Source organism: Amblyraja radiata, chromosome 19, assembly GCF_010909765.2.
Source record: "Amblyraja radiata isolate CabotCenter1 chromosome 19, sAmbRad1.1.pri, whole genome shotgun sequence".
NCBI lineage: Eukaryota > Metazoa > Chordata > Chondrichthyes > Rajiformes > Rajidae > Amblyraja > Amblyraja radiata.
The window spans coordinates 20,411,476-20,522,836 of NC_045974.1; the positions used below are offsets into that span (position 1 = coordinate 20,411,476).

The 111,361-nt window shown below is 46.1% G+C and overlaps 4 protein-coding genes across 4 annotated transcripts; 2 read left to right on the forward strand and 2 right to left on the reverse strand.

Annotated features, from left to right (window-relative positions):
• Nucleotides 1-1,270: 1,270 nt before the first annotated feature.
• On the reverse strand, nucleotides 1,271-41,487 carry slc17a8 (solute carrier family 17 member 8). Its single transcript, XM_033037904.1, has 12 exons — nucleotides 40,765-41,487; nucleotides 34,688-34,946; nucleotides 31,470-31,588; nucleotides 26,182-26,296; nucleotides 21,052-21,139; nucleotides 15,295-15,381; nucleotides 14,044-14,186; nucleotides 12,592-12,741; nucleotides 8,613-8,745; nucleotides 6,368-6,478; nucleotides 4,268-4,395; nucleotides 1,271-1,707 (listed from the first exon to the last, which is right to left on the reverse strand). Exons 1-12 carry the CDS (start codon nucleotides 40,863-40,865, stop codon nucleotides 1,354-1,356), a joined length of 1,788 nt encoding a protein of 595 aa, XP_032893795.1. The 5' UTR covers nucleotides 40,866-41,487; the 3' UTR covers nucleotides 1,271-1,353.
• Nucleotides 41,488-46,398: 4,911 nt separating this feature from the next.
• On the forward strand, nucleotides 46,399-60,712 carry fgfr1op2 (FGFR1 oncogene partner 2). The gene is made up of 6 exons (XM_033037905.1): nucleotides 46,399-46,465; nucleotides 50,375-50,511; nucleotides 54,819-54,936; nucleotides 55,882-56,024; nucleotides 58,034-58,147; nucleotides 59,851-60,712. The coding sequence occupies exons 2-6, from the start codon at nucleotides 50,377-50,379 to the stop codon at nucleotides 59,983-59,985; spliced, it is 645 nt and encodes a 214-aa protein (XP_032893796.1). The 5' UTR covers nucleotides 46,399-46,465; nucleotides 50,375-50,376; the 3' UTR covers nucleotides 59,986-60,712.
• A 995-nt stretch (nucleotides 60,713-61,707) lies between these two features.
• On the reverse strand, nucleotides 61,708-87,640 carry tm7sf3 (transmembrane 7 superfamily member 3). The gene is made up of 12 exons (XM_033037906.1): nucleotides 87,347-87,640; nucleotides 78,656-78,807; nucleotides 76,261-76,408; nucleotides 75,262-75,382; nucleotides 71,309-71,477; nucleotides 70,328-70,505; nucleotides 69,483-69,569; nucleotides 67,974-68,054; nucleotides 66,213-66,365; nucleotides 65,667-65,764; nucleotides 64,083-64,245; nucleotides 61,708-63,132 (listed from the first exon to the last, which is right to left on the reverse strand). Exons 1-12 carry the CDS (start codon nucleotides 87,426-87,428, stop codon nucleotides 62,870-62,872), a joined length of 1,695 nt encoding a protein of 564 aa, XP_032893797.1. The 5' UTR covers nucleotides 87,429-87,640; the 3' UTR covers nucleotides 61,708-62,869.
• A 3,056-nt stretch (nucleotides 87,641-90,696) lies between these two features.
• med21 (mediator complex subunit 21) lies at nucleotides 90,697-105,936 on the forward strand. Its single transcript, XM_033037907.1, has 4 exons — nucleotides 90,697-90,931; nucleotides 92,517-92,631; nucleotides 94,419-94,519; nucleotides 104,485-105,936. Exons 1-4 carry the CDS (start codon nucleotides 90,890-90,892, stop codon nucleotides 104,659-104,661), a joined length of 435 nt encoding a protein of 144 aa, XP_032893798.1. The 5' UTR covers nucleotides 90,697-90,889; the 3' UTR covers nucleotides 104,662-105,936.
• The last annotated feature ends 5,425 nt before the right edge of the window (nucleotides 105,937-111,361 follow it).

Below are 111,361 nucleotides of genomic sequence, written 5' to 3' on the forward strand. Positions count from 1 at the left end.
ATTACGCAAGAACGGGGAGAATGTGGAATTCCCAAAATATGCAGCCAAAGAGTGATTGAGTCACACAACACGGACACGGGCCCTTCGGCCCAACTCGTTCATCTTGACCAAGGTGCCCCATTCAAGCTAATCCCACCTGCCTACATTTAGCCCATATCCCGCTAAACATTTCCTATCCATGTACCTGGCCAAATGTCATTTAAATGTTATAGTACTTGCCTCAACTACCACCTCTGGCAACTCTTTTCATATTCCCACCACCCTCTGTGAGATAAATTTACCCCTCATGTTCCTATTAAATCTTTCCCCCCCTCACCTCAATCCTCTATCTTCATGTTCTTAATTCTCCTACCCTGGGACACGGATTCTGTGGATTCACCCTATCTATCCCCCTCATGATTTTATACACCTCTATAAGATGACCCCTCAACCCCCTGCACTTCAAGGAATAAAGTCCTAACCTGCCCAACCACTCCCTATATATCTCAGGCCTTAGTCCTGGTAACATACTCGTAAATCTTGTCTACACCCTTTCCAGCTTAATGGCATCTTTACTGTAGCAGGGTGGCCAAAACAATCTAATACTCCGATCCTTCAGTCTGAAGAAGGATTTCACCTGAAACATCACCTATTCCTTTTCTCCAGAGATGCTGCCTGACCCGCTGCCTTAATCCGGCATTAGGCGTATGAGGGAACAAGGACCAGAGGTGAGATGATGAGGGGGAGATGGACGGTGGTATGTTGGTGAAGTTACTGGACTGGCAATTGATCCAAGGACAGGAGTTCGAATCCCACCACTGCATAAAGGGCATTAAATTGAAGGGAGAACCTGTTGAACTTGGAACTACAGGATTGCTTCTCCAATGTGTTTGAAGGATAGAAACTCCACCAGCCTTACCCGGTCTGGCCTACTGAAGATTCCAGCCCTACCAATCCTCATCATCTCCCCCCCCCCCCCCCCAGTCCTGGGGTAATTACAGATGCAACTACAAACCCGGGCATTGCCAGCAATGTCCATATCCATTGAATGAATCAACAGAGAGACAGAAAGAGAGGGAGAGGGGCATGGAACACGCATAGTATACCAGCACGGGCAGATGCGGGCCGAATGGCCTGTTTGTATGACGTGACTTCAATACAATATAATTTTCTTCACGGGTGGGGCCTGACATCTTTTCCAGCAATTACAGCCATCGGTAACCCGATCGTACAGTTTGAGGGATGGCCAGTTCTACAAGCGAGATCCTAAAAAAAAGTCCAACAATGTTTATGAAGTTGTTAAATACGATGTTGATAATGCAACAAAACCGATTCTGCGCTGAACTTTGATACCCAGTCACGGCGCGCTGGATCTCACTGCGACGGGTCGGGGAAGCTGCCGTTCTCACAGTGGTAGCTGTTGGCTTCATCCGGCAGCTCTTCCTTAGCTTGGCCTCGCCTCTTCCTCCAGCTTTCCCTCCGCGAGTCGTTGACCTGGTTCGTGGCGCCGTACGACATCTTCTTCTGAGCGGTGATGCAGGCGGCGTCGTTGAGCTCCGTCTCCTCCGCCAGTTCGTCCTGGTCGATGATGCCACACTTGTCCTCGCTGCTCGGCTCGGGGTCCGCCCAGTCCTGCTTCTCCCCCGAGGCGAAGAGCCCGTAGAAGATGACGCCGCTGTAGTGGACCACCGAGGCGATCACAAACACGTTCTGCCACTCCTCACGCGTCTGCGGACAGATGGGGGACAGGACAAAACGGGGTTCAGACACGACCACCACATTACAATGCGCTCAGGGGGGCGGGGGGGGGGGGGGGGGGAGGGGGGGGGGGGGGGGGGGGGGGAGAGGGAGGGCGGCACAGTGGTGCAGCGGGTAGAGCTACTGCCTCAAGCACCAGAGACCCATTCAGGAGTCCAGTGCTTTATTGTCATATGTCCAGGAACGGAACAATAAAATCCTTACTTGCAGCAGCACAACAGATGTGTAAACAAAAGTATTGTAAAAACCATAATAAACAATAACAAAACTACAGTATATATATGTGTGTATGTGTGTATACGCACTCTACAGTGGCTTGCAATAGTATTCATACCCCTTGAACTTTTCCACATTTTGTCACGTTACAACCACAAACGCAAATGTATTTTATTGGGATTTTATGTGATAGACCAACACAAAGTGGCGCATAATTGTGAAGTGGAAGGAAAATGATACATGGTTTTCAAATTTTTTTCCAAATAAAAAACTGAAAAGTGTGGCGTGCAAAAGTATTCAGCCCCCCTGAGTCAATACTTTGTAGAACCACCTTTCGCTGCAATTACAGCTGCGAGTCTTTTGGGGTATGTCTCTACCAGCTTTGCACATCTAGAGACTGAAATTTTTGCCCATTCTTCTTTGCAAAATAGCTCAAGCTCAGTCAGATTGAATGGAGAGCATCTGTGAACAGCAATTTTCAAGTCTTGCCAGAGATTCTCAATTGGATTTAGGTCTGGACTTTGACTGGGCCATTCTAACACATGAATATGCTTTGATCTAAACAATTCCATTGTAGCTCTGGCTGTATGTTTAGGGTCGTTGTCCTGCTGGAAGGTGAACCTCCGCCCCAGTCTCAAGTCTTTTGCAGACTCTAACAGGTTTTCTTCCAAGATTGCCCTGTATTTGGCTCCATCCATCTTCCCATCTACTCTGACCAGCTTCCCTGTCCCTGCTGAAGTAAAGCATCCCCACAGCATGATGCTGCCACCACCATGTTTCACAGTGGGGATGGTGTGTTCAGGGTGATGTGCAGTGTTAGTTTTCCGCCACACATAGCGTTTTGCATTTAGGCCAAAAACTTCAATTTTGGTCTCATCTGACCAGAGCACCTTCCTCCACATGTTTGCCTCTGTCCCCCACATGGCTTGTGGCAAACTGCAAATGGGACTTCTTATGGCTTTTTTTTCAACAATGGCTTTCTTCTTGCCACTCTTCCATAAAGGCCCGATTTGTGGAGTGCACGACTAATAGTTGTCCTGTGGACAGATTCTCCCACCTGAGCTGTGGATCTCTGCAGCTCCTCCAGAGTTACCATGGGCCTCTTGACTGCTTCTCTGATCAATGCTCTCCTTGCCCAGCCTGTCAGTTTAGGTGGACGGCCATGTCTTGGTAGGTTTGCAGTTGTGCCATACTCTTTCCATTTTCGGATGATGGATTGAACAGTGCTCCGTGAGATGTTCAAAGCTTGGGATACTTTTTTATAACCTAACCCTGCTTTAAACTTCTCCACAACTTTATCCCTGACCTGTCTGCTGTGTTCCTTGGGCTTCATGATGCTGTTTGTTCACTAATGTTCTCTAACAAACCTCTGAGGCCTTCACAGAACAGCTGTATTTATACTGAGATTAGATTACACACAAGTGGACTCTATTCACTAATTAGGTGACTTCTGAAGGCAATTGGTTGCACTGGATTTTATTTAGGGGTATCAGAGTAAAGGGGGCTGAATACTTTTGCACGCCACACTTTTCAGTTTTTTATTTGTAAAAATATTTGAAAACCATGTATCATTTTCCTTCCATTAAACAATTATGCGTCACTTTGTGTTGGTCTATCACATAAAATCCCAATAAAATACATTTACGTTTGTGGTTGTAACGTGACAAAATGTGGAAAAGTTCAAGGGGTATGAATACTTTTGCAAGCCACTGTATAGTGCGTATACACACAATATATATTGTTCCCTCATACATGGTTTTCAATTTTTTTTACAATATATACAATATATATATATACTGTAGTTTTGTTATTGTTTATTATGGGCCCAACTTGCCCACACTGGCCAATGTGCCCCACCCCTACACTAGTCCCACCTGCCAGCATTTGGTCCATATCCCTCCAAACCTGTCCTATCCATGTACCTGTCAAACTACTTCTTAAAGGTACACAAAAATGCTGGAGAAACTCAGCGGGTGCAGCAGCATCTATGGGGCGAAGGAAATAGGCAACGTTTCGGGCCGAAACGTTGCCTATTTCCTTAGCTCCATAGAAGCTGCTGCACCCGCTGAGTTTCTCCAGCATTTATGTGTACCTTCGATTTTCCAGCATCTGCAGTTCTTTCTTAAACAAAGTGCTTCTTAAATGTTGGGATAGTCTCTGCTTCAACTACCTCCTCTGGCAGCTTGTTCCATACATCCACCACCCTTTGTGTGAAAAAGTTACCCCTCAGATTCCTAGTAAATCTTTTCCCCTTCACCTTAAACCTATGTCATCCGGACCTCAATTCACCTACTCTGGGCAAGAGACTCTGTACCTTGTGTATGGTCATTCCACCAACAATCAGTGGGCAGATCATTCCCGACAGCGTGCCCACACCATTGGAGATTCCCATCAGTATGCTGGCGTAGCGCGGAGCAATGTCCAGGTGGTTCACGTTAAACCCTGAGGTCAACATAAAAGCACATCAATGAATGAGAGCGGCTCTGGAACCTGCAAGCGCTCCACTCCAACTTATAAATAATAATGCTCAAGTGTTCACAAGTTCGTGTCATACGAGCAGAATTTTGGCATTCAGCACATCGAGCCTACTCTGCGATTCGTTCATGGCTGACTTATCTTGACCTCTCAACCCCAATCTCCTGCCTTCTACCCGTAACCTTTGATACCCTAATAATCAAGGACCTGTTAATCTCTGCTTTGTAAATACCCATTAAGTTGGCTTCCACAGCCGTCTGCGGCAATGAATTCCACAGATTCACCACCCTTTTATTCTGAGGCTGTGCCCTCCGGTTCTAGAACCTCCCACTAGAGTCATAGAGCCATACAGCATGGAAACGGACCCTTCACCCCAACATGCCCACAATAACCTACACATCTAACCAATACATTAATGATTTAGATGAAGGGATTAAGATTAACATTAGCAAATTTGCAGATGACACAAAGCTGGGTGGCAGTGTGAACTGTGAGGAAGATGCTATCAGGATGCAGGGTGACTTGGACAGGTTGGGTGAGTGGGCAGATGCATGGCAGATGCAGTTTAATGTGGATAAATGTGCGGATATCCACTTTGGCGGCAAGAACAGGAAGACAGATTATTATCTGAATGGTGTCAAGTTAAGAAAAGTGAAAGTACAACGGGATCTGGGGGTCCTTGTTCAGGAGGGATCTCACTGGCCTCCGCTGGCCGACAACGCCTGATTTACCGGGAGGATGTCCAACATCACTCTCCTCCAGGAGCTCAAGCTTACTCTGTCCTTCAGCCGTGGCAGAATCAATTATTCCACGCCTCACGCACCCCAGGCCTGCCCAGCTTCAGGAAACCACCATCCCCGCCAATTGTACGTGGAATTCAGTTCCACTGTGTCTGTCCCAGTTCTTTAAAATACTTCCCCTCACCCACCCGATAAGGACAGCATGGTGGCACTGCGGTGGAGTTGCTGGCCTACAGTGCCAGAGACCTGGGTTTTGAGCCTGACTATGGGTGCTGTGTGTATGGAGTTTGCACGTTCTCCCTGTGAACGCATAGGTTTCCTCCGGGTGCTCCAATTTCCTCCCAAATTTCAAGGACGTGCGGGATAATTAGCTTCTGTAAATTGTCCCTGTGTGTCGGATAAAACTAGTGTACGGGGTGATTATTGGTCAGCGCGGACTTGGTGGGCTGAAGGGCTGTTTCCATGCTGTATCTCCAAATTGAACTAAACTAGACTAAACTCACCTCCCCCCCACCCCCATAGCCCTGCATTTTTTCCCAGTCCATATACATATCCATTTTGCTTTTCCCCCTCCCCCCGTTCCCTTCCACCCCCATCTCTCCCTCCGGCTTCACATTTACATTTCCCAACTCCTCGTCTTGCCTTATCTGAAACCCGTTAGTCTCCTTTTCATCTCTATCCTTTGTCACTTACTCCACCCATCTGCCAATCACCACCTCGCCTGTATCCACCTATCACTTGCCAAGCTTCATCCCACACCACCTCTTTTTCCAGCTTTCTCCCCCCTTACTCCATTAGTCTGGAGAAGGGTCCCGACACGAAACGTCAATGCTGCCTGACCCGCTGAGTTCCTCCAGCACTTTTTTTTTGCTCCATAGCAGTTTTGTATATTCTTAAGCTTAAATTGGTGAAAGCTAGGAGCCAGAGTAACGGTGTTTCTTGATTAGTAATGGTGTCAAAGGTTACATGGAGAAGGCAAGAGAATGGGGTTGAGAGAAAGACAAATCAGCCAAGATTGAATGATGTAGTGGACTAGAAGGGCCGAATGGCCTGACCCTGCTCCTGTTTTATGAACTTATGAACCTATGAAGATAAGGAGAGAAGAGGAGAAGTAAAATGTAAAGCAGGATGAAGAGATTTGAGTGAAGGGGATGGGGAGAGGGGGTTAAAGGGGGTAATGGGGAAAGGAGGTAACCCACCTGAAATGGCAAATCCACTGAATCCAACAGCGAGCACCAGGAAAGAGATTGCAACTGCCCTGGTGTGGGAAAATCCAACAACCAGCAGAAAAGTGGCCTCCATGCCAAAACCTGGGGAATAATAAACCATGTCAGTGGCTGGAATCGTTAGCTCAAACAGTCTCCACGATTCTCCGATAGACACAAAATGCTGGAGTAACTCAGCGGTTCAGGCAGCATCGCTGGAGAAAACGGATGGGTGACGTTTCGGGTCAGAACCCTTCTTCGAATTCTGAACCTGAATGAGTCAGAAGAAGGGTCCCGATTTGAAACGTCATCTATCCTTTTTCTCTCAAGATGCTGCCTGACCCGCTGTTACTCCAGCATTGTGTCTATCTTCAGTATAAACTAGCATCCGCAGTTCCTTGTTTCTCCAAGATTCTCTGCTCGTATCCTGCATCGCACCAGGTCCCCATTAGCAACTGCCCCCCTCCCTTTCCCGTGCCCCCCTCCCCATTCCCCACCCTAGTGCACATGCATCTCTCCCTCCATCTCTCCCTCCATCTCCAGTCACCATGCTCCTTTCCCCTCCTCCGTACACTCATCTCCCTTCCCATCCCCTATTTTCCCTTTTGTTCCCCCTCTTTCCCCTCACCCCATCCCCTTCCACCCACATCCCTCCCTCTGGCTTTACATTTCACTCCCCCTCTTCTCTCCACATTTTACACCCTTTTCACCGCCAGCCTTTTTCATTTACTCCACCCATCTGCCCATCAGGCTAAACCTCAAGGTAGACGCAGAGTGCTGGAGTCACTCAGCGGGTCGGGCAGTATCTCCGGAGAAAAGGAATAGGTGATGTTTCGGGGTCGGAACCCTTCTTCAGACACATCCTGAACCTAGTTCTCATCCTCTCGGATGCTGTGACCTCTATTAGTCGCACCTCCCTTCTGACAGCCATGTTCTGCCAGATTTGGTCCAGGTGCGGAGTTTGGGCAACTCCCTCTCTGATACATTGCCTGTCAGGCCTCTCTCCAGCTGATCACATCAGTGGTGTCTATAATTTGTGGGGCAGGAAATTGTCTGGAGCCGTTTGACGAGACAATGACCGTGTCCTGCTCTCCATGACAACCATTGACAGAACCGACCTTTACATCTTTGCGCCTTTCGCTTCATCCTAGTTCTACCCCTACTGAATGATACAGCCCAGCTCCTCAAGCACTTCAGCTGTTATCAGGCAACTGAACCATCCTCTCCCCAACTAGAGAGCGGTCCTGACCTCCCATCTACCTCATTGGAGACCCTCGGACTATCTTTAATCAGGCTATATTCAACTTGATCTTGCACTAAACGTTATTCCCTTTATCCCGTATCTCTGCACTGTGAATGGCTTGAATGTAATCATGTACAGTCTTTCCACTGACTGGAGAGCAAGCAACAGAAAGCTTTCACCGTGCCTCAGTACACGTGACAATAATAAACTAAACTAAATAAACTAACTAATACATGAGAAACAAAAGACAAGGAATGAAGATGTAGACGTGTCATCCAACACTCCTGTGATCAGTGTCGGTGACCAAAGGCATATTTCCGCCCAACCCCATTCCTTTCATTTATTCCAGCTTTTAATATCTTATTTATCTATTGTCACGTGTACCGAGGTACAGTGAAAAGCTTTTTTATTTGGTGCATGCTATCCAGTTAGTGGAAAGACTATGCATGATTAAAAACAAACCTTCCACAGCGTACAGATACTGAATAAAGGGGATAACACTCAAATAAAGGGCATAAGCGCAAGATAAAGTCCAGTAAAATCTGAATAAAGATAGTTCGAGGGTCTCCAATGAGGTAGATGATAATGTTGGTTTCTCGCCCCCTTTACTGACATCAGTCTGAAGAAGGGTCTCAACCCGAAACGTTGCCCATTCCTTCTCTCCTGAGATGCTGCCTGTCCCGCTGAGTTACTCCAGCATTGTGTGTCTACCTTCGAGGTAGATGATAGGTCAGGACCACTCTCTAGTTGGTGATAGGATGGTTCAGGTGCCTGATAACAGCTGGGAATTAACTGTAGATGTAGATGGAGTCAATGGAAGCGAGGTTGGTTTGTGTGATGGTCAGGGCTACATCCACCACTCTTGCACCTCATACCACCCTCACGCGACAACCTAAGTGGGTTGTCAACCTCATCCTGGATCTTTCCCCCACATCTGGCAGACAATGGGGCGGCAATTCTGAAAGCAATGACTGGGAATGTAGACCCCCCTCTTACCTCCACAGTTCATGATCTTCCGAACAGCGGTTGTGGACAGGATATTCCGGCTCCTCAACAAGTCAGCGATCTGCCCTCCAATTGGCACGACAATGGTCATCACCATGTGTGGCACAGCCGACAGCATGCCCACCTGCCAGCAAGATGGTTCAAGACCCATTGGTATCATTGAAAGACCAGGTGTTCAGTAAATGTACACACTCAGCGTCTGGTGACAATTTATAAAGACCCTCGATTTGCAATAGTGACAGGGGCAGCACAGTTGTGCAGTGATAAAGTTGCTGTCTTACAGTGCCAGAGACTCTGGTTCGATCCTGACTATGGGTGCTGTCTGTACTGAGCTTGTACGCTCACCCTGTGATCGCGTGGGTTTTCTCCGGGTGCTCCAGTTTCCTCCCACACTCCAAAGACGTGCAGATTTGTAGGCTAATTGGCTTTGGTAAAATTGTAAATTGTAAATTGTTGCTAGAGTGTAGGATAATACTAGTGTATGGGTTGATCATTAGTCAGCAAGGACTCAGTAGGCTAAAGGTCCTGTTTCTGCACTGTGTATCTTTAATGTCTAAACAGGTACTTGGAGAGGATGGGGGAGGGGCTAGGACTTTATTCCTTGGAGTTCAGGAGGATGAGGGGTGATCTTATAGAAGTGTGCAAATTCATGAGAGGAATAGGTAGTGTAAGTGCACAGTCTTTTACTCAGAGTAAGGGAATCAAGAACCAGAGGACATAGGTTTAAGGTGAGGGTGGAACGATTTAATATGAACCTAAGGGGTTCCAAAGGTTGGAGGTATATGGAACGAGCTGCCAGAGAAGGTAGTTGAACCAGTACTATCACAACTTTTTAAAAACAATAGTTCAGGTATATGGATAGGACAGGTTTAGAGAGATACTAGACTAAGTGGGACCCGTTGGGTCTCGGCATCACACGGGAGGGCTGGTCCCCCAACGCAATATTTCCACCTCTCCACTAATTCCAATATTGGTGGCCAGTGGGGGGGGTTCTGGAGTGCTAGTATGGGTGTTGTGGGCTGAAGTGACTGGTTTCCAGAGGGCTAGTATGGACATTGTGGGCCGAATGGATTCTTGGGCTGGCGGCTCAGTCACTCAAGCCTGTTGTGCTGGCGGCTCAGTCACTCAAGCCTGTTGTGCTGGCAGCTCACTCACTGGTGGGCTGGTGGGCTGGCAGTTGACTCACGGCTATTCCTTGAAATTCCATTTCGAGCAGGGTGCAAGGCCACCAAATTCAAGTGCAGTTTCTTACCACTTCAAGCAGTGTGCAAGGCCACTACAGACAGCAAGTCGTGACCTCTCCCTCCTCCATCTTGCAGAGACTGCCATGCCCACACTTCTGGGTTTTATAGTCCCTCCTCCCCTTCCACCAGAAGGGGCGTGCCCTTCATGGCATGATTGACAGGAGAGAGAATCTCAACATTTTTTTAAACACTAATAACTCTTATTTTTCATCGATGGGAAAACTCCTCGGCACCTGATGAGCGGAGGGGGACTGAGTAAGATGGCCAAAAATCGCAGGTGTACGTGGTAGCGTTTTTTCTAAAATCAATATGAAGCGCAAACAGGAAGTGGTCAAGATTAGACTTTTAAATATATAGAAGGCAAGGCAACTTTAATTAGGCAACACAGCTTTAGCATTTCCAAACCAAAGGCAACACAGCTTTAGCATTTCCAAACTATATTTTCAAACCACATTAAGGGCACTGACAGGTCAGTAAAACCACTCACAGTTTAGCAGACATGTGCTCAGTGTTATTCACAGCTCAGACTGAGAGATGTTACCCTCTCGCTCCCCTATCTTGCAAAGACTGACTGAGGCACTCAACAATTCCGGGTTTTATAGTCCCTCTGAACTTTTAGTAATATCGATGGGTCAAACGCAGGAAGGTTAGATGGGGCATGTTAGTCAATAAGGGCAAGTGGGCTGTAGGGTCTGTTTCCACGCTGTATGACTTCATGCCCCTATGATTACAAGCCAGCTGTTGTGTCGTTCTACAGATGTTGCAGGTACCTGCGAAACCCAACGGCCCAGTGTTTTGGAGACACGAGACTGCACATGCTGGAATCTTGGCCAAAACACAAAGTGCTGGAGGATCCCAGTGGGTCAGGCAGCATCTGTGCAGGGAATGGGCAGGCGACGTTTTGAATTGGGACCCTTGTACAGACTGATTTGAACATCTATCTTATCCACCTTTCGCCCCACTACTCCAATCAGTCTGAATAAACATCCAAATCCGAAACCTCGTCTGTATATACCCGCCACGGAGGCTGCCTGACCCATTAGGTTCCTCCACCACTTTGTGTTTTGCGCAAAAATATTCTCCTCTATCTTTCTTCCCCTCTAAGTAATTTGCCCTTCCTTCATTCATAGTGTCCCCACTTTAATTAGTTATACCCGCTCCATCTTGCAATGTCTTGGTATCGTATTGTTCTTTTGTGTCTTTGATTTTTCATTGTCTATTATTTACATGTAATGGGTTTTTAAGGCTGCTCCTTGCGTATTCCTTGGCCCCTATTTAATTAAAGTTCCACCAGTTTCCTGTCATCCAGAGAGAGATAGGATCATGGCTGTAACTACGCCAAGCCGAGGTGAAGGGGATGTGATAATAATAGTTTAATGAAAAGGTTTCTGTGATGTTATTGGCAACTCCTTCAATCAGATACCAGATGTTTAATGCTTTTATTAATTTCAGGAACGTACTAAACCCTTCATGTTAGGATATTCCACATGATGTACGAGCTTGAATTCTAATCCACTCTTTTTATTCTCAGACAACCGGAACTCAATCCAGAATTTGCCGCTGGGCTTGGAGATGGCGGGGAGAATTCCACCGACTCTGCTTTCGGGAAGTCCCCTAAATTCTCCAAACCCACCACAGAGGAAGTCGGAGGAACTCATCCCTGGCTTTTGCATGCAATAACTTCACCAGTAACGAATTCCAATAGCTCCAAGTCCCATTGTGTGGAATGATCTTGTGTTGGTCATAATGGCTGGACTACTCTTTACTTGGAAGCGAGACATGGTGTAATCGCCAGACTATATGGTTAATGAGGATTGGAGAGAGATTGAGGGGGAGAGTGAGAGTAAGTGGGAGAAGGAAGGAGATAGAGAAAGGGAGCGAAATAAAGAGAGAAAGGGAGAGGGAGAGAGAGAGAGAGAGAAAAGAGATAGGGAGAGCGATAGCAAAAGAGGAAAGAGGAGAGATACAGGGAGACAGGAAGGGAGGGAAAGAGAGGGGAGATTGAGGGAAAGAGGAGAAAGACAGAGAGAGGGAAAAAGAGGACAGAGAGGGAAAGAGAGAGGGAGAGAGGCAGAAAGAAAAAAGTGAGATGAGAGAGAGAGAAAGAGAGAAAGAGAAAGGGAGAGAGAGAGAGAGAAAGCCAAATAAAGAACAGATGAACAAAGAAAGAGGCAGATAGATAAAGGAAAAAAGAGTAGGAATCAGAGAACGACAGAGGAGGTGGAGAAAAAACGTTTAACAGGGACAGAAGGTGAAGAACAAAGAGAAAGAAAGGAACAAAAAGAGAGAAGGATAAAGAGAAAGAGAATGGGAAGAGGGAGTATGTGATTGACTATTAAGAGTTTTAAGTGTTAAAGTTGTGTAAAGTGTTTTAGAGATGTATTTTCGAAAAGGTAGAACTCCTGCTGATGTTCTCCATCCCAAACTGAATTTGCATTTTGCCCTAGTGACTGGAATCAGGGGTTCACCCCAGTTATTGCCCAGACATCAAGCCACTGGCTCCAAATAACAGGAACACTGACATTCGCAGTCCACATGTTATTGTGTTGGGTTAGGGCCGGTGGTCAGGATGGGCTGGGTCAGGGTACTTGCTTGGGTGAGGGATGGGATGAATGGCAATGTGATCTGGGTCATGCCTCGGACTAGACATCAAGCCCTCAGTGCAAGACCACGACCCAAAGTGGAGGCACCGCAGCGGAAGAAGAGATGGGAAAATGTTTGCTTACTTTGCTGATGGGAAAACCAAAGACTTCCTCAAAGTAGGCCGGCTGGCTGATGAGCAGCAGATAGAAGGTCCAACTTCGGCAGAAATTGGCCACGATGATGGCGTAGACCGGCATTGAGGTGAAGAACTTCAGCCAGGGCGTCCTGAATTTCTGCGTGAGAGACAGACATGGGGCACAATCAGTCACAACATGCCAGGAAGTGTGAGCAACCAATTTCCTCTCTCCCTTGTGTCACCCAGTGGAACTGCAGGTACAACCATGGCCTCACAGCTCTGGTGACTCAGGTTAGATCCTGTCCTCCCGTGCTGTCTTTGCGGAGTTAGCACGTCCTCCCTGCGACCAGATGCTCCAGTTTCCTCCCACATCCCAAATGCGTGTGAACTGATGGTTAATGGGTCATGGTTCATGGAACATGGTTAATTCAGTCTGAAGAAGGGTCTCAACCCGAAACGCCACCCATTCCTTTTCTCCAGAGATGCTGCCTGGAGTTACTCCAGCATTTTGTGTCTACCTTCAATTTAAACCAGCATCTGCAGTTCTTTCCTACACATGGTTAATGGGATTGTTCTGTCAGCAGTCATCGACTTGGTGGGCCAAATGACCTTTCTATATCCCTGTTTAATACAAGTGCATTTATCAACCATGCAAGTTGCAGCTTTATAAATCTTTGGGTTACAAAGTGCTGGAGTAACTCAGTGGGTCAGGCAACATCTGTGGAGAACATAGATTGGTGACTTTTCAGGTCGGACCCTTCTCCCAATGCAAACCCGAAATGTTGTCTGTTCATTTCTTTCCACAGATGCTGCCTGGCCCACTGAGTTTCTCCAGCTGCTCTCCTTTTTTTGTGCTTCTGAAGGTTCTGCACCCCTTCACTCATTCTGCAAACCTACGTCTCTCTAACCAATCTTTCACCCACCGAGTCCCTTCCTTCCTGGCTCATTGCCAATCTTTGCTTGAAAAGTCTCCAGATAGGAGATTTTTGTGCTTTTTGACTGCATTTACTCCTCGCCCTTCGGTCGTGTTGTAGACTGACTAACCTCCCCAACCCACCCCCCACCCCTCCCCTCCCCTCCCCTCCCACTCCCCAATCTTTGCACACCTTTGCACATCCCCAATCCTTTCCACTCATCACTTTAATTTCATGTTTCAGTATTTTGAGTTTTATGACTGTTGGCAGATAAATAAAGTTCTGGCGTATCGCATAGTATTACTTATTGGACAAGCATTCATAAACCTGGATCAAAAGTCCACTGACTCAACCAAGATCTAACCATCCTGTGGGCAAGCTTGGGTGAGTTACAGAGTTTGGGATAAACAGCAAGAGAGGTTTTGAGTGGCTAGTTGCTGACTCTCAGAACTGTCGGTCTAAACCTTCTGTGGGTCCACCATGAATGTTCCGCTGTCATCCTTTGTGTCCAACATCCAGGCCACTGACTCATGCGGAGGTCTCACCTGGCTGCCGTTGGTGAGGGATGCTGTCTCCCCAATGCTGTTCTCGATGTACGCCCTCTCTTCGCTGGTTATCGTCGGGTGCTTGGCTGGACTTTGGTAGGCGAGGAGTAGCCAAAATACGTACCATATCATCCCGAATACACCTGTGGAATTGGAAAGGAAGATGACTAGTCTGTACGTGGTTGAAAAGGTGGCGGCCCAGGAGGTTACATTGGGGCTGATGTTCTGTGGTGGTGGAGCTGGCGGTTTGTGTGTGGTCCTGGCACCGTCTTACCCTGGGTCCTGACATCAGCCAGTAATCGCAGAACGGCTTTGACATCCGGTGAAGCCCTGCCCCAGACTCGCCAGCTGGCAGAGCTGTGGCTACCTGTTTGGACAGCAACACCAAGCCCACGGCCTCCACCAAGGGTGCAGGGGATGTTCCCCTCTGGGTCAAGCACCATCTGGACTTGGAAATATACAGTCGGTCCTTCACTGTCGCAGAGTCTGTATCCTGGAGATCCCTCACGAGCAGCACCTTCTGTGGAAGAACTGCAATGGTTCGAGTAGATGGTGGCTCACAGCGCTAGACCCAGGTCCGATCCTGACAATAAGTGCTGTCTGTGTGGAGTTTGCACGTTCTCCATCTTACCACATGGGTTTTCTCCGGGTGCTCCGGTTTCCTCCCACATTCCAAAGACGTGTGGGTTTGTAGGTTAATTGGCTGCTATAAGTTGCCCCTAGTGTGTTGGGAGTGGGATAGCATAGAACTAGTGTGAATGGGTGATCGATGGTCGGCGTGGACTTAGTGGGCTAGAAGGGTCTGGTTTTATACTGTATCTCTAAACTAGACTAAAGTAACCATCATCTTCTCAAGGGCAAACAGGCAAAGGCAATAAATGCTGGCCCTGCCAGCAATGTATAGATTCTGAAACAAAATTAATAAATTAAAAACTGACCTCACACCATCATCCGCAGTTCCTTCCTACATATTAAATAAGCCTCCACATCAAACGGGTTTAACTAATGATTTGTGTGCAATACAAGATGACACTGGAAAAGTGGCGACTCTTGTGTGCTATTGTGTGTAATCTACTATTTCTACGCCCATGTACCTGGGTTGGTTGTACTCATGTATAGCAGGACTTTCCCGAATTGTATGTGAGAGCAGAATTTCACTGTACCTAGTTACATGTGGCAATAAAGTTCTGCTGAACCATTCAACCCTTGAATTAGTGGTCACTTGTTCCCTCTGGGTCCTGCGAGACTCACCGTAAACATAGAAAACAGAAGACCAGCCTTTATATTGGACCAACAATCCAGCGAGCGGCATGGCGATAACTGCCCCTGCATAGGAACCTGAGGAAGTGGAGCAACACAACAATGAGAACAAGCCGCCGCTCTGCAGGAAGACCACCGTACCTTGCGAGGGGTCGTCCCCACGGAATCTGTAGGGGAAGGAGGGGGTTGAAGGGGGTTGGGGGGGGGGGGGTGGGTGAGCAGTGACAGTGTGATCATGCGCTGTGTTTAAGAGGAAAGTGGAGGGGACAGAAGCAGAAGAGTTTTTTTTTAATAAAGCATCGTTGTTCACAATTGGAGTGGGCTATGGGAAAGGTTCTGCAGCCTCTCGTGAATTCACAACGATGGACTCCCTCGCTTGACGTGTCCATTCTGACTCCCCTGTTTCCTGAGCGAGGGCGGCACGGTGGCGCAGCAGTAGAGTTGCTGCCTTATTATGCCCCTGTCCCACTTAGGAAACCTGAATGGAAACCTCGGGAGACTTTGCGCCCCACCCAATCTTTCCGTGCGGTTCCCGGAGGTTGCAGGTGGTTGCCGGAGGTTGCAGGTAGTGGAAGCAGGTAGGGAGACTGACTAAAACCTCCGGGAACCTCCGGGAACAGCATGGAAACCTTGGGTGGGGCGCAAAGTCTCCAGAGGTTTCCGTTCAGGTTTTCTAAGTGGGACAGGGGCATTACAGTGCTTGCAGTGCCCGAGACCTACCCGGGTCTCCGGTGCTGTCTGTACGGAGTTTGTACGTTCTCCCTGCGACTGCGTGGGGTTTCTCCGAGATCTTCGGTTTCTTTCAGTTAATTGGCTTGGTATAAGTGTAAATTGTCCCTAGTGTGTGTAGGATAGTGTAAAAGGTGCAGGAATCACTGGTCGGTGCGCACTCTGTGGGCCGAAGGGCCTGTTTCGGCGCTGTATCTCCAAACTAAACCAAACTAACCCCACTGCTAGAATTATAGAAGCAGGGGAACAGGCCCTTCGGCCCGCAACCTTTATGCCCAACATGATGCCATGATAAACTAATCTCTGCCTGCACGTGATCCATATCCTTCCATTCCCTGCATTTCCATGTGTCTATGTAAAAGTCGCTTAAACCCCACTATCGCATCTGCCACAACCACCAGCCCTGGCAGCGTGTTCCAGGCACCCACCACGCCCGAGTGAAAAACCTGTCCTGCATATCTACTTAAACTTTCTCCCTCGGACCTTAAAGATATGTCCTCTAGTATTTGATATTTCCCCCCTTGGATCAAGGTTCTGACTGCCTATCCTATCTATGCCTCTCCTACTTTTATATACTTATCAGGTTTTCTCTCATCCTCATTCAGTTCTACAGCACACAAGGTCCTTTGTCCCATTATGTCCATTCCGACCATTGAATACCACTTTACACTAATCCCATTTACTAGCACTTCATAAATTCACACGTTATAGGAGCAGAATTAGGCCATTTAGCCCGTCAAGTCTACTCCACCATTCAATCATGGCTGATCTATCTTTCCTTCTCAACCCCATTCTCTTGCACTTTCCCCATAACCATTGACACCCTTATACTTGGTCCATAGCTTTCTACTCCTGGGTAACTCCAATGCTGATCTGGATGTTCGCAGGTCACAGCTGACCATAGATTGGGTTGGCAGAACTGGAATGTAGGGAATGGAGGGATAGGGATCTTGTGCAGGGATGCAAGACCAATCCTTCAGACCAGTCTGGAAAAGGTTTTGGCCCAAAACATCATTTATTCCTTCTATCCAGAGATGCTGCCTGTCTCATTGAGTCACTCCAGCATTTTGTGTCTATCTTCGGTCTAACACATCATCTGCATTTCCCTCCTACGCAGGTAAGAGTTGGTCTTGGCATCATGTTCAGCATAGACATTGTGGGGTGGCGGGCCTTTCCTGTGCTGTACCGTTCTATGTTCTAGTTGTGAAGCAGAGTTGTTGATTAAGTGGGAGTTACAGTCGGCCAGTGAGCGCCGGTATACTGAGGGAACCGGACTTTCACAGGGAACACAACAAGCAATAGAAGGTTATTTGTGCCGTTCCACCATTCATCAGTGTCACGGCTAACCATCCACCCCAATGCCACTTCCCTGCACCAACCCCAATCCCGTCGGTGACAGTAAGGGCGGCACGGTCGCGCAGCAGAAGAGTTGTTGCCTTACAGCGCTTGCAGCACTGGAGATCCAGGTTCGATCCTGACTACAGGTGCTGTCTGTATGGAGTTTGTACGATCTCCCCATGACCACATGGGTTTTCTCCGAGATCTTCGGTTTCCTCCCACACTCCAAAGACGTACAGGTTTGTAGGTTAATTGGCTTGGTGTGTGTGTGTGTAAATTGTCCCCATTGGAGTAGGATAGTGTTAATGTGAGGATTGCTGGTCAGTGCGGACTCGGTGGGCCGAAGGGCCTGTTTTTCCAGGCTGTATATCTAAACCAAACTAAACTAAAGATACAACATGGGCAGAAGAGGTTTGATGAAATCAGGTCCACAATGGGGACAGCATGATGGTGCAGTGGTTGAGTTACTGCCTTACAGTGCAGGAGACCCAGGTTCGATCCTGACTATAGGATACTATCGGTATGGAGTTAGTACATTCTTCACGTGACCTCGTGGGTTTTCTCAGGGTGCTCTGCTTTCCTCCCACACTCTAAAGTCGTATAGGTTTGTAGGTTTCCTTTGCTCCATAGATGCTGCTGCACCCGCTGAGTTTCTCCAGCATTTTTGTGTACCTTCGATTTTCTAGCATCTGCAGTTCCTTCTTAAACACAGAGGTTTGTAGGTTAATTGGCTTCTGTAAATTGTCCCTAATCTCTAGGATAAAACTAGTGCGTGGGTGATTATCGGTCGGTATTGACTTGGTGGGTCGAAGGGCCTACTTCCACACTGCATCTCTGAACTGAACAGACTGAACAAAGTTTTTGCAGAATTGGAAAAGAAAATACAAAATCTTCAAATTTCATAGCTCCTCAACTTTAAAACATTGTTGGCTGTTCTGGCAGAGCGGATTATATTGGCAGTCGTTCCATGTTAGATGCACAACGGATGTACGAAAAGCTTCCGTTCTGAAGCAATATTAATAAGTCTCCATAGCAACCGGCATCTCTTCCATCAGATACCAGTTACCAGGTGAACATTTACCTCATGTCTGTGGAGGAGGTGGGGGTGGGGGATGAATCGTGTGGCTGTGGTCTGTCATTAGTGTCCTATTTAACAAACTAAGAGTGTGAAATAGAAGAAAAATAATAGTTATACACCATGCCCTACTCCATATCCCCAAGTGTTTCACAGACAAGGAGGTTTTTTTTTCTTCTGAGGTGTTAACAAGGTAAACACAGCTGCCAATTTACACTGCATGGGCTTCTGCCAACCACATAACCAAGGGTAGACACAAAGTGCTGGAGTAACTCAGCGGGGCAGTCAGCACCCCCGGAGAAAAAGTATGGGTGATGTTTTGAGTCGGGACCTGACAAAGGGTCCCAGGTAAAAACATCACCCATTCCCTCTCTCTAGAGATGCTACCTGACCCACTGAGTTACTCCAGAACTTTGTGTCTACCCTTGGTATAAACCAGCATCTGCAGTTCTTTGTTTCTAGAATAACCAAGGGTCTATCGCCTTAACAAAATGGAAATGAAGGATCAATATAGAGGGACTGTGGAAAAGGAAAGAGATGAATAGGGAGAAAGAAAGAAAGTAAAGGAAAGAAATACTGGATACCAGATACAACATGATGTTTTCTCAGTAACCCTTCCCAATGCCAGTGAATTTAGATACGATAAACACATGGATACGCAGGGAATGGAGGGATATGGATTATGTGCAGGCAGAGAAGAGTAGGTTTTGGCATCATGTTTGGCACAGACATTGTGGGCCAAAAGGCCTGTTCCTTAAGGTCATGTGGTGAATTAGACCATACGGACCATCATGACTGATCTATCTCTCCCTCATAACCACACTCTCCTGCCTTCTCCCCATAACCCATTCTGTGCTGTTCTATGTTTCATGCATGCATGCATTCCTGCATTAACACTCATAGCTAAGCATCATGTGTTTACAGCCAAGACCCTCTCTGCACTGCTGTCTCAACGTCTAAACAGTGCAGATGCTGGAATCTTGAGCAAAACAGAATGTGCTGGAGGAACACAGCAGGTCAGGCAGCGGCTGTGATTCCTGATACTCTTCTGCTGAATGGCCTATAATTTGCCAGGCTTCGTCCCGCCCCCTCACCTTTCTTTTCCAGCTTTCTCCCCCCTACTCAATCAGCCTGAAGAATGATCCCAACCCGAACCGCCGTTGGTCCGTTCCTTCCACAGATACTGCCTGACCTACTGAGTTCCTCCAATACGTTGTGTTTCAGCAAAAATATTCTCATTAGTCTTTCTTCTCCTTTTAGAAAATTGCACTTCCCTTCATTCAAAGAGTCTCCACATTAATTAATTTACTAGCTACAACTGGACATGTCTTGGTATCGCATTATTCTTTTGTGTTGTTGATTTTTTTAATGTCTGTTAATTACTTGCAATGGTGTTTTAAGGCAGTGCCTTGCGCATTCCTCAGCCCCTGCATAATTAACGTTGCAATAGTTTCCTGAATCATTTTACTTTTTATTTCATTTTACTTGGGAAATAAGAGCATGCATCAATGCAAATCAACACCTGTAAACCTATTCTCTGTTGTCCGTGCCTGCCACGCTATTTTCTCTCAAACCGTAACATTATAACGCAGTAACACTATATTCTGCACTCTGGTACTTTTCTCTTTGCGCTACCCGAGCTGAGTTTGATTGTACACATGTAGAGTAGCATATGATTTGCCTGGATAGCATGCAAAGTTTTACACTGTATCTCGGTACACATGACAAAAATAATAATAATAATCCAAACCAAGCCATGGTGTCCAAAACCTGAGAGAGTCTTTCAAAGGGCAGATTCGTTGAATGGCACTAATGGCTCTCGATTCATTGCTTCTCCCAGCGAGGTGCATGCGGAGAGAAGGTCTCCCTCTAGCTTTCAAGAGAGAGCTAGATAGGGCTTTTAAAAATAGCAGAGCCAGGGGATATGGGGAGAAGGCAGGAACGGGGTACTGATTGGGGATGATCAGCCATGATCACATTGAATGGCGGTGCTGGCTCGAAGGGCCGAATGGCCTACTCCTGCACCTATTGTCTATTGTCTCCCGGCGAGCCCCGGCCCCTAACAGCAGGCCCGGCTCGCCCATCGCTAACCGGGATCTAGCCCGGGGGGGGGGAGGATAGCCACTAAGCCCGACACCCTGCTCGGGAAGACCGGGAATCGGAGAAGAGGATGGAGGGAGATGGCTGCGGACGCTGCACAAAACACCTGGTAAAAAGAACCAAGGCGGCCTTGCCTTCCGCGCACTGGATGCCGGCTGCGGGAGGGGGGCCCCCGGGGAACAAGGGCTGAAGAGGGCTGTGCAAGCAGGAAAGGGACGACGGTTCACAAGACGACCGGAATGGAGGCGATGGCTGCAGCGGGCCTTTGTGGCCAACTGCAGCTGAGACTGCAAAATGCCGCCTCTTGCATATAGACTCAGTGGGCTGTTTTATACATTCTGTACTAACCAGGGGATGGTGCGTATGTATGGCAATACATAGTCTTGCTGATCTGTATGCAGAAAACATATTTCACTGTAATCCTTGGTACACGAGATAATAAAGAAACCATTGAACCGTTGCTTGGGAGGAAATAACAAAATGAGACCAAGAGCAGAGATACTGACCACAGAAAGATATAGTAGCCAAACGACTCCTTTCCATAGGTGGAGCCCACATGCTCCACAGTCCGTGGCATGCTGGATAAGTCACACCCTGCAAAAACAGGAAACATCATTAACAACCATTGCACATTTGGGAACCAGAACTTACAATAAAATCTAGTCTCACACCACCAGGCCCAAGCATTAGCTTGGCAAGGCAGCGAATTACTTCATAATTTCAAGTTACAGGAACAGAATTAGGCCATTTGACCCATCAAGTCTACTCTGCCATTCAATCATGGCTGATCTCTTTCCCTCTCAAACCCATTCTCCTGCCTTCTCCCCATTAATGCAGGAAGATTGTTCCCGATGTTGAGGAAGTCCAGAACAAGGGGTCACAGTTTAAGGATAAGGGGGAAGTCTTTTAGGACCGAGATGAGAATTTTGTTTTTCACACAGAGAGTGGTGAATCTGTGGAATTCTCTGCCACAGAAAGTAGTTGAGGCCAGTTGATTGACTATATTTAAGAGGGAGTTAGATGTGGCCCTTGTGGCTAAAGGGATCAGGGGGTATGGAGAGAAGGCAGGTACAGGATACCGAGTTGGATGATCAGCCATGATCATATTGAATGGCGGTGCAGGCTCGAGGGGCTGAATGGCCTACTCCTGCACCTATTTTCTATGTTTCTATAACCCCTGACACCCTTACTAATTAAGAATCTGTCAATCTCCGCCTTAAAAATATCCACTGACTTCGCCTCCACAGCCGACTATAGGCAATGAATTCCACAGTTGTGATCCAGCCACACAGAGCTCAAGTTTGATCATACCTGGCCCAGTGCTGGTGAGCATATATTGGAGGGAGTATAGTTGGATACATCAGTAACTCCACAGTTCGAGTGCAACAAGAAGCCTTGCAAACCTAGCAAAGTATGACATGTAGAAAAAAAGAAATGCAGATGCTGCTGCACAGAAAAAGACACAAAGTGCTGAAATAACTCAACAGGTCAGAAGGCAGCATCTCTGGAGAACATGGATAGGTGATGTTACGGATGGGACCCTTCTTCAGACATGTGTAATGTCTTCTATTAATCAGATTATCCCAAAGTACTTCACTACAATGGAATCATTTTGAAGTGCAGTGATGTGGGGAATTGGTCCATACATACACGCACCTACAGGTTTGTAGGTTAACAGGATTCAGTGAAATTGTAAAATTGGCCCCAGTGTGTAGGACAGTGCTAGTGCACAGGGATCGCTTGGTGGAGTGGCCTCGGTGGGCCGAAGGGCCTGTTTCCACGCTATACCTAAAGTCTAAAGTTAATCAGTCGGAAGAATGGATCCAACCAGAAATGTCGTCTGTCCATTCCCTCCACAGATGCCACTGGGTTCCTCCAGCACTTTGTATTTTGCTCAAGATTCTAGCATCTGCAGTTTCTTGTGTCAAGTGTTGTGTGTGGTGCACCCAAAGTCAGGGAGGTTCAGGAGCTCCAATGCAGCCATGGTCCACAGTCTGTGCCAGAACCTTGCCAAAATTCCCCAAAGGTCCAAACACCACAATTTACTGAGGGTGGTGAGTATGTGGAACAAGTTGCCAGAGGAGGTAGTACAGGCAGGTACAACGACAACATTTAAAATACACTTGGACAGGTACATGGATAGGAAAGGTTTAGTGGAATAGGGCCAAATTGAGACTAACTAAGATAGAGCATCTTGGTCGGCATGGACGAGTTGGGTCAAAGGGTCTGTTTGTGTAAGAAAGAACTGCAGATGCTGGTTTAAATCGAAGTTAGACACTAAATGCTGGAGTAACTCAGCGGGTGAAGCAGCATCTCTGGAGAGAAGGAATGGGCAACGTTTCGGGTCGAGACCCTTCTTCAGACTGTTTCAGTTCGGTATAACCCTATGCTCAACACCCCCAATAGTGAATCAGAGGTTTACCCAAATCCCAGGCGAGCAGGCAAATCTTCCAGGCGAGCAGGCAGTCTCCGCAGGCACCTCCCTTTCTTTGAAAAGAACCCAAGTTATGGCCCCTGGATCCAGTTCATAAGGGATAGGAGCAGAATTAAACCCCTGTCTCACGGTGTGAGTTGACCCACGGGGTACCCCGAGTTTAAAACAAATTTAACTCGTGGTAACTACGTACAATTAGCGTAGAGGGAACGTCAGAACTCGTGGACGCAACTTAGCGACTCGTGGCGCAGGTACCGTGAAACTTGTAGGCCATTTAGCTCATCAAGTTTACTCTGCCTTTCAATCATGGCTGATCTTTCTCTTCCTCTCAAGTCAACCCCATTCTCCTGCCTTCTCCCCGTAACTCCTGACACCCGTACTAATCAACATGTGAATCAATTCACGTTCTCTTCCCCCTAAAGCCCCCTAAGTTTAAGGAAGATCCCCCAGAGGAACTCCGAAAACTGTCAGTCATTCAACAGATTATCATATCATTGCATGCAATTGTCTGATTCATATCACCCAGAATTTACAATTACCACTGATAACAAGATGGGGAAGATAATGAACAAACAACCGAGTTTTAGTACCTTTGGCAAGAATAGGATTGGGTTTATCATTGCTTAACATTGCACTTTCCACCGTATTTAAACAACCTCTTAATTTTAAATGATTGATCAGTGAGCTTGATATAGCCAGATGAGTAATTTAATTAGTTAGCCAATGTTCCATTAACATGCACATTGGGATATTAACTGCACCACCCTTGAGTTTGGATGTAGCTCTGTCACATTGCGAGCTGTAGCATTACAAATACGCTTGGAGCAAGACTAACGAATATGAAAGGAGACATAAGCTCCAAGCACGCAAACACACACTAAAGCTGACTATTCAAGGTTTCCGGTATTTCAAGAGCAGGGATTTTCCATTCCTAAATGTAGATGAAAAGAATTTCAGAGTGTTTAAGAAGGAACTGCAGATGCTGGAAAATCGAAGGTACACAAAAAAGCTGGAGAAACTCAGCGGGTGCAGCAGCATCTATGGAGCGAAGGAAAAAGGCAACGTTTAGGGCCGAAAACCAGAAGGGTTTCGGCCCGAAACATTGCCTTTTTCCTTCGCTCCATAGATGCTGCTGCACCCGCTGAGTTTCTCCAGCTTTTTTGTGTACAAAAGAATTTCAGATCCTGGTTTATACCACAGACAGACACAAGGTGCTGGAGTAACTCGGTGGGTCAGGCAGCATCTCTGGATAAAAAGTATGGGTGGCGTTTCAGGTCAGGGCCCTTCTGTAGACTCGGGTATGAAGAAAGGTCCCGACCCAAAACATCACCCTTCTCCAGACATGCTGCCCGAGTTGCTGAGTTACTCCAGTGCTTTGTGTCTATCATTGGCCATTCCTTACTTGGTTGCATTGTAAGCCGTTGGAATTCTCTGCCTCAGTGGGAACTGGGTCGTTCAGTTATGACGCAGAACTACTGTACCTATGCAAGAAGCATGAAGCAGCACCATAGGCCTCTACCTCGATTTGTGGCAGAGTTCCCGGTTCCCACAACAGCCACCTCAGAACCCACTAAACCAGAGAGGGAGCAAATCATCCTCAGTCCAAGGCACTGCCTGAGAGGAGAAGAGATTTAAATCTGTACAGCACTGAAACAGGCCATTGAGCCCACCTTGCCCAGGCCATCCACATTGGCTTACTGGGCTAGACATCTTTGCCTGCATGTGCCACATAGACCTGTAATCCATTCCAATCCATATCTGTCCAAATGTCTATTAAACATTGTACTTTTCGTTTTTGTTTTAGAGATACAGTGTGGAAACATGCCCTTCAGCCCACCTAGTCCACTTTGACCAACCAGCCCTGTACACTAGATCATTCCTGCACACTAGAGACAATTTACAGAAGCCAATTTATCTACAAACCTGCACATCTTTGGAGTGTGGGAGGAAACTGGAGCACCCGGAGAAAACCCACACTGTCACAGGGAGAACGTACAAACTCCATACAGACAACACCCATGGTCCGGATCGGAACCCGAGTCTCTGGCACTGCAAGGCAGCATCTCTACTGCTGCGCCACTGTGCTGCCCCTCCTTTGCTTACATTTGGTCCATATCCCTCTAAACCCTTCCTATCCACATATCTGTCCAAATATATTTTAGACATTGTAATTGGATCCGCTTCTGTAGCTTCCTCTGGCAGCTATTCCAGATACAGACTACCTTCTGAATGAAAAAGTTGCCCCGGAGGTTCCTCTTAAATCTCTCCCCTCTCACCTTAAGCCTGTGCCCTCTAGGTTTAGAATCCTCTACCCTGGGGAAAAGACTATGAGTGTTCACTTTATCCATGTCCCTCATGCTCTTGTACACCTCAATAGTGTCATCCCTCAGCTTCCTATGCTCCAAAGAAAAACATCCCAGCCTATCCAACATCTCCCTATAACACAAGCTTGCAAGCTGAGGCAACATGCTGGTGAATCTTTTCTGCACTCTTTCTTACTTAATTCTATCTCCCAGCACTTGGCACGTGGCCTCCTCTCCCTGGGCAATTCAAGTGTCCATCTACATACTTCTGGGACACTGTCAGTGGCTCTGCCTCCACCACTTTCTCCGGCAGCGTGTCCCAGGTGCTCACACATCTCTGGGTGAAGGAGGTCCCTCAAACCCTCTAATTGTTTTTACCCTAAATCCATGTCCTCTAATTTTATCTACCTTAGATCAGTGGAAATGTTTCCTGCTGTATCCGTATCCCTCATCAGTTTAAAGTTAGGGTGGAAAAATTTACTAGGAACCTGAGGGGCAATGTTTTTACACAAAGGGTAGTAGGCATGGAGCGAGCTGCCGGATGAGGTAGTTGATGACAGGTTTAACTTTTGTCAAAATGTTTAAGGAACATGTAGACTGGTACGTTGATAGGTTTAGACAAGTTGGGCTTAGAGGCATGTGGGCCAAACGCAGGCAGGTGGGAGTAGTGTCGATGGGATTTGTTGGTCAGCGTGGGTAAGTTGGGCCAAAGAGTTTGTTTCCATGTTGTGTGACTCTATGGCTCTGAATGCTTTTACCTGCTGTCATGGACATGCCAGTACACTAATAATGCTTCACATGACATTAAAGCCTGCTGTGCATCAATCTGTTTTATGACTGTTTATCTCTTTGCCCCTGGTTCACCATCGCCCACTGTTAAAGTAGATCGCAATCCATACCTCCACTAGTCCCTGAAGTATCCTTACAAACAGAACACAACCAAAATGCGTTCTCGCTGCCGATGGGATGAGCATATTTAGTGTCGCAGTCAGGAATATAGCTATTCCAAAAACCCTAGGATAAAAGAAGAAAGATATTAGAAGGGGGAGTGTTGGTATATTCACTCATTTGAGTGTTCGAGCTTCAGTCCATCTTAGAAAACAGTGTTCAACAATTCATTCACATGGCGACCAACACTGTGACATTCCTGTGGTAACTTACACCTAAAGCTATGGCCTCTTGTCTTTGACATTTCCACCCTTGGAGAAAGGTTCTGACTGTCTACCCTATCTATACCTCTCATAATTTTACATACTTCCATCAGATCTCCCCTCGGCCTCCGACGTTCCAGAAAAAACGACCCAAGTTTGGCCAACCTCTCCCCATAGCTAATACCCCCCTAATCCAGGCAGCATCCTTGTAATATCCCCTATCCTTTTTCTCCGGAGGTGCTGCCTGACCTGCTGAGTAACTGCAGCACTGTCACAGTTGGCACTTTGAGATCAGGGTGGTGGAGAGCTTCACACAAGAACATGGGTCTGGGTGTTGACTCACGGCAACTGGATAGCACGCAACAAGCGCTTTCCACTGTACCTCAGTACACGTGACAACAAACGAGACTGTAATACTGCAAATGGCCCATTACTGGAAGCAAGGCCTGAGTTTAGATGGGGAGAGCAAAGTGGAGCTGGCACCATCACTATGGAATGCCTTGGTGACGATGGTCCTTGTGCTTGGTTTCAAAGCCCACTCTATTTTGAAAATAAATGCACTTGACAAATCATGAGTGTTTCCTGATTCTGAAACGCTCAGGTCTCTCGGTCTCAGGTCTCTCATGCGCTGACTCCACACTTGGCCTGTTAACACCACCACCTAATGAACAGTGGAACTGCTGCTTTATCCTATGTGGGAAGGAACCGCAGATGCTGGTTTCCACTAAAGATACAAGCAGCAGTGACATTTACTACCTATTCCTAATGGACCTGAGCTAGGGTACCATTGAGTCTTTCAGAAGACATTTGGACATCATATATGGTTAGGATGGGTTTAGTGGGCTATGGAACTTGGCTGGCATAGATAAGTTGGGCCAAAGGGCCTGTTTCCGTTCTGTACAGCTCTATGACTATTCAGGCCTGAAGATAAAACTATTGGTAGAAGAGAGAGCTACATTTTTGTAAGATCAGCAAACTGAGGATTACTGGAAACTGGAGTTGAGGCCTGGGACAGATCAGCCATGGGCATATTGAATGACAGCGCGAGGGCAGGCGCTTCGGCCGACCGAGTCTGTGCCAACCAGCGAACACCCATGCACTAGCACCAACCTACACACTAGGGACAATTTACAGAAGCCAATTGACCTACAATCCTGCACGTCTTTGAAATGTGGGAGGAATCCAGAGAACCCAGAGAAAATCCACGTGGTCACAGGGAGAACGTACAAACTCCGTGCTACAGACAGCACCTGAGGTAAGGATCGAATCTGGGTCTCTGGCGCTGTAAGGCAGCAAATCTACTACTGCGCTTTATTCAATGTCTTTACTCGGCTTTATTCAACGTCTCTTTGATAATTGATATTTGGCTTCACAAATAAGTGGAGCCATTCGTGATCTTAAAATCTCCCCCTGTGTGTAGCCATCGAGGACCACCCCCCACCCCCAAGGATAATTATCAGTATTCAATTCAACCGTCTGCTCTGCTGTTCTGATAACAGTGGCTTTGTCAGACAGAGGCAGGGATAAAGCACGGTGAATAATTCACAGCCTTGGCAGCAGATCGCTCACCTTACATGGGCCATATCATCTGACAAGGCCCAGGATAAACCAGTGTCAGTGACCGGCTAGACACGACAAACTGCAGATGTTGGTTTACAAAAAGAAAGACACAAGGTACTGGAGTAACAGCGAGTTGGGCAGCATCTCTGGAGACCATGGATCAGCCAACAGCTGTGGTGGACATGGACGAGTGATGATTGGGGTTGGGACCCTTCTTCAGACTGATGGAGTGGGTGGGAGAAAGCTGGAAGAGAGGTGGGGGGCAGGGCAAAGCCTGGCAAGTGATAGGTGGATACAGGTGCGGGCTTTTTTGTGAGAGGCAGAAGGTTGGACAAAGGCCAGATATGCAAATATGAAAAATGTGAGATAAGAGGAGAGACGACATGAAATATGAAGTCAAAGGAATATAAGTGGAAGGGGACCAGGAAGGGAAACAGGGGTGGAGGGGGAGGGGAAAAGGGAGGAAATTATTGTGCATCCTGGTGGGGCACTGGGACGAGGGGAAAAATAAAGGGGAGATATTTGTAGGTTAGTTACCTAAAATAGTACCTGTAGAAAGGAGATGAGGAGGAATTTCTTTAATCAGAAGGAGGTGAATCTGTGGAATTCATTGCCACAGACGGCTGTGGAGGCCAATTCATTGGGTATTTTTAAGGCAGAGGTTGACAGATTCTTGATTCTTAGTAAAGGTATCAGGGGTTATGGGGAGAAGGCAGGAGAATTGGGTTGAGAGGGAAAGATAGATCAGCCATGATTGAATGGTGGAGTAGACTCGATGGACTGATTGGCCTCATTCTGCTCCTATAACTTATGGACTAATTGGAGAACTCAATGTTCATACAATTGGGTTGTGAGCTACCCAAGCAGAAGTGACTACAGTGAATGAGCATATCTTCTCCCCGTGTACACAGCCAGCCGTTACAACTCAGACAGAGGCACGGCAGCCTAGCGGTTATGCAGCAAGATTGAGGATTCACAGCCCAGATCACTGAACTGGAAATAAGAGTTAAATTCCCCAAAGTGGCAAATGAGAAATGCAAGTGTGGTTAATTAAATAAATCAGGAGCGGATAAGCAGGTGACCGTGAAATGACTGGATTTTGGAAACAAAGAAGTGCAGATGCTCCTTTATACCAGAGAGAGACATGAAGTGCTGGAGTAACTCAGCAGGTCAGGCCACAACTCTGGAGAAAAGGAGTGGGTGACATTTCGAGTTGGGACCCTTCTTCAGGCTAGAAGAACTCAGCGAGTTCTGTGGAGGGAATGGACAGACAATATTGCGGGTCGGGATCCTTCCTCAGTTCTAATGGAGAGAACTGGAAAAAGTGAAGCGGGGCTGGACAAAGCCTGGAAAGTGATAGGTGGATACAGGTGAGGGGAGGGCAGTGGTTGCAAGATTGGTGGAGTGAGTGACAAAGTCTGGAGGTGAAATGGAGACAAAAGGGTGTCAGATAAGGAGAGAAGAAGAGGAGGAGGGAAATGTAAAGGAGTGAGGGAGGGATATGGGTTGAAAGGGAAAGAGGGAAACTATAAGGAAATGGGGAGCCACAGGAGTGTTCAGTGGGGGGGGGGGGGGGGGAGAACAGGGTTACTTGGGTGGTGGGAGATAGCGGATGGGTGCATATTGGGCTGGGGAGGAGGGGGGAAAGAAAGAGGGGTAGGGGATAGATGGTGCTCATCCATTGTAAATTAGTTGCCCTCTGTACAATCAATTAAGAACATTAACGAAATCAATATAAAAATAGTCACGGAAGCCTGCTAGCTGCTGCTTTCCCAGTGCAGGCACACCTATATTGCAGTGAATATCATGCGGTGGAGAGAAAAGATCTCACTGATCTTTTACAAGGTTGGAAAATGGTGACGTGCCTCTCAGACAATGAGCTCTTCAAACCCTTCATGCAGCAGGGGGAGAGAGATTGAACACGGACGGCCTCATTTAAATTTGCAAGGCTGTGTTTATCGCATTCCCCTCAAAGTGAGATGTGTCAAAAGAGGTGACATTTCCATTCCAAAGGCTCCACTCCAGAGGTTTCAGCTAATAATCTCGGCTGATGCTTCAGTGCGATACGGAGGGGGCGTTACATCGTCACCGCCGCTGATCAGACGCTTCAAGCAAAGACCCTTCTCCGACCTGAGACTCCTAATCATCCTTCCACCAACAACCCCTAAACAGAGGCCCCTTCACTCAGTTGCTCGCTGATAGTAGGCTTGCCCCAAGTGACACAATGCTGAATTAAATGCTGCCTCTTCTGGGGAGAAAGTCCTCACCAGCAATGAATACTTGACTTTATATAGCTGAACATGTGGGGATGAGTGGAGTTGGCGGCTAATATTCTCAGAGCAAATCTTTCCCTTTCTTCACCCCCATCATATCCCTCTCTTGCTCTTCAAATCTTTTACCTATTTCTGTCTGCCTTTTAAAAAATCTGCATGTCTCTATTTTTGAATCTCTCTCTCTCTATTTTATAAAATTATCTCTTTGACTCCAACATTTTGTCTATGTCTCTCCATATCAATCTGCCTCTTTCTACCTCTCCGTCTGTTTCTATATATATACCTTTGTCTTTATTTCCATCTCTCTGTCTTTCCATCTATCTCTCTCTCTCCATACATCTCTCTCTCTCTCTCTCCATCCATCTCGCTATCTCTCTCTCCATCCCTCTCTCTCTCCCTCTCTGTTGTATAGTTTCTTCTGTCAACTCATTCCAGATGAGTTTAACATCAAGGAGCTCGCAGTCTCAGATTGAGACCGACGTCGGGAAGCTCCAAAAGTCGCACGACGCTCGACTAGCCCCGACCCGGGGTAGATTGCCCGGCGCGGGGGAGCTGAGATTCCCCCTGATGCAGGAGCTTGATTGCCCCGACAAGTAGGCCCGCCGCCGGCTACGGGTGTAAGATCGTCCCGTCAACGGAAGGTTAGGGATCCCCAAAGAAGGGAGAGATTGAACTTTTTTTCGCCTTCCATCACAGTGAGGAATGCGGAGGAGGCACTGTGGTGGATGTTCATGTTAAAATGTATTTTGTGTGTTCTGTTGCTTTTTATTGGTATGTCAAATCAAATTCCCCGCATGTTGCAAAACATACTTGGCTAATAAAGTATTATTACGATTATGTTTATTATGATATGGACTACTCTTTGTGTGAAAACGTTGTCCTTGAGGTAAATTAAATTTATCTCCTCTCACCTTAAGTCTGTGCCCTCTAGTGTCTAGCCGGTTACTGACACTGGCTTATCCTGGTCTTTATCCGTGCCCCTCATAATCTTGTACATCTCAATAAGATCACCCCACTGCCTCCTACGCTCCAAAGGAAAAAGTCCCAATCCGACCGCTCCCTAGGACTCAAGCCCAATGAGCCCGGGTAACATCCTGGTGAATCTCTTCTGCACCCTTTCATGCTTCATGACATCCTTCCAGTACCTGGGCCGAGTTCACTGTGGTCGCTTGAGGAATTTCAGCTCCACCACTAAGCTCCTACCTGTTTGCAGCAAAATTGTTGGAGATGAATCCCCCTGGGATTTGAGTCACAATGTAACCCCAGAAAAAGGAGCCATGGATCAGACCCACAATCTCCGGGTTCCAGTTGAACTGCGGCTTCTGAAAAGAGAAAAGTAGAAGGAACAGGGTGTTACAGTCCTCATTATATCTGACCATCATATTATTCTGCATCCTGATGAGATGGGGGTTAATGTGCACCTCCTCTAACCTCATCTACTGCATTAGGCGCTCCCAATATGGCCTCTTTTACGTTGGTGAGACAAGCGTAGACTAAGCAAACACTTGCGCTTGGTCCTCCAAGGCCTGCTGGATCTTCTGATTACTAAACATTTCAACTCCGCTTCCCATTCCAATCTGAAGAAGGATTCAGACCCAAAATGTCACATAACCATGTACCACAGAGACGGTGCCTGTCCCACCGAGTTACTCAGGCACTATAATAGACCTGCATCTGCGATTCCTTGTGTCACCCACACAGACCTTTCTGTGCTGAGCCTCCAGCATTGTCAGAGTGGGGCTGGGTGTAAACTGGAGAAATAGCACCTAATTTTCCGCGTGGATACCTTACAACCCAATGGTATGAACATTGAATTCTCCAATTTTAAGTAACGTCCCCCTTCCCCTCTCTCGTTCCTGTCTCTGGAGCATGTCTGTTTCTCCCACTTTCACACTCTGTCCCCCTCTCCCTATTCCCCCCCTCCCCCCCCCCACGTCCCCTTCCACCCATATCCCTCCTTCTGGCTTTACATTTCACTCCTCTCCTCACCTCAACCCTTTTGTTTCCTTTGCACCTCTAGCCTTTGTCACTTTTTCTCCACCCATCTGGCAATCAAACCCCCCTCACCTGTATCCACCTATCACTCTGACCTACTGGGTCCGAAGAAGGGTTTCGACCCGAAACACAACCCATTCGTTTTCTCCAGAGATGCTACCTGGCCCGCTACCTGGTACCTGTTGCTACCTGGCCCGCTACCTGTTGCTACCTGGCCCGCTGCCTGTTGCTACCTGGCCCGCTACCTGTTGCTACCTGGCCCGCTACCTGTTGCTACCTGGCCCGCTACCTGTTGCTACCTGGCCCGCTACCTGTTGCTACCTGGCCCGCTACCTGTTGCTACCTGGCCCGCTACCTGTTGCTACCTGGCCCGCTGAGTCAATCCCCACTTGTCACTTACCAGGTTTTGGCCCAACCCCAGCTCTTTTCCAGCTTTCTCCCCGCTACTTCAATGAGTCTGAAGAAAGGTCCCGGCCTGAAACGTCGTCTACCCATTGCCCTCCACAGATGCTGCCTGACCTGTTGAGTTCCTCCAGCACTTTGTGTTTTCTTGCATATTGCCCAGCTTCGTTAGATCATAGATTGTTGGAGTAAACTATCGCACTGTTAAAGAGCTCCGTCTGTACATGACCCAGCAGCAGCCCATGCTCTGTGCCTGTTAAGACTCAACAATTCCCACCAGGCATCCTCTAACATCTCAGTAAATCTTATTACGTCTCGAGTAAACACATTAAAACCTCGGTGACATTTACCATCAGTGCCGTGTCCAGATAACTACAGCCCCTCACCTGTACATCTGCCCACCCATAAGGCTCAGACACCGGGGGCTCTCTCTCTGATACCTTTAACTCATCATGAGTTGACGTCACTCCGTGTCATGCCTGGCAGCTCGCGGGGTGTCCATTTTGAAGCCTCTATTACATTCCGCAAATTAGATTGCATGAATCACTTCCCAAACAAGCTAAATTGGGAATGTTCTCCGATATGTTTCAGTAACAAGCTGTCAAGGGAGTTTAATGTAATTTTTTTAATTTCCTCTTGGGATTATGGCAAGGCTGGTATCGATCATCCATCCCCACGTGCCCTGGAGAGGTTGGCGGTGAGCTGCAGCCTTCAACCGCTGCAGTGTGAGGAAGGAACGGAGGGTCGGCCCCAGCTCCTCCACTGATGGGAGACCAGGACATACCCACCACTTCATACCCGTCAGTCCAAAGACCCAAAACGTCACCCGCACATTCCCTCCGCAGATGCTGCCTGACATGCTGAGTACCCCCAGCACTTTTTCTATCCTATTACTTTGTACTATATCTGTTCCCCATCCCACTTTCTCCTTTGTCTGTGGAATTCTCTGCCTCAGAGGGCAGTGGAGGCAGGTTCTCTGGATGCTTTCAAGAGAGAGCTAGATAGGGCTCTTAAAAATAGTGGAATCAGGGGATATGGGGAGAAGGCAGGTACGGGGTAAACATAGAAACATAGAAAATAGGTGCAGGAGTAGGCCATTCGGCCCTTCGAGCCTACACCGCCATTCAATATGATCATGGCTGATCATCCAACTCAGTATCCTGTACCTGCTTTCTCTCCAAACCCCCTGATCCCTTTAGCCACAAGGGTCACATCTAACTCCCTCTTAAATATAGCCAATGAACTGGCCTCAACTACCTTCTGTGGCAGAGAATTCCAGAGATTCACCACTCTCTGTGTGAAAAATGTTTTCCTTATCTCAGTCCTAAAAGATATCCCCCTTATCCTTAATCTGTGACCCCTTGTTCTGGACTTCCCCAACATCGGGAACAATCTTCCTGCATCTAGCCTGTCCAACCCCTTAAGAATTTTTTGTACTGATTGGGGATGATCAGCCATGATCACATTGAATGTCGGTGCTGGCTCGAAGGGCCGAATGGCCTACTCCCGCACCTATTGTTTATTATTAGTATTATTATTATTGTTAGCCAGCCTTTCCCGGAAGAAGATGCAGACAGGATTTACGAGGATGTTGCCAGGACTTGAGGGACTGAGCTGTAGGGAGAGATTGGGCAGGCTAAGACTTTATTCCTTGGAGCGCAGGAGCATGAGAGACCAAGAGGTGTATACAATCATGAGGGAGATAGGGTAAATGCACAGTGTCGTTTACCCAGGGTAGAGGAATCAAGAACCAGAGGACATAGGTTTAAGGTAATAGGAAGGTGAGGGGAAATATTTTCACGCTGAGTGGGTATATGGAACGAGCTGCCAGAATGTGTAGCTGAGGCAGGTACAATAAAAACTTGATTAAGACAGTTGGACAGGTACGTGGATAGGAAAGGTTTAGAGGGAGATCGGCCAAATGCGGGCATGTGGTACTAGTGTAGATGGGGCATCTTGACCAGCATGGGCATGTTGGGCCGAAGGGCCTGTCCGGGTGCTGTGTGACTGTGTGTGAGACCCACCTCTATCTCTGCCCGGCCATTGATGTAGACGGTGTTGTTGTTGACCATCTCCACGATGGCCACGCCCAGGTTGCAGCGGATGCCGAAGGAGATGCAGAACCCCAGGCCGCTCATGACGGCGATGACATAACGCTTGGGCATCCCGAAGCATTGGCAGTCGCACAGGGTCCGCTCCTTCAGCACCCCCGCCTTCACCGGCTGCCCATCCTCGTTCAGCTCCATCTTCTCCTCCTCCTCCGCATTCGTGCCATCTACAGCCCTGCGTGGGGGGTGAGCATTGGTGTTAGTAGCAGTTTATTGTTGTCATGTGTACGGAGATATTTTGTCTGTGTGCTCTCCAGTCAAATCATACCATACCTATCATACCATACATGAACCTAATGAAACCATACACAAGTACAACAGATAATGCAAAGAGAAATATACCAGTGGGAAGAATATAGTGTTACAGCGATAGGTTTAGGTTTAGCTTGGTTTTGCATGTTATCCAATAACATCAGATATACCATCCATAAATTCAATCGTCAAACTCAAGTACAATAGGTAGAGCAAGGGGGGGAGATACAGTGCAGAATATAGTTCTCAGCATTGTAGCGCATCAGTTCCAGAGACAAAGTCCGATGTCCGCAATAGGGTAGAGGTGAATCTGACAGTACCCAAGCTTATGGAAGGACCGTTCAGAAGCCTGATAACAGATGGGAAGATTCTGTTCCTGGATTATGGCATTGCAGTTACAGAGAATAACTCCAAGGTCAATAACAAACTAGGTTGACTACACCCTGACTACACACTGGCTGGTGGGAGGACCATTCAGTAGACTGATAGCAGCGGGTAAGACGATACTGTTCCTGAATCTAGTGGTACGTGCTTTCAAGCTTTAGTATCTTCTGCCCGATGGGAGAGGGGAGAAGAGGGAATGACTGTGGTGTGAATAGTCCTGGATTATGTTGGCTGCTTTCCCAATGCAGCAAGAAAGGTAAATTGAGTCGATGGTGGGGAGGGTGGTCTGTGTGATGTGGAGACAGCAAGCGCTGTGCAGGAAAGGTTCGCCAGTTTTTTCCCTGTATTTGCCCTGTGAGGAGAGATTCAGCAGACTGAGCAAGGAATCTCGGCTTTAGAAGGATGGAAGCTGGGAATGCAAGGGGCTTGACAGGATAGACAGTATCGACATCTCCCTGACGGGGACAATCAGGGATCACAGTCTCAGATACAAGGGCGGCAGAGTGGTGCAGCTGGTAGTACTGCTGCGTCACGGCACCAGAGACCCAGGTTCGATCCTGACCTCGGGTTTCGTCTGTGTGGAGTTTGCATGTTCTCCCTGTGACCGTATGGGTTTTGTCCGGGTGCTCCGGTTTCCTCCCATATCCCAAAGACATGAGGGTTTGTAGGTTAATTGACATCTGTAAATTACCTCTAGTGTGTAAGGAGTGGATGAGAAAGAGGAATAGCATAGAATTAGTATGAAAGGGTGATCGATAGTCAGGGTGGACTGGGTGGTGAAGTGCATGTTTCCATGTCTAAACCAACCGAAACAAAATTAAAATTCAGAAGTGAAATTATAAGAAATATCTTCACCCAGTGGGAGGCTAATTTTCTGAATTCTCCACCCAAGAGAGCTGTGGAAGCTTGGTCAGAGTCTAGTCAAGACCTGATCAATACATTGTTGTAATTTAAGAGAATCAAGGGACACGAGGTTAGTGTAAGAAGGTAGCACTGAGTCAAGCTGCGCTTTTAGTGGACAGAGCAGGCATGAGAGTGAAAGAGCTACCTGTGCTTCAAAATATGAAGAGCACTTCATATTCACTTCAATAGTTTACAACACAACGGCATGAAAAGAGCTCCCTGACCTGCTGAGTTTGTCCAGCACTGTGCTATTGTATATCTAGCATCTGCAGTTCTTTGTTTCTACCTTATTCTTTTGTCAGTGAATAATAAATTCATGTTCATGAGTTATTGGAGCAGAATTTGGCCATTAGGCCCATCAAGGCTGCACAGCCATTCAATCACAGCTGATCTATCTTTCCCTCTCAAAACCATTCTCCTGCCTTCTCCCCATAGACCTTGACACCCATACTAATTAAGAATCTGTCAATCTGTGGCTTAAAAATACGCAATGACGCAGATTCACCAGCCTCTGATTAAAGAAATTCCTCCTCATTTCCTATCTCAAGGTACGTCATTTTATTCTGAGGCTATGACCTCTGGTCCTAAACTAGCCCATGAGTGGGAACATCTTCTCCACATCCACTCTGTCCACACGTTTCACTATTCACGAAGTTACCTATGAGGGGCAAGAGGAACCAGTAATCACACGCAAAGGGTTTAATAAATATAGAACTATTCACGGTACGCCTGAAGCCACAGATTGAGGCTGTTAGCAGTCCACAGGAACCCCTGAGACAGCCCCAACCCATTGGAACGAGCAGTCTGTGAAGTCCTCAGGTGTTTTTGGGGGTGGGTGTACTGCATTCAGTGTGTCCAGAAAGGGCTGTCAATTACAAGGCGGACAGTGCACAGCTGATAGAGCTGCTGCCTCACTGCACCAAAGACCCTGAGTTTGATCCTGACCCCGGGTACTATCTGAGTGGACATTTACCCTGGGACTGCGGGGGTTTCCTCTGAGTGCTTCGGTTTCCTCCCACATCCAAAGATGTATAGGTTTGTAGGTTAATCGGCTTCTATAAATTGTCCCTGGTGTGCAGGGTGTGGATGAGAAATTGGCTTAACATGGAACTAGTGTGAATGGTGATTGATGGTCAGCGTGGACTCTGTGGGCTGAAGGGTCTGTTTCCATGGTGTATTTTTAAACAGATCAATCTTTCAAGAGGAAGGCAGAAGAAACTGCAGGTGTGGGAATCTTCAGCAAAACACAAAGTGCTGGAGGAACTCATTGGGTCAGGGAGCATCAGCCTGAAGCAGAGTCCCGATCTGAAACAGAATTTGTCCATTCCCTCCACAGATGCTGCCTGACCCGTTGAGTTCTTCCAGCACCTCGTTACGCTATCAATTAAAAGGGTTGGAACTACCTAGACGAGGCTGCTGTGGATGCACACAGGGATGCATTAACCATCCAAAGCTCCTATAAATTATAAATGTTGCAGGTAGGAGCAGGTTTCATTGTGTAAAACAACCCTAGGCTCGGATAGCAATGAGGAATTACTGCAATTTTATTTCAGCCCATCTCGACCACTTGGCATATCAATTTCTCCTTAAATATTCAAATCTCTGTGTGGCATTAGCTACAACCACTTTACACACTAAAATTGGGGAAATATCACCAAGAGCTTCACAGATGTTCCAAATTGGTACAAAGCTGGGAAATCTTAAAGGAAGAGTGAGAGGTTACAGAGGTGCTTCCAAAATGGAAGGCTGCCAGTCGGATAATGGTTCGATTTGGAAGGGATCAAAGATTGGAACAGGAGGAACTCAGAGATAATAGATTGGTACAGCACGGCCCAAATTAACTTGTTTTTTTTCCATGTTCTTAGGAGCAGAATTAGGCCATTCAGCCCATCGAGTCTTCTCCACCATTTAATCATGGCTGATCTATCTTTTCCTCTCAACCTCATTCTCCTGCCTTCTCCACATATCCTTTGATACCCTTACTAATCAAGAAACCCCCTTACTAATCAAGAATTCTGATTATGTTTTTGCGCTGATGTCTTTTTTTTTGCACAGTCATCTTTCTTTTTGAAATTTTACGGGTAACTTACGTATAATTTGTTTTTGTGGGCGTTGGTCTGAGTCTGTGTGCCTGTGGTGCTGCTGCAAGCAGGGTTTTAATTGTACCTGTACCTCACCAAATTGTGTCTGGATTTCCATCCTGAGAAGTCATGCCCCGATTTGTAGACTCCTAATGTTCACATCAGTCAACCAAATCGGTGAAGGAGCAACACTGATACAGCTGAGGATGGTGGAGTTTTGAACAGGCTCTCGACCCGAGTGGAGATCAGAGAGGGGGCTTCACCGTCACCAAGCATTCTTTGTCAGACGAAGGGTCCTGACCTGAAATGTCAGCAATCCTTTCTCTCCACTAGCCTGGACCACCCCCCATCCCTCCCCCAATCCCTCCCCTCATCCCTCCCCTCATCCCTCCCCTCCCCACCCCCCGAGTTACTCCCGCACCTTGTGTTTTCACTGGATGTTTATCGCATTCCCCGTTTAATCTTCTTCCACTCTCATAACATAAAAGGCACAACATAAAAGCATGAGAACATTTTTTTTAAAACAGGAGCGAGAGCAGACCAATCTCCTCAGTGACACCTGATAGAAGTTTATAAATTATGAGAGGCATAGATAGGGTGGACAGTCGGAAACTTTTCCCCAGTGTGGAAAGGTCAAACTAGAGGGCATAGTTTTAAGGTGAGAGGGTGAGGTTTCAAGAAAATGTGCGGGGCAATTTTTTTTACATAGAGGTAGTGGGTGGCTGGAACGTGCTGCCAGCGGTGGTGGGGGAGGCAGATTATGATTGTGGCATTTAAGATGCTTTGTGATAGACACAATGATATGTAAGAAGTTGAGGTATATGGATCAAAAGCAGGCACTGTATATGGATCACAAGCAAGATGAGTTTATCTTGGCATCATGCCCGGCACAGGCATTGTGGGCCAAAGGGCCTGTTCCTGTGCTGTACTGTTCTATGATTGTGCCTGCTCTGCCATTTGTGGCTGACCTTTGACCTTGGCACCATTTTCTGCCATTATTCCAATGTCTGTTGACCCATCTGGATGGAGAATTCCAAATATTAGTCAGCCCTCTGCGAATACATCTCTATTGACCACTCCTGAACAGCCAACATTTATCATGACAGTCTGTTGTTTTCCAGGCGATTGTACCCGATCTTGCGAGTCTTTGTTGCAGCTAATGATATTCTTGAAATAAAACTATTAATACTACCCAAAACTGAGTACAATCACGAAATAATCAACATGGTAAGAACAGGGTCAGATGATAAATATTTTGATGCATTTTAATGGAAGATTATTATCTTGTAATCTTTCTTACAAGATATTTTAATGAGGAAAAGTGTAAGCATGCCATCAATAATAAAATGAGGATGTTTGTTCAATGTAATATTACTAATTAACTGCCAGTCTGCTGGGGATTCCACAAATCTGTCCGTCTATTTGTCAATCTACGTTCAAATACTATTATTTTATTCATCTAAGGAGGCGCAGTCCACAAATATTTTTAATATATTAATCTATAACCAGATTTGCTGTATACATATCACTCCAAATTAAATAATAAAATCTAGTCCAAGTTAAATGTTTGGAGTCTGACTGTATCCAATTACCCGGACCTTCCTTTAAGGAAATGTGTGTAGATGAGATAAGTTCTCTTTTCTTTAAAGTTTATACGAAATCGGCAGATTTAATCTTCGGTTTTTAAGGTAAAAGCATGTGAAAAGATGATTCAAATGGCCGAGGAGTTCGGCAAGGTTAGAATTGAACCCAAGTTAGACACAAAAAGCTGGAATAAAAACTGGATAACGATCCCATGTGGGTACATTTGCATTAGTCATAGAGAGATACAGCATGGAAACTGGCCCTTCTGCCCACCATGTCCATGCCGACCAAGTTCGCACACTGCGCTAGCCCTATTTGCCTCCGTTTGCCCCATATCCTTCAAACCCCTTTCTTTCCATGTATCTGTCCCAATGCATTTAAAAAATTATTATTCAACCCACTTCTATAGCTTCCTCTGGCAGCTAATTCCCGATACCAACTACCCTCAGAATGAAAATGTTGCCCCTGAGATCCACCTTAAATCTTTCCCCTCTCGCCTTAAACCTGTGCCTCTAGTTTTACACTCCTTCACCCTGGGGAAAAGACTGTGAGCGTTCATTTTATCCATGCCCCTCATGATCTTGTACACCTCAAAAAGCCACCCCTCAGTCCCCAAAGAAAAAGGGTCAGCCTATCCAACCTGTCCCTATAACTCGAGCCTGCAAGCCCACTGTGTTCTGACTGCAGGTACAGAAAGGCGTCGTTCAAAAACACGCGAATTGTATGCTGTCTCGACATGAAACTGGGGGATGTATTGACATTATAAACTTTGTTTTAAACTCTCAGTACCTTCGGAGATGCCCCAGAGAGTCTCCCACGGCATACTTGGCTTCCTCCTTGACTGGATTGAAGAATTTGTTCTTCAGAGTTGCAAGTCCATCGAAAGGCATCGTTGCCGCTTCGGAGGAGGTCAGTCCTCGTCTTCACAACTAATACTTGTGGTGAATCGGCAGTGTGAAAGCGGCGAGAGCGCTGTCCATGATCCCCCGACTGTAAACCGGATCTGCGTGAGATAGTCCTCTCTCTCGCTCGCTCGCTCTCTATCTATCTCTACCTCTCTCCAGAGATGCTGCCTGACCAGCTAACTTACTACGTTTAATGTCCTTTAGTCCTCTCTCCTCCCCCACCCCCACCCACTCTCCCCCTCCCGCTCCCCTTTCTCTCTATTTTCCAACCAGTTGCTTTGGGACGTGAGGATGGAGTGGAGATGCTGGCGAGACCACCCCGGCTGCGGAGTTCCTGCAGATTTTAACCATCTATGGGGATTGTTGCAGATGCACCGGTTTCACACCAGTCCCAACCCGTCTCCTTCCCCAAAACACCCAGAGGAACTAACTCTACCAAGCGGAATGCAGGAGTCCTTGTACCTCCTGCGATCACTTCTCTCTCGCTGTCCCAACGAGGTAAGAGAGCGGAGGTGGACGGGGTGTTCATTAAAAATTGACGGTCATGCAGTCCGTCAAATTGACGCGGACGGCGGTCTAATGTTAGCAACACTCACTCGGCTCACTTCTCTTTTGTCCGTGTAACCGATAGTCAGGATGGAAACGCGCTGTAAAAGCCCCCCTCCCCCCTTAGAAGTGGAAGGTCCATGAATCTTTTAAGAAGTTGCATTCACAGAACATCTCATCAACCTCCCAGACACACCCAACGCCGCTCTGCACGCCATTAATTATTTCACACTGGAGTCCCATTAACCATTCTACCCGCCTGCCCCGTATTTTTTATTCATGCTTCAACTTGCATAGGTGTTCCGTGTAAATGTACTAAAAATACACATTCTGATAATGATATCTGATCGTTTTTTAAAAAAGAGTATGAAGTAAGCCCTCTCTCAAGTTCATAAAATCTTAAGAGATAGGAGCATAATTAGGCCATTCGGCCCATCAAGTCTACGTCATTCAATTATGGCTGATCTATCTCTCCCTCCTAACCCCATTTTCCTGCTTTCTCCCCATAACCTCTGACACTGACACCCTTACTAATCAAGACAGTTACGGGAAGCTTTTATTTTAAGAGACACAGTGAACTGCAGATGCTTGAATCTGGAACAAGAAGCGCTGGAGGAACTCTGTGTGAGTCAGGTAGCATCCGTGCAGAGAAAAGGCAGACATTTCACAAGTTCATAACTTCTAGGAGCAGAATTAGACCATTCAGCCCATCAAGTCTACTCCGTCATTCAATCATGGCCGATCTATCTTTCCTTCTCGACCCCATTAGCTTGCCATCTCCCCATAACCCGACACCCTGATTACTGATCAATAATCTGTGGCTTAAACATACCCACTGACTTGGTCTTCACAGCTGTCTGTTGCAATGAATTCAACAGATTCACCACCCTCCGACTAAAGAAATTCCTCATATTTCTAATACCCCTGTTCCACATAGAAAACCTGAACGGAAACCTCTGGAGACCTTGCGCCCCACCCAAGGTTTCCGTGCGGTTCCCGGAGGTTGTAGGTGGTTGCAGGTAGTGGAAGCAGGTAGGGAGACTGACAAAAAACTCCGGGAACCGCACGGAAACCTTGGGTGGGGCACAAAGTCGCCAGAGGTTTCCGTTCAGGTTTCCTAAGTGGGACAGGGGCATAAAAAGATACATCCTTTTATTCTGATACTGTGCACTCTGGTCCTAGACTCTCCCACTAGTGGAGATAATGTAAACACAGGCACTCTATCCAGGCTTTTCACTATTCATTAAGTTTCATGAAGTCTCCCGTCTAAAATCTTCAGACTGATGGGTATGGAGTGGAGGGTGTCTCCAACGTGAAAGCAATGTCCAAATTGGGAGCCATGGTCATTCTGAATAAGAGTCCATTCCCTACACTGATGCTGCCTGATCCGCCGAGTTCTTCCACCACACTTTGTTTTTTTTAATCAATATTCCAGCATCCGCAGTTCTCCATTGATCAGGGCAGTTTGACCTCGGGTGCAGGGGTCAAATTTGGGTTGGCTATCCCGAAATTCAATCTTAAATTTAACAAGAAATCCCTGTTAAAGAACCACTTCAAGAAAGAGAAGTAGGGGTGGGTCTAAACCTGGCAAGTGATACTACAGGTGAGGTGGGTGATGGGGGAGTGAGTCATTGGCAGATAGGTGGTTGACCCCCTCCCCTGCTCACCTGTATCCACCTATCGCTAGTCAGGCTTTGTCCCACCCCCACCTCTCTTTTCCAGCTTTCTTCCTCCACTCCACCAGTCTGAAGAACGGTCGCCTGTCCATTCTCTCCACAGATACTGCCTGACCTGTTCAGTTCCTCCAGCACTTTGTATTTTGCTCTAGATGTTATTTTAGCTGTACTGTAACTTACTGGTTCATTTGATAATGCAGATCTTGTTTGGGTTTTGTGAATGTTTCTCTACAATTTAGAAGTTAGATGCAGGACGTATCAGATAGAACCAGAATATTCTCTGTATGGGATTAACTCTTATGCAAAGATCATAATCATACTTTATTAGCCAAGTATGTTTTACAACACACGAGGAATTTCATTTGCCATACAGCCATTCAGTTCTTAATGAGTAATGGTGTCAAAGGTTATGTAGAGAAAGCAGGAGAATGGTTTTGAGAAGAAAAGATTGATTAGCCATGATTTAATGGCAGAGCAGCCTCAACGGACTGAATGGCCTAATTTCCATAAATTCGTAAGTCAATTAGGCCATTCTGCCCATCGAGTCTACTCCTAATTCTGCTCCTATATCTTATAGTCATATTTTAAAAACTCATTGCCTTCCCGCATGAAATTACAGAGTGTGATGGTATGAAAATTTGAAAATGAGTTAGGTAATGTGACTGCTGGATCTCAGAATTATGACCTGCAGGTTCAAGACCAGATTCTGCCCATCAACCATCAACCCCTTGAACCAGCCTTCACAACACTAACCACAGCCCTCCCTCAGCACCAGGTACCCGGTTGCACTAGGTACTTCCGCTTATGCAATTATGGTTACCTTGCATGATTGATTATTCGTTGTATTATTGATTATTGCATATTTATGTGTTGTCTTGTTGCATTTATAGGTTTGTAAAGCTGCATTGAGTAAGAATGTAATTGTTTTGTTCCTGGTGCGACCTGATTAAATCACCTATCCATGCTCTCAAGAGATGCTATCTGACCAGCTGAGTTACTCCAGCACTTTGTGTCCTTTTTTGTAAACCAGCATTTGCAGTTCCTTGTTTCACTAAAGTGAAGAAGGTCCTTGTCTTAATTATCTGGAGTTTAGATCTAGGAACTAGGGTCTGTCATTCAGTCTGATGAAGGGTCCCAACCCGAATCCAGCATCTGCAGTTCCTTCTGCTGGTTTTAGTACAACTTTACAGCTAATGTTGGTTAGCTCATAGTTGAAGTACTGCGTGCTGTTCTGATCGCACCACAGAAAGGACGAGATTGCACTGGAGAGGGTGTAGAGAAGATTCACTAGAACGGTGGTTTGGAGCATTTCACTCATGTGGGTGGAGTGGGTTGGTTTTCCTTGGAGCAGAGTTGAGAGAAAGAGGACCTGATAGTTATACAAAGTTAGGAGGAGCATTTAATCTACATTTATCTACACCCTATCTAATGTAGATAAGAGGAAACCTTTGCCCTTGGCAAAGATGCCTAAATCTTACAGGCATATGTTTAGAAAGGATTTAGAGATATAGGGGGATCTGAGGATGATTTCTATTTCATCCAGAGGGTAGTTGGAATGCAGAACAAACTGCCTGAGGGGGTGGTAGAGGCAGCTACTATAATTACGACCACTGGAAATGCCTAGGCACTGGAATAGAAGTCTGCAAATGCTGGAATATGGAGCAAAGAGCAAACTGTTGGAGGAACTCAGCAGGTTGGGTCAGGATCCTGCATCAGGATTGAGGGGAGCAGACAGAAGGCTGAGGTCCAAGTGCTGGCACGTGTGATTAGTATCTAGAGTAAAAGTATGTTTTTGTCAAATGCACTTATCTGAACCAGAACAACTAAATTCTTACCTACTGCACTTTTAAGTAAGATTAGAAGAAACAACCATAAATGTATTGTATATTACCAGTTATTCTAAATAAACTAGATAGTGCTAAAGATCCTGTTTCTGTGCTGTGGGACTAGATCACAATTGCATCTGTAGGAGAGGCCATACCATTGAGCTGGAGAATGGTGCAGACACTGGAAGAGGATGCAGTTGGAGGATGATGGACCATGGTGAGAAACATAACCAAGCTGAGGTAATACTCTGACTCTGCATAGCTGTTACACATCGTTCTCTCTGCCCTGCCTGGTGCCGAGGATTATGTTCCAATGCACACATAGTCTTACAGGAACGCCTCCTTCACATGGCAATCCTGTTTACCATCCACATTTTGCTCTCTCAGAATTACCCCAACAAATAGCAGAATCAAGGGCAAGTTCGAAGATTATTTGTGTCCAAAGTGATGTGCTCTTATGGAAAACCTGCACCTCCACAAAAACTTTAATGAACACAAGATATCCCAAAGTACTCAGAAGCCATTCATTGTCCATTAAGCCACAGCACTAAACACGTGCTCATTGCCATATTACAGTTTGTGGGATCTTGCTTTGCTCACACTGGCTGCTACACTTCCCAGTTACCATGGTGGTTGAAAAATGAGGAGCACTTGTACTGGGCTTTTTTTTAAATTTATTTCAAAATAGACTTTATTCAATTGATAGATATATACAATTCATGAACCGCGCGAAAAAAAATTCATCCGACATTTTCGGAGACTATACAAATTGTTCAATACAATTTTTTTACATTTTTCGAATTCCACCAAACTGTCCCCCACCCGTGCCACTCATGTGGCCCCTGTCCAAGTAATAAATATATACAACGTGTGAACCGTGCGAAAAATTCACCCGACATTTTCGGAGGCTATACAAATTGTTCAATACAGTTTATACATCTTTTAAATTCCACGAAACTGTCCCCCACCCGTGCCACTCATGTGGCCCCCTGGCGTGGGATACCTTCCCTTAAGCACTTGTACTGGGCTTTTCGAACAGCAGTCCCATAATATTTCTTCGCCAAGCAGGTTATATCTACCAAAGATCCTATAGCAGAGCATAGATCTTTGATATCTACCGTAGCAACTCCAATGAAGTCCACACACATTTCATTTGTGATGGTCAGACCACTCCAGAGATCTGAGTTAAATTCCCACTCAAGCTGCTGAATTTAAATACATTCTACAAATAAAATGATGACCATAAAAATACTGGATTGTTATAAGGCCTCTCAGTCTGGCTTACATTTGAGTCCAGAGCCTAGACTCCATTTCACTCTGTGTCACCACCTGGGTGGCTGACAATTGACCCGCAGCGCCGTCTGTGCCCGGGAGGACCAGGCCGACCGAGTCTCCTTCCCACCCGACGTCACAGCGAGCGGCAGCGAACTACAATACCCACAAGGGCACTGCGCGACGAGTGCGCAGGCGCAAACCCGGGCCTTTCCGGTCGGCGCTTTGGGTGCCGGGAGGCGGATGGAAGCGGCGGTTAGATGAGGTGAGAGCTGCGGCGGCAGGAGGGTCGGGAATGAGGGGGGAGGCCCGGGGACAGATCCCGGCTGGGGCTAAGGGGGGGGAGGGATCAAGACTGGTGTCGCCGCTCGAGGTGTCCGCGGAGACCGGAGCTGCAACATCCGGTCCCCCCACCACCACCACCATTCCGCCCTCGCCCACTTCACCATCACCCTTCCACTTTCTCCTCCCGGCCCCCCCCCCCCCCCCCACTCATGTTTCCCCCTTCCCCACTCACGCAGCCATCCAACTCACCCCCTGACACTTAACCCCTACTCTCACTCCCATCTTCATTCCTTCCCTCTTCATGTTTCCCCCTTCCTCCACCCACAGCCACCCACTTCTCACTCCCTAATACGTCTCCTCCTTCCCCTCTCCCCTCCAATTCCTCCTTCCACCCGTCCTGCACTTGACACTTCACCTCTGTTAAGTTCCCCCCTTTCCTGTCTCACCCCAATACCTATCCCTCCTCACGCTCCCCCCAATCCCTGAGTCTTGGGATTCTGTGTTGGTTGTTGTTTGCCAGTTATGTTAGTTGAATTAATCAGAGTTCGATAGCCTTTTCATTACTGAGAGTATGTCTTAAGATAACAGATGGATGGAGTAAACCATGACTGTAAGACAGGCTCAGGACTGATCACCTCTTCTTCCATCAATGTGTGCATTTTCCCAGGGTCCTTCTGATCAGAAACATTTGAAAGTTCAATATTATGAATTAACAAAAATTAGTATTTTTGACTCCACAGAAAGTTTGGCCTTTCATTAAAGCTCGTTGGTTATAAATACGTCCTATGTTACACGTTCCTTGTGCAAAGTTAATTGGTGAATCCCTTGTCCTAGTTGTCATCAAGTGTAATGTTAAAAATAAGAGCAGAATGTCGGAGTTTAAATGAGCAGTACACTACATGACACTGATGTGTGCTGTTTATATTCTGAGATAATTGCCACAGGAGATTGCCTTGTGATTCATCAAAATTATCAGTGGCTGTACAGAAGCAAGCTGATTCCTTAAACTAATCCAACTCATTCCCCTGCCTTCCTCCTCAAACCTGAGCAAAGTGCTGGAGGAACTGCAAATGTTGTTTGTCCGTTTTCCTCCAGAGATGCTGCCGGACCCACTGAGTTCCTCGAGCACTTTGTGTTTTAATCAAGATTCTACATCTGCAGGTCCTTGCGTCTTGCTCTTTAGACTTAATTTTTTTGTTTCTCAGGTCTGTGATCTGCATCAAACTTTTTACCCACAAATCACTTGCCAGGCTTTACCCCACCCCCACCTCTCTTTTCCACCATTCCCTCCCGTACTCCCATCAGTGTGAAGAAGGGTCCTGACCTGAAATGTCATCTGGCCATTCCCTCCACAGATGTTGCCTGGCCCACTGAGTTCTGTGAATAATTCCCTGTCTTTCATCTCTGGTTCCAGAACACAACACTGTGAACACAAGGTTAAAGAATAGTGAGCAGGAGAATCATTTTCACAAAGAGCTTCAAGGGGCTGTGGGGTTAGTGGTCGGGTCAAGTCTGTGCACCTCTCCGCAACAAGACCATCTCGCTCTGCTGCTCAGTGTGCAATCAATGCTGCGTGAAAATGGTTCATAAAGTCCTTCCAGTGTCTTTGGTCTTGAGCTGTTGCTTATGCGAGTAAAACACAAAACCCATCTGTTTCACTGATCTCCTTTAGGGATATAAATCTGCAGTTTTTTTATTGCTTTATGTACTCCAGGCCCACAGAATTGAGGTTGACATATCAACATAGCAGGCTGTTCTGTTCAAGGGCATTGCATAATATTGCAAAAAGCAAAAAATAAAGGAAGCATATAGAATAAGAGTACAGCACGGGAACTGGCCCTTCGGCCCACATTGTCTGTGCTGAACATGATGCCAAGTTAAACTAATCTCCCCAGCTTGCACATGATCCAAATACCTCCATTCAGTGCATACCCATGTGCCCGCAATGCTGTTAACTATATTCAGCACTGTGTATCTTTCCCTTTGCTTAGCCTATTGTGGTTGAGTTTGGCTTGATTGTATTTATGTATAGCTTTATCTGATTTGATTGGATACCATGCAAAACAAAGCTTTTCACTGTACCTCGGTACACATGGCAATAATAAACTAAGCCAAACCTTTCTAAAAGCCTCAACGGCATACCTTGAAGAAAATGAATGGGGAATATCGTTCTTGAGGGTTGTTGAGCCCCTTGGTGAAAGACAGCCATTATTAAACTTGTACGATACAGACTGAACCACTCAGTCCGCAGGTTTCAGACCTGATACAAAATAGCAGCCTCCGCAGAATGAAATGAAAGCCCACTCAAATGGAATGCTGGTGGACAGGCTGGTAATGAGTGTGGCAATGAAAGTAGTTAAATACAAGAGGATTTCTGCTGCCGCAGTGGAATCTTGTTTCCTTCGGTTAGATGTTTCGCAGAAGCAGTTGAAAGATTGTTCTTTCAAGATACATCCATGATTTCGCCTGTCAGTGCAGTTCAATAGGCAAGACTCTCCTTCACATTAAATTCTACGGCAGGATGAGTGCAATGCTGGCCACCACTCCAGCTCAGCACCAGGGAGCAGTGCAGTATTTGAAGTGTTCTTCATTGATATTGACTTGGGCCCAAACTGCCTGTGATTCTGCGACTCATCAAAGATCCTCTTACTCAACTGTTATTTCTCAATCAAGCTATAATAATGTACAGCAACTGGCAACGAATCATACAGTGAGTGCTCATTGTTGATTCACTATGCTTGCTGCACCATGCGACATAAAATGCTGGAGTAACTCATTGGAATAGGCAGCATCTCTGGAGAACATGAATATGTGACGTGGGGGGGGGGGGAGAAATAGTCCACCAGAGAAGAATATTCTATGGAGAAAGAATTAATAACTTACAGGAAGCATGGTTGAATGCATGATCCAATCAACACTAATGTGGCTGAAGTGAAGATGGTCGAGTGCTTCAATTCTTTGGCGTACATATTAACTACTATGTGTCCAGAAATACTAGAGAACCGTGGATCTATTGGGAGGGAGGAACTGAAGGAAATCCACATTAGTCAGGAAAAGGTTAACTGTTGGGACTGAAGGCAGATAAATCCCCAGGGCCTGATGGTCTGCATCCCAGAGTAAAGGAGGTGGCCCTAGAAATCGTGGATACACTGGTGATCATTTTCCAATGTTCTATAGACTCTGGATCAGTTCCTGTGGACTGGAGGGTAGCTAATGTAACCCCACTTTTTAAGAAATGAGGGAGAGAGAAAACAGGGAATTATAGACCAGTTAGCCTGACGTCAGTAGTGGGGAAGATTCTTGAGTCGATTATTACAGATGTAATAGCAGCGCATTTGGAAAGCAGTGACAGGATCGGTCAAAGTCAGCATGGATTTATGAAGAAGAAATCTTCTGCAATTTTTTGAGGATGTAACAAGTAGAATGAATAAGGGAGAACTAGTGGATGTATCTGGACTTTCAAAAACTATTTGACACGGTCCCAGATATAGACCTGATCTCCCAGCCTACATCATTGGGGAGATTGAACCTCTGTACCTGTGATGCTACAACGAATTAACACTATTTTCTGCACTCTGGTATTTTTTTCAGTGTTCTACCGATAGTGCGTGTGTCTGGCTTGATTGTACTCATGTACAGTGTGATTTGATTTGACGGGAGAGCATGCGGACAAAAGCTTTTCCCTGTACATTTGTGCACGTCATAAACCAAACAACTGGTTCAGTTGTTCCAAAAAGCCAATAGAGGAGCAGTGGACTGAACACCACCACCAAATAGCAGTGCAGTTCTTCATCACTGATTTTTTTTTGTGTGGGAAGTACACTATTTTTGGGATGTTTTCTGAGTCATTTTGTCAGGTGTAAAGTAACATGATCTATTCTTCCTGCAGCAATGAGTTGCACCATAGAGAAGGTTTTGGCAGATGCAAAAGCGCTGGTGGAACGGCTGAAAGAACATGACAATGCGGCGGAGGCTCTCATCGAGCAGACCACTGCACTCAACAAGAGGGTGGAGGCCATGAAGCAGGTGAGATGGGAATTCTTCCTACCTCTACTACAAAAATACTTGAAAAGGAAAATACAAACTCTTCAGAAACCTGAAACGCATAAGAAATGTAAGTGGTAATATGAAGTTATGTGCTCAGAATCCTGAGTAAATTGTAATCAAGAGCGTTTAGTTGTCATTACCTTATAGAAACTTACAACATTTTAAGGGGTTGGACAGGCTAGATGCAGGAAGATTGTTCCCGATGTTGGGGAAGTCAAGAACAAGGGGTCACAGTTTAAGGATAAGGGGGAAATCATTTAGGACCGAGATGAGAAAAATATTTTTCACACAGAGTGGTGAATCTCTGGAATTCTCTGCCACAGAAGGTAGTTGAGGCCAGTTCATTGGTTATATTTAAGAAGGAGTTAGATGTGGCCCTTGTGGCTAAAGGGATCAGGGGGTATGGAGTGAAGGTAGGTACAGGATACTGAGTTGGATGATCAGCCATGATCATATTGAATGGCGGTGCAGGCTTGAAGGGCCGAATGGCCTACTCCCGCACCTAATTTCTATGTTTCTATGTCATACATGTACCATCAACAGGACAATTACATTCTTACTTGCTAAAACTTAACACCTATTTATGCAATAACACACTGCTGATTTATAATAATAACACGACAAATTAATAACTAAAATCAGGTAACCAGAACAGTGCAAAAACTGAAATCCGTAGTGCACAGTCCTTAGAAGTTCATAGTTGCTGAGGTTAGTTTTGTGCAGTGTTCACGAGGATGATGGTTGCTGGGGAGAAGCTGTTTTTTGAACCTCGAGGTCATGGATCTCAGGCTCCTGTACCTTCTTTCCGATGGTAGCAGCGAGATGAGAGTGTGGCCAGAGTGATGTGAGTCTATGATAATCTTGGATTGTACACGGCCAAAACAGATGTTGACACATCCTTAGCAATGTAATTAAATGGTTCTCGATAAATTGTGCCCCTCTCCTCTTAAAGCTCTGCCATCTAGTCTTTGACATTTCCACCCAGGGGAAAAATGTTCTGACTGTCTACCCTATCTATGCCTCTCATGATTTTATGGGCAACGGTCTCCCCTCAACCTGTGCCGTAAATACCTTGAACACAGGACATCTTTGCTTTGCAAACAGCAATACTGTGTAATGCACAATCCACCGGTTTGTTAATGCCATAATAGAAATAACTAATTTCCTCGCCTATGTCCTTGGCCCCGCAGGTTTGGACATGTCAGTGTGCAGCAATTATATGGATATTGTTCAGGTTTTCCTGAATAGAAATAAGTGAATTCCCAGGGAAGAGGATTCTAAAACAAGGGCATAGTTTTAAGGTGAGAGGGGAGAGATTTAAGAGGGACCTCCGAGGCAACGTTTTCATTCGGGGGAATCGGTATCCGAAACAAGCTGCTGCTCATAGGATCTGGAAAGTGCTGGAGGAAGCTATAGAAGTGGATACAATTATACTTTAAAAAGCTATTTTGACAGATGTATGGATAGGAAGGGTTTATAGAAACATAGAAACATAGAAATTAGGTGCAGGAGTAGGCCATTCGGCCTTTCGAGCCTGCACCGCCATTCAATATGATCATGGCTGATCATCCAACTCAGTATCCCGTACCTGCCTTCTCTCCATACCCTCTGATCCCCTTAGCCACAAGGGCCACATCTAACTCCCTCTTAAATATAGCCAATGAACTGGCCTCGACTACCCTCTGTGGCAGGGAGTTCCAGAGATTCACCACTCTCTGTGTGAAAAAAGTTCTTCTCATCTCGGTTTTAAAGGACTTCCCCCTTATCCTTAAGCTGTGACCCCTTGTCCTGGACTTCCCCAACATCGGGAGCAATCTTCCTGCATCTAGCCTGTCCAACCCCTTAAGAATTTTGTAAGTTTCTATAAGATCCCCTCTCAATCTCCTAAATTCTAGAGAGTATAAACCAAGTCTATCCAGTCTTTCTTCATAAGACAGTCCTGACATCCCAGGAATCAGTCTGGTGAACCTTCTCTGCACTCCCTCTATGGCAATAATGTCCTTCCTCAGATTTGGAGACCAAAACTGTACGCAATACTCCAGGTGTGGTCTCACCAAGACCCTGTACAACTGCAGTAGAACCTCCCTGCTCCTATACTCAAATCCTTTTGCTATGAAAGCTAACATACCATTCGCTTTCTTCACTGCCTGCTGCACCTGCATGCCCACTTTCAATGACTGGTGTACCATGACACCCAGGTCTCGCTGCATCTCCCCAAGGAATATGGGCCAAATGTAGGCAAATGGGACTAACCCACTATATTAACGGTTGGTATACATGAGGTGGGCCAAAGGGCCTGTTTCCATACTATATAGGTAATTGAGATTGAAGATATTTTAGTTCTGAAGTGTCTTATTAGATCCACCATTTCCCAAATGTAATTGTTGAGGGTTGCTCTCTTTAAGAGCAGCAGTTGCTCGATGACCAGCTCATAAACATGATAAGCCTTTTGAAAGGAAATGAACTTGACATAAGTAGCATAATGTTGAATATATTAAGGAAAGGTCGTCACTTGAGGGACTTGAATCTTTATAGTTACAATCAACCATAACATATACACGGAAATCTACTTCCATGGAAAGTTATCAATTTAAGCTTGCCTTTAAATGTTTGCAAGATTGTTTTTAAGCTCACAGTGCCACAGCACTAAATAATAAATGTTTAGAATGTATAACCGTAGAGTTGGAACGCACCCACAATACAATCCCAGAATAGAAAGGTGTTATATAAGCCTGTTCTAATGTAGAATTAGTTCTATAAAGTAACATCCACTCACAAAATTAAAGCATTCAAAATGACAGATAGGTGGAGTTAGGAGACTGTTGCTAGGGTATCACCCAAAAACAACGGGGAGTATTTAAAATGCTCGAAACTGTTTCCACTCGTCCAAAGTGATAAATCTCTCATTGTGTGTGCATTTAATTCTCGAGTGCTTTTTCAGCTGTACAACAACATGGGTAAAGTACTGATGGATGGAGCCTTCCGATTAATAGTGAATATGGGAGCCATTTGGTGTAATACTATGAAATGAATAACGTCAGCGGAGTCCTGCCATTTCCTTCATAAAGACCCCAAAGCACTTAATATCTTCTGATTGATTATTAAGTTCAGTTTTCTACTCTGCAGCCATAGTGAGATCTTGCAGTCAGTAACAAGGTGACCAAAAGTATGTTTGGTCAATGACTACAGAATCTATTCTTTACATGGCCTTATGCTGCATTAGAAAAGAGCATATTGGTGAGGCTGCACATGGAATACTGTGTTCAGTTTTGGTAACCATGCTATAGGAAAAATGTCATTAAGCTGGAAAGAGTACATACAAGGTGCCGGGTGGAACAGATGGTAGTGGGTATGTGGAACGGGCTGCTCAGGGAAGTGGTTGCGACTGGTTTGATTACAACATTTAAAAGACATTTTGGACCTGGATAGAGAAGATTTAATAATAATAATAATAAATTTTATTTAATGGGCGCCTTTCAGACATCTCAAGGACACCTTACATAGTAATCGGAATAAAAACATATAATCGGAATAGAACAGGTAAAAAAGACATCACAGAGACACAAATTAAAAACAGAATTCGATCCAAAAACAGAAAATCAAAAACACAGTCACAAAAACACAGGCCAAACACAGGCAAATGGGACGAGCTTAGATGGGACATCTTGGTCGGCATGGATGAGTAGGGCCGAAGGACCCATTTCCGTGCTGTATGAATCTATGACTCTTTCTAACCTACCTTACTTTCTCTCTGAGGTAGACACAGAATGCTTGAGTAACTCAGCGGGTCAGGCAGCATCTCTGGAGAGAAGGAATGGGCGACACCTCAGGTTGAGATCCTTCCCCAGACTTCTCCGACCCGAGGCGTCGCCCACTCCTTCTCTCCAGAGGTGCTGCCTGACCCGCTGAGTTACTCCAACATTTTGTGTCAACCTTCGATTTGCAGTTCTTTCCTACCTATCTACCTTACTTTCTCTCTTCCTCAGTTCTGATGAATGGTCTTTGACAAATTTCTCTTCCACAGATGCTGTCTGAATGGCTGAGCTCTTCCAGCATTTCTACTTTAAAAAAAAAAAGGGAATTGAAGGGGCACAAGGAGAAAATGACTGTTTTTGTAATAGGGAAAGAAGACTAATGAATTGTCTTGGGGATAGTGGTTTGATTATCCCCTCCTGCAGTGCTCTGTTCTGTTTTGAGTGCCGACTAATTTGAGAATAACGTCTGTTTTCCGTTAATGGTCTCTCAGGGGAACTATGATTTATGTTTTCTCTTTGGCTTGATTACAGTACCAGGAAGATATTCAGGAGCTGAATGAAGTGGCCCGGCACCGGCCTCGCTCCACGCTGGTGATGGGAATCCAACAGGAGAACCGGCAGATCCGGGACCTACAGCAGGAAAATAAAGGTGAGTCTGTACTGTGCCCGTATCCGTCTCCCACATACCGTCAGTGCCGGGAAACTCAGCACAACGTATCCGCGTTCTTACCAGCTTACTGCCCAGCGGTATGAGCATTGATTTCTTTCATTTCAAGTAACTCCTGCATTCCTTTGCCCGCCTCTCTTCTCCCACCCTAGTTGTTCCACTCTTCGCATCCTTGTATCCCTGTAATTAGCACATCTTCCTCAGCCTTTACAGACTCCACTCTTCTTGAGGTCATCAGTTTTGTTCCAGCCTTGTTTTCTTCGGACCTCCTCTATCTTTTATCTGAAGAAGGGTTCCTAGCGAAGAAAACATTACAGCTCAGGTTCCTATTAAATCTTTCCCCCTTCACCGTAAACCTATGTCCTCTGGTTCCAGATTCCTCTACTCTGTGCGTATACCCTGATCTATTCCCCTCATGATTTTATACACCCCAATAAGATCACCTCCTATCCTCCTGCGCTCCAAGGAATAGTCACAACCTGCTCAACCTCTCCCTATAGCTCAGACCCTCGAGACCTGGCAGCATCCATGTGAATCTTCTCTGAACCCATGCCAACTTAACAACATCTCTCCTATAACATGGTGCCCAGGACTGAACACAATACTCTAAATACGACCTCACTAATGTCTTATACAATTGCAACATGACTGCCCAACATCTATTGCCTGATTACAGCTGGGAAGAAACTGTCACTGAACCTGGAGGTGTGCATTTTCACACTTCTGTACCTCTTGCCTGATGGGAGAGGGGAGAGACGAGGGAGTGACCAGGGTGCAACTTGTACTTGTTTATGCAGGTGGCCTTATTGAGGCAGCGTGAAGTGTAGATGGAATCAATGGAAGGGTGGTTGGTTGGTGTCATTGTCTGGGCTATCAGACCAGTGTTAGCAGACGGCTTCAGTTCTCATGGGAATGTTCTGTTTGTAGAGTTGCGCACGTCTTTGGAGGAACATCAGTCTGCGTTGGAGCTGATCATGAGCAAGTACAGGGAGCAGATGTTCCGACTGCTGATGGCCAGCAAGAAGGATGACCCAGTGATGGTCACCAAGCTGAAGGAGCAGCACTCCAAGGTAGGTGGCAGCACCTTCTCCCTCTCCAGCTCCCTCTGCTTCATCCATTGCTCCCTCACTTTGTGCATCTTAACTGCTTCGTATGAATGTTTCACTGAAGCAAGGCACACTTCTGGAGTGTACCAAAGTTGCCTGCTGGTCCCTGCCTCATCCGACCAGACGTCATAAGTTTAAGGTGAGGGGGAAAGATTGAATAGGAAACTGAGAGGTCACTTTTTTACCCAAAGGGTTGTGGGTGTATGGAATGAGCTGCTGGAAGAGGTAGTTGAGGCAGGTATGATCGCAACGTTTAAGAAATATTTAGATAGGTACATGGATTGGATAGGTTTACAGGGATTTGGGCCAAACACAGTTAGGTGGGATTAGTGTAGCTGGGACATGTTGGTCGGCATGAGCAAGTTGGGCCGAAGGGCCTGTTTCCACACTATATGACTGACACCCTTCCCCTCTCTGCTCTATACTGGCTTTCTTCTCTCGCTGCTCTTCGTCCAAGTTCTTGACCCAAAGCACTATCTGTCCATTTCCCTCCATAGATGCTCTTCGATCCGCTGAGTTCTTCCAGCAGTTTGTTTTAGTCCATTCCATAAACACTTGCTTGTTCCAGCGAAAGTACAGATTCAGCCGTGATAGAGATCTACACAATAGGCAACACATATCTCTGGGAGTCAAAGCCAGCATTTATTATCCTTTAGACTTTAGAGATACAATCTGGAGACGGGCCCATTGGCCCACTAAATCCACACCAACCACATAGAATAACACTATCCTACACACTAGGGACAATTTACAATTTTTACCGAAGCCAATTAACATACAAATCTGCACGCCTTGGAGATGTGGGAGGAAATCAGAGCACCTGCAGAAAACCACACACTCATAGGAAGAATGTACAAACTCCACACATACAGCACCCGTTGTGCTTGTTAATAGTAGCACAAGTGGTATGCAGACTTAATAATAATAATAATAAATTTTATTTAATGGGCGCCTTTCAGACATCTCAAGGACACCTTACATAGTAATCGGAATAAAAACATATAATCGGAATATAACAAGTAATAAAGACAGAGACACAAATTAAAAACAGAATTCAATCCAAAAACAGAAAATCAAAAACACAGTGTGAAGAGAGAGCAGCGGCAGCCAAAGCGCGCCAGCGTCCACTCTCTCTTCACGGCAGCCATCTTGGACACAGACCTTCAGGACTACAATTAGACAAAAAAATCATCCCCCCACAGTGGGTAGCACTGTGGGGGAAGGCACAATGTCCAGTCCCCACCCCATGTTCACCCCAAAGTCAGGCCTATTGAGGCCACCGCAATTGCCTCTACGGAGGCCCGATGTCCCTGGCCGTTCTCACCGGGTGGTCTTGCCCCGGCGTCGGGAGAGTCCTTTCGGCGGCTGGGCCACCTGGAACGGCCGCTTCCTGGTTGGAGCCCGCGGCTGCCAAAGCCGACAAGGCTGCGCCGGTTTGGAGCTCCCAGGCTCCCGATGAAAAAGTCGGCGCCGCCTCTCCGCATGCCGCCTCTCCGCTCCGCAGCCCCGCAGCCCGGAGATGTTGCTCTTGGCGGTCCAGCTCGCCAGAGCTCCAGCGCGTCGCTCCAGCGCGGCGACCCAGGCAAAGCATCGCCCGCTCCACTCCGCTCCGCTCCAGCGCTCCAACGCTGTGCCGCCGCCGAGGCCGAGGTGCTGGGCGGTCCCCGCCAGGAAACGGCGCTCCAAGCCCGCAGGTAGGCCACGAGCAAAGATCTTATAAGATCTTTGGCCACGAGGACGGGTCGACGGGCAGCCCGGAGAAAAGGCTGCCACACCGACCAGGTAGGGACCTAGAAATAAAGTTTACACCTACCCCCCACATTAAAAAGACCAAATCCCGTACAAACAAAAAACAGGACTCACTAAAAACTATTAAAAAAACGAATTTAGAACAGACGGCTGCTGGCTAGCAGCCGTTCACCAAGATGGCTCCTCAAGCCCTTGACTTGATGTCCTGTCTTTGTTTCCCACAGGAGCTGCAGGTCCACGTGGATAAGATCAATGAGATGGCCACGGTGATGCGAAAAGCCATTGAAATCGATGAACAGCGCCTCTTCAAGGAGCAGGAGCGGATTGTCCAGCTGGAGGTGGGTGCATCGCCTCACGTACAACTGAACCTTCACATTCAGAGAGGCTTAAACCGCTCTCTCCTCACTGAAATCACACCGTACCCTCCCTGTATAAACAAGGAACTGCAGAAGCTAGTTTATAAGGAAAGGCACAAAGTGCTGCAGTGGGTCAGGCAACATCTCTGGAGAACATGGACAGATGACGTTTTAGATCAGGACTGGGGTGTCCAAAGAAGGGTCCCAATCCGAAACGTCACCTATTCATGTTCTCCAGAGATACTGCCTGTCCTGCTAAGTTACTCTAGCATTTTATCATTTTCTACACCTTATCCCAATGTCTAATTCAAAAAGAAATTGACAAAAAATACAGCCACCATTCCCACAACTACCATGATGTGTTAATTTTTAATTAATTTCTATATGTCTACAATAAATTCAGATTGTGTTTGCTATTATTAGAGGTCTGTTTAAGACCAATTTGAAAACTTGCCTAACATTTCCTTGGCAGTAGAGAGTATTTGAACGGCATTAAGGGCCTGAGCATCATCCAGAAAGATGACAGGTTAACCTTAAAGGTTCTTTTTAAAAATTGATTTTACTTGACAGCAGCTTGCCTTTCCATTTACAGGTTTGGTAGATTGCTGATGTTTTATCATTATAGCACAGGAGGCCATTCAGCCTTTCGTGTCTGTGCTAACTTCCAGCTGAGCACTCCCATCTCAACAGCTTTTTACTATATCATGGCACTTGTGACAATAAACCTCAGCCGTTAGTCCCATTTCCCCCTTCTTATTTCCCTGTATCCTTGCTGCTTCCCCGCACAGCAATCATCTTTCCTTTCCTTTCATTCTCTTTGCTGTTGACCTTATACAACGGGTGCAATTTACATCAGCCAAGTAACCTACCAGCAGCTCTTTGGAAGTATGGGGGGGGGGGATGCCACATGCAGTCACAGGAAGATTGTGCCACACAGACGACGCCCAAGGTTAGCATCAAACCCGGGTCACTAGAGCTGCGAGGCAGAGACATTAAATACTGTGCAGTCCTGTTAAATATTACCCTGCATGGGTAGCTGGTGCACCCAGAGTGGACAGTGAGATAGGGAGGAAGAAAACAGAATCTACATCATCCTGACAGTGCACACGCACTTTAAACGCAGGGAAGATAGCGAGCACTCAATTGTACACAAAATAAATGGAAATAAGCCAGTATGAACACAGGACGCTGTTGTTTTAGGATGCCAACCTGTTGCTGGCATCTCACAACTGCTCTGGAATTGGCTCTTGAACAACCGCACAACACTAACCTCATTAACTAGGATCTTCTATGGGCTGTGTCTTTGGTTGGAATCATTTTATGCGTGTTTAAAAAAACATTTAGATAGGTACATGGATAGGATAGGTATAAAAAGGATATGTTCCAAATACAGGCAGGTGGGACTAACTAGGATGGGGCATCGAGGTTGGCATGGGAAGATGGGCTGAAGGGCCTCTTTGCATGCTGTATAAGTATGACGTATTAATTTATTGTAATATTGATCATATATTCTGTTATTGCATTTACAGATCTGTAAAGCTGTAGCAAATTAGTATTTTATTGTTCCGTTGCAGTTACATATGATAATCTAAAGTACATTGGAATTATTAAAAATACCTGCAAATACATATGAGAACACACTTGACTGGTGTTACTCACTGTCTAAAGCTCTCATTTCTTTGCAGTTTGAAAATAAAGGTTTGAGGGAGGTGCTACAAGTAAATAAAGAATCGTTCCACTGCTTGAAGGAAGACATATTGGAAAGCAGGTCGTTATCTGGTTTAGTGACAAATGCCAACCTCAGCATGAGGAAGAGCTGAGGCAGTGCAGACCCAGCACTTGCCCTCACCGACCCACTGTCCTGTGGACATTTTATCCCGGCGCATTGAGCCAACGCCTCAACTGTACAGGTCACCGTTCATCTCTGGAGCTAAATGAGTTTCGTGGCTAGTTAATTAAACTGACAAACGTACCTTATTTTACGTTGTATGTTCCGACTTTGTTCTTTTAGAGAAGACAAAAAGAATCTGTACACATTTAGTGTGATGTGGCCAGCATCTTATATTTAGTCCAGGGATCTCTCTGGCCTCATTCCGACCTGCCCTTTTTCCAGAGAGCAAGTTAAAAAAGCATAGGCCTCAGGGAACAAAGCAATCTCCAGTTCACAAGTAGATTTTGTAGCTATTGAACCCTTGGCTATACATAAAAATAATAATTTGTAATAAAGTGTGGGCAGTGGGAGGGAGGGGCAGGGTTCAAGAAGCTAATCAGCGATTGTGTCAAACTTTACTATTACACAAATTGGAGAAGTATTTATTGAACTGACCAAGGGTGGAATCGGTTGCATTTGTGATAAATGGATGGTCATAGCAAAATTTATATGGAATGCAATCTTTCAAATCTATAGAATGTTCTATTTTTTAAACCAAGTTTATTCACAATGTGAGATTGTTGACTTGGATTGGGTTGTTAATCCTACAATATCTGTACAATAGGCTGTCTGTGGATGTGTATATTTTTGCTTAATAAAGAGTAAATATATTGTCACTGGTTGAATAAATTGTTGTGGACTGTATTGGCAGAGACATGGAGGGGGGCTTTCTGCACAAGTAGTGGAATAGTGTTGTTGCACCTACACTCTGCCCATAATGTCTGGCCCCAATGAAAACACTAGATGCTTGAAAACAGGGACCAAACCTTTTCATAGAAGATATTAAGAGCTGGAATAACTCAGCTAATATGGACAGGTGATGTTTCGGGTTGGGATCCTTCAGAATGAACTTTGGGTTGCACATGGCGTTCAGTTCCACGTGTTGGTTTTGTTGACCATTATTATGCAAAAGGAACAAGTCTGCCCTCTGCTGGCAATTGCCCTGATCGCTGAAAGCACCAACTTCCCTGAACTTTGCATGGATTTGCAAGCACAATCCATTCCTTCTGGCTAGGGCGAATAGCAGCACATAGAATCACTAATTCAAATGTAATTGACCTATGATTCAAAAACTTGGACTAATGGCAGTTTAGTTTATAGACACATGCACTGAGGTACAGTGAAAAGCTTTTTGTCATGTGCTGGCCAGTCAGCAGAAACTATACACAATTACAACCAAGCTATCCTCAGTGTACAGCTACAGGATAAGGTACAATGTATAGTGCAAGGTAAAATCTGATTTATAGATAGTCCAATGGTCCCCAATGAGGTGGATGGGAGGTCAGGACCACGTCATTTGGTGATAGGATAGTTCAGTTGCCTGATGACAGCTGGGAAGAAGCTTCCTGAATCTGAAGGTATCACATTTCTGTACCTCTTGTCTGATGGAGAGGGTGACATGGCTGAGAATGGTCCTCAATTTGAACACAGGCAGTGTTTACATTATGTTCAACCGGACAGAATTACCAACCAATACTATAAACATCCTCAAGTTCTTGATTCCCCTTCTCTGTAAAAGACTATGTATTCACCCTATAAATTCCCCACTTGTTCTATACACCTTCAGGTGAAAGTCACAAATCACATTTGGAACATTCTGCGGGGACCCAGAGACACTATAATCAAATTTTATTAATATACAGTATAAAATCTATACAAAATAGAAATTCCTTCAAGTGTTAACAATATTCCAAACAAGATTGTAACATTCACATACATCAATGCTAGAATTACTCAGATAACTCCACAACTAAACCAAATCTAGGTAAAGGAAAGGCTACATTCCTCCCCACCCTTCCAAATCAATTGTAGAACAGGGGCCTTCAATTGGGATGGAGGGCAGTCAACATAACCGCACCTTTAGAATCCCTCTCCTTCCAAGCCAGTCGTGGGCTGTGCTAAACTTGTACAGAACACATTGTAGAAACAAAAGACTGCAGATGCTGTTTTATACCAACGATAGACAAACTACTGGAGTAACTCAGTGGGTCAGGCAGCATCTCTGGATGCCTGGAGTCTGAACCTGCTGAGCTACTCCAGCACTTTGTGTGTATTGTTTGTACAGAACAGGGTTGGGTTTGGAGAAAGGACTGCTCCAAGGTGAAGGTATTGTGGGCAAGAAAAAGGTACTGCAGACTTTCAATATTTTAAAGTTATCTTTTATGGAACATTCAGACTAAATCTCGAATGCAAACATTTAAATTGATGCCAAAGCTAAAGATCAAAAATATCTCATGGATAACTGTTGTAGTATATAACTGTATTAGTACTTAGGTCAGAAATGTTGTTCTAAAGTTAATTGAGGTATTGTGTGTCCATTGCACTGTGTGTGTGTGTGTCTTTAATGTTATCTTTGTACATCACTTGTCCTGACAACTTTGACAAACATTAGACCTTGGGAAAGAGAAACACATTTTCACTTTCCAAGGGTAGTATTAGTACCAATATTAACAATGTGCAAAGTGGCCATGTAATTCAGTCTCCGGTGATGCTGTACCACCAATACTTTGGTTCACTGACATTTTTTTTTTTTTTAAAGAACCTGCTGAACTTCAAGCTTCACGGGACAAGTGTCAGTTTCATCCTCGCTTGCCAATTAATCAGTCTCTCGGGATAGTCCAAAGAAATTTAGCAAATGGTAAACATGCAATAGCTTCTTCTTGGATTGGAGACAGCAAGTCTGCGTGAAAGTCCGCCTGCCATCTGGTTATACAAGGTAAAGAAGAATTGGCAGGTCTTGTTCCAAGAGCAGCTGATTTTTTCGCAACGGTAGTCTACAGGAGCAGCGGCGTTTGTTCACCCACAGGCTGTTGTTTGATGAAGAGTTGGTTAAAGGTAGCCAGTGCATTCCTCACCCGCTCCTTGATGGGTGGAACGTGGTGACTGGGGTCCAAGACGTTGGTTTTGCGGCGCTCCCGATCCCGTTTCCAGGTTTGGTATGGATGAGGTGGGAAGACTAGTTCATCCTTCTCACGGGCAAACTGGAATATCACTCCACTTACCAGCAAGACCATCCACACCGATATCAAGATGAAGTCTGCATTGCATATAAAATAAAGGAGAAATAAAAAGACACAATAGCATCTGTGATTATATAATACATAGATAACTATGCTGCAATAGTACTCTCACCTGAAACAGCATGGAAACAGGCCCTTCAGACCAACACATCCCTACAGACAAAGATGTCCCATCAAAGCTGATCTTATGGGCAAGTTGAGCCGAAGGGCCAGTTTCCGTGCTGTATGATACTATGATCCGAACATCCAGGTTCAGGAGTCGCTTCTTTCCAAAGACCATCAGGTTATTGAACACGATGAACACCATCTGAACTCCAAACCATGAACTGCCTTGGTTGCACCTGGGACTTTAGACTTTCCACCACTGATTTTCTGGACCCTTTGGGTCCAGAACCTGGCATTTTTTATCTGTTTTGCTGACCAGAGGTCATGGCATCAGAGGACCAAGATACTGGCCCGCAAAGTCGGCCTCGAAAGTTGCCGACTGGAACGAAAGGAGTTCCAGAGCTCCGACCACATGGAGCAAATCCGACCTGCTGATCGGCCGCAGAAGTCCCGATGAGGCAGAGAACAGCTGCCTCACCCGGCCTGGGTGCCACACTTTTGGCATATTTCTGGGGGGGAGGGGGAGGGTTGGATTTGAAGTGCACTTTTGTAATTTTGTCCAGATTAAAGGAGATGCTGAACCACCAGTTGCCGAGAGAAAAGTGGTGGACCTACATCTTGGGTTTTTATTTATTGAACTTTGTTTGTTTATATATTATCTATTGAATTTGGTCACAAACCTGTCGTGCTGCAGCTCCAACTAATAATGTGACATGTGACAATAAACCTCTCTCGACTATGATGCAGTTGAGAAGCTGGTAAAGGGAATTCTGTAGACCTCCTCTTCATACCCATCTCTCAATCACACGTTAGTCCCTCAAAGTTCAAACCAGGATCCCAGTGGATCTCACTCCAAGCTTACCATTTTTCTGGAAAGGAACATTTGAGTAGGCGACTTTGAAGTCATCATTCAGAGCTCGTTTGAGGATGTTGAGTGTGATGTAGGCAAGGCTGGTGAACACAAAGGTGTGGATCGCAAGGATCACTGCGTAGGAGCCAATAATCCCACACGCCAATATATTCAACTAAAAACAGAACAGAGAATTGTGGACATGAATGCACTCTCAGCCTAGTTTAGAGATACAGCAGGTAAACAGGCCCCTCAGCCAACCAAGTACACACCAACCATCGATCAACCGTTTACACTTGTTCCATGTTATTCCACTTTCCCATCCACACTCTATACACCGAGGGACAACTTGTAGAAATCAATTAACCTACAAAAAACCCGCACATCTTTGGGACATATGAGGAAACCAGAGCACCTGGAGGTAACCTATGCAGACTTAGGGAGAACATGTAAACTCCAAATAGACAGGGATTCTGTCAAGATTAGGATCAAACCCATGTCTCCGGTGTTGTAGCAGCTCTACCACTGCAGCAGTGTGCCGCCTCTTTGCGTGCTATCCAGTCAAATCGTACCATTCATGTGTGCAGCAGATAGTGTAAAATACGCAAACGTTCCTGCAAACTCCAGACAGCAGCTGTAGCCGGGATCGAACCCGGTGCTCTGGAGGTGTGAGGTAGTGGCTCAAACAGCTGTGATGTCACTTTGCCATCTTTAGAAGACAAATCTTTACATCAGATATGCGAAAATATCACTTATTTGTTATTGTGTCTGTGGTGACCTCATTACCCATATGAATGATCAGGTTCTTGAACCAGCCTGCACAACCCACGTTCAGCACTGAACCATCACAGGCTTTGATTTAGCACCATCATGGTCTAGTTTACCAAGAATAGCTGATATTTTATTAAACATATTTTGTTGAGATACACGAAAGTGCAGATGCTGGAATATTGCAAAAATACAAATGCTGGATGAGTTAACAGGTCAAGCAGCATCTTTGGAGAGAATGGATAGTCGACGTTTTGGATTGGGACCCTTCCTCAGCCTTTTGTGTTGAAAGAAGGCACCTGAAATGGCACCTCTCCATTCTCTCCACAGTACAATTGAGTTTCTCCAGCACTTTGTGTATTGCTTATGAAAAAAATATCCAAGATTGAGCCCAACCCAGGTGACTCTCTGCGGCTGGTCCCAGAAGTGATATGCAATCATTCATTACTGTCGCTCCACTCTTAAACCTCTACTCCAACGGCAGCATTTCATACTCTAAACGTTACTCCCTTTATCCTGTATCTGTACAGCGTCATTGGCTTGTTCGTAATCATGTATAGTCTTTCTGCTGACTGGATAACACAGAACAAATAAGATTTTTCACTGTACACGTGACAATAACAAACCCAACTAAAACTAAACTAGAGTCCAGCATCTGCTGGTCCTTGTGTCTACTTCAGTCATTAGCTCTGTTGGACAATGAGTACAACTCAAGTGTCCTGATTTCACGTCATGGATTCTAACATTTCTCCCCCCCCCCCCTTCCCCCCCGGACAAAATCAACTTATTTTTGAACGATGGTCTAGAAAGCCCCAGCACAACACTCACAACTCGCGGGCAGCTGAAGAAAAGGAGGGGAACGAGCAAAGCCAGTCCCATAAACGTCACCCAAAAGACAGAATCATCCTGGAACACCTTGAAGTTTCCTGAGAAAGGCAGAAAAAGCAAAGGCTCATCAGCATTAAACTTTGAATTCACAATCTAATCTTATAATGTTAGACTTTAAGCTTTAGCGATACAGCGTGGAAACAAGCCCTTCGGCCCACTGAGTCCACGCTGACCATCGATCACCCGTATACTAGTTCTCTCCTACACATTAGGGACAATTTGCAGAAGCCAATTAACCTACAAACCTGCATGTCTTTGGAGTGTGGGAGGAAACAGGAGAAAACCCCACGCAGTCACGGGGAGAAGGCACAAACTCTGTAGACAGAACCCCTAGTCAGTACTGAACCCAGGTCTCTGACGCTGCGAGCCAGCAACTCTACCGTTGGTCAATGTGCCACCCATGTTGTTACGGTAATAACATTAGAGGAAGGCTCAAGGGATTTCACCATGCAAAGATTCAAATCTGTATACTCCGCAATAACTCACCCACGGGTGTGAAGATGACCATGGAGGAGAGCAGGAATCCAAGCACCAACCCGACCAGCAGCATGGACAAGGGCACCGATCCAAAGCGCCACCAGATAACGACCATCAATCCTCCCCCAACGTAACCCAAGGCACTCATCAGACTCAGAACCACTGGGTGAAACAAGAAGACCATGTTCAAGAAGACCATGCCAAAAGTGTGGTTCCATTGACACAAAAGAGGTTTAAACATCCCTGGACCACCACAGCATTATTAAAAATGAGACAGTGCTGGAGTAACTTAGCATCTCTGGAGAAAATGGATGGGTGACATTTCTGCCAGGCTTTATCCTGCTCCTTCCAGCTTTCTTTCCCCCTACAACCAATCTGAAGGATTCCGACCCAAACCATCATATTCTCTAGAGATGCTGCCTAAATCACCGAGTTACTCCAGCACTTTGTGTTCTTCAGGTTTATTATTGTCACATGTGCCAAGGTACAGTGAAAAGCTTTGTTTCGCATGCTATCCAAATAGATCAGATAATACTATACATAAATGCATTCAAGTCAAACTCACGTACAAAAGGGCAGAGCCAAGGGGAAAGATCGAGTACAGAATATAGTTTGCGGCATTGTCGTGCATTATGTTTTACTTTAACTCTAGGTATTAGTCCAGTACTGTACTTTAATATTTTTGCACTACTTCAGATCACATTTATTTATTGCTGATCTATCATTACCGTACGTATACAGTTTTCTCTGGGCTTTAGGTGATAAAGGAATTTCATTGCATACCAGTCTATGTGGCTAATCTGAAATCACAATACAGACCTGAGGAAGATGAAGTGGACTCAGAAAAACAATTACAAGGACAGACCTAGGCGCATCAGTCTTGGGTAGGTCAGGGTTAAAACAATTAAGCTAGTTGATGAGATGCTTTCTATTCGATGTTTAAGAAAACTCAAACCTTTCTGGTCTCTCCCCTTCCCTTCCCCCCCCCCCCCCCCTCCCCTCCCCCTTCCCCCTCCAAACCCTTGCATTAGCATGGTTGGGCACAAAACTACTCAGCATGGAAACAAGCCCTTCAGCCCACCAAAGGTCTGGATAGAGTGAATGTGGAGAGGATGTTTCCACTAGTGGGATAGTCTAGGACCAGGGGCCACAACCTCAGAATAAAAGTACATACCTTTAGAAAGGAAATTAGGAGGAATTTCTTATAGGGAGTGGTAAATCTGTGGAATTCATTGCCACAGACAGCTATGGAGGCTGTCAATGGATATTTTAAATGCGGAGATTGGCAGGTTCTTGCTTAGTACGGGTGTCAGTGGATATGGGGAGATGGCAGGAGAATTGGGCTGACAGGGAAAGATGCATCAGCCTAATTCTGCTCCAATAACCTATGAACAGGCCCATACCCTTCGAAACCCTTCCTATCCATATACATGACCAAATGTCTTTCAAATGTCCTAATTGTGTCTACTTCTATAGTATCCTCTGACAACTCATTCCCGATACGGACTACTCGAAGTAAAAAAAGTTGCCCCTGAGGTCCCTCCTAAATCTCTCCCCCCCCCCCTCACCTCAAGCCTGTACATTTGAGAGTCTGGATCTGGAGGTGATTTCTGAGAGTAATGAATCTTTAGGGCCCGTTTCCACTGTATCTCTAAAGACCAACACTGAACTCCTCAGTTTATGGCCCAATAATGGAGACTGTGCAGCGAGTGGTTTTCATTTCACATTCACTAGATTCAAGCGGTCTGCACTGGCCGTTCACTGACTTACCGCTGTAGCCCAGGGAAGAAGTCCGCATGATCAGAACGAAGGAGAGAAACGCCAGGATTATAAATCCGAAGAAGAAGAGACCTGCAACACAACACAAACAGACCCTTCAGCCAACAGAGTCCAAGCCAACCAGCGACCCCCTACACTGACACCATACTACACACACTTAGGACAATTTACAATTTTACCATGCCAATTAGCCTACAAACACGTACGTTTTTTGGAATGTGGGAGGAAACCAGTGCACCCACAGAGAACCCACGCCGGTCACGGGGTGTACGTGCTAACTCCGGAGAGACAGCACCCGTTGTCAGGATCGAACCCAGGCCTCTGGCGATGGAAGGCAGCAACTCTACCGCTGCAGCACCAAAAGTGCCATGTGCAAGACAATAACAGTGGATAACTTAGTCCTGCCTCTGTTCTCTTGCTCCACCAATCATGCTCTGTCCTGACCCTCCTCTCCTCCAGTTTTCATCTTCCGCCAACTTCACAATCAGTTTGAAGATGGGTCCCCACTCAAAATGCCCCCCTTCTCCAGAGATGCGGTCTGACCCGCTGAGTAACTCCAGCACCTTGTGTACACCAGCATCTCCAGTTCCTCGTTTCAGCAACGGCAGAGAAATTTGGTACTTAAAATACCACGTATCGCTAGTATCCTCCACACCTTTCCTATCCTATACAGAGAAGATGTTGCCAGGACTCGAGGGAGAGGTTGGACAGGCTTGGACTTTATTCTTTGTAGCACAGGAGGATGAAGGGTGATCTTATAGAGGAGTACAACATCACAAGGGGAATAGATAGGGTGAATGCACAGAGTCTTTGGGGTAGAGTAGGGGAATCAAGAACCTGGGGAAATAGGTTTAAGGTGAGGGGGGAAAGATTTAATAGGAACCTGAGGGGCAACCTTTTCCACACAGCAGGTGGTGGATGTACAGAACAAGCTGTCAGAAGAGGTAGTTGAGGCAGGTACAATAAGATCATTTAAAGACACTTGGACAGGAAGGGCTTAGAGGGTTATGGGTCAAACATGGGCAAATGTGACTAGCTTAGATGGGACATCTTGGTCAGCTTGGACAAGTTGGACTGAAGGGCCTGTTTCCACACTGCTGATTCATCTTTGAGCAAGGCATCCTGGCTGGTCAGGTCGGGAGGGGGGGGGGAGGAAGTTTCCACCGCCACGGGTACCATGTAATCCCGTGCTACCTGCTCCATGGTTGGTTAGTCGGCGACTAAACCGTCTCCCTATCTCCCCTGGTTTTTGATTCGCCTACTCTACGCAAAAGACTCTATTCACCCTATCTATACATGCCCCAAGCTCAACGTAACCTGCCCTTTGATGCCTACCCAATAATGAAGCTAATGAAACAACGACCAGTCCTTTCTTTAGATGAGGGGCCACAGCAGTTTGCTTTATAACAATGCTCATCATCAACAAAGCAGAATAGTGGAGGCAAGATTACCTGGAGCAGCACACGAGGGAAGCCTACTCTGGACCCGACACAAACTCACCTATTTTCAGGTATTGGTGCCCAAAGAAGCAAATGAACAATCCATAGAGTCCGACAAGCACAAAAAATATCCTTGTTGAACTGCTTCCTGGAAAGAAAAGACATTCATGGGTGAGTATCCAAATGCAAGAGTTCCAATTACTCAGCGGCAGCTTTGGAGTGTGTGGACAGAGGCCAAGCCCATCTCCAAGGTGCCTGTGTCTGTCCGCAGTCTCAGAGTAATTCTCTTCACCTCCTTCCCCAACTCCCAGCCCACTGTAGACTGCTGGCCATCAGGAGCCTAACCATCTATGGTGGCAGGACACAGATTGAAGTGAGATGGGCAAAATGGTCAATCCTTTTGTCTCCCACCATCTGTCTTTTCATCTCTGACTTTTGTCCAACCATCTGCCTAACAACTCCCCCCCCTCCACCCCAGAGGTGAAGTTTCCCAAAATGTCACCTGCTCCTTCTCTCCAGAGATGCTGCCTGACCCGTTGAGTTATTCCAGCTTTTTTGTGTCTATCAAAGTTTAAAGGAGATGCACGTGGTGAGTTTTATTTTTAAACACACACAGGACAGCAGGTGCTTCAAAGCCAGACCCCATCTACTGGTGCTGTCTGTACAGATTTTGCACATTCTCTCTGTGACCACGTGGGTTTTCTCCGGGTGCTCCGGTTTCCACCCACACTCCAAAGGTTAATTGGCTTTGATAAAGCAACGTAAATTGTTCCTAGTGTGTAGGGTAGTGCTAGTGTACAGGGTGATCGCTGACCGGCATGGACTCGGTGGGCCAAAGGGCCTGTTTCCACGCTGTATCTCTAAAGTGTAAAATGAAATCGATCCTATGTTAGGTGTGATACGTACTCAGAGTGTAGCAGTTGTCCACTTTGGCGGTGAAGCTACACCCATACATGTGAACGAGGGTGTAGGCCGCGGATGTGTTCATCTCTGGATCCTTAACAATAACATTGTAAATCACTCCTTGCCCACGGATGGCGGTCACCCTGATGCTGGTCTCGTCTTGGCCACCCAGCTGGAACAGCTGGAACGGAAGGGAAGTGGTTTAGTGACAGGGCAGGTGGATAGGAACAGAACTCGAGTCACAGAGTCATCCAGTGTGGAAACTGGCCCAGCGACCCAACGTTCCCACACTGACCAACATGGCCCATGTACACTGGTCCCACTTGCCCACGTTTGGCCCATATCCCTCAAAACCTATCCTATCCATGTAGCTGTCTAAATGTTTCTTAAACATTGCGATAGTACCTGACTCAACTAGGTCCTCCTGCATCTCGTTCCATACACCCACCAATCTTTATGTAAAAAAAGTTATCCGTCAGATTCTTATTAAATCTTTCCTCCGTCACCTTAATCCTATGTCCTCTGGTTCTCGATTTCCCCAACTCTGGGCAAGAGACTCTGTGTGTTTACCCAATCTATTCTTCTCACTATTTTGTACACCTCTAGTGATCACTGCTCATCCTCCTACACTCTAAGGAATGGAGCCCTAGCTTGCTCAACCTCTCCGTCTGGTCATCGAGTCCTGGCGACATCATGCAGTTGATAATAAACAAAACTAAACCATAACTTTAACTTCAACATATTATTGCAAGCATTATAGTCTTCTACAGAGCTTGTTAATTTTTCAAATAGAAATCCAAAGTCTGGCAGTTCCATTATTTGTTCTACTAAAAAATGTTTAGAATTTTCTTGGAGTTCAAACTGTGGGCCATCTACACAATCATTAAAACATTGTTGGCCCGCCTTGCTATCCATGACACCAAACAGATGGTGGGTGAATTCCATTTGGTCATCAGGGCAAGGAATGACAAACACACACCAGACCTTGACTCCGTTGGCTTCCACCTGATGAACCTCAGCCATCTTCTGAAGAGAAGCAAAGAGGACCGTCTCTGACAGGTCACCCTCAGGAAGAAAATACTGGTAGACGTTGTACTGGAGCCGCCAGTGGGGTGCTTGTCTAGTGGCCTCGCATGTAGGTGGAGCCGCTCCCCTGCAACAACAAATGCTCACTTCATCAGTTCTGCTCCACTCCATTTGGTGAGGCTGCACTTGGAGCGATGTGTTCAGTTTTGGTCATCCTACTCCGAGAGGATGTAGGCCTAAAACGGTCAATTAGGACCAGTTATTAGGGTTGCCAACTGTCCCGTATTAGCCAGGACATCCCGTACATTGGGCTAAATTGGTTTGTCCCATACGCGACCACCCTTGTCCCATTTTTGATTGTTACTACTCGGGTCGAGGGGACTGTTGGGTCGGAGCGCCTCGTCCGGCCCCGCCTCACCCATCCTGACATAGTGTAGACCATGGAGTGCAGCAGCAGCGCCTCGCCCATGATCCCATCGGTCGGTAGCCCGGCCAGCTGTCCGACCTTAGCTTAACGCCAACACCACCAACCCTCCTTCTCATGGCCGATCATCGGTTCACAAGTTGGATGGGGGGGGGGGGGGCCGGACTTTGTGCACAATGTCGCCCAGGCCAAAACTCCTCAGCTGGCCCACTGGCTGGGCTTTGTGTGCAGACCAGCACCTGGGCCAACTCATCTTTCACTCAGCCACAGCCGAGTCGGTCAACGAATGGCCGTCGGGAATTTGTCCATTATTTTGACCTTTTGTCCCTTATTTGGGAGTGAGGTTGGCAACCCTACCAGCTACAGTTGTACAACACGTTGGTGAGGCCACACTTGATGCATTGTGTTGTTATCCTTGTCCAAGCCAACCAAGTTGGGATATCTGGCAGTCCCATTTGCCTGCCTTTCCCTCTAAACCCTTCATTTTTACATATCTACCCAAATCTCTTAAACATCGCAGCTGTACGTGGATACCGTTTGCTCTGGCAGCTCATTCCAGATACGCACTACTGCCTAGTGAAAATGATGCCCCTGAGGTCCCTCTTAAATATCTCCCCTTACGCTAGTGCCCTCTAGTTTTAGAATCCTCTAACCTGGGAACAAGACTACGACCGTTCACTTTATCCATGTCCCTCATGGTCTTGTACACCTCAGTAAGGTCACCCCTCAGCCTCCTACACTCCAAAGAAAAAAGTCCCAGCCTATCCAACCTCTCCCTATAACTCAAGCCCACATAACAACCTCTGGTGAATCTCTTCTGCACCTTTTCCAACTTAATGACATCCTTCCTCTCGATGGATGACCTGAACTGAGCACACTGCTCCAAGTGTGGTCCCACCGATGACTTGCCCAGCTGCATCATGATGCCCCAGTTGAGAGTAGATGGAAAACGTGGGTAGCCTTGGCTGACTGCTGGTTGTTTGACTGAGTCTTCAGAGGACAGCTCTGTTGTTTGAACAGTGGGGCAGGACAGATGGGCAGCACTGGTCATCATTCAGACAGAGGTTGCAATCCAGGAGACCAAAACAAAATACTGCGACCATCAGTGTGTAAAGGAACGAGTTAATAATTACAATCAAGTCAACCCCGAGTACAATAGGTAGAGCAAAGGGGAATATATTATTGTAAACATTGTAGTCTTCAAAACCAAAGTACTTAGTGATTTATTTTTAGCTTAGAGATACAGTGCAGAAACAGACCCTTCTGCCAATCCCCGTACTTTAGCACTATCCTACACCCAAGGGGACAATTTACAATTTGTACCGAAGCCAATTAAACTGCAAGTCTTTGGAATGTTGGAGGTAACAGGGGCACCCGGAGAAAACCCACACGGTCACAGGGCGAACGTATCTCTGTACAGACAGCACCCATAGTCAGGATCGAACCCAGGTATCTGGCGCGGCAAGGCAGCAACTCTACCGCTGCACCACTGCATCGCCCCATGCATGAGGGTGAATGTCAAGGCATTTCTGGTATTTGTGTCTGTGCTGAATCTTCCAACCATCTTCAGCACCGCTGGTAGTGTGGCACTCCCTCTGGGATTCGCCTGGAGCAGCTTTATGCAATGGGTGATTAGTCCACAGCTTCAGACTCAGTGAATGATCTCGTCAATAACCTCGTGCAAGAATGAGCAGATTGGGGCAAGAATTGCAGCGATAAGGGGCAGGGCAGGTATATGGATAGGAAGGGTTTAGAGGGATACAAGCCAAATGGGACAGCATAGATGGGGCATCTTGCTCAGCACGGATGAGTTTGGCTGAGGGGCCCCGTTTCCATGCTGTATGACTGCCAGGCTTCCCGACAGGCCGCGGTTGTGGACTGGGAACGCAACCGGAGGCCTTTATCGAGGCGCCACGATCTTAATGCCTCCCGGATCGCCGCATAGAAGCTCGGGTCGGTCAGAGTCTGGGTCAGCGGAGCAGCCGACAGAACCCACGGCTGGGGCCCGGGTCGGCACCACAGAGGCGCAAAGTGGGACGTCAACAGCGGTGAGGCCTCGGCAGCAGTGAAGCCTTGCGGGTCGATGAGAGTGTGGAGGATCGCCATGAGAGGGGAGGGGAAGAACAAAGGAGGAACCGGCGTGGGGGAACCGCTGTGTGGGTGGGGGGGGGGGGGGGGGGGGGAATAACAAAAGGAGGAGCCTTTGTTGCTTTGTAACTTTGTCAGCGTCATAGGTGGCTGCTATTTGCATACATTGTGTATGCAAGCAAAGAATTTCACTGTGCCTAGTCACGTGACAATAAAGTAATCCTATTCCCGACTCTAGACAGGACCAGCCCACATCTGTCATGGTGCGGTCTGATGGAAATATGACATTCTTAAGAGATGAATCATTAAAGGACATCTTCCCAGCCAAGCTTCACAATTAAACTCACAACATCTGCTGTCATTTATTTTATTGCCACAGCTTCATTGTCCAAGGTTTAGTGGAGGGGAGTTTCCCCATCCCCACTCCACTTTCCTTTCACTTCCAGAGCTCAAGGCTGTCAATGTCAACTATTCTAACAAAACACCAAGTACTGGAGCAACTCAGCAACTCAGCAAGCACCTGTGGAGGGAATGGACAGGCGATGTTTCAGTTCAGGGCCGTTCTTCAAACTCCCCATTCTCTCCACAGATACTGCCCGAGCCACTGTTCCTCCAGCACTTTGTTTTGCTCCAGTTTCCAGCATCTGCAGTTCCTCATGTCTCCCCTTTTGTAGCTCCTGCACACTTTCAGTCAGACTCACCGTCTATTCCTCACCTCCATTACTGGCAGCTTTGTGTCATTAACACATGGAACGCATGGGATGCCACACAAATGCAAGCTCCCTTTTGCAAAGCAGAATCGATGATATTCATGGCATTGATGATAGGGGCAAATTCACTACCTGAAAAGTGACAAAGGTCTTACTTCAATCCTTTGTCTCTCACCATCTGTCTTTTCATCTCTGGCCTTTGTCCAACCATTTGCCTATCAAAGCCCCCCCCCCCCCCCCCCCCCCCCCCCCTCACCTGTATCCACCTATTAACTAATGTAATGTGAACTGCAGATGCTGGTTTATACCAAAGATAGGCACAAAGTGCTGGAGTAACTCAGTGGGTCAGGCACCATTCGCTGGAGAAAAGAGATAGGTGATGTTTCAGGTCCAGACCTTTCTTCAGTCTGAGGAAGGGTCCTCCCTGAACAATCACCCATCCATTTTCTCCAGAGATGTTGCCTTTACTCCCTGTTACTCCAGAATGTTGTGTCCATCCACTGATTACCTGAAGGCTTTGTGCTGCCCCTCTTCTCTTCCAGCTTTCTTTCTCCCCCCCACAATCAGTCTGAACGGTCCAGACTCAAAACATCACCTGTCTATGTTCTCCAGAAATGCTGCCTGACCCGCCAAGTTACTCCAGGCACTTCGTATCATTTTTTTTTTTTAAACCTGGAAAGTGACCATACCTTGTGTAGCCAACATTTGCTGGAGCAAAACTGATCGTGGCTTCATACATGTTGTACTCCAAGTTTACGTTTGGATCAATTGTCAAGTTGGACCCCAGGCTGCATCCACCGGGTACAGGATCTGCCAAAGGAGTGAGAGATGTTATTGAATCTTGCCTTCCACACAGCAATAAACAAACGCCATACACCACAGGAGCAAAGATGCTCTAGGCAAACAATTTGATTTGTTGTCAAACACTGCACAGCAGGATGTTACTTTTTATGCTGGAACATTTTCTTTGAAGCACAGCGGCGCAGCGGTAGGGCTGCTGCCTTACAGCACCAGAGACCCAGTTTTAATCCTGACTACGGGTGCTGTCTGTACGGAGTTTGCCCCTGAGACCGCGTGGGTTTTCTCTGGGTTCTCCAGTTTCCCCCCAACACTCCAAAGATGAGCAGGTCTGTATGTTAATTGACTTCAGTAAAAGAAAAAAAATTGTAAATTGTCCGTAGTGTGTAGGATAGTGCTAGTGTAGGGGATGATTGCTACTCGATGCGAACTTGGTGGGCCAAAGGACTTGTTCCCGCATTGTATCTCTAAAGTCTGAAATAAAGTCACAGGGGGCCGAGGAGTGACCTTATTCAGGTGTACAAACTCATGAGTGGCATAGATAAAGTGAACACTAAGCCATGATAGAATGGTAGAGTTGACTCGATGGCCCATTACTGAATGGCATAATTCTGCTCCTATGTCTTATGGTGTTGATTCGGTCTCTGCTTTAAGTGCTTTGTTTCCAGTCTAAATGCATGGAGAATGTTGATCAAGACTCCATTTCAAGCAGTCCACAAGACTATAGCCCCACGTTTAAAAAACAGGTGCAAACTCATGATCCCACAAACAAACCAGAGGCCAATTTATTTTCTAGTACCGGAGCAATATACTAGTGTGCAATGAGATACACAATGTTGGCTGCCCAGGTCACAATGTCACAAACTTGATACAAGGTAAAGCGTGCCAACCTTGTGATGTGTAGGGCAGAATGACGGACATTGCAGTGACATTTTGGGCCCGGGTCTGGAGGTGCCACGTGAACGTACTTTCTCTTGGTTTTAGGCTGAGCAGCAAGCTTGGGTCAGGACCCAATGTTGAAGATACATTTGCAGGAATCTGGAATAAGAGAAAAGGATTAGACAGTGAAATGGGATATTCAGATGAAGGATCTGGACCCAAAACATTGTGTTAATTTCCCCCACACCCCCAAATGCTGCCTGACCTGCTGAGTTCCTCCTTTTTGCCCGAGTGAAATGGGACGTTGGCGTGTGAAAATTAAGTCAACCGCACATTAATGTCCGTGAGAGTTGGCTGCTCTAACCAGGCTGCTTCACATTTCTCACAGCAGTCAGAACTGTGGAACACGGGTAACAGGCCCAAAATGCTGGAGTAACTCAGCAGGTCAGGCAGCATCTCTGGAGAAAAGGACAAGGTGACGTTTCAGGTCAAAACCCTCCTTTCGACCCGAGACATCACCTATTCCTTCTCTCCAGAGATGCCTGACCCACTGAGCTACTCCAGCATCTTGTGTCTATCTTTGGTGCAAACCAGCATCTACAGTTCCTTCCTACACAGAAACAGGCTTTTCAGCCCAACTCGCCCATGCCGACCATGATTCACATCTGTATGAATGCTATTTGTCAACGATGGGTTTGTATTCAAGTACCAGTCCAAATACAACGCATCGACTTTGACTGCCACTTCTGGCAGCTCGTTCCATATAACTACCACTCTGATAAAACCTTGTATACTGCCCAGGTTGCATTCCAAACAAAGCATTTCACTGTACCTAGGTGCATGTGACAATAAGTATCATTCTTAAATCACTCATTTATTCATTAGGGTCCTCTATCCTGGGAAAAAGATTGACTATTCCACACTTCTCATTGTTTTGTGTCTTTCTTTGCACTAGGTTTAAGGTGAGAGGGGAAAAGTTTAAAGGAGATGTTTGGGGCATTTTTTTCCCCCCTCTGACACACAGGTGGGTGCCTGGAACACACTGGCGGGGGTGGTGGTGGTGGCAGATACAATAGTGGCGTTTATCGGACTTTTGGATAGGTATATGGATATGCGGGGAATGGATCAGGTGCAGGTAGATAAGAGTTGGTTTTGGTTTCATGCTCTGCACATACATTGTGGACCAAAGGGCCTGTTTTTGTGCTGTGCTGTTCTATGGACTCATGGTTTGCACTATTATGGTTATTAATTTATTGTATTGTTGGTCATTATAGATCAGAACAGTGTGCTGTTGTGTTAATGGGCCTGTTGAGCTGCCGGACATAAGAATTTCATTGTTCCATGGATGGTATATAGGACATTTAAACACACTTGACACATAAGATCATATACCACTATAAGGTCAAATTTAAGTCATAGGGGCAGAATAAGGCCATTCAGCCCATCAAGTCTACTCCACCATTCAATCACAACTGATCGATCTTTCCCTCTCAACCCCATTCCCCTGCCTACTCCTCGTAACCTTTGACACCCTTACTAATCAAAAACTATCAATCTCCGCTTTAAAAATACCCAATGACTTGGCCTGCACCACCGTGGATGTGCTGTACAGTTTCATGTTCCAATAAAACCCCACAAGTCAGACTGTCGTGTGGTCCCGTTTCCTCCCACTCAGCCAAAGCCACACAGTTACAAAGCTACCGCCTTGCAGATTGTGGCTTCAATTTATTAGCATCAAAGGGCGGCAGTTGGTGCTGGGAAGAGTGCAGAGAAGGTTCACAAGTATGTTGCCAGAGCATGTCTGCCTGATCTATAGGGAGAGGTTGGGCAGGCGAGGACATTTTATTCCGTGGAGCACAGGAGGGTGTGAGGCGAATGCACAGAGTCTTTTACCTAGGGTAGGGGAAATCAAGAACCAGAGGACATAGGTTTAAGGTGAGAGGGGAAAGATTTAATACGAAACTGAGGGGCGACGTTTTCACACAGAGGATGGTGGGTGCATGGAATGTGCTGCCAGAGGAAGCTGGAGAAGCAGATCTAATTATGACTTAGAACATAGAAGAGTAAAGCACAGGAACGGACCCTTCGGCCCACAATTTGTGTGCCAAATATGCTGCTAACTTCTAAAAGACATTTGGTTATATATATGGAGAGGAAGATATTTAAAGGGCTATGGGGCAAATGCAGGCAAATGGGACAAGGCTAATACGCCAACTTGGTTGGCATGGGCAAAGTGGGCCAAAGCTGTACAGCTCTAAGTAGCAATGGGCAAATGGTAACGAGTTGGCATGTGGCCAAGGATCAAGATGAGTTAGGGAAAAGCAAGTAATGATACAAGTTGGATACAGAACCGTTAATCCAAGCTGAGGAAGATGAATTTTCAGTGTTCCCACAATCCAAACATACCTTGAGGGAGAGAGTCATGTCCGCATACTGGGCGTGGACTTGAATGGTGATGAATGTTACGTTCTCAGGGATGTTCAACATAATGGCTTCCAACGACATGTTCCTAATTAAAGTTATCTCCTGAAACCTTCCGAGTTCAAATTCTGTTTGACCTGCGCAAGAGATTTACAAAGTGGGATGTGGTTACAAGGAACTGCAGTTGCTGGCTTACAAAAAAAGACACAAAGAGCTGGAGTAACTTAGCAGGTCAGGCAGCATCTCTGGAGAACATGGATAGTGACATTTCGGGTGGCGACCCTTCTTCAGAATTAAAGCAGCTGGTTTAGAGTCAGACGCAGACAGCACTCAAACAGGCCCTTCTGTCCAACGGCTCCATGCCAATCAAGATGCCCCTTCTAAGCTAATCCCTTTTGCCTACAATTGGCTCATATCCCACAAAATGTTTCCATTCCATCTAATATATAAATGCTTTTTTACCCGTCTCAACTACATCCTCGGACAGCTCATTCCCTACCACCCTCTGTATGAAAAAGTTGTCTCTCTGGTTCCAATTAAATCTTTCCTCTCTCACCGTAAACCTATTCCCTTTAATTCTTGATTCCCCTACTCTGGGCAAAAGACTATGCATTCACCCTATCTATTCTCCTCATGATTTTATACACAACTTGTGACAGAATTTTACACATTTGGATTTCACAACATCTTGAAACATTAAAAAAATTGAATTTGGAGAACAATGTCTCAGTTTTACAGGCTGAAACTTCTAACACTGTGTAGCTGAGATATCACAAGCCAACGCTGGATCATGTGCCTTTGGATGACTACACAAGAGGATGCTTTATCTCCAGGTCACACTGCTTAGGGGCGAGTTTACAATTTTAAAATTAGTTTTACATTTCCAGAGTCATAATTGGCAATCGATTTCACACTAAAAGCAAAGCGAAAGTTTAATAAAACCAGGACATGTTCAACATTTCAATATTAGTTATGACCCATGGTTTCACTTCAAGCTCTGAATCCAATCTTGTTCTAACAAGGGGAAAATTAATAGGTGTAGTTTCAGGTTGAGTTAAGGGCCTGTCCCACTTGGCCGTCATTTGTGCGCCATTTACGCGACCTGCTAGCGTGTGGGTAGCGTGTGGGTAGCGCGGGACGGGTGCATGGAGTGGTGTGGAGGAGTGTAAAGTGGCGTGGGGTGTGGACTTCGTCCTGCACTAAATCTTCGAGCGCTACCGGCCTGTCGCGTAACTGACGGCCAAAGTGGGACAGGCCCAAGACCATGGCGCGGTGCAACTTCTCACCTCCGACAGCAGCAGAAGCAAGCAAACGTTCACCGAGCTCGGCCTGGGGCTCACGGCCGTTGCGGATCCGGATCCGCCCCCACTCCTACTCCCAGAGCGGGGCCAAGACGATTGGAGATAGACACAAAATGCTGGAGTAACTCAGCGAGACCGGAAGCATCTCTAGAGAGAAGCAATGGGTGACGTTTCAGGTCGAGACCTTTCTTCAGACTGAAGAAGAGTCTCGACCCGAAACATCATCCATTCCTTCCCTCCAGAGATGCTGCCGGTTCCGCTGAGTTACTCCTGCATTTTGTGTCTATCTTCAAATGATGTCACGTGCTCCAGACGGCTGTGCGGACGCATAATGATGCGTGCGACTGTCGCGCGTCAGTCACTACCAGCCTGGCGCGTAAATGACGACCAAGTGGAACAGGCCCTTTACTTCTTCGACCCAAAACCTCACCTATTCCTTTGCTCCAGAGATGCTGCCTGGCCCGCTGAGTGACTCCAGTATTTTGTGTCTATCCTCAGTGTAAACCAGCATCTGCAGTTTCTTGGTAGACACAAAATGCTGGTGTAACTCAGCTGGACAGGCAGCAGCTCTGGAGAGAAGGAATGGGTGACGTTTCGGGTTAAGACCCTTCTTCAAACCTTCTGCAGTTCCTTCCTGCACACTTGTTCTAAAAAGTCCAGTAAGTCTAAGCTGACAGTGTGAGGTGTACAGTAATGAGCAACCATCCATTAAATGACATTAAATGACATTAAATTACACAAAGTATGTGCAAGCTGGCTCTGGATTTCCAAGTAAGTCCAGATGCAACCAGACTGAGCTCTGAAGAGGCAGCAGAAACCCACTCAGGCACACAGCACAGCAAGCAACTAACCCAAGCACAAGACAATGCTGCAAGATTAAGGAATACACACCCTCCATTCCCCCTCCCCACCCAATTAGGGCACATTAGACTTCCAGAGGACCCGAGCTACAGGGCGAGGTTGGGCAGGTTAGGACTTTATTCCTTGGAGTCCAGCAGGATGAGAGATCTTATAGAGGTGTAGAAGATCGTGAGAGGAATAGAGTATTTTTCTCAGGGTAGGGGAATCAAGAACCAGAGGGCATAGGTTTAAGTGAGAGGAAAGATTTTATAGGAACGCGAGGGGTAACTTCACCTCCCTACTCTCCCCCTCCCATAAAGAACGTGGTGGGTGTATGGATGGAGCTGCTAAATTGTCCTGACCCAAAACATCACCAATCCATGTTCTCCAGGGATGCTCCCTGACCTGCTGAGGTACTCTAGCACTGTCTATTTTAGCTGCTAGTGGACAGGTGCAACAACAACACTGAAAATACATTTGAACGGGTACATGGATAGGAAATATTTAGACGATATGGGCCAAATGGGGGCAGGTGAGAATGGGGAGTCATGCTCAACATTGGCGGGGGCAAGTTGGGCCGAAGGGTTTGTTTCTATGCTGCACGACTCCTCATTCACAAACTCAATCAATTTCAAGTTGGCAGCTCAATAGCCAAAGAACGCTGCTTCATTGCTGCAAGATTAAGGAATGCACACTCTTACAAATGGTTTCAGACATTACACCCGTGGCATGAAGTCAGTCAACAACCCAAAAACAAGATGCCACAGCGTGAACAACACATTGAGCCTTTTCTCCCCCTCAGGCCCACTTCCCCATCACTGCAAGCCCTCGAGGGATGTCACAGTAAACATACACAGAGCTCCCAACTGGAGCTTGCAAATACATTGGATGCCTTTAATAGAGGTCAGACAACCACATCCATGGTTAAATGTCAATGGCGTCAGAGCAAGCTCACCCAATGAAGCTTACAAATGCCCCATTTCACACGTTCTGCTGTGGAATGTGTCGCCTGATGGGGTAGGAATGAGGGTTTCTATAGAGGCATTCAGCATGGACAATGCATAGATATCCATTTCTAGGGCTGGGGTTGGGTGGAAGGACTGTGCAGTAATTGGATCATGATGGCCTCTGTCACAGGACTTCCTACTGTGTCCATTTCACAACAAACGTGGCATCATTTTGTAATGTGCCGTGAATGCCCAGAGCAGCTTTCCCTCCGTACTCCGATTGAGGTGCTCCATTTTGGGAATCAAAACCAGGGCAGGACCCTCGCAGTCAATGGTAGGGCCCTGGTGAGTATTGTAGAGCAGAAGGATCAAGGAGCACAGGTACATAGCCCCCTGAAAGTGGAATCACAGGTAGATAGGGTGGCTCAGAAGGTTTATAGCATGCCGGCCTTCATCAGTCAGGGCAATGAACATAGAAACAAGGAACCACAGATCTACCTCATTGGAGACACATGGACTATCGTTAATCAGACTTTACATTGCACGAAATGTGACTCCCTTTATCATGTATCTGTACACTGCGGATGACTCGATTGTAATGGTGCATTGTCTTTCTGCGTTGTATGCTAGCATACAACAAATGCTTTTCACTGCACCCCAGTACATGTGACAATAAACTAAACTACACAGACACAAAAAGCTGGAGTAACTCAGCGGAATAGGCAGCATTTCTGCAGAGAAGGAATGGGTGACATTTCAGGTCGACCCAAAACGTCACCCATTCCTTCCGTCCAGAGATGCTTAATTACTCCAGCTTTTTGTGTCTATATTCAGTTTAAACCAGCATCTGCAGTTCCTTCCTACACTACACTAGATGCTGGTTTACAAAAAAAGACCCAAAGTGCTAGAGGACATAGAAAATAGGTGCAGGAGTAGGCCATTCGGCCCTTCGAGCCTGCACCGCCATTCAATATGATCATGGCTGATCATCCAACTGAGTATCCAGTACCTGCCTTCTCTCCATACCCCCTGATTCCTTTAGCCACAAGGGCCACATCTAACTCCCTCTTAAATATAGCCAATGAACTGGCCTCAACTACCTTCTGTGGCAGAGAATTCCAGAGATTCACCAGTCTCTGTGTGAAAAATGTTTTTCTCATCTCGGTCCTAAAGGATTTCCCCATTATCCTTAAACTGTGACCCCTTGTCCTGGACATCCCCAACATCGGGAACAATCTTCCTGCATCTAGCCTGTCCAACCCCTTAAGAATTTTGTAAGTTTCTATAAGATCCCCCCTCAAGCCGAGTATCCAGTCTTTCTTCGTATGAAAGTCCAGACATCCCAGCACATGGACAGATTCTGCCTGTAGGATCCCGACCCTAAATATCACCTATCCATGTTCTCCAGAGATTTTGCCTGACCCACCGAGTTACTCCAGCACTGTGTCATTTTGTCATTGAGTATAAAGTTATAGTCACATTACAGTTGTACATTGTCGAGGCCACACTTGGAATTACCCATTCAATTTTGGTCACCTTGTTTTAAGGAAGGATGTCATTAAACTGGAAAGGTTGCAGAGAAGATTTACAAGGATGTTGCCAGGAGTTGAAGGCTTGAGCTATAGGGAGAGGTTAGGCTGGATTGGATTTTATTCCTTGGAGCACAGGAAGATGATGCGTGATCTTATAGTGGTGTACAAGATCACGCGGCGAATAGATAGGGTGAGCACACAGAGTCTTTTAGCCAGGGTAGGGGAATCAAGAACCAGAGGACATGGGTTTAAGGTGAGAAGGGAAAGATTTAATAGTAACTCAGTAGGCAACTTTTTTCCCCACACAGTGGATGGTTGTTGAGGCAAGTATTTAAATAGAACATTGATTGGAAAGGTTCAGGGAGAAATTTTCTCCGAGTGCTATGGTTTCCTCCCACACTCAAAAGATGTGAAGGTTTGTACGTTAATTGGCTTCTGTAAATTGTCCCTAGTGTGTGGAATAGAACGAGTGTATGGGTGATCGCGGATTGGCATGAATTCTATGGGCCGAAGGACTTGTTTCCACACTGTCTCACTAAATTAAAGATTTCTCCCCCCCACCATAGTTGGTAGCAACAGGGGAGGGAAGGCACTCAATGCCCAACAAGTGGGGTGGGGGTGGGGGGTGGGGGGGGGGGGGGAGCAGAAGCAACAAATGTACACAAGGGGATAATGCCTAGTGCAATGTAAAGCCAGTAAACTCCAATCAAAGATAGCCCAAGTGTCACCAATGAGGTAGACAGTAGATTAGGACTGCTTCTTCTGACCCAAAACATCACCTATCCATGTTCTGCAGAGGTGCTGCCCGACCCTGCTCCAGTACTTTGTCTTTTTTTTTAAATCTTTATTTTTTTAAATAAGTGGTTTAGGTCATCCATTATCTTATAGAATCATGAACTTGACCAGAGTTTAACATCCAGTCTCAGCTCGGGTTGAATGGTTAGTTTTGGTATACCCCTGCCCAGTTAACCCCCCACTAGATGACTGCAGTTGTATCAGCTTCCACAAAGCAAGACCCAGCGAGGCATTGGCAAAGATCCAGCGAGGAGCCAGCAGCCACGGACTAGAAGAGCAGGCAGTAGGAGAGGGACCAGTGTGTTGCCTCCAGCGCCTTCAAGGTCAGCTACAGGAGATGCACCCGGGACACAGAGGCGGTTGGGCAAGGAGAGGGATGTCGGTTCACGGGCCGAGCCGGTCGTGGGCAACGGAGGAGCTGGTTGGCATGTCACCAACAACCGTTGCCAACTTCAACAGATGCGCCGTAGAAAGCATTTTATCGGGATGCATTACAGCTAGGTTTGGGAAAAGCTCCATCCAAGACCACAAGAAATTGCAGGAAAATGTGGAGGTGGCCCAGACCATCACACAAACCAACCTCCCTTCCATTGACTCCATTTATACCTCACGCTGCCTCGGCAAGGCCACCAGTGTAAACAAGGATGAGTCGCACCCCGGCCACCTCCTCTTCTCCCCTCTCCAATCAGGCCACAGGTATAGCAGTGTGAAAACGCACACCTCCAGTTTCAGGGACAATTTCTTCCCAGCTGTAATCAGGCAACTGAACCATCCTACACAACCACGAGTGCAGTCCTGAACTACTACCTATCTCATCGGGGACCCTTGGATTATGCCTGTTCGGACTTTACTGGCTTTACCTTGCACTAAATATTAATCCCTTAACTTGTATTTGTAAACAGTGAATGGCTCAATTGTAATCATGTATTGTCTTTCCACTGGTACACAAAACTGCTGGAGAAACTCAGCGGGTGCAGCAGCATCTATGGAGCGAAGGAAATAGGCAACGTTTCGGGCCAAAACCTTCTCCAGCATTTTTGTGTACCTTCGATTTTCCAGCATCTGCAGTGCCTTCTTAAACACTTTGTCTTTCCACTGGCTGGTTAGCACGCAACAAAAGCTTTTCACAGTACCTCAGTACACACGACAATAAATTGAACAGAACTGCAGCAGCCTGGGGCAGTATATCCAGCACGTGGCCCGGACTGTGGACTTTTTTTCTTTTGGTAAATAACACTAACATATGGCGACTCGTGCAGGTGTGATCTATGCAAAAAGAATTTCACTGTACAATGCACACGTGACAATTAAAAAAAAAAAACATTGCTCCTCGTTGTCCCTTTTAGATTTCCCTGCACAACTCTCGCTGCCCATTAAAGTCTCCTTGCGCTGCTAGAAACTGCTCACAGTAGATAGAGCCTACCATCTACAACTGTCTCACATACACCAAGCAGGATTGGTTGCAAAGGTGTCAGACCACAAGTTGGTTTATTATCAGTACTTGCAACCAAGATACAGCGAAAAGCTTCAGTTCATGTGCTATTAAACCATACTATATATATGTGTTCAATCGAGCCAGACACAAGTGCAACAGATAGTGTAAAGAGAAAAATACCAGATTGCAGAATATAGTGTTACTGCGTTATAGTGTTGCAGTTACAGCAAAACAACTGCCTCCACAACACACACCACTAGTATGGAAGAGTCTGCCAATGACTGGATGCTTTGACAATTACATTGAATAGCTGATGTAGAGATCCATAGAAACATAGAAAATAGCCATTCAGCCCTTCGAGTCAACACCACCATTCAATATGATCATGGCCGATCATTCCAAATCAGTACCCTGTTCATTTGCAGAGCGAAATGTACAAACCTCATTTTCAGTTGGGGCCCTTATTCAGACTGATGGAGAGGGGAAGACATGACGCCAAGTTAAACTCTCTTCTGCCTGCACATGATCCATATCCCTATCTAAAAGGTTCTTAAACAACATTGTCGTATCTGCCGCCACCACCACCACCCCTGGCAGTGTATTCCAGCCACTCACCGCCCTCTGTGTGAAGAAACTGCCCTCCACATCTTCTTTAATCTTTGCCCCTCTCACCTTCAATCTATGAACTCTCGCATTTGACATTCCCACCCTGGGCAAAAGGTTTTGATCATCTACTTTATATACTATTTCTATTGGGTCTCCCTGCATCCTGCCAACGTTCAGCATTTTGTGTTTATGTTTTCACTATGTAGCCTCTGGCAGTAGCACACTAAAATCACAGCACACACACACAATGTTAGACCAATCACCTATCCCAGTGCTAACTACAGTTTACAGCAAGATAGACACAAAATGCTGCAATAACTCAGGGGTCAGGCAGCATCTCTGGAGAAAAGGAATAGGTGACGTTGCAGGTCGAGACCCTTCATCAGATTCTGGTGATGATGGGTCTGTTGAAGGGCCTCAACCCGAAATGTCACCTATTCCTTTTCTCCAAAGACGCTGCCTGACGCGCTGAGTTGAGTTACCCCTACACTTTGTGATGGAAGGAACTGCAGATGCTGGTTTAAACCGAAGATAGACACGAAGAGCTGGAGTATGTGTCTAGATAAACACACTGTAGGTTTGATACTCAACAGCATTGTGGTGTTGGGTGGTGTGTGTGCGTGTGCGTGTGTGTGTGTGTGTGTGTGTGTGTTGATCACATATACTGTTATGCTGCTCCTTTTCTTGCAAAAAATTGCAAAAAAAAAATCTAACAATGCATTCAGGCCTCCGCTAAAAAAATTTTTTTAAACAGATTAAAGCTGGGTTCGATTATCCGCAGAAGTTTGTTACGTACAAAATATTTGCAAGTACAGAGTAAGAGATTATCTCATGTCCAGACACTTACTGTGAAGTGACAAACTTCACTGCTTCGTTATTGGGCTCGTTAACAAATAAGTGGCAGAGAGTTCACTTTCAGCTGCGTGGATCGAGTTTTGTGTCAGCGGGACGGCGCTTTAAAGCCATTCGGGCTTAAAGGGTCTGTGGTAATGTTCTGTGCTCAGTCTGAAGAAGGGTCTCGACCCGAAACGTCACCCATTCCTTCTCTCCAGAGATGCGCCAGCATTTTGTGTCTCTCTTCAGCGGTAAATTTGTTTGGAGTCGCGGCGATGCCGGGCGAGTGTGTATATATATATATACACACACACACACACACACACATATTCGCCCGGCTATACCTATCTATAGATATATATCGAGAGACAGAGACAGAGACTCACCTGGCAGAGTTTGTGGCAGGGCGAGCTGGAATAAGAAAAGACCGACCCAGCCCACACTCCCCGGCCCCAAGGCGGAGTACATGTCCCGGCTCTCACTGCCACTTAAGACGGCTTCTCCCCCGGCCGGCTGCAGGAGGAAACCTCACCCTCAAACTATTTGTGTTCGGGAGCAACTTTTAACTCTAACTCGCTGTCCAGCCCAACCCCTAACCAATCCCACCTGGGTTAGCCCGGGTTTACACCCCCTCAGACGCCTGCACCCAACTAAATTTAAAAAAAGCAAGACTCGACCGGCTGTCTAGTGGGAGCTTCTTTATACAACGCTTCACTGGCACTATCCGGTATATATGCTCCCTGCCCTCCGGCCGTTCGTTTGATTCGCTGACGAATTGCCACCAATGTTACTGCTGCTCAGAAAATTGCAATGCTTTTTGTTTTTAAAGCTTTCCCACCAATTATGAAGCCTTATATAAGCTTTAGTCCCCAAACAGTATTAAACCAAAAGATAACGTGCAAATATCGGAAACGCAGTATAAATCCTGAATATAAAATTCAGAGGCATAGATAAGGTAGACGGTTAGAACCATTTCACCAGGGTGGAAACGTCTAACGCTAGAGCCCATAGATATAAGATGAGAGGGGCAAACTTTAATGAAGATGTGTATGGCACGTTTTTCCCCCCACAGAGAGTGGTGGGTGCCTGGAATATATTGCCTGGGGTGGTGGTGGAGGCAGATACTATAGTGGCGTCTAAGAGGCTTATGGATAGGCACATGGAAGTGCAGGGCATAGAGGGATGTGGATCATGTACATGCAAATGAGATCTGTTTAACTTGGCATTGTGTATGGTGCAAAGATTATTGACCAAAGGGCCCATTACTGTACTATGTTCTAAAATGTTTGCAGCAATCGGTCAGTATATGTTCTGAAGAAGCGTCTTGACGAAAGGTCACCTATCCATGTTCTCCAGAGATGCTGCCTGCCCTGCTGTTACTCCAGTATTTTGTATCTATCTTCAGTAAACACCAACAATGTTCCAGCTCACACAAGGCTCCGGGCCAGAGAATTCAGGAGATTCAGCACCCTCTGTGTGAATAATCTGCACAAATCATGTTATCTCTAGGTTGCTGTGTGATCTGTACGGGTGGAACTTTGGTAAACTGCAACTGGTTGTTCAGTGACTTTACATAGGGACAGGGGAAAGGTCAGTCAATGGGTCTGGACAGTATATGAGTTTGACGCAACCGCAAGAAATCCTACACTTGTCGCTTTACCTCCCCCCTTGACTCCATTCAAGGACCCAAGCAGACCCAAGTGCGGCAGAGGTTCACCTGCACCTCCTCCAACCTCATCCATTGCATCTGCTGCTCTAGATGTCAGCTGCTCTACATCGGTGAGACCAAGCGTAGGCTTGGCGATCGCTTCGCCGAACACCTCTGCTCGGTTCGCAATAACCAACCTGATCTTCCGGTGGCTCAGCGCTTCAACCCCCCCTCCCTTTCCGAATCCGACCTTTCTGTCCTCGGCCTCCTCCATGGCCAGAGTGAGGACCACCATAAATTGGAGGAGCAGCACCTCATATTTCGCTTGGGCAGTTTACACCCCAGCAGTATGAACATTGACTCTAATTTCAAGTAGTCCTTACTTTCTCCTCCCCTTCTCAGCTTTCCCTCAGTCCACTGGCTCCACCTCTTCCTTTCTTCTTCCCACCTCCACCCTCACATCAGTCTGAAGAAGGGTTTTGGCCCGAAACGTTGCCTATTTCCTTTGTTCCATAGATGCTGCCTCACCCGCTGAGTTTCTCCAGCACTTTTGTCTACCTTTGATTTTCCTGCATCTGCAGTTCCTTCTTAAACATATGAGTTTGATTGATTGTCACGTGTACCGAGATACAGTGAAAAGCTTTTGTTGCGTGCTAACCAGTCAGCAGAAATACATGATTAAAATCAGGACATCCACAGTACAGATATATGATCATGGGAACAACGTGAATAATGCTTAGTGCAAGATAAAGTCCAGTAAAGTCTGATCAAAGATAGTCTGTGGGTCTCCAATGAGGTAGATAGTTGCTCACGACTGCTCTCTAGTTGTTGGTAGGATGGTTCAGTTGCCTGATAACAGCTGGGAAGAAATTGTCCCTAAAACTGGAGGTGTGCATTTTCACACTTCTATATTATTTTTCTGGGTGATAGAGGGGAGAAGAGGAAGAGTGGCTCGGGTGAGACTTGTCCTTGATAATGCTGGTGGCCTGACCTGGGCAGCATGAGGTGTAAATTAAGTCAATGGAAGGGAGGTTGGTTTGTGTGATGGTCTGGGCTGCATCCATAATTTTCTGCAATTTCTTGCGGTCTTGGATGGAGCTGTTCCCAAACCATGCTGTGATGTATCCTGATAAAATGCTTTCTGCAGTGCATCTGTAGAAGTTGGTGAGAGTTGTTGCGGACACTCCAACATTCCTAAGCGTTCTCGGGAAGTAAAGGCTTTCTTGGCCATTATCTTCAATATCCTGAGTGACCTCAGGGACTCTCGTGGGTATGGACATAAGTAACACCACCAGTGGCGTTGAATTCTCAACAATTTAGTCCAAAAGTATTAAACACCGGAGGAAAGACACAAACTGCCCGAGTAACTCAGCGGGTTACGCAGCATCCATCAAGAGCATGAATAGGTCGCGTTTCGGGTCGGCACCCTTCTTCTGATACTAGGGTGGTAGTGGGCAGTAAAGACGGTGGTCAACAGTGACTGAGACCAGGGGGACTGTGGTGGCATTCGACACAAGGGACACCATCAGTGGTGGCCAACATGGAGACCACAAGTATTGTGAAGAGGGTGGGCAGTGGGGACACCATTGATGCTGTTGAACACTAATACCAAAGGAGTGACCGTGGTGGCGCTGGACACGAGGCCAGACACAAGACCATCAGTACTGGTTCTGCCATGATTTGCCCTTTGTTGCTGAGTGAAGATTCAATCCTCATCCATCGACCAAACAAGGTCAGGACAAAGTGTTCAAGGAGGAGACAGGTCAGGACAAAGGTCACACCCAAAGTTTAGAAGCCACGTGACAACCTGGAACTGGCTGATTCTCATTGGCCGATTGGCTCTTCCCTCGTCCCTACACGTGATTGGTTGGCCACGCCTGTCCCCGATCTGATTGGATGGATCGGCGTGATGCCGTGCAGAATACCCACCGCTGATTGGCTCATTGTGAGAGCACCATTGCGATTGGCTGAATATATCCGTATGGGCGATTTGCTTCAGGCGATTTGGTCGAGACCCTTCTTCAGACAATAGCAGGGTCTCGACCCGAAACGTCGGCTACTGCATTTTCCCACAGATACTGCCTCACCCGCTGAGTTTCTCCAGCTTTTGTTGTCTACGGGCGATTTGATTGGATGGCCGGGCGGCCGTCTCGCTTTGGTTAACGATCGCTGATTGGCCGCCCGTCCCCGCCCGGACAGCGGAGTACGACGGGCGCGGATTGGTTGGCCGTTGCTAAGTGTGGGGTCCAATGGCGGGGCGGCTTGTTGCTGCTGCTGCAAGATGGCGGATCGGCTGACCCAGCTGCAGGATGCGGTCAACTCGGTGAGCGGCTTCTCCTCTTTCCCTTCCCTTCCCACTAACCAACAGAATGAACATGGAATTCTCCAATTTCAAGTCGTATCCCTATTATCCTATCTTCTGTTCGTTCTCTCTCCTCCCCCCACTTCACGGCTGAGTTCTCCTACCGATATGGCAAATCACTTATTTCACTAGCAATGTTAAACAAGATCTTGTAATGCAATGTGGAGGAAGGAACTGCAGTTGCTATTTGAAACCGAACATAGACACAAAATGCTGGAGTAACTCCGCGGGACAGGCAGCATCTCTGGAGAAAAATATTGGGTGACGTTTCGGGTCGAGATCCTTCTTCAGACTGAAAGTCACGGGGAATGGGAACAAGAGATATAGATGGTGTAGTAGATGTAAAGAACAATGAATGAAAAATATGCTATAAATGAATAATGATAAAGGAAGATCGTCAAAAGCTGGTGTGACCTGGGTGGTGGAGGGATGGAGAGAAAGGGATTGCAGAGGTTACTTGAAATGGGAGAAATCAACATTCATACCACTGGGTCGTAAGCTGCCCAAATGAAATATAAGATGCTGTTCCTCCAATTTGCATTTAGCCTCACTCTGACAATGGAAGAGGCCAAGGACAGATAGGTCAGTGTGGGAATGGGAAGTGGAATTAAAGTGTTTAGCAACCAGGAGATCAGGTAGGTCCAGGCGGACTGAATAAAGGTGTTCAGTGAACTGATCTCCCAGTCTACATTTGGTCTTGTCAATGTATGAGGCTACATTTTGAACAACGGATACAGTAGATGAGGATGGAGGAGGTGCAAGTGAACCACTGCCTAACCTGAAAGGACTGTTGGGGTCCCTGGACCGAGTCGAGGGAGGAAGTATAGGGACAGATTTTGCATCTCCAGCGGTTGGAGGAGAAGGTACCTGGAGAGGACGCAGTTTGGGTGGGAAAGGACGAGTTGACCAGGGAGATGCGGAGGAGACGGTCTCTGTAGAAGGCGGAAATGGATGGAGATGGGAAGATGTGACTAGTGGTGGGATCCCGTTGGAGCTGATGTGACTAGTGGTTGGATCCCGTTGGAGATGATGTGATTAGTGGTTGGATCCCATTGGAGGCCCTACATCAGCACACTGTTTCCACTGTTGGATTGCTGACGTTTGGAGGACATACAACACAGGAATAGGCACTCTGACCGCTGCATTACACATATTCAAAAACATGGTTACACCGTTTATCCTCCTCCCAACTCGTCCATGCCGACCATCTTATGCCCCTGTCCCACTTATGAAACCTGAACGGAAACCTCTAGAGATTTTGCGCCCCACCCAAGGTTTCCGTGCGGTTCCCGGAGGTTTTTGTCAGTCTCCCTACCTGCTTCCACTACCTGCAACCTCCGGGAACCACAAGGAAACCTTGGGTGGGGCACAAAGTCTCCAGAGGTTTCCGTTCAGGTTTCCTAAGTGGGACAGGGGCATAAGATAGCCCCATTTGCCCTCATTTAATCATGGCTGATCTGTATGGTAGTTGCTTTATTACTGTAACCCATAATACCCCTTGATAACGGAGTTTGCAGCAATTTAACTATAAATTCTTTTTCTTTAGCTCGCAGACCAGTTCTGCAATGCTATTGGTGTCTTGCAGCAGTGTGCTCCTCCAGCATCCTTTACAAACATTCAGACTGCCATAAACAAAGACCAGCCGTCTAACCCGACAGAAGGTAAGAGCCTCTGTGAGCGAGGGTGCATGACAATAGCTTTCCTCAAAAACTGAAGATGGAACATACTGTGGGGAGATGTGTGATTATTCATTTTGGTTGAAAGCGTAGAAAACAAAATGTTTTTCTAAGAGTCAGTGTGGATTGCTGTGAGGAGTGAATCTCACTGTTGTACATAAAACTTGCCTGGCAAATGTAGGATGTGGTTAGGAAGGCAATCTGTAAAAAAGTCCATAATAATTTGTTGCTGAGGTAGGGTTGTGGTTAACGCCAAAGATCCTATAGCAGCGGGAGAAGGAGTGCGGGGCAGCGGGGAGAGGGGCATAGGAGGGGGGGAGACATTGTAGTGAGGGGGCAGGCGAGGGAGTGCCGGGGGGGGGGGGGGGGGGATAAGGCCTAGTGTGTGTGAAGTTGCAGGGAGGTTTACAATGTTTCTTATTTACAATGTTTCTTATTTAATGTCCCTTGTCTAGTCTGAAATAAAGTTCATTATTGGATCAGAAGAAATATAATTGTGTGTGTTGTATGATTATATACATTTATATAATTTTCATGTATGTGTGTTTATAAACATTTTATTCTTTAACAAGAATTAACAGAATTATGAACTAACAGAATTATGAATCTAACCCTATATCACGCACAAAAAGTTCCCCCGCAATTTCAATCACCCTGCGAGTCGGGTCGGTTCCGGTTACTACAAAATCAACTCAAACACTGCTTGTGAGCCATTTAAAAAGAAATGATTTAAAAAACATTAAAAAAGACAATTACCAGAATCACATTTTATTGTTGACAAGAAGTATGAACTGACAGATTTATGAATCTAACCCACACAAACTGTTGCCCCACAACATTGATTACACTGCGAGTCGGGTCGGGTCGGGTCAGGTAGGCTCAAGTTACTAAAATGGGCGTGGAAAAATGCCCATGATCCCCTCCATAGCGTACTACACGTCAGTCCATTGCATTTCGCAGGAGTAGCCTATCTTGCTCCGCTATAAGATCTTTGGTTAACGCTGTACAGGGTGTTTTAAGAGCCTAATGGTTGCTGGGAAGTAGCTGTTCTTGACCCTGGAGGTCACGGTGCTCTGGCTCCTGTACCCTCATCCTGATGGTAACAGCGAGATGAGAGCGTGGCCCGGGTGGTGTGGGTTTTTGGTTTTACCCGCTGCCTTGAGCAGCACCTCCTGTAGATCCCTTCGGTGGTACGGTAGTCAGTACCCGTGGACCATGCAAATCATGACATATTTGTCAAGACTGAGATAAATCAAGTCGTCTTTCTAAATCTGATGTAAAAAGTAGTTGTATTTAAGTTGTCAAAAATACAAAGGGAAATGCAGGCTCTCTCTTTGCGGTAGTGATTGTAACCTGGAAAGCCGTCATATAATAGCTGGCCACGGCAGATTCATTTGTAACTTTCACAAGAAACGTGATAATGCATGAAGGGGATAAATATTGGGGCTGTGGGGAATGGGCTGCGGTGGGACTAATGAGAAAATTGGGAGGACACAAAGTGCTGCAGTAACTCAGCGGGTCAGTCAGAAGCCCTGGAGACCATGGATAGGTGATGTTTTGGGTCGGGACCCTCTTTCAGACTGGGACTAATGGGACTGTTTACAGCACTGATGTGGACACATTGCGTCAACAGCCCTGCTTTGAAAATCAATGCAAATTTGGGATGACAAAGGGGGCCATTTTATAACCACGTCATGTTTATTCACCATGTCATGTCATTGTGAGACTTTAAAGAACAATTATGTAATTGCCTAATTCTGAACTGTCCCCAGAATATGCACAGCTCTTTGCTGCACTGATCGCAAGGACTGCTAAAGACATTGATGTGTTAGTCGACTCGCTACCGAGTGAAGAATCAACAGCGGCTCTGCAGGTAGGAGTGGCTGCCTGAGCGATTCTGTCAGTGATGGGGCTATAGCAGATTTATTTGTGGACAAATCTGCATTAACAGATCTAAAGCAACAAATCAAGCAGATTAGACACAAAACAGTGGGTCAGGCAGTGTCTCTGAAGAAAAGAAAAGGGTGAACTTTCGGGTCGAGAACCTCCTTCATACCCTGATGAAGTCAAGTGGGCTGCTTTGCCAAATTGAAAGTGTGCAGTTTGTGTGTAGTTGAAGCATCACTCCTCTGGCATGTTTATGTATAGTTTAACTTCTCCAAGGGAGTTGGGTGGTGAAACACTTGTGGCAGAATAACAAGCTTCTTATTTCAGGTTGCCTGCTTTCCCCCTCCTGTCCCCCATTTTTTTCTGATCCATCCAGTTACCCTCTCACACACATCCTCCTTTTAAACCGCAGCCCACTATCGGCCTGTTTTTTCCCCCTCCACCACTACCCACTCAATCTGTCCCTTGCTGTGGGGGAGGAGGTGGGTCCCTTACTGTGGGGGAGGAGGTAGGTACCGTCTGTTTCCATCTCCACCTTCCCCCCCCCCCCTCCCCTTTGCGTATTTGGTTTAGTTTGCCATCTGTTTAGGTTAGAGATACACTGTGGAAACAGGCCCTCGGCCCACTGAGTCTGCAGCGACCAGCGATTCCAATGGATTAACACTATCCTATACGCTAGGGACAATTTACATTTGTACCAAGCCAATTAACCTACAAACTTGTACATCTTTGGAGTGTGGGAGGAATCCGAAGATCTCGGAGAAAACCCGGGGAGAATGTACAAATTCCGTACAGACCTCACCCGTAGTCGGGTTCGAACCCGGGTCTCCAGCGCTGTAAGGCAACAACCCTACTGCTGTGCCACACAGATTCCAGAATCTGCAGCCCTTTGCTGCCTCCACCTCCAGCAGATTTTGTTGCCCAAGATTCCAGCATCTGCAGTCTCTTGTGTCTTTAGCATTTAAGCCACTCAAAACTGCTATTTTATGGCAGGTGCAAATACAATGGTTACAAGACCAAGTCCTCGAATGGGTAAAAGGACATGGGTAAAAACCGCTGGAGTAACTCAGTGGGCCAGGCAGAATCTCTGGAGAATATGGATAGGTGACATTTCGGGTTGGATCTCTTCTTCAGACTGAGTTGAAGAGAATGGGTAGCTTGTGACAAATTTCTTGCCACCTTACGCATTAAAATCCTTTTTAGTGTTCATGTGGGTTAGGTTGTGTGTGTGTGTGATGGAGAACTATCCGTTGTCTAGATGAGGTTCAGTTCTAAGAACTCTCAATGAAGCTCAATATCAGGATTAAAATAACCTGCTTGTTTTGTATGTCACATTACATGCATTCTTACCTTCCTCGCCGCAGTGTGCCATCTTCAATATGCATTAAAGTTACTTGCCCAAACTACTCCAACAACACATTCTAAACCCACAACCTCTAGCACCAAGAATGAGTGTTCTGGGCATGGCAGCACCACCACTGGCATGTCCCCTTCTAGGTGACACCTCATCCTGACTGGGAACCAACTTCATTGTCACTAGGTGTAAGTCTGCCCTCCCAACAGTGTAAAGGGAATGCCTTCACCAAAAGAACGGCAGCAGTTCATGTCGTTGAGGGCAGTTAGCGATGGGTAATAATGTGATAAGAAGCTGCATGTTCAACGATTGAGAAAACATGAAGAATAAAACTACTTGGCAAACTTTCTTGTGATGTGGTCGTGTATGAAGAAATACAGTTGTCATACTTCATCCTGTTTCATAACAATTTTACGTTGCAGTTAAAATGTGCAATGTGATTCATGCACATGATGTAAAGCGGAATTATCACTTTCAAAGTGAAATGTGTTTTTCCCCTGCAGAGGAAACTTAACCAAGGTCTGTTTAATTTCAGTATAGATGTGGTTGGTGAAGACAATTAATTGTATTTAGCTCTTACAACAGCAGCTTGGCACCCTGAGTCTTGTGTCCATACCATCACGTTTGATATGATCATTCTGTAGAAGCATGCATGTTTCTACCCTCGTGTGCCACGGACTCCCAAAATTCTCATGCCTTGTGTTTTGTTCGGCTTCCACGTGGTGGCTGAGCAGTGATATGCTAAGTCAAAGTAAGGTCTTAGTAGTAACTTGAGGGATAGAAATGGCAGTGAACAGAGTGGGATGCTCATCCTGTGAAATGTGGGCGATCGGGTTGAGTGTGCCCGACGACTATATTTGCAGGAAACCTCCTGTTGCAGCTCCGCTCAGACTGCATGGATCAGTTGGATTCGCCAAGGAGTATTTGGGAGCAGAGAGTAATGTAGATGAGATCCTTGGGAAGTGGTCACACCAAAGTTCAGCCAGGTAGTATGTGGGTGACCACCAGGAAGGGTGGGAAGTCCCCTGCAGCTATTCATTTCTCTGCCACCTACAGAAGTTGATTATGCAATTGTGGGCTGCATCAGTGAGGGGAGGGAAGCTAAATACAGAGGTGTAGTTAATGACTTTGCTGAGTGGTGTGGGCTGAATCACCTGCAGCTAAGACTAAGGTGATGGACTTTAGGAGGAGAGGTAAATCCCTGTCCCTTGTCTCCATCAATGGTGTGGATGTGCACTTTACCAGGGAGTACAAATACCTTGGAGTGTACCTGGACAGTAAACTGGAACTGGTCTAGGAACGCTGAGACCCAGTACAAGAAGGGGCAGAGGCGGCTGTACTTTTTAAGAGAAGGCTCCGCTCTTTCAACGTCTGTAGTAAGATGCTGCAGATGTTCTACCAATCGGTGGTAGCCAGTGCCATCCCCGCTGTCGTGTGCTGGGGCAGCAGGGCGAAGGCGGCGGACCGCAATAGGATTAACAAACTCATCAGGAAGGCTGGCTCCGTCCTGGGGGCGGAGTTGGTTTCATGGGAGGTGGTCTTGGAGGAGAGGATGCTCCCCAAACTGCAGAGCATCCTGGACAATACAGCTCACCCCCTCCATGACCCTGGGCAACCTGAGGAGTACCTTAATCAACAGAATGGCTCCACCAAGATGCATGACAGAATGCCACAGGAGATCCTTCTTCACAGTGGCTATCAAACTGTACACCTGACTCTTCCCCCACCCCCCCCCCTACAAATCTTTAAACATCCCCAATCCTTTCTACCCGTCACTTTAATTTCATGTATTTTGTAGTCATGATATGCCAACATGTATGACTGTTGGCATATCAATTTCCCTCCTGGGATAAATAAAGTTCTATCGTATCGAAGTACATATACTGCTTCGGATACTTAGTGAGGCAAGGAGTTTGGACCTGGAGTGATAGTGCAGTTGTTGATTTGGAATCGTATATCAAAATTAGACCAGGCAAGTCCAGTGGGCAGAGCAGAAGTGTGGAAGCATGAAGGGGCTGCGTTTACTTTAATGCAGGGAGCCTTGCATGTAAGACAGATGACCTGAGAGCATGGATCAGCACGTAAGATTATTGCTGCAATCATGGAAATGCTTGGTATGAATACAGCATTTAATTTAAATTTTGTTTATTGGTCCTAATTTGTGCTTTTACGGCAAGTTTGTGGGTAGGGAGAATCTGAATTTTTTGGCCTAGTTGAGCAATCTCAAAGATCGAAAACTGAAATGCAAGATGCTATCTGAGACTCGAGTCTCCAGTAGATGCTGCCGAGCCACTGAGCACTGCTATCTGGGACACAGTTTGAGGTTGGTGTATGCTTCTGGTCACAACATTACAGGATAGGTATGATTGCATTGTCGAGTGTGCAGTGGAGATTTGAGGACATTTCCAGATGTAGAACATAGTAGCTGTGGGATGTTTTCTGTTAAACAGAACAGAGGCGGCACAGTGGCGTGGCAGTAGAGTTGCTGCCTTGCAGTGCCAGAGACCTGGGTTTCATCCTGACTATGGGTGCTGTCTATATAGAGTTTAAGGATTAGAAGAAACATGAAATTCTCAGCTTGTCAGGTTGGTTGATGTAGAAGCCATATAAAAATGTTTAAATGCTTGCAAGTGCAAGTGAAGAACTGACATGATTGGGTAATGTACTGGAAGGTGGTACGACGTTGATGAGCTTTTCATCCAGCACAATCATGATGGACAGAAGGGCCTCCCGTGCCATGCTTTGTCTTTTCTGTTAGCTTGTCGTCCAAGATGTGAGCCAACATGATGAGATTGCCCTTGCCCTTTTCTGTGCTGGAGCTTGTGGATTTGGCAGGTACTGCAGATAATAATAATAATAATAAATTTTATTTATTGGGCGCCTTTCAGACATCTCAAGGACACCTTACATAGGTTAACAGGAAATATAAACATATAATCAGAATAAAATAAATAATAAAGACATCACAGAAACACAAATTAAAAACAGAATTCAGTCCAAAAACAAAAATCAAAAACACAATGTGAAGAGAGAGCAGCGGCAGCTAAAGCGCGCCAGCGTCCACTCTCCTTTCACAGCAGCCATCTTGGACAAAGACTAACAGGATTACCTTACAGACAAAAAATCATCCCCCCACAATGGTTACCACTGTGGGGGAAGGCACAATGTCCAGTCCCTATCCCAAGTTCACCCCAAAGTCAGGCCTATTGAGGCCACCGCAATTGCCTCTACGGAGGCCCGATGTTCCTGGCCGTTCTCACCGGGTGGTCTTGCCCCGGCGTCGGGAGAGTCCTCTCAGCGGTTGGGCCACCTGGAACGGCCGCTATCTAGCTGGAGACCGCGGCTTCCGAAGCCGACAAGGCCGCGCCAGTTTGGAGCTCCCAGGGTCCCGATGTTGAAGTCGGCGCCGCCCACTCCGCTCCGCAGACCCGCAGCCCGGATCATAAGTTAATCTATTCAGTACAAAGCCACATCCTACTTTATACCTAAATTAAAATACTAAATGTTAGTGGCACAGTTTTGTTTTCCGTAGGCATCAGTCTCGCATCCTGTTGTGCTCAGAGACCCCACCCCCCCAGCATGTTTGTGAAAACCCCTACGCTCTCTAAATTCAAAATCTCTATGTGGAAATATTTGTGGTTTCTCAACCTTTAAGATTAATTTACCGTTCTTTCTTCCTGGGCCAGGCCTCATTTTTCAACAACTTTACTTCAAAAACATAAAATAGTTAGCATGTGTATATGTGAAAGAGTTAATGTTTCAAGTCCTAATCATACAGCATGGAAACAAGTCCTTTGGCCCTCCTTGCCCATACCGACCAAGATATCCTAATCCCACTTGATATCCCAATCCCATTTGCCCGTGTTTGGCACAAATTCATCTAAATCCTATTCATCTTATCCATGTACTTGTCTAAATGCTTTTTACATGTTGTGTTGTACCTGCCTGAACTATTCCTCTGGCAGTTTATTCCATATACCCACTCTTGTATGAAAAGGTTACCCCAGGGGTTCCTAATTTATCTTTCCCCTCTCACCCTGAACCTGTGCTCCCAAGTTCTTGATTTTCCTGCCTTGTGACAAAGACTGTGTATTCGCCCTATCTATGCCGCCTGGTGATTTTATACACCCTTATAAGATCACTCCTCGTCCTCATGCGCTGCAAGGAATAAAGTCCTAGCCTGCCTATCCTTTTCCTATAGCTCGGGCCCTCGAATACTGGCAAAATCCTTGTAAATCTTCTCTGTACTGTCCAGCTTAATGGCATCTTTCTTACAGCAGGGTGACCCAAACTGAATGTAATATTCCAAGTGCAGCCTCGGCAAGATCTTGTACAATTGTAACATAATGTGTCTTGACCTGAAACGTTCTCTTCAGGGATGCTGCTTATCCCGCTGAGTTACTCCAGCATTTTGTGTCTATCCCAAATTCTATAATCAATTCCCTGCCTGATTAAGGCCAGCATGTCAAAATTTGCCCTTGTCAGCTTAGACTGTGGTGCCACAGGAGGCTGAAGACCCTTCTGATTCTTGTAATATTCATTCATCATGTTTGTGGGGCTTGCTGAGTGCTGCCACAGTTCCATTAAACAGTGCCCACACTTTCAAAGTTGACCACTCGGAAGCACTTTGACCATCTGAAGTCATGCAAGGTGCTAAAGGATTGCTCACTGTGACTAATATGCAATACCATTGTTAATGATTGTAAATGAAGCTGGAACTATGCTGTTTTTAAGAGGATGAAGAAATAATTCTGTCCACATTGGTTTGTCCATTTGGTGAGCAGAGAAAAACGTTTCGTTTTTTTCAAGATGTTTCTTATAGGTTTCTGGATTTTTTTTTCTCTCTGCTATCCCTTTTTAAACAAAGCTAATGACTTAAAAAATTTTTTAAAACAAAATCCACTTGACAGAGCAGGACATGCATGTAACTTGATGCATGTACCATGCATGAATGAGAGCAGGCATAATTACAAAGAACTGCAGGTGTTGGTTTATATCAAAGATAGACACAGTGCTGGAGTAACTCAGTGGGTCAGGCAGCATCACTGGAGGAAATTCTTACTTGAAGCAGCACTTTGGGTTTGTAGGCACTGTTATCAATAGGTAACATCATTGTTTTTAAAGTTCAATTAATAACGAAAACAATATGGTGCTAAACAAAACAAATCCTGAAGTTTCTAGTGCAACTAGGACAATTCCATAGTCTGATGGTTGTTGGGAAGAAGCTGTCAAACGTCAATGCTGGCAGTTGTACCATTTTTCATCGTAACACCTTACTGTACCTGCAAGCTTTTTTTCATTGAAGCCATCCTTGCTGCACCTCCTGATTTCCTAATCCCATGTCATTTAGATTGAAAACTTTTTCATTGGGCCTGAGCATCTACAGCACTTTGTTTTCAAGTTCTTTGTGTCCAAGCAGTTCTTGATGAAACCACAAAATGGCAGTGCCTCCCTGTGAATGCTTTGTTTGCTTCCGAGTAATTTCTGAAACAGCAGATGTCGGGGTGTGAGCCTTTCTTGACGGGGCAATGGAGGCTGAAGGCAGTGTAGCATGGGGTGATGGGTCTCTGCCAAGGCTGCCATCTTGTGGAAGCGGTGATAAACAGAGGCTGTGTATGCACTTCCACCTGCTGGTGGATGTTGAATATGCTATGATGTTGTTTCAAGTAACATGGGGAGGGTTTGCATGCCAAATCCCACATTCTTCCTCTACTGACAGAATAATTAAGTGTTCAAAGCATTGCTGTTCATGGAAATATCTCTGCAAACTCTTGCCGGCTGCCTGTCAAATATTGGTGCACTAAAATGTTTGAAGTGCACACAGACACACACACAGACACACAGACACACACACAAACAGACACACACACAAACAGACACACACAAACAGACACACAAACAGACACACACACACACACACACACACACACACACACACACACACACACACACAGCAAATATTTGCTTTGGATTTTCAAGGAAACAAGAATTATTTGAGTCATTAAAGTACATAGCACAGAAGCAGGCCCTTTGGCCCTTCTTGTCAAGTTTCTAAACAAAGCTAGTCTCACTTGCTTACGCTTGGTCCATATACCTGTGAAATTTTTCTATCCACGTGTCTTAAATGTCGTAATAGTACCCGTCTATACTCTTCCTCTGGTAGCTCATTCCATATATCCTTCACCCTCTGTGTGGACGAAGTCGCTCCCCCCCCCCCCCACCCCCCCAATTATTTTTAAATCTCCTCCGCATGAAAAATTGGCTATTCACCTCATCAATGACCTTCATGATGATATAAAGTCTCCCCTCAGCCTCATCTTCTCCAGGAGTAAAAAATACTTTCCCGCCTCTCCTATAACGCAAACCTACCAAACACGGAAACATTGTTGTAAATCTTTACTGCGTCCTTTTCAGTGTAATTGAATGGGTGGGGTTGAGGAGAGGAGGTTGGTACAGTTGCCATGGGCTAAAGGCTTCCTGTGTAAGATTTCTACACTAATTAGCTTTTTTAAATATTTGAGTGGGAACACCGGGATAAATTTACAGTAGAAAGGTGTTTGGGATTGTGTCAGCAGTGTGCAAAATGCAAGGGAGAGTTTGTGAATTGGGTTTATTACCACAACGCTACAGTGAGCTGATTAGAGTTAATTGATTGCGTTTGGGAAGTGAGTGCCACTAGTAACCTAATGATTACGCTTTGATCTGAGACTCTGTTAACCAGCGCAGCTTTGTTGCCTTAGAGGGTGTTTTCAATAGAGTGGCACATTGCAAGGTGAAGACTGCGGATGCTGGAATCATGAGCAAAACACAAAACTGCCAGAGGAACTCTGGGTCAGGCAGCATCTGTGGAGGGAATGTACAGACAACGTTTCAAGTCTGCACCCATCTCTATTCCCCCCCATAGATGCTGCCTGACCTTCACAGTTCTTCCAGAACTTTGTGCGTTGCAAGGTGTTTGTCCTTGTGGATTTTTCATTGGCATCGTGAAGAGGCATTCAGATAGACGACTCAACCTTAGAAAGGTGTAGAACTGTTCAGGCAGGAAGATTGAGAGTCTGTTGGCAAGAAGCTGTCAATTGATTAGTACAGGCGTCAGAGGTGATGGGGAGAATGGGGTTAGGAAGGAGAAATAGATCAGCCATGAGTGAATGGTGGAGTAGACTTGATGAGCTGAATGGCTTAATTCTGCTCCTATCACTTATGATCTTATGATCATATGAAGATCTGATACCTGTGGGATAAAGGCACATGAATTTAAATGATTCAATGATACTTTATTGTCACTTATACCTAGGTACAGTGAAATTCTTTGTTTTTGCATATAATACACAAAGTACAGAGTCGCCATGTTTCTGACACCAACAAAGTCACAAAAGTACTCATTAAAGTCATGTTATTCCCTCTTTATTCTCTGCGACCCCCATACCCCTCACCCCCTTGCTAGGGCCTCTTTGTTCTTGGCATCCCACCCCCCTTCCCTGCCAAGTCCCTCTTTGTTCCCCATGGCGCGGCCCATCCTCCTCGGCACGACTGCCTCTCCGTTGCCTGTTTGAAAGCATTTAGAACGAACAATGAGGCAAAGAGCTTGGGATTTGAAAATCGGAGTGATGATGTTTAATGGAAGTGCCCAGCCCATAAGCTGTTCTAGGTCAGTAAAGACAAGGGAATGGGAAGTAGAGACTGGGTGAATAGTATATTGGGACCAAGTTAAGAGCAGGAGAACAGGCATGCTGTTAGCAGTACGGTGAAGCTCTAGTTAAATGACTAGCAGAATAGTTACGGTGGATTGCAAGTCCATACTTTTCAAGTGTATCAACTATCCTCCCAAAAAAAACATGCAAGGGGTTGTTGCAGAAGTAGAAAGTACAGCACCCAGTGGTTTTAATATATTAGCTAATCTCAAGCAATGTGCTTCCGGGGAATACAGTTCCTTTCTTGATTTAAAAACTTGTTTTATGTACTACTATTGCAGTCTTTGGCATTGCTTGTGAATTATTTTATGAAGAGTAATCCTGCAAGAAAAATGGTGACTGATTTGTGCACAGTAAGCCCCCATGCAGTTTGAGACCCTTGCAGACAGATTAATTTTTAGTTGTTTAATCTAATTTAATACAACCCAATAGTATGGACATTGAATTCTCCAATTTCAAGTAATATCACCGATCACCACTCTTCTCCCCACCCCCCCACCTCAGTGTGCTTATAATTATCCAGCTACCAATATTAGCTCTCCTTTCCACTCCTTGTGTTTATCTCCCATCCTCGAGTCCGCCATTTCTTTTTATAATTCCTCTTTCTCATTCCCGTCTCCTCCTACCCATATCTTTCCCGCCGGCTTTACATTTTTGAGTTTAGTTTATTGTCACGTGTACTGATGTACAGTGAAAATGCATTTGTTGCATGCTAACCAGTCAGTGGAGAGGGTAAGCAAGAGTTACTTGAAGTTAGAGAACTCCATATTCATACCGCTGGGTTGTATGCTGCCCAAACAAATATGTTAATTTCTCTTGTTCATTTGTTGGTGTTCTTCCAGTGTTTATACTGAGCGCCCATTCTCTGCACCCTGGTCTCATCCTGTTTTGTCTTCCAATGTCTAGGCTGCAAGCCTGCGTCAGCTGGAGGAGGAGAACCACGAGGCAGCAGCCCGCCTGGAGGAAGTCGTGTACCGGGGAGATGTGCTCCTGGAGAAGATTCAGTGTGCGTTAGCAGACATTGCCCAGTCACAGCTCGGCACAAGAAGCAGTGATTATAGCCACCATGCCTCTGAATCTTAGCACTGGCAACTGTTTCTGCTGCTTAGACCGGCATGCAAAGAAACCACAGACTTTTGCTTCGTTGCAGATGGACGACTGAAAAGATTTTGGTAAAATATTTAACCATCAATTTGATTGTGGCTGAGCCGTAAAGAAAATTTCCTGTCTATGCCAGCAGGTAGTAGAGCTGCTGTCTCACAGAGCCAGAGACTCGAATTTGATCCTGACCTCGAGTGCTGTGTGTGTGGAGTTTGTTTGTTCTCTCTGGATTTCTTCTGGGCACTCTGGTTTCCTCCCACATCCCATAGAGATGCAGGTTTGTAGGTTGCCTGTAGATTGCCCCAAGTGTGTAGGGAGTGTTGCAAAAGTGGCTAGGCATAGAACTAGTGTGAACGGGTGATCGATGATTAGCATGGATTCGGTGGTCCTGTTTCCATGCTGTATTTTTCAATCAATCTGTCAAAGTGAATACAGAATTTCTTCCCTCTCCCCTTCACACACTCTGTACAATATCACAATATCCACTGTTCAACTAAGCAGGCTGTATTCTCTGTATGATGTTGACCAGTTTAATTCAAAAACCTGTCCTGCCAGATGTTGTATCCATTTCAACATCAGGAATGCTGTCTGGTGAGAAATGTTTTATCACTGGGTTCTGAAACCATGTAAGTGCAGGGGTAAAACCACAATTACTGATGCTCTTGGATTGGAGCACAGCCAAGGGGGTGAAAAGTGACCCAGTCACTATATCACCCTCCTGCACACCACCTGCATGTTTGAGGCAGAGATCCTTGTCTCATGGCAAGGGTGGGTATAATTATCACGCACACTACAATATGGTGAGCTTGGTCTGTTGGGCAATGCAACAACAGCAATGCGTGGCTGAGGCAGTAACCATGCCTGCTACCAATGAAAATTTATCTGTAAAGACTTGGTGACCAGCTCTTGTGGTGCACAAAGCCTCATAACCACCTATTCTCCCCTCCCCCAAACCAGCAGAAGGCAGATTGTACTCTCTCTTCCCTATGTATTGTATTTAAAGTTGTGACTGAACTTTGAAGGACTTGCTGGGGCTGCAGTGAGTCACAGGGATGTCTGCTGTCAGGAAGCAGTCATCTGCCTTGAATCCTACTCCCTCTGCATCATCACGCTGCTAACATGTGAATAGTTCCTGTTGGGCTACAATGCACAGTTGAAGTGTATTCTGTATTCCATGATTGGTGTCCAATTACCTGTGACATTGACAATTCCTCAAGGGAAAATAAAATCACAAAAATGTAAAGAAATTGTACACAATCTCATTACCTGTTTGTTTTTTTGTGATGGTCTGCGCCAATACGGTGTATCAGCACCTCCGACATAACATATGTTTATTAATCATACTTGACTAATATATAACAAGTCAATGATTAGATTTATTTGTTCAGAATTATTATATTATAAGTTGATGGCCCCAATATTGGGTATGTTAATGAGAAAAAAATTGATAGATGTAGATTCATTTTCAATTTATTTGTATACCTGCATCTTTTTTTGTCTGCCAAAAACAGCAGTTTTAGTGTTTCCATGGATACAAACTTGTTCACCTTGTAGGCTAGGTTCCTCACTCAATGATTGAAGTAGATAGTGTGAGATGAACAATATAGTTGTCATTTATCTGTGGAAATTGAAAAAAGGTGAGTATGAACACGTTAAACACATGGCAATCTTGTCTGCTCTGCACATGTTTCTGTCTGCTGGAAGATGTCTAGATTTGAATATAATTTGCATCAAGGTGAATTCATAGAGGACATTTTAGGATAAAGTAATGAAATTATAATGATTGTCTAACCTATGTGGAACTTTGCTAACTTCATTAGCCTATCCCCTAACTTAGAATAAGACTATTCAATAGTTTGATCACAATGGGGACCAAGCTGTTCCTGACTCTGGCCAATCTCTATTGAGTGAATGTCTAAGAAATAGGCCCTTTGGCCCATGCTGCCCATCAGATATCCATCTGCACTAATCACATTTTGCAGTACTAAGTCTGCGGTCTTCTATGCCATGAACTGCAGATGGCCATTGAAGTACTAAATATTGTGAGAATCTCTACTCCTCTCACCCCTGAGGCAGTGCATTGCAGCTTTCAACCTATGTGAGAAAACACTTCAAATGCCCACTAAGCATATTCATAGATAACTCTGCCAAGGGGATAGGTTTCTCACAATCTACCCTATCTATGCTCATAATTTTATGTACCTCAGTCAGGTCTCGCTTGAGTGATCCAAAGAAAACAAATCTAGTTTATCCAACCTCTCCTGAAGCTCTTCACCCCAGTCAATGCCTTTGTGAAAACACAAAAAACTGAAGTTGCTGGAATCTTGAGGAGAACACAAAGTGCTGGAGAAACTCAATAGGTCAAGCAGTATCTGTGGAGGGAAGGAACAGATAACATTTTGGGTCGAGAATCTTCTTTGGATTCGGACTGTCTAATATCCTGGTAAATCTCCTGTGCCCGCTGTAGAGCAATGACATCCTTGTAATGTGGTGACTAGAACTCATACAGTGCCCCAGATTTGCCCTAACAATCTATATAGCTGTACCACAATCTCCCAGCCTTGTATTCTGTGATAAGCATATGGAGGGATATGGATCATGTGCAAGGAGACGGGATTAATTTGACGTAGCATGTTTGGCACAGACATTGTGGTCAGAAGGGCCTGTCCCAGTGTTGCACTATTCTATGTTTTATTCCCGACATAATGTAGATAAGGGTCTCAACACTGATTTTGCACGCAGGTCGCAGAGCGAGAACAAACTTCAACCAGCAGCACCCCATCTCTCCTCCAACCCAGAAAACTTTAGATCTAATTGCCCCAGATCCTATGAGTTCCTTTTTTGACCTTGTCAAATGCCTTACCAGCTTGTGCTCGTGGAAACAGTCCATTACTTCAGGTAACACTAAATCAAATTAATTGGGCAGGATCTCCCGTGTAAAAAGCCATGCTCATTATCCTTGATTAATCCCTGTCTTCAAACTACAAGGCCAGTGCAGCCACCCATCGTAAGATTAGATGTTAAGCATGTGATCATTTCAGTTTATTATGAGGAACTTTCATTTATGTTGCCCCTGATTTTCCAGACTACTTTCCTGTCATAACGAGCTTATGGCACCTTCCCCTGAAACCCCCAGGTCAGTTTTCTGACCGGTTTGCATGACTGAGTAATCTTTTAAGAGGTGTGATGGATTATCTCGTGCTCAGAGGAATGTGTTAATTTGAATTTGTGTCTAGTTTTATAAAGGAGCAACTCCAAGATTGAACATGCAACTTTACCAGTCGTGTACCTGTACTTCACCAAACTTGTCCATAAGACAACTAACTCAACTTTGCACCTGCAAATAGTTAAATTAATTTTTTTAGAAATTTAAGGCTATTTGTTAGTTTTGCAGCCAATCAAAATGGGCTTTGTGCACACCAGATTTGTGCTTACAATGGGGTATATATGATACAATACAATAAAACTTTATTCATCCACGGAGAGAAGGTGGTCTGCCAAACAGTCACAATACACAACAAGGTACACGAAAACCTGAAATTAAAAGTGAAAACAAAAAAAAAGACAGGCGACTGTTGGCTGGTTGCCATGTGTACAGCACCTAAACCCGAACGAACAAATAAACACAGATTTATCCTCTGGGCAGTGGATTCTAAACTCGAGTGCCCCCCCCTCCCCCACACCGGGTCCCCCTTTGTTCTCCCACCGCCCCTCACGGCAGCTCCCCACATCAGGTCCCCATTGTTCTTCACGGCAGTCCCTCCAGGTCGAGTCCCCGTTGTTCTTTCCCACCACCCCCACGCTCATCGACCGTTGATCGCGATGCCCTCTCACCGCCGGCCGCCGAAGCTCACATTGTCGCTGAGGCTCAAGCTGCCACCAAGGCGCCCTTCACTGCTCCTTTGGCCCAAACAGGCCTCACCGCCAGGCTTCTCCGGCGAGTCGGTGTCTACCTGGGCGCGGTTGTTCGGCTGGTGGATTGGGCTCACGGAGCTCCCCGGGACACTCCCGTCACTAGGTCCAATCTTTCCCTATCTCTACTAGTTACCAGCAGGCAAATTGTTCTAGCTAATCTAATCACCAATGTTGACACAGTTCTTGTGGCAATGACGAATCAAGGAAGCGCGTTGCAATTTTCTAATGAATCGTCACTCTGCATATTTGTCATGATGTGGCTTGGCAAGGAGCAAGCTTGAAGCAGGCACTTAATTGGGTGCAAGCACTCTGAATTAATGTATGCATGAGAGGTTTTACCAGTTCTATTTGTTGTATCACCTCTACTTCCTTAAAAGATTGAGGAGATTTAGTATATCGATTAATATTCTATTGAACTTTTACAGTTGCACAGTAGAGAACATACCGACCGGTTACATCACAGCCTGGTTCGGTAACTCGAATACCCAGGAATTAAGGAGATAATTGAGAGACACTGTCGGTTCATCATGGGTACAGATCTCCCCACCATCGAAGGGATCTATAGGAGGTGCTGTCTCAAAAAGCCGGCCAGTATCAGCACAGATCCACACCATGCTGGCCACACTTTCGTCTTGCTGCTACCATCGGGAAGAAGGTTCAGGAGCCTGAGAACTGTGATCTCCAGGTTCAATCAGTTTCTTCCCAGCAAATATCAGGCTCGTGAACACTGCACAACACTAACTCAGCAACCGTGATCTCCTATGGACTGTTTACCATTTTGCTGCTAACTGCTCCTGTTCTGTACATACCATATGGCCCATCAGCTGCTAATCAATTCCTCCCCCCCCCCCCCCAATCATGAGTCACGATGAATACAGCACAGATCCTAGCTCATCTGAGCCAGTCATACTTTAGACTTTAGTGGTACAGTGCAGAAACAGGCCCTTCAGCCCACCGTGTCTGTGCCGACCAGTGACCACCCCATATGCTAACACACAATTTACAGAAACCAATTAATCTACAAACCTGTACATCTTTGGAGTGTGGGAGGAAACCGAGGCGTATCCGGAGACAATCCATGCAGTCACAGGGAGAATGTACCCTTAGTCAGGATCGAACCCGGGTCTCTGGCTCTGTAAGGCAGCAACTCTACGGCTGAGCCACTGTGCTGCCCTCTTGTCCATGCCTGGTCTATATCGTTCCAAACCATTCTTATCTAAGTACTATTGAAATGTAATTGTACCTACCTCTAACACTTCCTCTGACACCATGTTCAACGTGCTTTCTCACAACCATCAGGTTCTTAAACTGACCCGCACAAACTTAATCTTACCTCAGCAATGGAACACCATTAGACTATTTTCTAAATGGGGAGAGAATCCAGAAATCTGAGGTGCAAAGGGACTTTGGAGTGCTGGTGCCAGATTCCCTGAAGGTTAAGCAAGGCAAATGCAATGCTAGCCATTATTTCAAGAGGGCTAGAATGAAAAAACATGGATGTAATGTTGAGGCTCTATAAGGTGCTGGTCAGGCCGTATTTGGCGTAATATGGGCAATTTTGGGCAAAATATTTGAGGAAGGATGTGCTGGCTCTGGAGAGGGTCCAGAGGAGGGTTACAAGAATGATCCCTGGAATGAGTGGGTTAACATGTGATGAACGTTTGATGACACTGGGCCTGTATTCTCAGGAGTTTAGAAGGATGAGGGGGGAACCTCATTGAAACTAACTGAATAGTGAATGGCTTGAATAAAGTGGGTGTGGAGAGGATGTTTTCACTCGTGGGAGAAACTAGATGTCATAGCCTCATAATTAAAGGACGTTCCTTTAGGAAGGAGATGAGAAGGAATTTCTTTAGTCAGAGGGTGGTAAATCTGTGGAGTTCTTTGTCACAGAAGGCTGTGGAGGCCAAGTCAATGTATATTTTAACTGCAGAGATGGGCGGATTTTTGATTAGTATGGGCGTCGAGGTTATGGGGAGAAGGCAGGATAATGGGGTTGAGAGGGAAAGATAGATCAGCCATGATTGAATGGCGGTGCTGACGATGGACTGAATGGCCTATTTCTGCTCCAATCACATGTAATCTTATGACTACAACCACCAATTGCTCTGCCATGGACTTGTCTTTTTTCTTTTTTTTTTGGATGCTCTTTATTTTAGAATCTTATGTGTAAGTTATGCTTTTGATTGTCTGAGTCTGTGATGCTGCTGCAATCTTTTTCTTTGTACCTGTACCTCCCTGTACTCGTGCATATGACTAGCTTGAACTTGGAAAGGTAATTAGATAAATGCTGGGAAATGAAACATGTCAGTTCTATCGTAAGTAAGGTTCTATCGCATCGTATGTCAGGGGGTACAGGAGATAAATCTGAAGGTTTATGGATAGGAGCTGCACAGTGTAGATAGAGTTGAGGCTTTACTGTGCCATAAACCTGGGTTTGGTCTTGAATATGGGTGCTGTCTGTACAAAGTTTGTATGTTCTCCTTGTGACCATGTGGTTTTCTCTGGGTGCTTCAGTTTCCTCCCACATTCCAAGGAGTTTGTAAGTTAATTGGCTTCAGTAAAATTGCTCCAAGTGTGTAGGATAGTGCTAGTGTACAGTATGATTACTGGTCGGCATGGACTCGGTGGGCCGCAGGACTTGTTTCAACACTATCTGATGCCTAAAGTAAAGTGTAGAGGGCTTTATATGGGCCGAATGCACAGAGGGCTTTATATGGGCCGAGTCCAGATGCTAACTTGGTTGCATGGACCAGGTGGCTGAAGG

Bases quoted from the DNA above. Each gene is read 5' to 3' on its own strand.
- slc17a8 (XM_033037904.1), bottom strand. From the start codon at position 40,865: ATGCCTTTCGATGGACTTGCAACTCTGAAGAACAAATTCTTCAATCCA. The intron at 34,947-40,764 runs GTACTGAGAGTT...CCCCCCACGCAG, and splicing joins TCTCTGGGGCATCTCCGAAG to GGCTGTAGATGGCACGAATG. The intron at 6,479-8,612 runs GTAAGAGGGGGG...ATTATTCCCCAG, and splicing joins GAAGATCATGAACTGTGGAG to GTTTTGGCATGGAGGCCACT.
- med21 (XM_033037907.1), top strand. From the start codon at position 90,890: ATGGCGGATCGGCTGACCCAGCTGCAGGATGCGGTCAACTCG. The intron at 90,932-92,516 runs GTGAGCGGCTTC...CTTTTTCTTTAG, and splicing joins TGCAGGATGCGGTCAACTCG to CTCGCAGACCAGTTCTGCAA. The intron at 92,632-94,418 runs GTAAGAGCCTCT...AACTGTCCCCAG, and splicing joins GCCGTCTAACCCGACAGAAG to AATATGCACAGCTCTTTGCT.
- fgfr1op2 (XM_033037905.1), top strand. From the start codon at position 50,377: ATGAGTTGCACCATAGAGAAGGTTTTGGCAGATGCAAAAGCGCTGGTG. The intron at 54,937-55,881 runs GTGAGTCTGTAC...TTCTGTTTGTAG, and splicing joins CCTACAGCAGGAAAATAAAG to AGTTGCGCACGTCTTTGGAG. The intron at 56,025-58,033 runs GTAGGTGGCAGC...TGTTTCCCACAG, and splicing joins TGAAGGAGCAGCACTCCAAG to GAGCTGCAGGTCCACGTGGA.
- tm7sf3 (XM_033037906.1), bottom strand. From the start codon at position 87,428: ATGTACTCCGCCTTGGGGCCGGGGAGTGTGGGCTGGGTCGGTCTTTTC. The intron at 69,570-70,327 runs GTACGTATCACA...TTTTCTTTCCAG, and splicing joins GGACAACTGCTACACTCTGA to GAAGCAGTTCAACAAGGATA. The intron at 64,246-65,666 runs GTGAGTGTTGTG...TTCTGTTTTTAG, and splicing joins TCTTCAGCTGCCCGCGAGTT to TTGAATATATTGGCGTGTGG.